The 144,179-nt window shown below is 42.3% G+C and overlaps 1 protein-coding gene and 1 pseudogene across 2 annotated transcripts; both read left to right on the forward strand.

The window, feature by feature from the left end:
• The window catches only part of LOC149474741 (U2 spliceosomal RNA), a 163-nt pseudogene extending 62 nt beyond the window's left edge, over nt 1-101 (forward strand).
• A 1,152-nt stretch (nt 102-1,253) lies between these two features.
• Nucleotides 1,254-92,453, forward strand: ACTR2 (actin related protein 2). 2 transcript variants are annotated; one of them, XM_089673350.1, is made up of 9 exons: nt 1,254-1,441; nt 30,643-30,753; nt 37,993-38,208; nt 46,732-46,804; nt 55,480-55,616; nt 65,883-66,032; nt 72,111-72,256; nt 77,453-77,585; nt 90,028-92,453. In XM_089673350.1, the coding sequence occupies exons 1-9, from the start codon at nt 1,394-1,396 to the stop codon at nt 90,196-90,198; spliced, it is 1,185 nt and encodes a 394-aa protein (XP_089529476.1). In that variant the 5' UTR covers nt 1,254-1,393; the 3' UTR covers nt 90,199-92,453. The 2 variants fall into 2 exon arrangements, with proteins under 2 accessions (XP_089529476.1, XP_089529801.1); XM_089673675.1 differs by lacking the exon at nt 1,254-1,441 and adding an exon at nt 34,945-34,962.
• Nucleotides 92,454-144,179: the final 51,726 nt, after the last annotated feature.

Consider the following 144,179-nt stretch of genomic DNA (forward strand, 5'->3'; position numbering starts at 1 on the left):
GGGTGCTCCACGGTCATTCTAGCTTTGTGGGGATGACTGGTTGTATAGTACCCCTGCTGGTATGATGGGGGTCCTGACGGCTAGTACAGGCTGGAACAGAAACCGAGGCGTCCACAGGCTGCTGGGGCCCGGGAGTAATTCCCCCTGGAAAACCGGAGGGGCCCAGTTCCTCCTGATTTGAACAAATCTACCTTGTCTGGCCAGGGGCCAGGAAGGCAGAAAGTCCATGAACCAGTGCCCCCTGAGTGGTCGCCTCAGGGGTGCTCTTAGTAACACTTGGGTATGGGACCCCAGCGTGTGAAAAGGCACATGGTCACTGTGTTCAAACACTTTTCTTGCACAGCGCCTTTTAGGACCGGGCCTTCTGGCTAAGTTCTGGGCAATTTTTGCTACAGGCCTCAGGGCCTGGTCTGTGCACAATGTGCACAACCACTTTTTATTTATTTAATTTATTTTCTCTCCCACGTTTGTCACTTTCACTTATGTGTTTTATTTCTCACAGGATGGTAGGGTGTGGGTCCTCAGGCCTACCCTGAAGTATAGGGGGAGGATGTGTGGCCTTTTGGTTCCTTCCTCATCTGTCCCTAGGGGGTTTTCTCTTCGGGAGAACCCCCTGACCAAGTACTGAGTGGCTGGCTTCGGCTGGCCACAAGGAACGGTGGTCCGCCAGGCCTTTTGGCTAGGTGGACCAAATGGGAACCTTGTCCCTGTCAGGAGCTTCGTGCCCCGGGGGATCAGGGTAGAGGTCCATCCCCTTCGGGGGAGGGACAAAGCACACCCCTAAGTGCACTTTTTTGTGTGGTGTTTTGCACTTGCACGTTTTTTGTGAACACTTACGGGTTTTTAGTTTTTCGCGCTTTTGCAGACTTTAAAAAAAAAAAAAAGTTCAAGGCTGAAGGGAAGACTGGAGTCCAGCTTTACCTGTGTCTACCCCTCAGTTACATCACTCTGCTCCTTCACAACTCTGCCTGGAAAGATGTCATTGGATTTGGAGAACTGAACACTTATTTTTGGCTCAGACTTGTTGAACATGAATATGCCTTTAAGCCGCACACATCAGCCACGAATTCTCCTGTGCATTATAAACTGAGCTCTCTTCTTTGCCAGTAACAAAGATGGCGCCGACAGCCTACACAGCGGATGAATGAACTTCCGGCTTCCTCTCATCGCCCGTCCAACCACTCTTTCCGCTCCCCCCGCCCTCGCCGCAAGAATCCCGTGCTTCTTCCTGATTGGTCGTTTGGGGCGGAGGCTGCCAGTGACACGGCGAGTCACGTGTTCCCACCTACCGGAGGAGAAGGAGAAGTAGTATAGGTGTCGGGCGGGGGACGCACTTCCGGTCTAGCCAGTGACTGAGAGCTCGGAGGCTCCGGCGGAGGAGGGAGGCACCGACATGGACAGCCAAGGCAGGAAGGTGGTGGTGTGCGACAACGGGACCGGGGTGAGTAGCTGTGTGGCCGGGAACACGCTGGGCGTTGGTTGTCACCTCCCCTGTGTGAGAGAGAGAGGAGCGCACACCCACCCACCAGAGCCGGCACCGCCACATCTGTCAGGGAGTGCAGTGTCCGCTCTGCGGAGTCCTCCATACCATAGAGGGGCTGTGCCCATCACTGTCACCGCTCTCCGCCCGACGTGCGGCATCAGACCGGGGAGCCCATGTACTACTGCCTGGCAGGGGCCCCCCATCTTCTATCCCGGGGGCCCCCCCTATTCTCCCCTCCATGTCATTCCTGTGCCAGCTTCCACCCAGCCCCTCCCCCGGGCACAGTGCCCCCCATTCACTGACATCTCATTCATGTGTCAGGCAGATTAGTCGGCTGGGCTGTGGCAGTTCCGGGGTTAATGTCTTCCTGCATGTCCCCGCCTGCTGTGGTGGGAGGGAAGTGCAGGCCCAGCCAGATCAAAGCCTCTGCATACCTGGACATGTGTTGAGCTGGCAGGAGGATCCCATTCATCCGCTGTAGACTGGCTGACTATTGATTGGCAGATGCAGTCTATAGGCTCAGCTTAGTAAATCTGTATGACAAGGCGTGCTGTCCCTGCGCCCCTCTCTTCTGTCCCTGCGCCCCTCTCTTCTGTCCCACTCCTGCTGTAGTTTGTTACAGTTATCTGCTCTTGTTTTGTGATGTTGAAGATATTTCATCGCTCATCCGGGGAGCTTCCAGTGAATGTCGGGGATCTACCCTGCAATCCAGTGAATGTCGGGGACCTACGCTGCAATCCAGTGAATGTCGGGGACCTACCCTGCAGTCCAGTGGGGCCCCTTTCACACTTCTGGAGGTTGGCAGGGCGGCACCCAAACATTAAGGCAACTTCCCCCCTCAAGTTTGGTGAATGCCAAGTGTGGCCCCCCTCCAATTCGGTGAATGCCAAGTGTGGCCCCCCTCCAATTCGGTGAATGCCAAGTGTGGCCCCCCTCCAATTCGGTGAATGCCAAGGGTGGGCTCTCCTCCAGTACGGTGAATGCCAAGAGCGGCACTGACCCGCTCACTCCAGTGAGTCGTGCTGAATGCACAGCCACTGTTGTGTGCGAAGAGACACCATTGGGAGGAATTTATCCAAACTGGAGCAGTCAGAATCTAGCAGTTGTGAACGGCAATCCGTTAGCTTCTATCTTTCATTTCCAAAAAGCCTAACTGAAGAGAGAAGCTGACTGGTTGCTGTGCACAACTGCTCTATGTTCTGTCGTTATTCCCCCCCCCCCCCCCAGGCCAGTCCCAGAGAATTGCCTGTTTACTTTTTTCACAGACCTTCATTATAATATCACCTGTGAGCTCTGTTTACTGCTGTGATGTTGAGGTGTGGTGGTTCAGGTCGCTGCCCTTAAAATGTTTATTGTGAGCATTAATATTCAGTATACACCACAGCAACCCTGGTGTGACCTGACACTGTTTTGTCTTGTACGTACATTGAGGTTGCGCTGGACATAGCTGTCAGTACAGCCTCACTGCATCTAGTGTGAATGGACCCTTATAACGCAAGGGTTAACTCCGTTATTGTAAAGAGTTAGTTCACCTTTTACGAAACAACTGCCTCTTCACATAAGGGGTGCCTGAAGATAGTTAAGGCACTGGCAACTGAATCAACCTGTCGTTCCCCCCCCCCCCCCCCCCCCAGTGGAGCTGACCTGGAAGCACAAAATAATCTAATCTTCCTTCTATGAACTGCTAATCTCCTCATCCCTTGTACAACAGAGATGAACAAAGGTTTCAGAGAGGGAATGTTTGAAGTTCAGCTGGGTGACAACAATTCATCCATAGATCCAGTGGATGAGTGAGCATAGTCACCTAGGGGCAGGAAGTCTGCTATTGTCAGGGTTAACAGGTGAAAAGAAAGGAATAGATGCCTGAAAAAGGAAACAAATGCAACGACCACATCTAAGAAATATTCAACTGCAATATATTGAAGTTTTGGGTTTTACACCCTTTATTATTACCATGAATAATGTTTGGGTACATTCTGATTGTCCAACATGAAAGGTCTGACATGGATAAGTACACCTTCAGGATCATGTTACACGTTCCAGCATCTGCAGCCCTCCCCCTCTATGTGACAGCAGGCCAGGGATCTTCTCCCTGCACCCACAATTTTAACATACCATGGTCATGTGGGGCTCCGGCCACATGGCTGTGCCTGTCATTCACAGTTTCCTGTGAATGAATGCCTACAAGTACCATCAGCCATTGTGGCTGACAGCTTGTAGTTTTCAATGAGCTGCAAAAGTGCTGGTGAGCGCTCTGGTTGTCCATTGATCTACCTGCTCTCAGTTAACTGCCTGCCCATATGAGGTACAGGAAGTCAGCTATGTAGAGTCTGCAGGAGCCTGAGATTGCACCCGTGATCTTCTGATCACAGGTGCAATTCTCTGCAGGCTCCTTAGAAAAAAATAATAGATACTCTTCTTTTTTTTTTTTTCCCCTCAAAAAGACATGCATTTATTTATTTGTTCAAAAGGTGTTTCATGGTGTTTGAGCGCTTGGGAGGGGGGTTGTACCTTACACTTAGAACTGAGGGAGCCATTTAGATGAGGGTCTAAAAATCAGTGTTGCATAACCAGCCCAGTTGAAAGTAACTACTACCAGATGGTTTTGCGGTCTTTCATTTAAAATTATCGTATCTTTTTGAATGTTCATCAATATAGCTTTTATAGGGTTTTTGTCTTTATAGTATTATTGTACAGTAGATTGTTTTGAATTTTACTTTGCTATAGAATTCTTTTTAGCACATTTGCTAATTGTGATCTACCAGTGTTTAGTTTCCACAATGAGAGGAAGAGGCCTGATGGCTGTGTAGATAACAGATCACTGCAGGCTTTGTAACCTGATTCCAGGCAGAGGTTCTCATAATGTCCAAGACTGATATTTCTTTTATCAAATCGCTTCAGCATTTAGTGCAATTCTTTTTATTAAATTATGTTGGCTAACCTGTATTAAATAATCAAAACAAAACACAAAGTGTGTACTTTTCTGTTCCAAAGAAACCTCAGGATGTACGTGTCCCCACTGAAGGTTTTCACCGCTATTCTTTTTCTGGCTACAACTGTCAACTTTGGAACTTCCCACCCCAAAAAAAAAACAAAAACTGATGTATTTGTTGACCAAAAAAGTTTTAGCTGTGAATACCTTTACGCCAGGATCTACCCTTTTACTATCAGGTACACTTAGGCGGGGTTTATTTAGATTGGATGAAAGGTAATCATTTTACGAGTTGCAGTGACAAGCTTGGAACTTTCTCATTGACGTGTTTGTTGCAGTTTATCTTGTAGGAGTTAAAGCCATAGTAAAGTCCACTTTCGGTCCTTTTTAGGGGCCCCCAGGTGGGTTAGGCCATAATGTGCTAGTAAGAACGGCATACCAGCCTGGTCTTTCCACTGTGTTCCGTGCCTTTTGGCCGCTTGAATAAATGGGCCGCAGTGATGTCACTCCAATGTATGCGCACAAGGTTCACTTTGCAGCTGCCCAGATCGGGGTCGTAAATGTTTACTGAGCTGTGCGTGATCGGCTCTGTGAACATGAATGCTGGGAAAGTTTACTACCACTTTAGTCCTGTTATGTAAACATATTTGTTTTACATAGGTTGCAACATTGTCCTTATTAGTGTTGATAAACATTTTGGTAGGCTCCCCAGTGTATCTTGATTCATGAAATGGATACCTGTTTACTGTGCCCTAAAATGAATAGTTGAGGGTCTGCTAAAGGGAACTTTTTTTTTTTTTCTAACTTCCTTTCATAATCTAGGGTTACTCATGTTCCACATAGAGTTGTAAAGGAAGTGCAGTGTAACCGAGCAAGAGGAACTAAATGTATCAGTAAGCAGGTTTACACAGTGGTTTTTGCCTAGGGTACTGTGAAAGACTTGCCTAATCCTAATGTGACCGTGTGCATTTGTATTGAGTTGCACTTTCTGCACATTTTCAGTTGCTCTTTCATAGACCCTCAGAGGTTTACAAGAAACATGGTTGTCAACTTTTCTATTTGAAACTTTTATGTAGATGAATCTTGGGTAAAAACATCAAAACTACTGATATAGTACATAAATAAAAATAATTTGAAAGCAGAACTACACTGCATCTAAGCACCACAGACCAAAAGTGCTATTTAATTCATTTTTTAAGATTTAAAGCAAACTCCACATTCCATTCATGTCTCTATGCTTTGTTTTGTTGAGAAATCACGTTGAAAAAGACTCCACTTAGCATTTCTGGCTGTGGCCTTCTGGAGTAAGGGCAGATGATTTATGTAACATTTACTTCCTGAAATCCATTTGCCCTTAGCTCAGGCACGTAGGCAGGTGTGCCTAGCTGTGTTTTTGTTAACTTCTGTTGATTAGTATTTTACACCTTCAATACAAAACTTAAACAGAGCCTCTTGGATATTCCCCGGCTCTTGGTGTATTCAACAACCAATCAGTACAATACAATAAAAAGTTAACAGCCATGTTGTGGGGTTTAACAGGTATCAGGCTTTGTTTGCCAGTTTATTAAAGTGATTGTAAAGTGTAAATTTTTTCTTTTTCTAAACAAACAGTTACATAATTGCCTGGCTGAAAAAAAGACAAAACTCCATCCAGTTATACTTGTTATACTTACTTGCTCTGAGCAATAGAAATGCACAGAGCTCCCCCAAGCCTCCTCTTCTGGGGTCACTTCCTAAACTGGCACACCTGCAGACTCGATCCTGAGCCATGCTGCCTGCATCCATTGACAAAGATAGTGTGGTTTGGTTACACCCCCCACTCCCTTGTCACAGTGTTTGACTGACAGCCTTTAAGAGCCAATGGCTCCCGCTGCCTCAGCAAAGCCTGTGAGAGTGGGGAGAGCCGCTGCAGATGGGCACTACACTGGTTCGAGGGTTCTAATGAGAACTCGGGTAAATATAAGGGGCGTGAAGGGGCAATACAGGTGCTGGAATATTTTTTTTATCTTAATGCAGGGAAAGAATTAAGGTGAAAAATGTTTAGGCTTTAGAACCACCTTATGAGTTTGACATCCCTAAGGTGACTACTGAGCCTATAGTGACTCAAAAGCTAACTTCACTTTTCAGATGATGTAAGCATGGGTGTAACATGAAATTAGGTAAGAGTCCCCCCACCCCCAAACCTCCCCCTTTCCACTTACAGAATCCTGGAGTTCTCCCCACCCAGCTGCACAACTGAATTATTTGTTCAAAGTTGTGAATGAAAAAAACTACAAATCCCATCTGCCACCACGAGGGACTGTAATGAAGCACAAGTGTGATGCTGGTGCACTTGTAGTCCCTTGATACTTCCCTAGCGCTGTAACGAATGGTCAGTACCTCAGTAAGTATGGACTTAAGCTGAAGGAATAGTCTGCAGGAGCTAGATCATTTCACCGATAATCCAATGAGCACGTCTCAAATCTCCTTTTCTTTTTTTTTTTTTTTTTTTTTTTTTTATATGGGTGCATTTATTTATATTTACTTTGCAAAAGGTGATTTCTTCATTTTTTGAACTATTGAGAGAGGCTGCAAAAACAGCATCTATTGCGTTGGGGGGTGTGATGATATGGGGTCAGCTTGTACTTTGGACTTTGTGCTACCAAATGATTTCTAACTGGTTCTTTCAAACATTGTATTATTAATATTAATCATATTCCAGTAATATCCTAACCGCATTGTAGTGTTCTATGACACACTGTTCTTAAAAGAGAAATGGGAGTCATATACTAAATATATTGCAGCACAATTGGTTTCTGCAAGTTTGCCTCCCACTGATCTCCCATAATACATGTAGGCAAGCAGAGCTTTAGAATAAAAAGGAGCCAGGATTTATGGAAATAAAGATCAGCACCAGCTGAAAAGCAGGCATTCTGTTTCTAAGTTGAGCAGCCAGGCTTCAATCCTAGATGAGTCTTTACAGTCCTTTTAAATTAGACAAATTAACCCCCCCTCCCGACCAAGGCTTTGACCGGCTGAGAGTTGCTTATTAATGCTTCAGCTTACTTGTGTCACAGGCCATTTATGCTGATCATACACACATTCATCTGATTGATGCAACAATAGTTTTGATGGCCTGATCAAATCTAGCATCAGTTGGTTTCTTCTACCATTTCTATATTCTTTTAACCTAATTATGCAAGAACAGTTGAAGATGAAACTGCAGCTGAATGGAAAACTACAATTGTTTTCAGCATGGCACAATCTATCATTTCAGATTGCAATTTTTATATTTACTCCAATAAGCTTTTGACATTAAAAAATCACCTTTTTTAATGTCTGTGTATATGTTAATTTAACAAGCATTTTAACCCATGCATATATGTGGCGGTCAGGAAGTAGGCTTTATTTCTGGGTGCTGCATATGTGTTCCTGTGTTTGTGCTGGAAGCGCGCTCAACCGCACTCTCCCAGCCCTGAGACCAGACTATCGGTGACAGCTTCAAGCGGTACTAAAGGCTTAACTTTTTTTTTTCCCTAAAAATAACAAACGAGTCTATACTTACCTGTTGTGTGCAGTGGTTTTACACAGAGCAGCCTGGATCCTCCTTTTCTTGGGTCCCCCGCAGGCTCTCCTGGCCCCTCCCTCCTGTTGAGTGTCCCCAGAACAAGCAGCTTGCTATGGGGGCACCCGCTGCTCTGTGTGTCTATTCACACACAGAGCTGTGGCCCAGCCCCACCCTCTTCTTATTGGCGCACTGGCTGTGATTGACAGCATCGGGAGCCAAGACTCCAGTGCACATCGCTAGATCAAACGGGTTATTAGGTGGGGCTGCTGCAAACAGAAGGGTTTTTTTTTTTAACTTTATGCATAAAATGAAAAAACCTTGAGCCTTTACAACCACTTTCAGGTCTGTAGTAACGATCGCTGTGATGGCCTCTGATACCTCGCTGTGATGGCCATTTGCTCTGTAGCCCATCCTGTCTCTAGCAAGAAGATCCAAGGTATCTTTTCCATTCTCACTAGAAAAGAACTATGTACAAGAATAAGATTAAAGCAAAAAAAAAAAAAATATTCAGGGCTTGATCTAGTTCAGAAAGTGTATAGCCTCAGTTGGAGGGGAATGCTTTGCTTCACGCCTGTGGCAAAATCAGGCATGTAGCAGTCAGCAAGCTTGCTAAATGCGCCACTTCCAGACAAACAGGGAAGTGCTACAAATGCCTGGGGCATTTATGTTCAAAAATTGAGATAAAATTGGCAGTGAGGAGGAGTCGCATTGCCTCCTCGCCGCCTGTCAATTTCCTGTGAAGCACTGTCCAAATGCAGAACTGTTTCACATATATGCATTTTGCATTTGATGCTTTCTCCAGTGCTTTTTGCAGTTTGGTTTGCATTTTTTTTTTGTGTTCACTTTTTTTTTTTTTTTTTTTTTTTTTTGCTGCTGGGCAGAATAAGGATGCAAAATAATTTCCAAAATGCAGCAGCTCAAAAAAGCATAAATGTGATCATGTTCCATAGGAAAACCATTTTAAATGGACTGTAGTGCGCTTCTGCAAAAAGCAATAAAAAAACGCATAGGTGGGATTGGAGCCTTAGCCACACTTCTAAATCTAACCTTTGTGTCAGTGATAGTGGCAGTGTTGGGGGTCAGTGTGTTTTAGGTAACAAAAAAGGTTTTAGATTTAGTGTCAATGCAAGTGTTGGGGTAAAAAAAAAAACATTTACTATTATTTCTTGGCCCTTCTACAGGAACAAATAATGTACATGTGTGTTATTGCTGTGATCATTAGGCATAGGAGAATTCAGTTTGTGGGTGGATCATGGTAATGGCCTAAAATATCAGGCTAAAATTAAAAAAATAATTTTATTGCAGCATTTTGGGCCGGTTTTCCTTTCATATTAAAACAAAATCAAATATCCATTACCATTTTCCACCAAATGAAAGTCCATTCTGTCCTGAAAAAAAATGTATGACCCACCTGGATCTGCTAAGACCAGCCATAGATGGATGGACATTTTGCCGGCTTGGCAGGGACCGGCTGAATTTCAGTGCATGTATGGGCAGACTGGTTGTACTGAAGTCAATCTAACAAAAAACACTTATTTGCCCCCTTTTTTTTTTTTTTTAATTTTTTTTTTTTACTCATCTGAGTCCTCCCATCATACAACACTCTGCAGCAACTCTTCAGGGAGTGAAGATCAGTGATCCACCGCTGCAGTGTAAGTAGGTTGTGGAGGGATGGGGGACTTGGGAATAGCCAGAGACAGTCAGTTTGCCGTAAACATTTAAGTGGAATCTATCGGCATTTCCTTTTCTGCATTTTATTTATTTTATTTGGTGAGTTGGTGCCTATTTCTGGCAGGTTTCCGCTCTGCTTTCTTAAGTTGTGGCTGTCGGCTGATTCTGAATAACAGGAGAGCAAAACTAAGTGGACTCCTGTGACCCACAAGAGAAGTATTGCAGAATAAAAGCTTTGGCCGTACTTCTTTTTTTAAGGATTGGTAAGCTGCAAGATATTATTGTTGTTTTTTTGTTTTTTTTGTGTGTTTAGATAAACATGGTATGGGAGAAGTTTAGAAAAATATATAAGGGTTCTTTAAAGCCCTCTGAGGATCCATGACTGTTTGGTCCCTTTTGTGCAGTGCAGAAAAGTAGATTTTTTTTTTTTTTTCAACTAATGGAAATAGTTGACTCATCTTTCCTGTCCTGAATTTCAGCAGATTTGCAATCCCCTACGGATGTGTACTGCTTGGTTTAGTACTTCATGGTTCTTTGCCAGCCCAGAGTAAGTAACCCATTCTGTGTTAGTCTGGAGAAAGTCCATATTTTAAGCAAAATCTGCAAACCACAAATATTTCCTTTCTTACTGCACATCTGGTTGCACAGATCTAATATCTGCTGAGACAGTTACTTTTCACTTTCCCTCATTTTAAACATGTGTGCTGGACGAAACGTATTGTGCCAGTGGAAGTTGTAGGTTCTCCCCTAACCCTGGTGCAGACACTCCTGTTGTTTCATGTATGGTATACAAAGACCTGTTTTTTCCAATAGACAGTAGAATTGAAACTTTCTTTCCAGTCCATCATTTTATCAGTCACGCATTCATGTTCAGAGGTCCTCAATTTTCTGCACACGCAGGAAGTACAGTGCAAGTGCAAGAGAAGAGCCAGCACACAGGAGGTAAAATATAAGGCGATACGACACATTGAGTAAAGCCACTAACAGACATTCTAGAATAAGTAATGGTGACACGCTTCCAATATAAAATACAAAGTCACAATTTATATATTCTACTAAGGTAACCCAAATCCCAAATCATATGTGAATGTGCCAAAAAAAATTAATAAAATTATATACACACACACCCTGTTTGTGTGTCTTGCAGCATAAACAATAGTAATAATAAAAAGAAAATGTAGTCCAATGTGAAAAGTCCTATACACCAACCAATATTCATACATTCCTCAATCGATTCATCAGTTCTTGCCAAGAAAACAATATACACTCACTGGCCACTTTATTAGGTACGCCTTGCAAGTGCCAAGAAAATATCCCCCATACTATTACACCACCACCACCAGGCTGAACTGATCATACAAGGCAGGATGGATCCGTGCTGTTATTATTATTATAATACAGTATTTATATGGCGCCAAAAGGTTTGCTCAGCGCTGTACATTATAGTGGGGGACAGAACATGAGACAATACAGTAACAAAACAATACACGAGGGGTTCGAGGACCCTGCTCTTTCGAGCTTACAATCTAGGATGTCATTTACTCCAAATTCTGACCCTACCATCTGAATGTTGTAGCAACCAGTCTGCCCATTCTCCTCTGATATCAACAAGGCATTTTCGTCCACACAACTGCCACTCGCTGGATATTATTTTTTCTTTTTCGGACCATTCTCTGTAAACCCTAGAGATGGTTGTGCATGCAAAATCCCAGTAGATCAGCGGTTTTTGAAAAAATCTGACCATCCCGTCTGGAACCAACAGCCATGCCACATTCAAAATTACTTAAATCCCCACATTTTGATACTTGGTTTGAACTTCAGCAAGTCGTCTTTATCACATCTACATGCCTAAATGCATTAAGTTGCTGCCATGTGACTGGCTGATTAGCAATTTGTGTTACCCAGCAATTGAACAGGTGTACCTAACAAAGTTGCCGGTGAGTGTAACTTCCTTCATTGTAAGTAAGCATCGCCACACCTCATGGATATATCCTCACTTTATATCAGGAAACTCACTCAAAAATGGGGTAAATTGCATTTTTTTTTTTTCGACCCTTGATTCTCTTCAGCATTCACCAAATCATACCCGGTCTCCCAGGAATACAGCCAGGTCCATAAATATTGGGACATCGACACAATTCTAACATTTTTGGCTCTCTATACCACCACAATGGATTTGAAATGAAATGAACAAGATGTGCTTTAACTGCAGACTGTCAGCTTTAATTTGAGGGTATTTACATCCAAATCAGGTGAACGGTGTAGAAATTACAACAGTTTGCATATGTGCGTCCCACTTGGTAAGGGACCAAAAGTAATGGGACAATTTGGCTTCTCAGTTGTTCCATGGCCAGGTATGTGTTATTTCCTCATTATCCCAATTACAATGAGCAGATAAAAGGTCCAGAGTTCATTTCACGTGTGCTATTTGCATTTGGAATCTGTTGCTGTCAACTCTCAAGATGAGATCCAAAGAGCTGTCACTATCAGTGAAGCAAGCCATCATTAGGCTGAAAAAACAAAACAAACCCATCAGAGAGATAGCAAAAACATTTGGCGTGGCCAAAACAACAGTTTGGAACATTCTTAAAAAGAAGGAACGCACTGGTGAGCTCAGCAACACCAAAAGACCCGGAAGACCACAGAAAACAACTGTGGTGGATGACCGAAGAATTCTTTCCCTGGTGAAGAAAACACCCTTCACAACAGTTGGCCAGTTCAAGAACACTCTCCAGGAGGTAGGTGTATGTGTGTCAAAGTCAACAATCAAGAGAAGACTTCACCAGAGTGAATACAGAGGGTTCACCACAAGATGTAAACCAGTGGTGAGCCTCAAAAACAGGAAGGCCAGATTAGAGTTTGCCAAACGACATCTAAAAAAGCCTTCACAGTTCTGGAACAACATCCTATGGACAGATGAGACCAAGATCAACTTGTACCAGAGTGATGGGAAGAGAAGAGTATGGAGAAGGAAAGGAACTGCTCATGATCCTAAGCATACCACCTCATCAGTGAAGCATGGTGGTGGTAGTGTCATGGCGTGGGCATGTATGGCTGCCAATGGAACTGGTTCTCTTGTATTTATTGATGATGTGACTGCTGACAAAAGCAGCAGGATGAATTCTGAAGTGTTTCGGGCAATATTATCTGCTCATATTCAGCCAAATGCTTCAGAACTCATTGGACGCCGCTTCACAGTGCAGATGGACAATGACCCAAAGCATACTGCAAAAGCAACCAAAGAGTTTTTTAAGGGAAAGAAGTGGAATGTTATGCAATGGCCAAATCAATCACCTGACCTGAATCCGATTGAGCATGCATTTCACTTGCTGAAGACAAAACTGAAGGGAAAATGCCCCAAGAACAAGCAGGAACTGAAGACAGTTGCAGTAGAGGCCTGGCAGAGCATCACCAGGGATGAAACCCAGCGTCTGGTGATGTCTATGCGTTCCAGACTTCAGGCTGTAATTGACTGCAAAGGATTTGCAACCAAGTATTAAAAAGTGAAAGTTTGATTTATGATTATTATTCTGTCCCATTACTTTTGGTCTCTTAACAAGTGGGAGGCACATATGTAAACTGTTGTAATTCCTACACCGTTCACCTGAATTGGATGTCAATACCCTCAAATTAAAGCTGACAGTCTGCAGTTAAAGCACATCTTGTTTGTTTCATTTCAAATCCATTGTGGTGGTGTATAGAGCCAAAAATGTTAGAATTGTGTCGATGTCCCAATATTTATGGACCTGACTGTATATATATTAAAAGGAAGCTGAGAAACATCCAAAAGTGCTGACTGCTGGTTTAGTTCCATAAAAGGTTTAAAATTACACTAACATGTTAAGTTTATAGAGGCATGTCACAGGCTATTGGCATACCTGACTTTCCAAAATGATGTCTAAGCTCCGTCCAGCATGGGGATGTCACTGCCCACCTGATGCTATGTTCCCTAGTTGGCTTTCTCAAAGCCTCCCTCACCAAATCATACCCGATCTCCCAGGAATAAAAAAATATATATATTATATACACATAGTGAAGGAAATAAGTATTTGATCCCCTGCTGATTTTGAATGTTTGCCCACTCACAAAGAAATGATCAGTCTACAAATCGAATGGTAGGTGTATTGTAACACTGAGAGACAGAATAGCAATAAAAAATTGAAAAGAAATGCATGTCTAACAAATGATGCACTGATTAGCATGTTCATGAGGGAAATAAGTATTTGATCCCCTTCACAAAACATGACTTAGTACTTGGTGGCAAATCCCTTGTTGGCAATCAGAGGTCAGACGTTTCCTGTTGTTGGCCACCAGGTTTGCGCACATCTCCGGAGGGATTTTGGCCCACTCCTCTTGGCAGATCCTATCCAAGTCATTAAGGTTTGGTGGCTGTCGTTTGGCACATTCGGCTCCCTCCACAGATTTTCAATCGTATTAAGGTCTGGAGACTGGCTAGGCCACTCCTGGACCTTAATGTGCTTCTTCTTGAGCCACTCCTTTGTTGCCTTGGCTGCGTGTTTTGGGTCATTGTCATGCTGGAACACCCATCCACGACCCATTTTCAATGTCCTGGCTTGAGGGAAGAAGGTTCTTACCCAAGATTTGACGGTACATTGCCCTGTCCATCGTCCCTTTGATGCGGTGCAGTTGTCCTGTCCCCTTAGCAGAAAAACACCCCCAAAGCAGAATGTTTCCACCACCATGTTTGACAGTTGGGATGGTTTGGCATCTAAGCTCCGCCCAGTGTGATGTCACTGCCCACCTGATGCGTTGCGCTCCAGTTTTTTTTCTTAAAGACTGGTGGTGTTTACTCATGCTGAAGGAAGTTATATTTTCTTGCCAATAATTGATCAAACGATTGGGGATTGCACGAAGATTGGTGTATGGGACTTTACATTGGACTACATTTTTTTTTTTTTTTTTATATTTTATTGTTTATGCTGCAAGACGTGTTTGTGTGTGTGTATTTTGCACATTCACATGTTATTAAATATTGAAATTATTTTTTCTATGATAAAGGATTGCTTTTATAGGCATATGAATTGACTGTTGGAAGCATTTCACCATTATTTGATAGATTTATGAACACAGTGGAGTGATTGCACAGTTGGTTGGCAGCTGCTTTCTTTATCTAAATTAGCTTATTGATTTATTTATATAATTTATAAGGGGTTGTTTTTTCCATAACGCTGGTATGCAATAGAGACCAGCGAGATCTGTCCCACAGTACCATGCATTTTCCAGTGTCATGCCATCAGTGAGATCTGTACTTTAGCACACACAGTACTCTCCATTTATCCAGTCCTCCAGTGAGATCTGCACTTCAGCATACATACCTCTCCATGCTTTTAAGAAAACCTGGACTCCAGTACAACACAACTGCCTCTGTATTACAAGCAGGGGCTTGTCCTTCTGTAAAGTTACTTAAAGCCAAACCCTGCACACAAACTTACCCAAGTTAAAGCAGTTGTACATTCTCTTGCCACAAAAGCATGCTGGCTTTATTACATCTCCTGTTGTATACCCAGTTCACTTTTTTTTTTTTTTTCTTTTTTATAAGTACTCCAGGGCCTATGCGCTATGTTTGTCTCCACCTTCATCTCATCTGCCACAAAAAATGAAGGTGGTAGAGACACAGGCCTATAATGCTAGGGTCTGAGACCTGCAGCACTTGGGGCTGTTTAACAGTGGCAGCTGGGGATGATAAATTAGAGGCTGAGCTGTGGTTTTACCACCATCACCTGCCCCCCACCGGATGACCACTGGAATTCTAACATTACAGCCTGTACACATCCTGTGGCAATTTTCACCCATTGAGAGCGACGGGGGAGTCACAGCGCAAGATTGCTCGTAGTTGTGGCATGATCCCGTGATGAAAGGCAATCCACCATGAATCTCTTTTCAGAGGGCAAAAAGCCATTTTTTTTGGGGGGGGGGGGGTTGTTTGCCCCCATTAGGTAGATTTACACTGTGTTCTGAAGGAAGTGAGGGAAAATGTAAAAATTTACAGTTGTAACAGGAGAAGCTGTCTAAGAGGGGAAATTCCATTTTGTAGATATTTACTCACACACTTGATGTCTCTTGAAAAAGATGTGAAAAGACATCCCCCTCGTGGAACACCGCAAATAATAAACACAGGGGTTTTAACCCTTCCTTCCTTCATCCAAATATTATACGTTTGACCCATACCTACTTTATTTCATTATATGGTTTAGTTGGGGCAATGAAGTGCTTATGTACATCCATTCTTTAAAGATTGTTCACACTTGTGCGAAGGCCTGCGGTTTTTAGCATTAGAAATACATAGGTCTCTGCAAGGGCACAGAGAAAACAATTGGTTTTTATGTGTCCTGTTCACATTGAACACAGCCTTCGTGAGAGCTGTGGTTTGGTTCAGAAATCTGCAACATGTTTGCATTTTTATGTCTTGCACTGTAACTCACCTGAAGCTCTATTTCTCCTGCAGCTGAAGTGAATAAAATGTCACACTGACATTTTCAATAAAGTTTAAAAAAAAGTGTGGTTGCATACTTATATCACTTAATTATATATGCACATCTTTAATGCAACTTGATGTTTTTTTCCAAAAGCGAATGGACCGCTTCACATTAGAACGTGGTGCAGGAAAGGTGCATTCCGAGTAATTAGCAGTCAAACAAATGAGCTGTCAAAAGCGGAAGGTGCAAAAAATGCTCTGCATTCTAGTGTGAACTATAAGGTTCTGCAAAAAAAGCACAAAAGCTTGCTTGCAATGCCTTGCTTTTTTGTGTAGAAAAATGTTTTACTATACAAATATGGACAATATAGATGGGTCCTTGGAGTATGCTGCATTTTACTATCTATAGAGTGCAGATTTTTAAGGAGGTCAAAAAAGAAAAAAAAAAAACAGGGTTTCCAAAAGTAAAAGGACCAGTAAGACTTGTACATACTGGTTATCTGTGGGATCTCTTGCATATAGGTAAACTCCACCCCCTCCCCAAAGGGACACACATACAGGTATGTGAGGAATTGTATTGTGTGCATTACGTTATGCTGTGTGATTGCTGCACTAATATCCCTGGAACTCCAAAAATGAATTGTATTCACTTATTGAATAGTGAGCTTCAAAATGATGCTTATGAGAAGTGTTTGTAGTTGTAGCTTTATCACTTCATACAGAACTACATCATAGAAATAGCCTATTAAAAGATAAAATAGATCCTGCTTTTGGTGCAACATTGACAGCTTAAGTCCAGAGATTTTATTTAATCACGACACATAATACACAGTATATTCATCTTCATTATCTAAATTAACAAAAATACAAATTTGTCCTATGGATAAAGTACACCACTTTACATCAATTAAATTACAATTTATTATTTTATTACAGTTTACAATTTATTATTCCAGATTAGGTGCCATTGACTAGATTCTCATTTTGGGAGTATGGGCAGCACAGTGGCTAAATGGTTAGCACTTCCGCCTGGCAGTACTAGGGTCATTGGTTCGAATACCAGCTACGGCACCACCTGCCTGGAGTTTGCATGTTCTCCCTGTGCCTGCGTGGGTTTCCTCCGGGTACTCCGGTTTCCTCCCACACTCCAAAGACATGCTGGTAAGTTCATTGGTTCCTGTCTAAATTGGCCCTAGTATGTGTATGTTGGAATGTGAGTTAGGGACCTTAGATTGTACGCCCCTTGAGGGTTAGGGACTGATGTGAATGTACAATATATATGTAAAGTGCTGCGTAAATTGATGGCGCTATATAAGTACCTGAAATAAATAAATAATGCAGGTGAAACAGTCTTATTTAATCCTCAGACCTCTAGGGTCCGGAGCTATAAACATGGAATGTCATCTTGCCAAGATCAGTAGAGCTCTGTAAGGCCCTCATAAAGAAAGCTGTGAACGACTGTGTCTGGCCAGAGTTTTAAAAAGATTGCCAAATGATTTGAAATCAGTTTGAAACGGGCAGTTATAGCAAGGAAACCCAAAAACATTGTGAATGAAGTGATGGAATTTTGCATGGATTTGATGTCAGACTGGTGGGTTGTGATTCAAAATGCCTTCAATAAGTCATTTCTCTTCAAAAGGGAAACATTGGCTTTTGGTGCTAAGGGTGTGCTTTTTGCACTGCACATAATTACGCCTCTTTTCCTTGTAGTCTTACTCACGTATATCACCTTCATCTACATGCACTGTTTAAATAAAGCTACTCGATTTCCCCATTCACGCTAAATGAGTGGAATGACAAATCTGCAGTGCCAGCTGTTGTATTCTGGTGGCTGTCAGAAGACTTGAGCAGTCTTGCATCTGATTGAGTGAAGGCGCTGTCTGCTAACAAAAAAAAAAAAAGGGAATCTGCTAAAATTTGACCTGTGTATGGCCAGTTTAAAGATCTAATGTTTGCGAGTTCAGTTATGGTGAATAAGTTAACAATTTCCATGGGGTGTACCTACTTTTTCTCATGACTGTTATCTGCCTACAGCTCAGTTTGAGGTCCCATGCACACTTGTGACTGGGACCATTAACAGTTACTTGGGAGAGACTCAGCAGGGGTTCTTGGGAATTAGATGCGGGAGGCAGCTAATTTGAAAGCAATGGAAGGCTGTTAGCTCCTGTCGCTAATCGCAGCTCATCTTTTGCTGGTAATCGCACCATGAGTGATTACATGTGAGATGCCTTGATTAGCTATGGGAGCTTAGTCTCCCATTGCTTTCAATGGGGCTACTTCCCTCAGCTAATTGCCCGAAACCCCTGCTGGGTCTCTGGCATATAATTGCTAGCAGTCCCATTCACATGTGTCAGTGGAGCCTACATCATCATGAAGTTGGACAATAAAATTACTGTCCCAAAATGGTCTGTAATTTATTTTGAGGAAAAACACTGCATGCAGTAGTTGATACTTCTGTTATGCAAATATTCCAAGTATGAAGGATTATAAATACATCTATACTTGTATTCTGTTCTTGTTTTTATAGGGTTGTCTTATCCAGTAAAGGCTTTCACCAGTTTAAATTCTGTTCATTTATTAAGACTGCAGAGGGCATGACTGCTTCACCTCCCCCAGTCTGGGCTACTTGGTTTCTCTCTGATATTACGCTTAGTAATTTCCTCTTTCAAACTCTTGCTTCCGTTTTTTTTTCTTTTTTTCCCCTCTTCATCCTTAACTAAACATAGTCTTCTATGCAGCATAAATGCATGCTGTATATGTCTCCTGAGCTATGTTGAGTGTAATATATTTGTCTTCTTGATAGGGTATGAGCTTTGAAGTAAATGTTTCGCTTATTTTATGAAACTTGGACACTATCCAGAATTTATTTTTTTATTTTGCGACTCCTAAAAATGTATATTACAGCTTAAAGGATAAGTTTGCCATTCTGCAAAAATTTATAAATGCAAATTTTTTGCAGGTAAAAAAAAAGTGTTTTTTTTTTTTCTAGTAGGAGCCTGTAAAGCTTTGCATCTGCTTGCTCGTACATCCCATACGGGCAAGCCGATACACTTATGTTGAGAAGACTCCATGAACTACCGCGGCGCTTGAAGCGCAATGTTAGTTCATTGAGGACTACAAGCCGATAGCCATTAAGGCTGTTGTGACTTGTAGTCCATTCATTCACTGAACACTGTGAATGAATGATGCAGCCATGTGGGCAGAGCCCCGCACGGCTGCGCTGTTTTTAAAAAGTGACCGCTAGCACAGGGAATTTCTCCCTGTACTGCTGTTGGGGGGGGGAGAGGAATCAGGCGACGGCTGTCGGATTGGTAATGTTACATGTTCCACACTAAAAACGAGTGGCACATGTAACGTTCTCCAAAGCTGAATTTATTGTTTAAAGTCTCAGACAACACTAAAAAGGATATATTTGTTAGTTGAACATCAGCTTTGCCAATCTATCCATAATTCTAATCCATTAATATTTGGGTTAGAAAGTGTGGAATTTGCTAATCCCACTTCTATAGTCTCATATACTTGGGACTTTTTCCAGAACAATTGAGAAGGTTGCCTCTTCGCTGCATGAGTTGCTGTGATGTTGTATTCTTTTAAATTTCATACTGACCTAATACTACAAATGCACTTTTCAAAAAGCAGCAGCATGCTCAATGACTTAAAGTAGAATTAAAGGCAAAACTTTTTTTTTTTAGTTTTGGATAGAGGAGAAAGGGATTAGCACCTCTTTCAGTTATTGTCTGTGGGAGTTAGGGAGATTCACCCTCTTTGGCCTGTTTACTATTATAGTTGAAACTGAAAATCCCAAATTTTGGGTTGTCCCCAGAAAAGTAATGGAGGGGGGATTTTACAAAGGGGACACTTGTTCTGTTGACTTGGAGATTTTACCCTAATTTGTAGAGATTTCCCCCTCACTTCCTGTTTTGGCTATGGGAGAGGAGGTGAAGGTAAATCTTCCCAATGGGACAAAGAGGGCAAAAATAAACTGATGGGTTATAACCCTCCATTACTGTATTAAAAATGAGAAAGTTTTGCCTAAAGTTGTACATGAACTGTTTTATTTCTTGACATGATATGACTGTTTACCAGGGTTAGTACAGTTTCTGCATGGTGCCCAACAGATTTTTCCTGGTGCCTACAGTTATAAAAATGGAAGTCTGACCAAAATACTTTAAGTGAGGTTTTTTTGAATGGGGAGGGGTTGGGAACCAGTGATTTTTGTTTTTATTTATTTTTCTTACTGCGTTCTGTATCTCACTTGAGGTGCCTTTCCATACCCAGTCCTGAACACTTCTTGTATAACTAAAGAACCCACTACCCCACCCCTGGGCGCTCCTTGCACTCCCTCCTCAGTACAAAATTACACTTGTGTTTTTTTGTGTTTTTTCTGACTGGCCCTGCCTCCCATCACCAGTCTTGCATTGGCTTCTCTGCTTCCTCAGCTTTTCTGGCATTTCCAAGTCACATATCCCAGAAGGCTGCTGTAGTAGAGACACGTAGGGGTTTATTTACTAAAGCTGGAGAGTCCAAAATCAGACTCCCTTCTGCATAGAAACCAATCGGCTTCTAACCTCAGCTTGTTCAATGAAGCTTTGGCAATGAAACCTGGAAGCTGATTGGTTTCTATGCAGAAAGGAGTCTGATTTTGGACTCTCCAGCTTTAGTAAATAAACCCCGTAGTGACCTGTGGATGGAGCTGGTGTTCACCATCGGTCTCTGAGTGCCTATACCTGGAAGAGGCAGCCAGTTTCTGATGTCTAAGGAGGACAAGGATGCTGGAGCAGGACTCGGGCTGCTGCATCTGATCAATGGATCACAAAAATTATCAGAGGAGTGAAGTTCTTTAAATCCAAGTTACAATGCTAACCTCACCTGTGCAATAACTACCCATAGACATGAATGGATCCACACTCCTAGCATCTCTGCTATAGATATATTACTGTGCAGGAACAGCCAGCGGCGGAACAGATTTTTGCACGGAGGTTGTGATCAACCAAGAGGCTTCTGCCAAGTATGCCCGAGATGGGGAGGGCTTCAAGTTTAGGTTACTTTGAGGGGCAGAGGCTGGTGATTTTTGAAGTTTGAAAAAATGTTTTTTTGCTAAAGTTTTACTAAATTGAAAATAAAATGTAAGTAGTAAAAGTATTATGTGCACATCAGGGCAAATCTCCTGTTTAAATGCTGTCATCTGTGAAGTATTTGTACACCTTTTTCCAGCATTTACTGCATGCTTGGAGTAAATGAGAAAGCGGTCTATCCGAGGAGTAGTACTGGGTTATTTTAGATTAGAAGCTTGCTTTACTTATGAAATGGCGCTGCCGCTTCTGCTTTATTGATCATAAATGAGGAAGCGGACTTTGAGCTCCAATGAGAAATGACAGGAAGCACAAACAGTCATCTTATTTTCTAGTTTGCAGCCGTCCACACCTTTCTGTTTTTTCTGTATTTTAACCTGTTAAGGGACAGAGAGAATGAGAAGAAAAATACAGAACTGAAGCAATAAACAAACATTTTCCAAGACACGTCCAGGAGACATTTATACCTGTAGTACTTAAATAGAGTGTGTTAATTTTTTTTTTTTAGTTTTTTTTTAGTTTTTGAATATGGCTAAATTAAAATACACTTCTATGTTGGTACTATTTTCCAGACAGCCTTGTATTTAGAGAGGCTGCTGTGTCCTCAGGACGTGCAGCACATAGAATGTCTGTACCTGCAGTGTAGTAAGCCACTCGTTTTAGCAGCACACCTCACCAGTCCCGAGTTGAGACTTGTCCAGATAAGATTGTGGAATGTACATATACCCTCCCTTTTGACCTCACATAGTTAGCTCCTGATTAAAGGAAGCCTGTACTTGGGTAACATGGAAGCTGCCATTGCTGATCTCCTACAGAAAATGCTAGCTGTATGATTCTCAGGCGTCTAGTCACAGTCCAGGGTTAATCACTTGCATGAGTGGCCGCAATTAGATGCGTGAGCCAGTAGTGTTCCATTGCTTTCAATGGGAAATGCCTCCTACAGCTAATCGTGGGAACCCCAGTTTGGGTTCTTGCCTCTAATCAGACTGTAGGTGCATTCGCGTGTGTGAATGCACCCCAATACAGGAGATGTGTTACTGGCCAGATCATTAGGTGAAAACAGATGGGGGGGGGAAAAAAAAATAAAAAAATGAACCCACCAGATCTAATGATTGGTAAACTGCTATATATTACATTATTGGCTTTGGGGTTAATACCACTTTAAAGTGTACCTAAACCGAAAGCATTGCATTTTGCTATTCCTGAGATGTGGTGGCTGCATTAGCTTTTTTTTTTTTTTTTTTTTTTCCCCACTTTTCTTTTCCTTATTTTAGTTTGGTAATCTTGCTATAAACAGCATTTCCCTCTTTTTTTATGTAACATGGGAGGTGTTTTTAGTCGCGAGAGATGGCAGGAAACAATACTAACTGATAACTTTCTATACTCTCTGCCTCTGGACTGTTGCATGCTCACAAGATTTCTGGCTGGATGAAGTTATTTATTTACCCATCTTGGTCCAGGCAGGACCAATGTAATTTTGTAAAAATATATCATGTCTGGAATTAATTTTTTATTCTACCACAGATGTGAGTGGACCGGTTTGTCGTGGTTAATGGTCCCAGCTAAACTAATAAGGAAAAAAATTGTTGAATCATGACCTCACATCCCATCTATTTGTAAACAGCATGTCTAGTTATTCAGATATAAAAGTGCTTGTAAAGAACAATCTGTAAAGAAGATGTGTTGCAATTTAACTTTTTTAAATCTTGAGGGGTAAGCTCACCTTAAAGCTGTTGGCACCGTTTGTACGCAAATTTGCAGCCTCTTGGCGGCTGGGCATTGCCACAGAACGGACACATATTTGCATACCTAAAGTAAACATACATGTGCCAAAAACATGCGCCCTGCACCCCCCCCCCCCAGCACATTTGCCTTGCGATTGGGACTTTTCCAGTCGTGACAGCGGTCACAGAACCCCCCGTGTCACAAACCCCTTAATGGGCCGGGAGGCGCTGGTGCCAAAGGGTTAACAAAAATTAAATGCACGTCTTTTTTCAGGTAAAAGTGCATAAATTATTATCATTATTAATAATCATTATTATTATTTTTTTTAGGAGCCTGGAAAGCATTGCCATGTCTGGTTATTCAGATATAAAAGTGCTTGTAAAGAACAATCTGTTAAGAGGATGTTCTACAATTTCACTTTTCAATCTTAAAGAATAAGTTCTTAAATCTTAAAGAAAAACAAAAAAAAACTTATATATATATTTGCAGGCTGTCAGTGCAAGTTGTCTGCTTGTTTCTTGTATGGGCAGGCGGTTACACACTGACAGAGTCAGCACTGAACTACCTAAAGAGCTCAACAGCACCCTGGTACTTCATTGAGAACTACAAACCGACAGCCTCAGTGGCTCTCAGTAGTTGTAGTTCTCCCGCACAGTGGCATTTTTTTTTTTTTTTACAGTTGTGACAGCAAGATTAGAGAGAAGATCCCTGGGTTGCTGTCCCTACAGGCAGCGGATCGAGGAGACACTGCTGCAGTGGGAACATATTGCATGTTCCTCCCTAAAAACTGATGGAACTTGTCCTTTAAAGTGAACCTGTGCTTTTCCAATAGTTCACCTTAATGTTGACCCCACTAAAAGCGTAAATTCCAACTTTTCTCCCCCTTGCTGGTCCTCTGGTTCTACAAGGTGGAGTGGCAGGGCAGTAAAATCACGATTGCCATCTAATCCATTCAGAGAATGCCTTGCGAAAAATGGAAGGTGTTCTATGCATTGACCTGTAGACCAGCATTGATCACTGCAGTAGCAGTGCTACTACAGTACTTTCCAGCTTCCATGGGGATTGTCCAGGTATGGCACACATACTTACATTGGTCCTGGACCAATGTAAAAGTACAAAAAAAAGCCATACCTAAACTTCAGCTTTAACAATTCCCTGCTTGTCCAAAGTTGCTTTAGATATACTTAAACCAAGGTTTTGCACAGTTACCGTTTATTAAGCTTGTTATAGATTTTTACACAAACGTCTATACAGCCTTCCTCTTCTCCATAACAATGACCCATCCAGCTTGAGTTTATTCTGTTGTAAGGGTAGATTAAAACAAACTCCATTCTTCTAGTTTCTGTACGTTCTTTGCAGCTTTTCAGTAACTACCTAGTGTTTCTGTGCATGGGAGAATGTGCCTGTTTCTGCTTTTGTGTGCTTTAGCTGTGCATGACTCAATAGGAAGTGAACCCACACATTTCTATATATGGTATATTGGCTTCAACACGCAGTCAGCCCTCTCAGCATGTAATCGGAACAAAAGATGTACCTATGAGATCTTTCATCAGATGTTTGGAAGTAACATGGTTTCTTAAAATGTGCTAATCCAGGAAAGGGATTTTCAAAGTGTGCAGGAATTGTAGATCTAGAAATTATTACTGAAACTAAAGAATGTGTTTGATGAAATGCTAGTGAGGATGAAAACTAGATTTTTAAGATCTCCGATGCATTTTTCAGATTGCATTCCATTTTTTTTGTATACAGTATATGCTTATCTGTATGACAAGGGAGAATATTGTTTAATATTTAAACCGGTTTCTGTTTAGCAAAAAGTTATTTTGACCAAAAAAAAAATCTGCTAAACTAATCCTCGTAAAGTCTGTCTAAACCCAGGAACAAAAATGTATTGCTGCTTAAGCCTGGGTTCACACTGATGCAGTGCGAAATTCACAGCGTTTTCTGTGCAAATTCTACACTGCATCAGAATCGCACACAGTTCATGCAAACTGCTGTGGGTGTGTATGTTAACAACACCCCGAAATCGGTCCACAAAGTGGGTGTGCAGAATTGGATCGCATAGGTGTGAATATCCATGCGATCCGATTCTAGTGCGCAACAAAAAAAGGGTCCCGCATCTTTTTGGTGTGGTGCAATTAGAGCCATACAAAATGTATGGCTCCAATCGCATCGCATACAAATCGCAAGTGATTTGGACAGGAATGTGGTGCGGTTCCTGTGCAAATCACATGCGATGTACCAAACCGCATATATGTTAACTCGGGCTAACAGTCCTAAAGGCCCTTTTTCACACATGGCAAGATATCTTTGCTCAGCAGGGGATTTGTCCGCTGGTCCCCTGCTGAGCAGAGAGGCAGATGACAGGTCCTTGTCCGCTCAGTTTAAGCAGTATGGACATAGCCACATGCGGTGGTCAGGTGTAAACAGCCCTGGATCCAGTCAGCTTAGACATGGAGGAATGGATCCCCTTCTGTTTTTTTTTTTTTTTTAACCCCTTTCCCGCCACCCTATAGCAGATATACTGCTACAGGGCAGCAGAGGTGCGCAAAAATTATATATATTTATATATATGTGTGTATGTATGTGTGTGATTTTACATTTCCTGGGAAGGGGACACATATGAGCATTCACAGACGCGGCTGTCAATCACCGGGTCCTGGCCGGTCATTACCCGCTGGTGCCCGGTGATTACCGAGCATCTCTGATGGGGAGGAGGACTGTTTTGTTTACTAACTGTCCTCCTCTGTCAGCTTGGGCACACTGATTTGGATGGCTGTGCACAGCAGTGAGATTACAGTGAAGCACACAGACACCGCCCCCCCAAGTAAAACACTCTCTGCACACAGTTAACCCTTTTCACGCCCCTCATGTTAACCCCTTCCTGCCCAATGCCATTAATACAGTGTCGGTGCTTTTTTTTTTTTTTTTCCTTCAGCACTGATTACTGTATTGGTGTCAGTGGGGATGTCAGTGACACCAAGTCAGTTCCTCCCAGTGTCAGAATGTCCACTGCAGTCCCAATATATGTTTCTGATTGCCGCCATTACTAGTAAAAAAAAAAAAAGAAAAAGAAATTCCAGTTTCTATACCGCCATTTGTAAACGCTATAACTTTCACGTAAACTAATTAATTTACACGTATTGGGATTTTTGTTTAGCAAAGATATGTAACAGAATACATTTTGGCCTAAATTTATGATGAAATTTGATTATTTTTTTTACTGGACATGTTTAATAGCAAAAAGTCAAAAATATTGTTTTTTTTTTTCTCAAAATTGTTGGTCTTTTTTTTATTTTCTTTTATAGCATAAACGCACACGCGATCAAATATCACCAAAAGAGAGCTCAATTCATGGGAGAAAAAGGATGTACATTTAATTTGGGTGCAGCAGTGCATGAATGCGCAATAGGCAGTGCTTCAACGCAAAAAAATTGCCTGGAAGGGGGGTAAAACCTCAGGAGTGCAAGTGGTTAAGCAAATTGGATTGGAGGTAGGCTGGTGTAAACAGATACGTCCATTTACACCCACCTGTCCCTAGGGAAACATGGGCCCATCAGATCAGGTCTGCCTCAAAAACTGACAGGCGGATCTGATCGGATCGCATGTGTGAAAGTCCCCTTGAATCTGTTGGCTGCTTTATTTATTTATTTTTTTTTCAGCTGGTTATCCTGCCAGTAATAGACCTCCTGTCCTATGGTGAGAATGCACACACTCTGTACTGAATCTATGGAGAAGAAGCATTGTCACTGTAGGGAAAAGTAGTAATGTTAGGACTGCAGAACACCTTCCCCTCTCCTCTACATAACATAGGGTTTTAAGGTGTTCTGCTTTACAAGTTTGTGGATGCTAGTCATAATGGAAGTGCATTGAAATGTGTACATTGAGTACTAGTAAAGCCATTATTTGGCATCTTCTGTATGTTCAGGCTCTTGAACATGGACCTGTTGAGCCTGTTCAGTATATTTCACAGCGTAATGCCTCTGCCCGGGCAGCACAGGTACAGCGTGTCATTGACATGAGTGGCTCTGGGCCACTGTACTTGTGTATAGAGTGGTGCTATTGTAAACACAAATACAATGTATGGGTGTATGCAAAAAGAAAAAAAAAAAAATAGAAAGTGTTCAATTTTTTTGTATACACCTGTACCCTATACGTATGTTTCAGATAGCACTGTTGTATACTTGGGTACAGTAGCACATGGCCATTCAAGAAATGCCCTAGCGGAAAAGAAAAAGGAATTAGCGTAGGGCAGGCATGACTAGGCCTAGAGTGAGAAGGAAGAATAGAAAGTGTTAAGTATAGTGCCAGGGGGTTTGAAAGTATAGCGGGGGGAGCTGGTTGGTAGAGGGAGAGCGTGGGTGGGCTCTTCTGTACCTTAGGGTGGGGTGTCCTGGTGGGAGGGCGTCAGTCGGAGCTGGACGTTGGTGAGAGAGCTTCCCTCCCGCCTTCCCTATTTAGGTAGTGTTGTGTTCCTCTAAGGGGAATGGGGGTTATTTCGGTTCATGGGCGGTGGTTGGTCTTTGGAGGCGGTTCTTATCTTGGAGGTACAGATAATGGTGTGGGACCCATCGGTGGTATGGTGTGCCCGGGAACAAGGTTTAACTGGAAGGTGGTGGTGCTGCACTGCGGATGGTATGGTTGTCTCCGAGCTGGTTGGTTGCGGCTGGAGGCCTTGTGTAATATGGTGGTCCGCAGGTGCATTTCAGATAATTTTTGGGGGGTGCCTTCGAAGACCAACAACAACTCTGTTTCTGTTATAAGGAATGGTTGGTGTTAAAATGTGTTTGTTAATAAAAGGCCGTGTTTGCCATTTTACTCCAAAATTGGTGTCATGTTTTCTTTGAGTATAATTTAAGGGGGGGATCTGGATGAACCTATCTCTGGTGCACTAGTCATGTCATTGACAGGCTGTACTCTGTAACTGGGGCGGAGGAAATACATTGGGAAGTACCCTGAACAGGCTTAGCCAGCCCCTGTGCAAGAGCCTTTAGAGCAGTGGATGAGGCGTGGTAGTAATGTGCAGCCTGTAAAACGGTGAATGGCAGCCTGCAGAAAAAAAATTGCTGCTTGTGGGAACTGTTGCTTTTACTCTTGTGGGAGCGATTCCCTAGTGACGACATAGTTTGTACATGAGGCAGCTGAATGTCTGTCAGTCTTCTGGGATAAGAAACTGAAATGAATATTTCCACTCTCCCCACCCATAATCAGCTGTTCATTCCAGAGCTTCATAGCGGAATATATATTTGTGCAAGCAGCCAGTCTATCTAAAAAAAAAACAAAAACAAAAAAACTTTTCTTTTGTGTTTGCGTTCCACTTTGGCTTAAGTTTTCATTGCTTTTGATTTGGATAGATATTACAATGTTCCTCCACAGTGAATTGGGTGAGATATTCATTTCTTTGGTGACATGTACCGGTGTACACCAATGTCTCAATAATTCTGGCTAATTTTGCCTGTTCTCATATTACTCTGTATTTCATTGAATTCTTCTCTGTTGCTCTTGATCTGTTTAAGTTACAACAGCAAATATTAATAGTGGCACAAGAAAAACTGTGTGCTCCTTTAACCACCATTTTTATATTGCTGCATTGTTAAATCTTTACTGCTTTAATTAGCAGGGCTTAAATGTTATAGGAGCCAGATAGCCAATAAGACCAAATTTGTGTTTCGGCTGCTAACATGCTTTGTGGCTGGATTGGCTTGAAGCAGAATTCTTCAAAATAGTCTACCCTGTTAGCTTGCAAAAGACTCCTTTTCATTAAACTGATTGAAAACGCCTACATATACCTAGTGAAGTGACTAGCATCGAGTGATATACAGAGATGAAACAAATTCTCCTGTACAAGTTGTACCTTTTTAGCTGATGCATTTCTTCTCTAGATTGCTCCAGTAGCACATAGATCAAAGAATGTTTGCACAGGACTCCAGCAGTGGGTGAGTATCCAAAGTTTCAGGCCACGGGACACTTCTGAACGATGGAAGCTGACTGCTGAAAAGTGTAGGTTAAAATACGTCTGTTTAGCCGCGTTTGCATAACGCGTTTGTGTGTTTGCGCTTAGAAGCGTTTTTTAAAGATAAGCACAGGAGAACCTCCCAAATGCCCAGAATGCACTGAAAAGTGGTCAAATATTAACTATTTTAGACTGTTTCAGAGAAATACAGAGAGTAGAAGCAGAGACAGCAGTATGTGTTGGGATTAACTTAGGTGTGAGTTGCTCATTAACATTTCTTTTGTTTCCAAGGGTGGGAAAGGTGTCTGGTGGAGGGAGTCATTAAGGTCACCTGGCAGGGGGTCTTCATGAGGAATTTGAGGTGTGAATGATCATTAACATATCTTTTGTTTCCAAGGGTGGGAGAGGTCTGAGGTGTGAATTGGTCATTACAACCTGTGACAAGCTTGGTACGAACATCCTGTTTTCAGTGTTTTGTCCATATGAGCACCATGAAAATGCTTTACATGCATTTTTCATGGTGAAAAAAGGCTCTGGACAGCATCAGGAACTGGAAGAGTTGAAACAAATTTGCAAACACTTATAAATGCGATTTGCTGCGTTTAGCCTCATTTACAAGCGTTTTGCTTTTGAAATGCTGATAAAATCGACTGCTGAATGCAAGTTTTCTGCGTTCACAAAAACGAGTAAACGAAGATGTGTACATGGACACATAGGAAAACATTAGGGTGAGTTCAGGGGCTGCTGAAAGTGAGTTTATCAGCTGCAGTGTACATGAGCCTTCACAGTAAGATCAGTGAGGGGAGCTCTTACTCCTGATTGGAGGGAAGGGACACACCCCCTTCACACAGTACAGGGAGAACATGCAGGCAAAGCTGTGGCTATCAGTCAAAGGCGTTGTGCTGGAGCTCTGTCAGTCACCTTTTTATCTGTGCTTTGTTCATATTTCATGTCTGAGGTTTACAATCATTTTAAATCTATTCCAATGAAAATTCAAAGTACAGTAGAATAAAGGCCTCACATTAAAAAATGTGCTGCGGCTCGTAATTCTAAGTGCGTCCGCACTTAGGGCTTGTTCACACTTGACTTTATTTCTAACTCTTGCCAAACGCCCCTATAGCGTTTGACAGGAGTTTGGGAAGCGTTTTTAACGCTCCCCAAACGCCCTATGCGCAGTTTTGAGGCGTTTGATAGGTGTTTGCCAAGCGTTAAAACTGCACCACAAACGCCTATAATGACGTTAAATGGTATTACCGCTCCACAAACGTCCTGCAACCGTGTTGGAACCTCACTGCAAACGCCTGCCAGGTATTTGCGGAGTGGCACCATAGACTTGAATGGGAGGCTTCAACTCCTCCTGACTCGACATGAGGCGCCAGTTTTGCTGCGACGCTAACGCTTCAGTGTGAACAGCACTGTGTGCTGCCATGTGCAGAATTTTCATAGGCGTTTGAGAAGCATTAAAAACTCTTCCCAAACACCTGTCTGACGCCTGCTGACAAAGCTAGTGTGGATGTAGCCTTAAAGTTTTCACTTAGTTCCACAAATACCTATTAATGCTGCCAGTGATGTCAACGATGCTACATTACTTCTGAACTCCGAGCAGCATACCTCCCAACTTTGCAACTTTAAGCAGAGCTCCACCCAGGAGGGGAAGTTCTTGCCCTACAGTGAGATCAGATGATGAAGCAGGGGGTGTGGCTGCTTTTGCCAATTGTAATAGAAATGGATTGGTAGACTTGCGTTTCAAGTAAATGGTCAATACCTTTTCAGAATTTGCCGGCTACATATTTAACGTATTGTCTGTCTTTTTTTGTTCTCAGTTTGTGAAATGTGGCTATGCTGGATCCAATTTCCCAGAGCACATCTTCCCAGCCCTGGTTGGACGGCCTGTCATTCGCTCCACAGCAAAAGTGGGAAACATTGAAATCAAGGTAATTTAATTGAATTATTTGTGTTTGTTACTGGATTTGTAGTCTCTTAAGGAGGCTACATTGAAAAGAAAAATGATCTGTGTTTCATAGAACAAATTGTCAGTCTGCTAACATTTTAATATTACAGGTTATAACGATGTTTCCCAACTACAGTCTTTTAATACCACAACAGATAACTCACAAAAATAGAATTGCCCATTAACCACTTGCCATCTGCCTACTAGTTTTAAACGGCAGGACGGTGTCACTCTAGGGGCGGGTTGCCGTTCATAAACGGCACCTGCATTTTCTAGTTGTGCGCGCTACCTCGGAGCGCGCAGCACCGCTATCTGGTGCCCGCTGTGTCCTCCGGACACAGTGAAACACTGATCGTCAGGCGGGACCTCTGTGTGAGGTCTCGATCATGTGATTACTGATTGGCAAATCAGTGATCACATGCAGAGTAGCAAGCAAGATGTCACTTCTGACATCATTGCTTACTACGTGTGAAATCTGTGAATGATCACAGAGGTCACATGGTACAAGACTATTCACAACAGCCTTATACCATGTGATAAGCTGTGACCAATCACAGCTCACTCAGTAGTTCTCAATGGCTGTAAGAATGCAGCTAGAGATAAGGAGAAATGATTGCTTTTACACCCATAAAGGCTGTAAAAGCAATCAGCCTTTATGGGTGTAAAAGCAATCCGTGTAGAAAAAAAAAATCTTCATCACACCCCTCAAGTAGTACAGTGTCACCATGGTGACACTGTACTGCTAGGGTGACAGTATGTAAAAAAATAAAGAAAAAAATATATAATTTTTGGTTATAAACTAATTTGTGTTATTTATTTAAAAAATGCTAAATTCATATGGATACAGTGTTGCATGACCGCACAATTGTCATTCAAAGTGTGATAATGCTGAAAGCTGAAAATTGGCCTGGACAAGAAGTGGTTAAGGCATTAGACCCGTTTTCCTCAGCATAGAGGTTGTGTGGCATTCCCTGCCCAGTGTATGTGCCTGCTGGACGGGGTGTATATCTCTGAAACTAGAGGACGTTTGCTGATTTTATGTCTTCAATCTTATGTTTATGGTTGCTTGTAGACACTGCCAGTGAAAGGCTCTGGGTTAGGGATTGGAGAACTGTTCAGACTGGATAGAATATCTTTCAAATCACTGTTGTACAGCTCTGTGGCTCACAGCAACGGTGGCATCCTGCCTTCTTCCCTCCCATAAATATGTTTTTCAACTAACGTTTTGAGGTGCTCTGCGGAGTCTATAGCATGAAGTCAGTTGGAATGTACCTGAATATCTAAGTTAGCTGTTTGTGAAAGACTAAAAGGTGCCCCATAGAACAGATGATTTATATTGCGCCACTAGATCAACCATTAGGGCAACAGGTTCCACCTGGTGATTTCCTGAAAGCATGACCAACTGGTGGCATGTAATGGGTGGATTTAAGAAAAACTGAGTTTGAATTCCAGGTACGCTCTGGGCAACACTGTTTGCTTTAAGTTTTTTTTTTTTCTTCCCTTGCTGCTGCCCACGTAACACATATATACGGCAGCGAAAAGGTGGGCCTTCATGCCAACACGCTGCACATATACGTCACTAGGCAGTCACTGTTTCTGTGCTGCTCACAGGGACCAAACTGTCTAGGGTAGGTCTTGGTCCCCACTAATGATCAGTTGCTGGCAGGGCCATTTCCTGATCACATAATCATTGTGACAGCCAGTCAGTGGTCACATGATTCCTGATCATTCCCATCCCCCCGGGCCCTAAGAACTTTTTAAAGAGATGCCGGAATGAGCGGGAAGAGCATAAAATAACTCTTGTTTGCCCATTGCTTTAGGCATTTCGTAATCATCCAGTAATAATCTTTGCATATTTGTTAAAGTATATCTAAAGGTAAGGTAAAAAAAGTTTGTTTTGTTTTTTTGATCGAGTGGAGAGGGATTAGAACCCGTCAGTTTTTAATTGTTGTCTGTGTCCCCGTAAGGGATATTCTCTCTTAGTCCTGTTTACCATTATCATTGAAAGTAAAAGAAAATTTTTGGTTGTCCCTAGAAAATAATAGAGTGGAGGTACTAATTCTAGTGACCTGGGGTCCCCAAGGAATTCCTTTAATTTGCCAGGATTCTCTCTCACTTCCTGTTTGGCTATGGGACAGGAAGTGAAGGGAAATTTCCACAATGGGACAAAGATAGTGGAGAAAAAAATTTGACAGGGGTTTTAACCCTCCTTTACTCAATCCAAAATGAAAAAAAAAGTTTTGCCTTTTAGTTCTACTTTTGAGGAGATTTATCATTATATGTGATGTAAGCCTGCCACACACATTAAATCTTCAAGTCTGTTGCAAGAACATTCATTTCATGTGTTCAACGTACTTTAGGCATGTTATCTTCCTGTAAGTCTAGGTTTACACTAATGCTGTGTTGGAAACATTGCAATCCGTGCAAGTTTCCCACACTACATTCAAATTGCACTGCCCTTGGGATCTGCAGCGGGTGTCAGTGCAATTTAAACGACGCCCTATACGGATCGTAAACGCATTGTGTTTGCAGTGGATCACATGGTGCAAAACAACTGTTCAATTTGGTTGCATTGTATTCCCGAAACTGTTGCAGGCATGTCTTTGGTGCGGATGTGGTGCGATTTCAGCCATTCAAAATGAATGTTTAGCCATCCAGAAGCCCTGAGACTGCTGCTGGCTGTCACCATCTTTTATGTAATGTTATATCATCAGCATAAGTCACCTGCAGCTCCAGCAGACTCAGACCTGTCAATTGCTGTTGTGTGGGGTTTTTTTTTTTTTTTTTTTGCTGCTCCTTTGGCAGCTACACAAAAGATTGAGGACAGGTAGAGCAGGTGGGCAAGCACAAACACTAACTAGACACCACCAGAAGAGGAGAGGTCTATAGCTTGCAAGGAAGGTGGAGCTGTATTTATTAGAGAATTGACTCTACTGAAGTAGCAAAATTTGCTAGCAAGTTCAGAGGCACATGGCTAGCCAATAAACAAAGTTTATGGAAAGGAAGAATGCTGCAAGTAAGCATTTTTAAAATACTTGATATGGTTGGCGACAGGGTCTCTATAAAAAAATTTGGATAGATGCTGTCATTAGTGACAGGATTCGTGCCCTTCTTATGCCAAACTGAACAGGCTAATGCAGGGGGAGGGTAATAATGCAGTAAATATTTACAACTGACTGGCTAACAGCCCCCACTGCTCTCTAATACACCGCATTAGGGCTGCAAATGTAGAATGGATTTAAGTCCATTCAGCCTTAGTCTCGTCTGAGATCCATTGCAGCTTCTATGCAAAGTTTTTTTTGACCTCTTTCCAATCTGCTATTGAACCCCTATTGATTTGTTTTCCGAAGAATGTATTTAGTTTGAGATTTTCCAAGACCATAATATAAAGTACAATAACTGTACAAAAAAAGAGAAACCGGTATGTGTTCTGTACACCTCTGTGGGGCTGCCATTCAGGAAATGTACCAAGGGACAGTAATTTTAAAATGCAAAGGGTAGGAAGCGAAAATTGTAACGTATGAAAGATTCCGTAGCTAGTACAAAATATACAGGGGATAGTGCTGCCAGTGAAGGATGCTCCTTAGTATTGATTACAAACCCTTCTGCAGGAATGGAGGGGAGGAAAGTGTCAAACAGTTCATTGCTAAGGCACTGGAACAGGGAGGGAGAAACGGAAGAAGCAAGTGCATTCAGAAGAAAAACAAGGGAAGTGGAGTAATAATGAGACAGAGGAGTGGTGCTTGCCTGGGGTAGACAGAGAAGGCCAGAAAAGGAGAGAAGGGAGATTTGGGGAATGGTCTTGCATGGGCCAGCGGTCCAGAGGCCCAGTCCTATTGATTTGAATGAGGTAAATGAGTCCTGATAAAAACAATAGCCCGTGTACACAGACCCTTTTATACTTCTCTGCATCCATGATCTAGAATGTCAATGCTCACTTCTCCACTCACCTAGTCTCAACCAGCTAATAAGATCAAAAGACACTTCACTTAGAGGCAGAGACCCCCCCCCCCTTCCCTGGTACACCAAGCTCCCCACCTTTTCCTGCTCTTTTCTCCTGGCAAACCTGTACGTCTTTATATACATGTTCTGTTATTCTATTTCTTCAAATTTTGCTGTTATATCTTATTTTTATCATTTTACTTTTTTCTTTTCTTTTATTGAAATCTTCAAGTAGAATAAGAAAAAGATGGTAAGCAGCTGAGTCTGAATGCTTGATAAGGTTGTTTGTGCATCTAAAAATGCATATTTTGTCTAATTAACCATATCTAAAGATTTGTTTGCACATTAAGTGAGATTCTACTTGTCTCTGCATGTTTGTTTTCTCAATTGATCGCAGCATGCCTGTTAATTACGCACACAACCAAACCTTGTGGAACCGTGTTAGGTCAGTTACGCAATATCGGCAAGCAGTGTGACTTGTCTGAGCTCTGCAAACAGTTATCGCATGGTGTGGGAAATTAACAAGTAAGCAAGAAAGAGCAATTTGGTAGTAACAAGCATAAACTATGCTTATAATGGACTCTCAGAAAGAAAGCCTGTGTGTGTGCATAATGATATACTTATGATGTGCGTCCAGGGGCATCAGTCATACCTTGCCAATGTCTCTGGAAGCTAGAAATCACTGAAGTAGACATCACTACTACAGTGATCTCCAGTTGTTTTTCGGGTCCTGTGCTGAGTGGAAAATGCGAACATTCTCTAAATGGTACCTGCGCTGAGCAGCCAACCTCCTGTGTTCAGAATGCATCAGGGCAGCAGCTTGGCATAGGACCCAGAAGCAAGTGTAGATCACCCAATAGTCTACTTAGGTGATTTCAAGCTGGACAATGTAAAGATGAATAAAATATCCATACCCGGAGTTCTTCTTTTAAGTGGGTTTTTATTCCGGCAATTACTAACCTGTTTGCAGCTCTTGCACATTGCATCTATTGCAAACTTATGCTTTTAGAGCATGTAAAGTTAGTTTGGTGGATGGCTTCTAGTAGTTTACAATATTGGTAAATTTGTGTTTTTCCTATTGCTTTTTTTTTTAAAGGATGACTGTGTTTGTAAAGTTATCCTATAAATGATCCAAAATTCCCATGCCTGCCTGTCTACACTCCTGCCAGATCCACACCTTGTGGCCCATGGGGAACTGCACAGCTGCCACCAGAAACTCCTCCGTTGGTTCTGAATTCTTCTGCACATGGTTACACATATCCCATTCATTCTCTGGAAATTCCATCTGTCATTGGTTCGCATAATAGAGGGCCTCCCTGCAGGATGTATGGATAATATAAGAAATGAGGCACATGCAGATATTAGTATCTTTAACAATGGTGTAATTTTCCCTCCACATGTGATGATTTTACCTGTGTAATAGAAAGTCTGCCTTTACCTTGAAAAGAACAAATTTCCTGCATTCCAGGCTAGCAACTTCTTGTTGCTCCTTTTTTACAGCACCAGGTTTGACTAGTTCTGGAATGTGAACAGGAATTTTTTTTCCCATTGCTGTCAGTAGGTAAGCTTACACCGAAATAGCATGTCCAGCAGACAAGGTGTCTGCATCTACTTTGTTTAGTCTTAAGCCATCCATAGAGCCATTTTCTTTCCTGCAACTACAGGTTGCATGAAACAAAATTACTCCATTTTCCCCATCAGCAGTCAGTGCTGCCACGGGGTCATTGTATTCTCCTAGCGGGGGGGGCCTATTCTGCCAGAAAAACACTGATTACTGCTAGTGACTTTAATAGCTGCTAGCAATAATCACATGAAAAATCTGATGGGCTGGTTGTACCCAAGTTGCTTGATCGACTGATCAACTTAGGTACATTCAGCCTGCCCATACATTACCTTGTGAACCGGCCGAGATTCAAACAGTCATGGCTGGCTTTAAAATGTTGTCAGACCAAAGATTTAGGTGGTGCCATTGCTGACTTTTTTTAAGGGCTCATTCACACCACGATGCAGTTTTTCTACACGCATTCTGCAAGGGAACAACAAAATCAGTCATTCACTATGTGCCCTGTTCACACCACAACACTAGTATTACATGCAGATTTTTTCTGTGCAGGAAGTTCCAATGTGTGTAAAACTCATTGAAGCACACATGAAAACTGTTGTAAACAGATGTCCCCAAGTGTCAGTTTCCATCAGGTTTTCTGCACGTATGGTGTGAACGAGGCTTTTAAGATGCAGACACTGGCGCTGTCATCCTTATTCTTCTTTCACTGTTGATCGCAGATTTGGAATAAATGTGCGCATATTGGGTGCCAGATGCCTAAATATGTAGATGTTGGTTCCAGGTCAGTGAATGAATAGAAGCGTCACAGCGCTATAGTATACACCCTTTAAAAAAAAAAATAAGTTAGATTGTTGACCAAAAAGGGATCATATCTTTCATGGTAGTTGGGTAGTTGACCCTTCCTACTCTGCTCATCTCTTGTTGTTTAAAAGGGGCCATCTTCACAGGCCAATAGGGAGATAACTACATAGTGACCAACAGTTCTATTTCCTAATAAAGCATTTCGGACTGAAAGTTGCATCCACTTTAATGCTGCCAACAGTCGCCCGTGGCTGTTTGTATTAAACCACTTCAGTAGGTTTTAATGTGACTTTGTGTTTTAGATTACTAGTCTGTCGGAACATTCTCATGAATCCTGAATTCTGTAGGGCTGGAGTATCAAAATTGGTCATGTCGCTTAGTTAATCAGATTCCATTTGTCTTTTTTTCTTATCTAAAGGAGAGAAAAGAATGTAAAGCGATTATTTAGGACCATTTCATATGAGGCTCCATATTTTGTCTACCTTTTTTTGTTTTAAGTAAGGTCAGCAAATCCACTGTCAACTTTCAGCACATAAAGTACTGTACATCACAAGTGTGCCTGACAGTTGACAGAACTTTTGCACTATAAAGTCTTGCAAGCTAAAATAAAAAGGCTTGACTTCTGTGCCTATTGACTGTATCACACTAAAATAAGTAATGCATAGGTTGAGATGTGTAGTATTGAAACAAGGTGGGAGAACTCTTCGTGTGGTATAGATGCAATTTCAGCTGTGTCAAAGGTTTGCAATGATCCTAAGTGGTGTGTGATTTACATAATCAAAATCTGAGCTGTGGACATAGAAAAAATGTAAATATATACTTTGTATGAATATTTTACCTTTTTATATATTGCATCACTATACTACAAAAATCATAGCTGCATGTTTGTATTGAGCATTGTCTCTGCATTCTCAGGATCTCATGGTTGGTGATGAAGCTAGTGAGCTCCGTTCAATGCTAGAAGTAAACTACCCCATGGAGAATGGTATTGTGCGGAACTGGGATGACATGAAGCATTTGTGGGACTACACATTCGGGCCTGAGAAATTGAACATAGACACCAGAGACTGTAAAATCCTCCTAACAGAGCCCCCGATGAACCCAACCAAAAACCGGGAGAAGATTGTTGAGGTAATTCATTCTGATTCTACTTTGTGTTTATAATCTGTGCAGAATTGCATTAGGTGAAAGGACAATCCTCTGGTAATTGGATAATCTAATGGGACTTGTAATTCCTGGCCACTGAGGATGCTGATGTACAGTCATGGCCGAAATTGTTGGCACCCTTGATATTTTTCCTGAAAATCAAGTATTTCACACAAAAAAGGTATTGCATTAACACATGTTTTGCTATACACATGTTTATTCCCTTTGTATGTATTGGAACAAATATAAAACAGAGGCAGAAAAGCAAATATGACATAATGTCACACAAAACCCCAAAAATGGGCTGGACAAAAGTATTGGCACCCTTAACTTAATATTTGGTTGCACACCCTTTGGAAAACATAACTGAAATCAGTCGCTTCCTATAACCATCAATAAGCTTCTGACACCTCTCACCCGGAATTTTGGACCACTCTTCCTTTGCAAACAGCTCCAGGTCTCTCTTATTGGAAGGACACCTTTTCCCAACAGCAATTTTAAGATCTCTCCACAGGTGTTCAATGGGATTTAGATCTGGGCTCATTGCTGGCCACTTCAGAACTCTCCAGCGCTTCTTTGCCATCCATTTCTGAGTGCTTTTTGACGTATGTTTGGGGTCATTGTCCTGCTGGAAGACCCAGGATCTTGGACGCAAACCCAGCTTTCTGACACTGGGCCCTACAGTGCGACCCAAAATCCTTTGGTAATCCTCAGATTTCATGATGCCTTGCACACAGTCAAGGCACCCAGTGCCAGAGGCAGCAAAACAACCCCAAAACATCATTGAACCTCCACCATATTTTACCGTAGGTACTGTGTTTTGTTCTTTGTAGGCCTCATTCCGTTTTCGGTAAACAGTAGAATGATGTGCTTTACCGAAAAGCTCTATCTTGGTCTCATCTGTCCACAAGACGTTTTCCCAGAAGGCTTTTGGCTTACTCAAGTACATTTTGGCAAACTGTAGTCTTGCTTTTTTATGTCTCTGTGTCAGCAGTGGGGTCCTCCTGGGTCTCCTGCCATAGCGTTTCATTTCATTTAAATGTCGACGGATAGTTCGCGCTGACACTGATGCTCCCTGAGCCTGCAGGACAGCTTGAATGTCTTTGGAACATGTTTGGGGCTGCTTATCCACCATCCGGACTATTCTGCGTTGCAATCTTTCATCAATTTTCCTCATCCGTCCACGACCAGGGAGATTAGCTACAGTGCCATGGGTTGCAAACTTCTTGATAATGTTGCGCACTGTGGACAAAGGCAAATCTAGTTCTCTGGAGATGGACTTGTAACCTTGAGATTGTTGATATTTTGCCACAATTTTGGTTCTCAGGTCCTCAGACAGTTCTCGTCTCCTCTTTCTGTTGTCCATGCTTAGTGTGGCACAGACAGACACACAATGCAAAGGTTAAGTGAACGTCTCTCCTTTTTATCTGCTTTCAGGTGTGATTTCTATATTGCCCACACCTGTTACTTGCCCCAGGTGAGTTTACAGGAGCATCACATGCTTGTAACATTCTTATTTATCCGCAGTTGTGAAAGGGTGCCAATACTTTTGTCCAGCCCATTTTTGGAGGTTTGTGTGACATTATGTCGAATTTGCTTTCTTTCCTCCCTTTTTTTGTTTTGTCCCAATACACACAAAGGGAATAAACATGTGTATAGCAAAACATGTGTTAATGCAATACGTTTCGTGAGAAATACATGATTTCCTGGAGAAATATCAAGGGTGCCAACAATTTCGGCCATGACTGTATGTCTGTTGCAAAGAAATAACTGTGATCTTAATTCTGCAGTTTTGTTAGGCCTTTTCATTTTAGTAATAGGTAGTCATGCTTTTTTGCAGATAAGAGTCCTCTTACTATACCTCTCTTTTTGTTAGGATTTGGATCTAGATTTTGGTACCACCTGTAGACACAAGTTTACCAACAATAGACCGTCCCAAAAAAATAAATAAATGGTGTACATTTTGATCCCCACAGCAGTTCCACAGCAGGCTCTTGTGGGACTACTGGTCACAGCAGGATATTGCATTCAGTGGGACTATCGGTCGGAGCAATAGCGGTGCCTTGTGGGACTACAGGTCACAGCAGACTGATCAGTGTGAAAAGGCCATAATGTGCACCAAAAATGCAGTAAATGGGACTTTTAAAAACGCAACTGACCAGTGTGGAGAGAGGTGTGAAAGCAGCCAAAAACACAACTGATATGCTTTATCAAGTGAAAAACTGATCAGTGTGAAAGTGCTCTTAAAGGATGTTTTTGTATGTGGACCGGGCTCACCTTTTCTGCCAAAAAATGTTTGCTTGGTAATACACCATGGAGAGCAAGTTCACTAACAAATGAAGTAAATCTCATTAAAACCCTCACGTGCACAGTGCCTGAGGTCCCAGTATTTAAAGATTTTTTGGACAAATGTCTGGAGGCCTTATTTAAAGACTGAAGGGGGTAGCTTTCCAGCTGGCAATTGTAGGCTTGTGCCAGAGCCTTGAGCCTTAAGGTCTGGGCTTGTCACATGACAAGAGGGATACTACTAGTGGAGACAGCTAAACGAGCAGGAACCTGGTGGATTTACTCTGTGCCCTTAGCTTTTCAGTTGACACCTTGGAAGACTCCATACAGCAACTTTCTCATTTAGGGGTCTCGTCCGTACACATACACAGGATCTTCTGGCTGAAGTGTTGGTCAGTGGAATTGCCCTGCAAGGGCCATGTGGAATGTTTTTTCCTTTTTCAGGGGAACGTTTTATATGGTCCTGCCTTGGATGATTACATCCAGAAGGTGACTGTGTAAGAAAACTGTTCTTGCTTAAAAAGGTTAACCCTACAGTTCAAGAACCTGCCACTTCTACTTCTAAAAGGCATTACTTTTGCTAATCTAATATTTTGGACTTCAAGCCAAAAGCTCAGCCCCAGTTCTGTAACAATCCAGCCTGGATTAAATCCTTTTCACAAGAAATGGGCACCCCTACTCGCTCGGGTGAGAAGATATTTGCAGGCCTTCACAGAGATTTGGCAGCAGGAGATTGAAGATGAGTGAGTCTGCAATATATTGACTTGCAGCTGAAAGCTGGAATTTCAGAGCTTTCCTCTTTAGTGCTTTATGCTTTCAAATGTTTCTTTGAATCTGCAAAAAAAAAAAAAAATCTCTTCTTTTGCATGCTCTTAATTATCTCAAGATGTGATCATTCTGGTTGCAGAGGGCAAAAGGTTTTATGGTTTCTACTCAAATCTTTTCATAGTTCTGAAACTAGACCGCATTGTTCATCCTATCTTGGTTCTCAGGAGGCACAACAAATGCAGAAATTCTGGCTGGAATCTGTGCCGTCAATGGTGGACTCTATCCAGTTGGGCGATTTCCTGTCATCCGTATATATCCAAGATGCTTGCTTACACGTTCCAATTTTTCCACCTCACCAAAATTATTTGCAGTGAAGGACTGCTATTATGAGTTTGTGACCCTACTGTTTGGCCTGTCCACATCTCACAAAGGTCCTGGCTCTGGTTTTTGGGCTCCTGTGTATCGGGGTATCACTGTTTTATAGGGTACCTGGATGACTTTGTTCTGTGGTAGCAAACTGCTGAAGACCAATGTGTCTCTCACGGTGCACTCTGGAGAGGTTCACATGGGTTCTGATTTTTTTTTTTATTTAAGTCAGCCTTGGTTCAAACCCAGAGGTTGGAATATGCATCCTGATTCTGGATACTGTCCAGGCCACAGTGATCCTCCCTCCAGACAAATGTCTTGCTCTGAGGGAGTAGGTTGAGACTCTCAAGATGTTGACAGATCTCTAAATTGGCCTTTTCATGAGGTAGTTCTTTGTCCAGTTTCATGCTGGGGCCCACTACTGGTCTTAGCGGCATGAAACAGGAGGATGCGGTCGTTGGCCTCCCCGATGTCTTTAACCCCCAACACAAAACTTTCTCTAGAATGATGGATCTCCTCACAGATGCAAGAGATAGGAAAATCATTTATCTCTTTATCCTGGAGGGTCTTGATGGGCTGGAGTGGAGTTCTGGACAATCTTTGTCCAGGGAACTTGCTCACAGAAGGAGAGGTTGTTGCCTAGCAGTGTCCTTTTAAATGGAGGGCAATTTGCCTCTCCCTACTGCACTGTTTGCAGCCGAAAGTCCTCCTGTAATGATCCAGTTGGGCTGATAGGAAGGAAGTGCGTCTCATCATGTCTTGAACGCAACTCCATGTTTCCGAACTGTCACCCATCCACATGCCAGATGTAGAACATTGGCAGGCAGCTTTTCTCAGCTGTCAGCAGCTGTCTCCAGGGGAGTAGGCTTTTCACCCAGAAATGTTTAAGGTACTCTTCAGATGGTGAGCAACCCTTGATGTAGATCTTCTGGTGTCTAAGTTCATTGCAAAGCTAGACAGGTTCATCTCCAAGACAAAGGATCCTTCAGTGTTTTGCGAGGGATGCTCTTGTGACACCGTGGAACCATTTCTCCGTAATTTATAGGATTTGAGTGAACGGAATTCCTGTGATCCTAATTGCTCTAGCTTAGTCCAGGAGAAGGTGGTGCCCCATTGTAAACATTTTGGTGGGCAACCCTTGTACTCTTCCAGATTAGCCTCATCTTCTATCAGAAGGTTAAACCTTCCATCCTTCTTTGCAGTCTCTGGCTTTAATGGCATAGCTGTTGAAGCCAGAGTCTTGAGAAACAGGAGAGTCTCCAGTTTGGTCATTCCTACCCTACTGAATGTTTGGAAGGCGACTTCAAGGTACCCAAATTTGAAAATCTTATTTTGTTTGGTTTTAGGCTTGAAGATTTCATCCTCACAAGTGTGTCATGGGTCTCATCCTGCCTTCAATCTAGAGTTGATCAAGGTTTGGCCTGGAGTTCGATTATGTATCAGATTTTGACCTTGGCGGTCCTTTCAGAGATCAATTGCTTTGTTTCTTGGTGTGTGCCTTTGTGCAAGGCATCGTGTATTTTCCACCTCTCCGGACTCTGTGGGACTTCAACTTTAATACTTTCCATCCTAGATATTTGTTTAGTCCTGGCTCAGAAGGTAATTTTTTTTTTTTGGTTGTCATACTTCAACTTCAGCTGATTGAGTTCTGGGATCTGCTTTTTCCTGGTGATCTACTGTGACAAGGTGTTTTTTTTGTTTTTTTTTGTTTTTTTAGCTTCAACCATCATTTTCACCTAATGTGGTTTCTTTTTCATCTCAACCAGGACAATGTGTTGCTGTATTTCTTTCCTAAGACTCCCAATGCTTAGGGTCAAGGCTCTTCACACTTTGGATGTGGTTTGTGCTAGCAAGTGTTACCTAAGATCGACTACTGCAATTCATCAGTCTGTTTCCTTAAGGCCCAAGGAAGGCTCATGCAACTTGCAAGTCTACCATTTCTTGTTGAATCTGTCAGCTTATCTCTCAAGGGGGAGTTCCACTGTTTTTGGTGTTGACTGTACCTGGAGTGTTGATTTCTTCCTGGGTTATTTTTCATTTGGCTTTGATAGTTTGAGTTAGTAAAGCTGTTACCACTGGGTCTTCAGTTTACTCTTTTACGAAGTATTAACAAGTGAATGCTCGAACCGCTGAGGACACCACCTTTTGGTTGGTGTGTTTTGCAGGCTGCTGTGTGAGGTTAAAAACTGTTTTGGTTTAGTTTGTGGGGACAGTAGGCTTATTGCTGTGTTGTGCTCTTCTTGTATTCGATTATTTGGGACATCCCTATCATAATGGAAATGAAGATACCATGTGTTCTGTGACGTATGATAAAGAAAATAGGATTTTTGGTTTACCTTTAAAATCCTTTTCTTGGAGTACATCTCTGGAGGCAGGGATCCCACCCCTCTGCCCTCGCTACAAAAACTAAAGCCTTGCCTTGCAGAGAGAGGTTATGCTTAGGAGGGGATGTCCTGTGTTTGTGTTATTTTTTTGTTTTGTTTTTTTGCCAGTGTTAAGTCACCTGAATGGAAATGAAGATACCCTCTGTGATGAGAGGGGAAAAAAAGGTTAGATTATTGCATGCCCACGGCCTGCATTTCACAGCCCACTCAGAAAATGTAGTTTCAATGTAAAGTAGTGAGTGTACAGCTTGTTTAACGGTGTAAATCTGCTGTCCCCTCAAAAAAACTCAACACACAGCCATTAATGTCCAAACTGCTGGCAACAAAAATGAGTACACCCTTAAGTGAAAATGTCCAAATTGGGCCCAAAGTGTCAATATTTTATGTTTCCACCATTATTTTCCAGCACTGCCTTAAGTCTCTTGGGCATGGAGTTCATCAGAGCTTCACAGGTTGCCACTGGAGTCCTCTTCCACTGTTCCATGACGACATCACGGAGCTGGTGGATGTTAGAGACCTTGCGCTCCTCCACTTTCCGTTTGAGGATGCCCCACAGATGCTCAATAGGGTTTAGGTCTGGAGACCTGCTTGGCCAGTCCATCACCTTTACCCTCAGCTTCTTGGAGGTGTGTTTGGGGTCGTTATCATGTTGGAATACTCCCGTGCGTCCCAGTCTTCGAAGGGAGGGGATCATGCTCTGCTTCAGTATGTCACAGTACGTGTTGTCATTCATGGTTCCCTCAATGAACTGTAGCTCCCCAGTGCTGGCATCACTCATGCAGACCCAGACCATGACACTCCCACCACCATGCTTGACTGTAGGCAGGACACACTTGTCTTTGTACTCCTCACCTGGTTTCCGCCACGCATGTTCGACACCATCTGAACCAAATAAGTTTCTTGGTCTCATCAGACCACAGGACATGGTTCCAGTAATCCATGTCCTTAGTCTGCTTGTCTTCAGCAAACTGGGGGCTTTCTTGTGCATCATCTTTAGAAGAGGCTTCTTTCTGAGACAACAGCCATGCAGACCAATTTGATGCAGTGTGCGGCGTATGGTCTGAGCACGGACAGGCTGACCCCCCCCCCCCTTCAATCTCTGCCCAAATGCTGGCCGCACTTATACTTCTAATTCCCAAAGACAACCTCAGGATATGTCGCTGAGCACGTGCACTCAACTACTTTGGTCGACCATGGCGAGGCCTGTTCTGAGTGGAACCTGTCCTCTTAAACCACTGTATGGTCTTGGCCACCGTGCTGCAGTTCAGTTTCAAGGTCTTGCAATTTTCTTATAGCCTAAGCCATCTTTATGTAGAGCAACAATTATTTTTTTCAGACCCTCAGAGAGTTCTTTGCCATGAGGTGCCATGTTGAACTTCCAGTGACCAGTAAGAGAGAGTGAGAGTGATGACACCAAATTTCACACCTGCTCCCCATTCACACCTGAGACCTTGTAACACTAACGAGTCACATGACATCGGGGAGGGAAAATGATTAATTGGGCCCAATTTGGACATTTTCTCTTAGTGATGTACTCACTTTTGTTGCCAGCAGTTAGACATTAATGGCTGTGTGTTGAGTTTTTTTGAGGGAGTAGCAAACTTGCACTGTTATACAAGCTGTCCACTCACTACTTTACATTGTAGCAAAGTGTCATTTCTTCAGTGTTGTCACATTAAAAGAGTTAATAAAATATTTACAAAAACGTAAGTGTTGTACTCTACTTCTGTGAGTGTGTGTGTAATTTTATTTAATTTTAGGCAGGAGTATTGCTGCAGCAAGGCCACAAAGCTCTTTAATTCACGGAACTCAAGTGTCCATATTAATGCTTACCACTAACACAAACTGCACCCAATTGCATTATGAAGTCAGCTATAGAAATATTACCACTTGCAGCAAGAGTTGGTTCTGTGCTGCTTTTGGTGTTAGTTACATCACTCACAGCCCTTACATCTCTCATTTGGTGGCCATCTCTTGATAGTCTGGTGTGTTTGCATATAGCTGGTTGGGTAATAGAAAACTGATTCAATGAGTAGAACTTAAAGGAGCTGGGGGTCTGGTTTTGTTGTAGAATAGTGTCTGCATGTTTCCTTGGTTTTGTCCAGTATTTCTCAAAATGGATGCATTTTCACATTTGCCAGTAATATGATTGTTACCTAATTAGATTAAAATTTGGTCAACTGTTAAAAGTGACACTGAAGGATATCTTTATTTTTCAAAATTAATCCATACACATTCACTTATTTTCATTAGTGTATATATATATTTTTTTTTTTTACTGTATTTTCTTCCTCCTTGTAACATCCTCTGTGAACTGCCTAACATCTACTTTTCCCCCCTCACTTCTGTTTCTTTGAAAATGAGCAGTGCATGTTAGTTGCAGTCGTGTGCTGTGCACTGCTCTATGCAAAATACAAATCACATATTTCTTAGTCCATCTTGAGAATGAGAGAGGGTGGCCATGCTTTTACTTGTTGTGGGACCATAGAGAACAAACGTAGCCATCTTCTAATGGGGGGTTGGAACATAGGAGCAAAAAAATCGGAATTTGGAGGAAGCTGAGAGGAGTAGAAGTTACTCTTCGGGTTAAGAATACATACTTGGATATTTTAATATAAACCAGTTTGTCACGTTAACTTTTATTTTTTTTGTTACCAAACAGTCTAATTTACAAACTGCCTTTTTTTTTTTTTTTTTCATGTAGGTTATGTTCGAGACTTACCAATTTTCAGGGGTTTATGTTGCTATCCAGGCTGTCCTTACATTGTATGCACAAGGTAGGTAACCTGAAATTACAGGATTTGAGTCTTTCATTGCATTTTGCATTCAAGAATGCTGTTGCTTATGAAGAAGTATTAGATGGTGCATTGATGAAAACAATTTTAAATGTACATTGTTTTGATCTAATAAGATAAAGCCAACATAGTCATCAGTTGCTTTTTCTTGCATAACTGAAAGACTAACAGTTGAAAGACTAACAGTTGAATCGTTAGTGTTATTGGCATTTTCACTTGTCACAAGTGTACATGGGAGCGTGACAATGTATAATTACTTGTCATCCTACGCAGTTAACTAGCCCTCTCCAAGAAATAAGCACACAAAAACCCTATCCAGTTTCCATGGTGACTGCAATTTACTCCATTACCCCGCTGAACAGGTTTTTAGTCACAAAGTGTACAGCACATGCCTCACTCTGCTAGGCCCTGGTAATGGCTTTTTATAATATCCTTGCAATACTGCTCAAATCACTGAATAGAGTGTATGTACTGACATGCATAGGTGTCTTGACATATCTGCTGCCCGTAGTGAGATGATTTTTTTTTTTCTTTCATAGTCAGACACAGCACTTCATGTTCTTGTCCATAGCGCCACCTTCAGGAGTTGGATACTAGGCTGAAAAAAAACAAGCACAGCACCACCTATGGGCAGTCTTAGTTGGTAGTATCCCCTTCTCTGCTATAGGCAGCTTAATTTTTTTTTTTTAGCTAAGTGATTGGTTGGATGCAACAGCCCCATCCTGGACCAGGGCAGCCACTGAGTTAACTTGTGGTGACACATGACCAGGCATTTGACATCCATAGCAGTGTCACCCTGACCGACAGCCCCCCACCTCAATGGTAGGTGGATCTGTCTTGGGAGCATTACCCGCAACTCCTGCTGGATCGGTTAAGTAATTGCCCCCCTCCCTTAGGCACAGTGCTGGACATGGGTGTTCCCTTGGCTTTGTAGGGCTGCCTCCTCCCCAAAAGCCCTGGGCTCCCTTTGCTAGTTTCCTGTTTGCCGTTAATCTGGTGCCTAGTACACAAGACGGGTACAAAAAACATCCCCTGCCCTCATTCTTCTCAGAGGAGGTTTATGAGCTGCAGTCTGGCTTGGCCGTTGTGCATCCAGCTTTCTCTGTGTGCTCGGAATTGTCTGCCTCCGGTATTACTCATGACTGCACTGATTTGTCTCTTTTTGAGCACAGTTTTTGTCACCATAGGACTGCTCAGTTTCACTTTTTGGAGCATAGTGAATGAGTAGGCACTGGTAGCTGCTCTGATTACCTCAGAGTGAGAAACTATAAAAATTGAAGATATTTCTGGGGTCTCACAAGCCAGTCTATACTGCTAAAGTTTTTCTTTTCCCCGATCTATTTCAATTATTTTATCTACAAGAATTGGGAATGTCCACAGCGATCTTTTGCAGTCGTGAAGCGTTTTTTTTAGTGCATTGCACCTTTTGAGGAGGCTCTTCTGAAGAAATGGACCCCTCCTCCTGTCATAGATTCTTCTCTCTCTAGGTTAAAGTTGTTATATAGGCTCAAGGTTTTTCACCTTCATGCATTCGATGCATGAAGGTAAAAAACCTGCTGAGTGCATCAGCTCCCCCAGCCCCCTCAAATCTTACCTTGGCTGTCCCAGGTCTCTGCCTTCTGATTGGCTGAGACAGCAAGCAGGAGCTATTGGCTCCCGCTACTGTCAATCACAGCCAGTCAGCCAATGAGGATAGTGAGGGGGCGGGGCCACTGCACAGATCCATGTGTGAATGGACACATGCAGCAGGGTGCCCCCATAGCAAGCTGCTTGCTGTGGGGCCCCAACAGACAAGAGGATCCAGGAAAGCCTGCGGGGGACCCGGAGAAGAGGAGGATCCAGTCTGCTGTGTGCAAAACTACTGCACACAGCAGGAAAGTATAGACATGTTTTGTTTTAAAAAAAAAAAAAAAAACCTTTTAGAATCGTTTTAAGAAAGGTGACCATGATGTTGGTGGATGGGTCACCTTCCTTCAAGGATTCCAAAGACAGGAAGGCAGAATTGATCACCTACTCCATGTTCGCCCCTTTTTGGATATGACCCTTGTGTCTCAAATACCCACTGAGTGGACTAAGCTCTTACACTGTGATTTGGATAATGAGTAGGTAATTCTGGCCTATGGGGACCTCGTTGATCAGCTGGAACTAGGCCTCAAGTGTGATGCGGTCTCTCTGCTTTCCAAGGTCTCCATCTTGGTTGTGGTGCTCTAGCATTTATATTCTCTGGCTTAAGTATTTGTTGGCAGATTAGACGTCTAAGAAAGCCCTGGCCGATTTGCTCTTCCAGGGTGCACGACTCTGGTGCCACCCTGGAGATCATTATTAAGGACCTTACGGGAGGGAAGATTACCTTTCTCCCGCAATCCTAAAAAGGCAAGGAGCAATACTGCAAGCAAGGTCCTTCTTTCTCTGCTCACTTTTTCATTCACCAGGCTCCTCGGACAATGGATCCCAGTCCTTCAAGGCTCCCACAGATGGCACTAAGCAATCCTGGACTCACAAGTCCTCCTCGGCATGAAGGCTTTCCCCCACCTGTTTTCTAAGTGGGGGGGACTTTTCAACCAATGGGCTGCAAACTGATTTTCTTATATGCCAGACAAGTTCTTTGCTTCAAATCTTCATCTCTCCCTGTCTCGTCTGCGGGCTGTATCGGAAAGGTGTCGGGGTTTTACTCTAACCTATTTATAGTTCTGAAGAAGGAAAGCGTCTGTCCGATACTGGACCCCAAGGCCCTGAATTGCTTTTTAAAGTACAAAGGTTTCAGGGTGGAATCCATCTGTTCTGTGGTGGCCTTTCATCGGGGGTTTTCCTGGCCTTCATAGACATCAAGAATGCATACTCACATATTCCGGTTTGTGGCGGGCACCGGCACTTCCTGTGCTTTGTGCAGGGAGACGTACAATATCAGTTTGTGTCTCTCCCGTTTGGTCTGGCCTCTGCCCTCTGTGTGTTCCAAGGTGCTGGCTCTGGTCATGGCATTACTGAGACTATGGGGGATGGCTGTGGTAGGCTGACTGGACAACCTCTTCCTGCAAGTGGAAATTCAGTGCTGGGGGATAACGTGCCGATCAGCATGCCCACTCTGCAAGAGTTTGGCTGGCTGTTGAACTTCAAAATTGTCACTCTGACCCTGACCAGTCATCTGGAATATTTGGGATTGATCCTTTACTGAGAGTGGGGTGTTTCTCCCTCTGGATAAGCTTCAGAAACTTTGGACTGTTTGCTTTTTACTCTCATGCAGATGGTCTTCTCTGCACTTTTGCACGCTGGTTCCAGGTCATGTGGGGTCTACCTTCGAGGGAGTTCTGTAAGCTCAGTTTCACATCTGGGTCCTACAGAAAGCAATCCTAGCTGAGTGGGACAAGTCTCCTGTGTCATTGGACAGCCAGATCTGCGTGGGATGCTTGACCAGGGCCTCCTTTTTCTTGTTTCTTTGGTCTCGAGCTGTTTAGGCCGGGAAGTTTCTCCCTCACCATCAGATATTGGTTATGACAGACACTGGCCTGTCAAGCTGAGAGGGAGTTCAAGGTTCTCTGTTTCCCCAGAGCTGTTGAACACCGGACGAATATCGGTTACTCAGCAATGTACTGGAGCTACAAATTATCTCTCTCATTGGTTACAGCTTCTGTGGGGGCGCCTGATCAGGATCCAGTCGGACAATGCCATGGTGGTGGTTTATGTCCATTACCAGGGCAGGACAAGGCGTTGGGCTCTGGAGGCCTTACATTATTCTTTGGGTGTAACTACCTCAGTCACCAGATGCTGGATCAAGGAGAGTGGCCCTGCACCCTAAGGTGTTTTATCAAATCTGCCTGCCATAAAGCACAGTGGATGTACTTGTCTTCCATCCCAAAAGGAAGATATCAAGATTTGTTGCAAGAGTGAGGGATCCTCTTGGCAGATACAACAGACGCTCTGGTGGTGCAGTGGAGCCATTATCAACTCATTAATGCCTTTTTTTTTTTTTTTCCCCCTCAAGCTACTCCCATGTCTGCTGCACAGAGTAGAGGCCAAAGGGATCCCAGTCATTATGGTAGATCTGGATTGGGCTTGGTGACCCTGTATCACGTACCTGGTGTTAGAGGCCAATGTTGAGAGGGCTTCCCTTGCGGCTAAGTTCCAGACTCCCCTGGATATGGGACAGCAGGAGTCGGGCCCAAAGTAGCACAGGTCGCCTGTAGGAGTGCTTGTCAGAGGTACACCCAGGAGCACAGCTGATGCACTGGAATGGTGTCTGCTACAGGTGGCGCCTGTTAGAGGTATGCAAGCCTTCAGGGAAACAGAGGACCACAGGATAGTCAGCTCAAAGCCAAGGTCAAGTGCCAGGTGGAGATTGGAGCAGACGTAGTCAATAGGATAGCCAAGGTCGTACACAGAAGAGCGGGTGAGAATATCCGTTAGCCAAGCCAGGGTCAGGTCAGGAGTCAGGCTGAGAAGACAGGTCCAAGAGCAAGCTGAATCGGTAACAGGAGATCACAATAGCAAGGAAACACGGACAAAGGTACTGGGGAGCCGGAGATCAACAAGCAATTTGAGGGAGTGATGGGCCTCCTTTTATAAAGGCCGTCTGGCGCCAAACTGACCCAATGCATGCGTAACTATGCGCTAGTGCGCATGCGTGTTTAGGCTTGCGTCCGAGCACCAATGCGCATAGATTTTTGCCAGCGTGCACTTGTGCGGCCATGCAAGGTACTGGCAGGAATGCCAGGTCTCCTAGTACCTTTGCTGTTGACAGAGCCCTGACACTCTGGTACGCCGACATGGTGCGGTTGGTCTTAGATGTCCCCCGGTGGTTCCCTCTGCATGAAGACCTTCTGTCCCAAGGACTGATCTTCCCACCCTGCTTTACTGTCTCTGGCTTTGACAGCTTGGCTATTGAAAGCCAGGTTCTGAGGGACAGAAGGTTGTCTGCTTCTGTGATTGCCACTATGTTTAAAGGTGGGTAAATCCACCTCTTGGAAGATCTGTCACCGCACTTTGAAGGCTTACATTTCATTGGTTGATCCTACTTGCAAAGAGCCTTTCTTGATTTACATAGGGACAAGGATTTCCTGAGACTCAGGCCCTCCTTCCTCACCAAAGTAGTCTTTTCCTTTCAACCTCAAAAGCTATTGTCCTCTTTTCCCTATGCTCTGCCCCCGAAACATGCTAAGGAGGTTTTCACTCCTCTGCCTGGGTGTGGTTAGACCCGTTAGGGTCTATGTAGCTGCAACACCTTTCTTTTTGCTCTCCCTGAAGGGACATCCTGCTTCCTTTTTCACCATTGCTAGGTGGCCTAGGCAACTCTTTTCCAGTGCTTGCACTTTCAAGGAATTCCTCAATTCCCTTAGGAAAAAATTCCACCAGATCCTGGGTGTTTTTTGGCCTTTCAGCATCAAACAGGTGTATTTTACAGAAGTGTTTTGGGTCTGTTTTTTTAGCCTGTTTGCTATTATTTTGCTATGCTGTTGCCCATCCCTAAGTTTGTTGGGGGCCATTTCATGGTTTGACTTCCTGTGCTGTATTGTACAATTAAAATGTTAATCTCGACTTACCAGTAAGTCCATATCGTGGAGTACAGTACAAGACACAGGTCCCTCCCCTCTGTCCTTAACACTTCTTGCTTTCTGCAAGACTCTAGTCACATAGTGGATGGGGTTATGAGGATTAAGAGTTCCCAACAAAGCTTTTGCCAGGCCTTAGTCAACTAAAGGTAGCGGCATATAACCCATGGTCTGACTTCTGTCCTGTAATGTGCTCCATGATACCCAATTTACTGATAAGTTAAAATTCCCTTTTTTATTTTTGCTTTGTCTCAAATTACATATATCTGAAAGTACAGGCAAGCCTATAATTGATGCACATACTGTTCAGGTTTGTCCAACCTTATCTGCCCAAGTATCAGGTGCTAGTCCAGTTCATGACTGAAGAAATTATAAGGAAGTTGGTATAACTGATAAAACCAACTTCTTTATTGTAACATAGCCATAAAGACAATGCAATACAGCAGGAGAAGATGAAGTGCTTAATCAGTAGCACATTCATCATGCTGCTTAGCCTCTACTATAACATACATCAAAAATGTTAATTGCCGCAGATGAACATCATTAGTTCATCAAGTGGCTGTAAACCCTTTTTATACCCAGTGAATTGACTGGTCTCGGGATACACAAAGAAATCATCCTACATAAGTTTTACCTGTTTATCAGCAGCCCTCTTTCTATACCCGTTCAGATCCGGAATCTATGAAGCTTGTCTGAGCTGTCAGAAAAAAGGGGTTTGGAGAGCTGAAAGTTCACTCTATAGCGCTGAGTAAGGAGAGCTTTGAGAGCTGATTGAAGGCAAGGGGCATGTCCCCTTTCACACAACACACGGGAACAGATCTGAGGGCTGTCAATCACAGGCTGTGTGCTGAAGGTCCTTCCCATCACCTTTTGTTCTCTTGGTGTCAAAAATTTTTTTTCAGTAGTGAGGAACAGGGCAGCAGAGAGAAATGACACTTGGTGCTTTGGATAGTGTCAAGTACACACTATAAAGGGAAATGCTTTCTTCATATTTCATGTCTGAGGTTTACAACCACTTTAATGGATACTATGCCTCAATCAAATCTCAAGATACCATTTAAGCCTCGGTTCACATCAATGCAACTTGTCATGCTACTTGCGAATTTGAAGTTGCATGACAAGTCGCATACCATATCTTTCAATGGAACTCAAGTTGCAGTGACTCTGAAAAAAGGTTCCTGCACTATTTTTGTGTAACTTCATTGTGGCTTGCATTAATCTGTTGTTCAAGTCTCAATGAGTGGCAGCAAGTGCCAATGAAGTCACACATTATAGTCGGACCTCAGTCGCACGACAGCATTGATGTAAACTGGGGCTCAGTTGGCTAAAATAAAATTTAAATTGAATTAGATTGAGAGAATAAACTGACATTCTCAAGAGATTGAAATTTGCAAACCTGTACTTTCACCGGCAAGTTTTAGGTACACTTGTTCAATTGCGTGGTATCACAAATTGCTAATCAGCCAATAATGTGGCAGCAACTCAATGCATGTAGGCATCTAGACATGGTGAAGATGACTTGCTGAAGTTCAAACCAAGCATTAGAAAGGGGATTTAAGTGATTTTGAATGTGGCATGGTTGTTGGTGCCAGACGGGCTGGTCTGAGTGTTTCAAAAACTGCTGATCTACTGGGATTTTCACGCACAACCATCTCTAGGGAACTCTAGACTTATCAGACCAGGCAATGTTTTTCTAGTCTTCTATTCAATTTTGGCAAGCCTGCGCAAATTGTAGCCACTGTTTCCTGTTCTTAGCTGACAGGAGTGGCACCCGGTGTTGTCTTCTGCTGTTGTAGCCCATCTGCTTTAAGGTTTGTCATGTTGTGCATTCAGAGATGGTATTCTGCATACCTTGGTTGTAATGAGTTATTTGCGTTACTGTTGCCTTTCTATCATCTTGAACAAGTCTGCCCATTTTCCTCTGACATCGACAAGGCATTTTTGTCCATACAGCATATTTTCTCTTTTTTGGACCTTTCTCTGTAAACAATAGAGATGGTTGTGCGTAAAAATCCCAGTAGATTAGCTAATTTTGAAATACTCAGACCAGTCCATCTGGCACCAACAACCATGCCATGTTCAAAGTCACTTAAATCCCCTTTCTTCCCCATTCTAATGCTTGGTTTGAACTTCAAGTCATCTTTACCATGTCTACATGCCTAAATGCATTGAGATGCTGCCATGTGACTGGCTGATTAGGAGTGTGTTACCAAGCAATTGAACAGGTGTACCTAATAAAGTGGCTGGTGAGTGTATGTGTAATCAATACAGTTTCTTAAATCTAAAATAAACAGTTTTTAAATAAATGGAGTAAACTAATGTCCCTGAAGATATAATGAAGAGACATGTCCTAGTCATGTTATCAGACGGAGATGCACTGTTTCATTCATAAAAGAGAGGCACGTCCTACTCCATTTAAAACTCTTGGGATTCTAGTATGTAGATTAAAAGAGAAGTATGGGAATAAAACAAAAAACAAACATTCATATTCGCTTATATGGCTGAAGCTTTCCCCTGCCAGCTCTACATCGAGAAATTAGAGATCAAAGACCACTGTTCACTCAGTTCTCTAGTCTGCTCTGAGCACAGAGTGGCAACTGTCAATCACCTCTCTGTGCTCTGCCCCTCCAGTGCTCACTGGAATTCTGGGCTGTGGAGGGGGTGGGAATGGCTCGCTCAGGCTCCCAGAGGTGCACAGAGAGGCTGAGCCAGTTTCTGGTCAGGCATCTGGGCAGTTCCTGACATTGTCGGGATCCCTTCAGAGCCTGGCCCGGCCGAGTGACATAGTTTCCATTAAAGATGTTCAAGTGCTGTAATTAACAGTTTCACTTCTGCTGTATTGCATTGTCTGTACGGATATGTTTCAGTAAAGAAGTTGGATTTATCACAGTGAAGTTATCCATCTACTTCCTATAGACAAACCCCTACTATCAATTAAGGATCTGTTAATTACACTTCTAAGCAATAGCCCCACAAGCTAATTGACAGCATTTGTTGTCACAGGGCAACAAAAACATTTACTGGACTACAGTATGAACAGTAGTCACCAAGGTATCATGTGACTAATCCAGGTGCATCTTTATCACAGTATGACCATTTCTGCTTCCTCTGCAGGTCTGTTGACTGGAGTAGTGGTAGACTCCGGAGATGGGGTCACTCATATCTGCCCAGTTTACGAAGGTTTCTCTCTGCCTCATCTCACTAGGAGACTTGACATTGCGGGCAGGGACATCACTCGCTACCTTATAAAGGTAAAATAATAGAGTACCATATTCTCAGTAAAACCTAATTGATTTCATGTGCAGCTTTTTACTGTGTTTCAAGCTACTGGAGAAAATATAATAATTGTTTAATTATTTTATCAAGTTTTTTAGGTTTTATTTCAGGATACTTTGAGACAGCATAAATAAAGATTAACTCAAGAAAATGTATAGTTGTATAATAATGTAGTAAAATCCATAATATTTGGATAGCATTTTACTTTTGAGTGCTTTTTCATTTGGTTTTAAATCTGTAACCAAAATCATTCTGTTAAAGTATATTTTATAGTTCCTAGAAAACTCCTATTTTGTGACTAGTGGTTCTGTTGCGATCTGATGTGCAATCTTCAGCACAGACACTTCCACAGCTACATACCCTCTAATATAGTTTAATGTGTGAAGTTCTCCTGTAAACCTACACTAAATTCAGGATTGCTGGATCCTTATCACACTTGGAAAAGGTTTGTGGCAGTGATTGCCCTGCATTCGTCAATATAGAATTTTCATTATGGCTAAAAGGAACAGCTCTCCTCTTCCTACAGATAAGTGTCCTTTAGTATACCCATGGGCTGCTGCAATGTAGATAAGGGCTGTAAAGAGGTGTATAACCTTTCAGATGTGGTATGTCACTTGAGCGCTGAGATGACCAATCCTTGGCTTAAAATTACTACTGTGGAATCATTTTAGAAGACTGAGTCTGTTGATGGGAAATGTATTCAAAATGTTGTTTTATATCTACATTTTTTGTGTATTCAGAGGATGGAATGCAGTGTTGTGTAAAGTGGTGGATTCTTCAGAAGATTTTGTATTGTACTGGTAGTAGTGCAATTAAATAATGCAAACACCATTGAACACATCTCATTTTTTATAAAATAAGTCCATAGAACACATAGGCATTTATTTTAAAAAGTTGGTCTCCTAAATGTCTTGTATTTGTTAGCAAGATTTACCAAAGTAGCGAAATAGTAATCAAAATGTTATAATTTAAAGTATGAGTAAACCCTCGTCCTTGTAAAGCAGCCCATTCAGTTTATCCTCTTGGCGCCAGCCGCCTCCCAGCCCTTTAAAGGTTCTAGGACAGGAGGCTGAGGCGGGCCTTCAGGTCATGTGACCGCTGTGATTGGTGATCACAAGTAAGCATTGGAAGCTTACCGATTTACCACTGGCTACAATGCTGGGAGCACGCTCTCAGCACTCTAAGTAGTTTTAACAGGGCTGCATATATGCGGCTGCTCTGTGTTTAAAGTGGTTATAAAGGCTAAAGGTTTTTTACCTTCATACATTATATGCATGAATACCTTCTGGTACCATGTATACCTTCTGTGTGTAGCAACCCCCCCTCCCCCCGGTCCCCTTTAACACTTATCTGAGTCCTATCCCGATCCAACAATGTCCAAGGGATTCTCGATTCTCCAGGAGCTTGCTGCTGATTGGCTGAGGCAGCACTGGCAGCCGTTGGTTTCCACTGCTGTCAATCACAGCAAAACAGGTGAGGGAGGGGCGTGGCCAAGCCAAAGTTCTGTGTGTGAATGGACACGCAGAGCTGCGGCTCGGGAGTGCGGCTGCTTGGGTGTCCATAGCAAGCTGCTTGTTTTTTTGGTTTTTTTTTTGTAACAAGTGTTCACACACCCTCTGTTCTCAGTTGCATAAGGATCTTAAAGAACTGGGGAGGAGAGGCAGCAGCACACTGATCTTCCTAGTGAACGGCTGTGTAGGGGTGGGGTGTGAGCACAAGTCTGACCATTGGAGTAGAGCAGGATGAGTTCTCAGTACAGCTAGAAAACTTGCTGGAATTTCACACAAAGTAAACTATACATAGAGAACAGGATACTATTTCATACAAGCACATGGTACAGCAGGCACATACCAGGAATATGAAATGTTGGGTTTACATATTTTATGCATTGACAATGTTTTATTGCAATTAACTGGTCCTTTTAATTACAATATACATTTATTGAAGAATCCTCAATATGCAGCAATTTATGTACCAGCCAGGCATTTTTTAATGTGCCGTTTAGTAGAAATTCTAACTACGTTTAAGGCAGCACTGTCCAATGACATTTTGAATATTTATTTCAGGTACTTATATAGCGCCGTCAATTTACGCAGCACTTTACATATATAGTGTACATTCACATCAGTCCTTAACCCTCAAGGGGCGTACAATCTAAGGTCCCTAACTCGCATTCATACATACACATACAAGGGCCAATTTAGACAGGATCCAATTCACCTGCCAGCATGTCTTTGGAGTGTGGGAGGAAACCGGAGTACCTGGAGGAAACCCACGCAGGCACAGGGAGAACATGCAAACTCCAGGCAGGTGGTGCCATGGTTGGAATTCAAACCAGCGCCCCTAGTACTGCCAGGCAGAAGTGCTAACCATTTAGCCACTGTGCTGCCCATAATAGTTCATATTTAGCTAGTTTTGCCTTTTAGTTACACTTTAATCTTCATTTGTCAAAATCTTGGGATCTCTCTCCTGTTTTTCTACCCTGGATTTTGATGCATTTTTTCCATGCCAAAAATTTGGGCTGCACAGTATTGCTATATATTTTCATGCCTGGGGGCAGTGGATGTACAGTGGGGATCGAAAGTTTGGGCACCCCACCTAAAAATTTGTATTAATGTGCATAAAGAAGCCAAGGAAAGATGGAAAAATCTCCAAAAGGCATCAAATTACAGATTAGACATTCTTATAATATGTCAACAAAGGTTAGATTTTATTTCCATCATTTTACACTTTCAAAATAACAGAAAACAAAAAAATGGCGTCTGCAAAAGTTTGGGCACCCTGCAGAATTTATAGCATGCACTGCCCCCTTTGCAAAGCTGAGACCTGCCAGTGTCATGGATTGTTCTCAATCATCGTCTGGGAAGACCAGGTGATGTCAATCTCAAAGGTTTTAAATGCCCGGACTCATCTGACCTTGCCCCAACAATCAGCACCATGGGTTCTTCTAAGCAGTTGTCTAGAAAACTGAAACTGAAAATAGTTGACGCTCACAAAGCTGGAGAAGGCTATAAGAAGATAGCAAAGCGTTTTCAGATGTCCATATCCTCTGTTCGGAATGTAATTAAGAAATGGCAGTCATCAGGAACAGTGGAAGTTAAAGCAAGATCTGGAAGACCAAGAAAAATATCAGACAGAACAGCTCGTAGGATTGTGCGGAAAAACAATTCAAAACCCACGTTTGACTGCACGATCTCTCCAGAAAGATCTGGCAGACACTGGAGTTGTGGTACACTATTCCACTATAAAGAGATACTTGTACAAATATGGTCTTCATGGAAGAGTCATCAGAAGAAAACCTCTTCTACGTCCTCACCACAAAAATCATCGTTTGAACTTTGCAAATGAACATAGACAAGCCTGATGCATTTTGGAAACCAGTTCTGTGGACCGATGAGGTTAAAATTTAACTTTTTGGCCGAAATGAGCAAAGGTACGTTTGGAGAAGAAGGGGCACAGAATTTAATGAAAAGAACCTCTGTCCAACTGTTAAGCATGGGGTTGGATCAATCATGCTTTGGGGTTGTGTTGCAGCCAGTGGCGCAGGCAACATCTCACGAGTAGAAGGAAAAATGGATTCAATAAAATTTCAGCAGATTTTGGATGGTAACTTGATGCCATCTGTGAAAAAGCTGAAGTTAAAGAGAGGATGGCTTCTACAAATGGATAATGATCCTAAACACACCTCGAAATCCACGTGGGATTACATAAAGAGGCGTAAACTGAAGGTTTTGCCATGGCCTTCACAATCTCTGGACCTCAACATAATTGAAAATCTACCTTAAAAGAGCAGTGCGTGACAGACAGCCCAGAAATCTCAAAGAACTAAAAGACTTTTGTAAGGAAGAATGGGCAAAGATACCTCAAACAAGAATTGAAAGACTCTTGGCTGGCTACAAAAAGCGTTTACAAGCTGTGATACTTGCCAAAGGGGGCAGTGCATGCTATAAATTCTGCAGGGTGCCCAAACTTTTGCAGACGCCATTTTTTTGTTTTCTGTTATTTTGAAAGTGTAAATGATGGAAATAAAATCTAACTTTTGTTGACATATTATAAGAATGTCTAATCTGTAATTTGATGCCTTTTTGGAGATTTTTCCATCTTTCCTTGGCTTCTTTATGCACATTAATACAAATTTTTAGCTGGGGTGCCCAAACTTTCGATCCCCACTGTATATACTTACTAAACCGACTGCAGGTGATCTTGTTTCCCCATTCAGCACTTTAATCACATACCCAGTCTTTTTCTTAATCTCTCCACTCTGTAACATGCATTTTCTAAATCACATTCACACAGTTGTATCCTCTTTCCCCTCTTCTCCACCCCACAGCTTATATATAATTACCCTAACTTCTGTACTCTCCCTATTACTGCAGTCATCAGTTCCTGCTAATTCTGAACCCACATGCTAATAAACCCTCTAAGACACTGGGGCAAGTCCCTTCATATAAATTATGCTCTGATATTACCTCCCTCACCCTTCTACTTTGCCTTATTTCTGGAGATATATCCCCTAACAGTGGGACTCCATCATTTAACTTTGGTAAACACACTCATCATCCCCAGCAGCAGCCTCAATTCACAATTTAATTTTTATTCCTCTTTTCAAAATAAGCCATCCCTTTTTATGTGCCCTTAGGAATGCCCACTCTGTCTGTAACAAACTCGCCCCTCTCCAAGACTTCTATAATCTACGTGCTGTTGTTGAAACCTGTCTTTAAGAATCTGACTCTGCCTCTCCCACTTTGCTGTCCCATGGAGGTCTTTTCTGGACTTGCTCTCCTAGACCCAGTGGACGGAAGGGAGGTGGAGTTAGAATCCTTCTCCCAACAAACCACTATTCAGGTTCTTTACCTCCCTCTCTGTTCCTCTCCATGTGAGGCACACTGTATTCATCTATTTTCTCCAGTTTCTTTGAGTATCACTGATCTGTCGGCCTCCTCGACCGGTATCATCCTTCTTCCTTGATGACTTTTCTGCCTGACTGCCCTACTTTCTCTTTTGTGAAATTTATACAATCACTCTTGGTACGTCAACATCCCTGTTAATGGTAACAGTCCTGCTATTTTAAACCTTTTCAGTCTAACCTCCCCTTTTGATCTTAAACAATGGACACATGCTTCAACTCACTCTGATGGCAACTCTCTTGACCCAATCTTCTACCGATGCACTTTTTGCAACCTCTCCAACAATCCTTTTCCCCTCTCTGATCACTACCTTATTAGTTTCATACACTCCCTGTCTTCCACCTCATCTCTCTCCAATCACAGCACAGTGGCTAAGTGGTTAGCACTTTTGCCCGGCAGTACTAGGGTCATTGGTTTGAATGTCAACCACGGCACTACCTGCCTGGAGTTTGCATGTTCTCCCTGTGCCTGTGTGGGTTTCCCCTGGGTACTCTGGTTTCCTCCCACACTCCAAAGACATCCTGGTGGCTCCTGTCTAAGTTGGCACTATGTATGTATGCGAATTAGGGACCTTAGATTGTACACTCGTTGAGGGTTAGGAACTAATGCGATTGTACAATATCTGTAAAGTCCTGCGTAAATTGATCGTGCTATATAAGTACCTATAGTAATAATCTTTGGCACATTAACCCTTCTCTTCTCTATTCTGCTATTAGCCACCTTTTATGACAAAATATCACCCCTGTCCTTCCCCCAACGTAGACACTCCTGTTCACTGGACACACTCTCCCTCCTCACTACACACAGAATCAGGCCCTGACTGCTTCAACCTGGCAAACACAACACCAGCAGTCTCAAGCATACCCGCACTCTTGAGCATCTGTGGTGTAAGACTAAGTCTCAGCAAGACTTTAACAAGTAGAAATCTGCCCTCCAAAAAAAAAAAAATCCCTTCCTCCACATTGACAAACAGACCTATTTTATCACTCTCATCAACACCCTCTCATCCAATTGCTGTCAATTCTTTTGTGCCTTTGTAACGCTCTACTTGGTTCTCCTACTTACTCACTGCCCAGGAGATCGCCAATCGGTTTAAAAAAAAAAAAAAAAGATTGATACATTTTTTGATGACATCTCCACTGTACAGATATCTCCCCCACTTAACATTCCAGGTCCACAGGAACACTTAATACCCAGCTATTATAGACGAGGTTGCTAAACCTTTTTTTCTAATACCCACCCAACCACTTGCCCCCTGGACCCAGTTCCCTCAAAAATACTATGGTCACCCTCCGGCTCTATCCTACGCTCTCTAACTTACATTTTTAATCTCTCCCTCTCTTCTGGCATCTTCTCCGACTCCCTAAAACATACTCTGGTCATCCTCATAGGTAAAAAGCCCTTACTGGATCCCACCAATCTTAAGAAACCTACGCCCCATCTTTTTGCTCCCCTTTACCTCCAAACTCCTTGAATGCTGTCACAAGTTAGCTTGCAGCCTCTTGTGTGTTTATTCTTACCTCCTTGCTGCTCTTGATTCATTCACATGTGTGTTTGTCTGTACTCACCTGTGGGCATTGTCTGCGATTCCCTGGGTTTTATGTCCTTCCCTTTCATCACTTCCCGGGCCGCCTCCTAGCTGGCTTGTCTATTTAAGACATGCTCAGTCTGTCCCACTTTGCCTGAGCAACTTCGTGTTGGTGCTTCCGTGTGTTTCTGCGGCTAAATACTGTGTTGTCTATCTGTGTACCGACCCCGGCTTCGTTCCTGACCTTGCTAATTTTCCGCCTGTCCTGACTTCGGCTTGCTCATTGGATTCCCTGTGTCTTCTCCCTTGCACCCTGCTCCCGTTAGTGGTCTCCTCCACCTCAACTGGGTGTCCCTGGGGACCGCGACCTGGTCCCAGCCTGCTGCATGTCCATCCCCACCATCAGGGGCCCTGGTGAACAAGCAGGCTGGGACTTAGATTCCGCGCCCTGAGGAACCCCAAGCTGTGGTTCTATAGAGCTTGCTACCATAGGTATTGACAAATGCCTTGTCTAGAACCACCTGCGCTACCACCTGACTAAGAATAACCACCTTGATCCCCTTCAGTCTGGATTTCACCTGCAATACTCCACAGTAACTTCTCTCCTTAAACTTAGACTGTCATAATCAATGGTCTCTATTCTATACTCTTACTCTTGGACCTTTCTGCAGCTTTTGATTCAGTTGACCACGCCCTCAAATTAAAAAAAAAAAAAACTCCCCTTTTTGTGACTGTAATGTTTGTTGGTTCTCATCTTACCTATGCCACCGCACCTTCAGCATCACTTACACTTTATTCCATTGGGGTCCCCCAAGGTTCAGTTCTTGAGTTTCCTTATTATCGATCTACACCTCCTACATAGGTCAATTAATAGCATCTTATGGCTTTCAGTGCCAATTCTATGCTGATGGCACCCAAGTCTATCTTTCTACCCCTCAGCTCACTCCATCAGTCTCTTCACGCATCATTAATTTACTGACCGACATATCAGTTTGGATGTTGCACCACTTCCTCAAACTCAATCTATCCAAGACCGAGCTCATAATATTTAATCTCACTTGCTCCTTCTTCTGACTTCTTTGTAAAGATAGAAGGCACAACTGTCAATCCGTTCTCTCATGCCATGGTGCTAGGTGTAATCCTCAAACTCTCCTTAGCCCCACATCCAATCACTGTCCAAATCTTGTCGCCTCGATCTGTGCCGCATCTACAAAATATGCCCTTTCCTAACCAATGACACCACAAAGCTTCTAATTCACGCCTTGGTTAGCTCTTACCTTGACCACTGCAACTTCAGTCCATGAAATCTGCTGCCAGACTAATCCCCCTTACCCAACCATTCAGGGTCTGCTACCCCTCTCTGCCAATCCCTCTAACCCATCCACGACGATCAACTAAAACATTCTTTGTACCTCCCAAAACCTGCTTGCTAGCTCTCTCACCACCTCCTCCCACACTCACCTCCAAGACTTCTCCAAAGCATCTCCTATCCTCTGGAACTCCCTATTTCTTATTCTGTCCACTTTTAGATGATCCCTGAAACCCTTCTCTTTAGAGAAGCCTATCCTGCCTTCACCTAACAACTGTACTTTTATTATTTTTTTTTTTTCCCATCAGCTCATCCCCCACAGTTATTTATCTTTTGTATCACTTGATCCCCCTTTCAGATTGTAAGCTTTACTGAGCAGGACCCTGTGATTCCCCTTTTATTGAATTGTATTGGAACTATGCTGTCTGCCATCATGTTGTAAATTGCTGTACAATCTGTTGATGTAATATAAATCCTGTATTATAAAAATAATAATTCGGTATGTTTGCCTTAGTAAATGATCATTGACAGTGCTGGGTGAAGTATAGATTCGACAGTGCCATCTTGTGGTGAAAACTGAAAACAAAAGCACTATTAGTAGCATGAAATATTCCTGGCACGTTTTATGTCCAGTCAGCCATTTTGCAATTCATTTTAATTACATTTTTTTTTTTTTTTTTTATTCTCATGTTCACAAACTGCTAAATGTTTTACAAATTGGTGACATAGATAATCTAGTTTAATTTTCAGAATTTTACTGCAACTCTATTTCATAGTTAATAAAACTAGTATTGTACATATATCCACTTAAGGACCAGGTCCCCTCCCGCTGCTTGTGCTTTTGCAAGACAGCCGACTGCCGGCTCTAAAAAAAACAGTACCAGGGTGATGCCTGCAGCTACAGGCATCATCCAGATACAACTACTTAACCACTTCCAATCTGGACACTTTTACCCCCTTTCTGTCCAGGCCAATTTTCAGCTTTCAGCGCTATCACACTTTGACAATTGCGCGGTCATGCAACACTGTACCCATAGAAATTTTTTAGCATTTTTTGAGACCGATAAAGCTTTATTTTGTTTTGTTGGTATTTATTCACCACTGGGATTTTTATTTTTTTTTGCTATGTAAATGAAAAAGTCCAAAAATTTTGAAAAAAAAGTGTTTCTTATAAATTTAGAAATAATAATATAATATTTCATAATAAATCTTGGCCAAAATTTATTCCGTTATCTTTAGTAAAAAAAAATTACCCAAATTAGTTTATAACCAAAAATTATAATTTTTAAACTTTTTTTTTTTTCTACATTTTTATTATATTTGTTTTATTTTTTTTACATACTGTCACCCTAGCAGTACCATGGTGACACTGTACTACTTGTAGGGGGTGATGAAGATTTATTTTTTTTTTTTATACTGATTGCTTTTACACCCATATAGGCTGTAAAAGCAATAATTTCTCCTTCTCTCTGGCTGCATTCTTGCAGCTATTGAAAACTACTGTGTGAGCTGTGATTGGTCACAGCTTGTCACGTGGTACAAGGCTGTTGTGAATAGCCTTGTACCATGTGACCTCTGTGATCATTCACAGATTTCACACGTAGTGAGCAATGATGTCAGAAGTGACATCTTGCTTACTAATCTGCATGTGATCACTGATTGGCCAATCAGTGATCACATGATCGGGACCTCGCAGAGAGGTCCCGTACGACGATCGGTGTTCCACTGTGTCCAGGGGACACAGCGGGCACCAGGTCGCGGTGCTGCGCGCTCCCAGGGTTTATAAATGGCCACCCGCCCCTGCACTGCCACCGTCCGGCCGTTTATATACAACGGCTGGATGGGAGGTGGTTAAAGACCGGTGACGTACCAGGTACATGACTGGTCAGAAGGGATATATTAATGCCGAAATGTGTTTTAACTGAGCAAGTTAGAAAACCATGTCCCTTTTGATGGTGCTTCCTCTAAATAAGCAGGCGTTAGGATGTTTTTTAGGTAACCTAAACATGCATGTTTATACCTAAAGTTGTCAGACTGGTGCTGGGTCTCTTGTCTCCAGTGCCTGCGAAGCATATAAGCCAGAGTCTGTTTATTTGCTGTTCCCATCCAGAAGACTAGTCGTGGTTTTTCATACCTCGTTTAATTATGAATGACCTAGAAATCCTCATTCTAATGATGCTTATTACACTCATGTAAATTATTCAGACTTTTTTTTTTTTTTAACCCCCACTGCATTTACATGGACCTTTTGGAAGTTGTACAGATTAATAATCTTAATTGTTCTTACATGAGGAACTCTGAAAGTCCTGCAGAAACATGTTAAACTCCATTCAGGTACTTTCTGACTTTCGCACAGACGCAATTTTCTTCTTTAGCCATTTTAATTACTTTTTTCTTATTGTCTGTTTTTTGCACATAAGGAATGGAATTTAAAGGAATATCAGAAATATATTTTAGCACACTAGATCACCTAACAGCTGGGCTTAATTTCTTGCAGTTGCTTTTGTTGCGTGGATACGCCTTCAATCACTCCGCAGATTTTGAGACTGTGCGTATGATAAAGGAGAAGCTCTGCTATGTTGGTTACAATATAGAACAAGAGCAGAAGTTGGCATTAGAGACCACAGTGCTTGTGGAATCCTACACAGTGAGTATCAGTTGGCCTGTATACAGTGCTTTCCAATTCCTATGCTACCTGATACCAATGTTTACTTATAACATTCTCTTACTTTTAGGATTTTATGTGAGTAAAATGTTGATATTTCATAGTTTTTAATGTATGTATTTTTTTTTTTCTGCATTCTGTGTGCCCTTAGAGCATTCCAAATGATTAAAAAAAATAAGAGAAGACATTTTTTCCAACCTAATATTTATAAAGGGTTAAGCTATCAAACATTAAAGCTTTACTTTTTGATAGACGTTGGAACGTTAAATGTCCCAACTACCATTTATCTTTCAGACACTCAGTTGCCAAAATCTCTACAACTTCCTAGGTCTGCACATCTGCCCTGCAATACAGAGGGGCCTTGGATTTTTATTTTTTGTATTATGGGGATACTCATTTTAGCATGGCTTGTAGGGTGCAGAGGGGCAGAGCTTGCAATTGTGGCAGGAAGCACTGAATGCTGGAGTCTACTAGAGATACAAAATTTCCAGGGGGTGCTAGACATCAAACATAACCATGCTATCACTTTTCAGTAAATTTACCATTTAAAAACATGATCCAAGAATTGGTGATACTCATTTAGTATAAGTTTTAATTCAGTTTCAGCTGTTCACTGTAACCAGGCTAGTAAATTTAATTTCTGGCTGCTGTGTATTAATGCTGAAACAACTAATCGACACAATCGATTGAAAATAGTTGTCAACTATTTTTCATAATCGGTTAGTTGGTCAGCTGATTAGTTGACCTGCATGCAAAATGTGGTGTTTACATTTTTATATTTCAGAAAATACAGTGCAGCACACATACAGCTCAGTACACTGTCCATACATGTCAGTATACGCAGTGCAGCATACATACAGCTCAGTGCACTGTCCATACATATCAGAAAGTGCCTGGGAACTTGTGAATGTCTGAGAAGCAATGCTTCGTGGGACATGTAGTTTTTGGCAGGAGAAGGAAGTGAGTGATTCTAAAGGCAGAAGTTTTTTTTACCTTACTATAGGGGCACTTTATACTATACTTTGCAGCTTGCTGTAGGTGCACTCTGAAGGCAGGAGGACCTAGAAGTTCCGGTGGGGGACCCCAGAAGAGGAGAATCAGGGCTGCTCTGTGCAATACCATTACAGAGTAGGCAAGCATGAGAAGTTTGTAGTTGTTGGACGCTGGAGGCTGATAGACCGGAGGGAATAGGGCATTACATGTAAATATAAAATAAAAGTTTACCAATATTCTGCATTATATTTAAAATGATTATATCCATGTAAAAAGTCTCAGCCTTTAGTACTACTTTTATATAAAAAAAAAAAGATTTATATCCCTCATCCACCCTTTATTGAAGAATAAGTTCACCTTTTAATCTATATAATCTGTAGGTTTCTGAGGAAGGCATTAATGATCAAATATTGTGCTATCAAAGTTTCTAAAGAAGAAGTCAGTTAAGTGGCTTAGCTCACCAGCATCTGCCAAAAGCTGTTGAAAGCCCATTCGCTTTAGTCCTCTAAAAAGCAGTTTTCAGCAAATTCTGTTGTATTTCAAAAGGTTACTACTCCTTAATTCACATATCGCATTTAAAAATGCAGCCTCTGGTTTGTGTTGGGAGTAGTACCGATGTGCTACAAAAAAAAACAGCCCATCGCACTAACTTATTTTCTGAAAAGAGAAGTGAAAAAAGGTACTGCTTCCAGTACGTTCAGTGCACACCGCTGCAGTGAAGCTGTGTGAACTGACCTGCTTGTGAGCAAGGCAGATTGCCTTGTCTGTGCATTGGGACTGTGTTGGGAAAGACTGCAGCCCAACACACCTGGAGGAAGTGTGTCCTTAAGGGTGTTTTGACAGTTGGTGCTGTACAGTCTGTTGCTTAGCTGGCTTTCTATCAGACCTCAAGAGTGAAATAGTGCTTCTATTTAGTTTGACAATTAGGACCCTCTTTTTAACTGCTTTGCAGTTTCATAGACAATATTAAAATATTATAAAATTGTGTGTTAGCATCCTCATTTATGGATGGTGCATGCTCTGCAGACAGCAGTCTTGTGGTCATATACAGTGGGGAAAATACTGTAGATTTTGACAGTTTGCCCACTTACAAAGAAATTAAGGGTCTATAATTTTTTTATCATAGGTGTATTTTAAATGTTATAGACAGATTATCAACCAAAATTCCAGAAAAAGACGATACAAATGTTATACATTGAGTTGCAGTTCAGTGAGTGAAATAAGTATTTGATCCCCTACCAACCAACAATAATTCTGGCTCCCACAGACTGGCTTTGTGCTCATGTGGTATTCAGATTAGTCCTGTCAATTTAGAAGATGCTCCTAATGACAACTTGTTATGTGTTTAAAAGACACCTGTCCACAGAATCTCTCTTACATTCAAACCTTGACCATCATTATGGGCAAGACCAAAGAGCTGTCAAAGGACGTCAGGGACAAGATTGTAGACCTGCATAAGGCTGGAATGGGTTACAAGACCATCTGCAAAAAGTTTGGTGAGGAGGAGACAAATGTTGGAGCGATTATTCACAAATGGTAGAAATGCAAGATTTCGTCTCATGAGGCAAGGATGATCATGAGAAAAGTGAGGTATCAGCCCAGAACTACACGGGAGCAGCTTGTGAATGATCTCAAAGCAGTTGGAACCACAGTCACCAACAAACCATTGGTAACACAATACACTGCCATGGATTGAAATTCTGCAGCACCCACATGGTCCACCTCCTCAAGAGGGCACATGAACAGGCCCGTCTGAATTATTTAGATGTTCATCGGCAAACTTCAGAGAAGAGAATTGGGAGAAAAAATTTAGCTCACTCAACTCGCCATGTTTGGAGGAAGAAAAGTGCTGACTACCCTTAAAACACCATCCTTGCAGTCAAGCACAGAGGTGTGAACATTATTATTTGGGGCTGTTTCTCTGCTAAAGGTACAGGTGAACTTTGCCGCATTGAGGGACCATTGGATGGGACCATGTATTGTTAAATCTTGGATGAGAACCTTCTTTTCTCCTCCAGAACACAGATGATGGGTTGTGGATGGGTCTTCCAGCACACAAATTGCCCAAAATATACCGCCAAGGCAACAAAGTGGATCAAGAAGAGGCACATTAAGGTCATGGAGTGGCCTAGCCACTGCCCAGACCTTAATCCTACAGAAAATTTATGGAGGGAGCTGAAACTTTCAGTTGCCAAGCAACAGACAAGAAACCTTAAGGATTTAGAATATGAAAATACGAAAAAATGTGATAGGTAGTCAGGAAATTAGATGCGTAATTTATGCTCCTTGAAAGCCCAAAGATGCTTCTTGGTTTTATTGGTCCTCTGTGTGGCTAGGCTGTGGAAAAATCTCACATGTGGCATCCCCTTGGGAGAATGTGTTTTTCGGGTGTAATTGCAAGTATGCCTATGCCGTGTGTGGGGAAATAAGTTACTTTAAAAACTTTTTTTTTTTTTTCAAAAAAAGTGGCGTTTTCTTCATTTTACAAAGAATTGTGGGAAAGAAATTACAACTTAAAAAAAACTCACCATGCTGCCTTCTAAATACCTTGGACTGTGTACTTTCCAAAAAAAGAGGTATTTGTACTATCCTGGCATGTTAGGCCCTCAAGAAATAAGTAGGGCAGTCAGTACATCAGGATTGACCAATTTTCAGTGATATGGACCATAGCTTGTAGATTCTATACCTGTCAACACTACAAAATAATATACACTGATTTGGGCTATTTTTACCAAAGAAATGTAGCAGTATATATTTTGATCAAAATTTATGAAGAAAAATTGCAAAATTTTATAATAAAAATCTAAGAAATGCGTTTATTCCGTCTTTTTTTGATTAGCAAAAAATAAAAAACCCAGTGTTAATTAAATACCATCAAACAAAAGCTCTATGTGTAAAAAAAAAAAAAAAAAAAAACCTTTTACACATTTGTTTGTGTACAGTGTTTTTTCAAATTGTGAGAGCACTGAAAGCTGAAAATTGGCTTGGACAGGAAGGGGGTGAAAGTTTCCAGTATTGGGGTGTTTAAAGAAACTTTTGACCATTTGTTTTATTCTTCTGTTTATATTTATTTGTGTGTTTTTTTTTTTTTTTCATTTTAGCATGTTTCGCATAAAATAAATGTTCTATTTTGTAACGCAGAATGGCATGTTTTCAGATTGTGTACCTCTTTGCCTCTGTTCAGTATCGATTAATCAGCTTCATCTCACAAGGGGATCAAGTGCATAAATGGATATATGCAAGGTGCTGGAAATATTAAAGTGGAGTTCCACCCATTTTTACATGTTGCTGATATCAGAAAGTACAGTTATAAGTGAATATCCTTTTTTTTTTTTTTTTAACCACTTCCCGACCGGCCGTTGTATATAAACGGCCGGACGGTGGCACTGCAGGGTCGGGTGGCCGTCTATAAACGGCCTCCCCGCATCCTGCTTGTGCGCGCTCCCTGGGAGCGTGCAGCACCGCGATCCGGTGCCCGCTGTGTCCTCCGGACACAGTGAAACACCGATCGTCGGACGGGACCTCTGTACGAGGTCCCGATCATGTGATCACTGATTGGCCAATCAGTGATCACATGCAAAGTAGTAAGCAAGATGTCACTTCTGACATCATTGCTTACTATGTGTGAAATCTGTGAATGATCACAGAGGTCACATGGTACAAGGCTATTCACAAAAGCCTTGTACCATGTGACAAGGTGTGACCAATCACAGCTCACTCAGTTCTTCTCAATGAGTGCAAGAATGCACACAGAGAGAAAGAGAAATGATTGCTTTTACATCATATATGGGTGTAAAAGCAATCAGTGTAAAAAAAAAAAAAAAAATCTTCATCACCCCTCACAAGTAGTACAGTGTCACCATGGTGACACTGTACTGCTAGGGTGACAGTATGTAAAAAAAAATAAAAAATAATACAAAAAATAAAATAAAAATGTAAAAAAAAATGTTTAAAAATTATAATTTTTGCTTATAAACGAATTTGGATTTTTTTTTCACTAAAAAGATAACGGAATAAATTTTGGCTAAGATTTATGATGAAATATTATTTATTTGCAAAATTTTATTAAAAAAAGTTTTTTTCAAAATTTTTGGACATTTCATTTATATAGCAAAAAAAATACAAATCCCAGTGGTGAATAAATACCACCAAAATAAAGCTTTATCTATCTCAAAAAAAATGGTAAAAAATTCATTTGGGTACAGTGTTGCATGACCGCGCAATTGTCATTCAAAGTGTGATAGCGCTAAAAGCTGAAAATTGCCCTGGTCAGGAAGGGGGTAAAAGTGTCCGGTCTGGAAGTGGTTAATTACCTTTTATTCCTGTATACAGGCAGCACTTTTGGTCCCGGGTGCCTAGGCTATTTCATCCTTAGGTGGTTCCTGATGTCTCCTGGGATATCAGTATCATCTATCTCAGCAGTCCTCGGGAAGCCCAATAGTGAAATCTCACGGTATTTCGAGACTGGAAATTACGCGATCAGGAGGAGTTGGGCACCATTTTTGAGAAATAGGATCTAAAGGGAGGAAGTACCGACGCTGTGTTTTGGACACCGCTGGATTCATTGATTGACAGGTTGCCATAATAAAGGGGCAGGAACTTTTGCCAACGCTGATATTGCTATGGCAACCTGTAATCAACACAGTGCGCAGGCACAAGGTCTGGAGGTGCATACTGGCACATTTATGATGCCCACATCATAAATGGCCGCTGCCTGCCTTCCAAGATCCTGTGAGTAATTACAGATTTAGAAGTAGAGAGAATGATTACACTTGTAAAAGTATCCTAATTTGATTGTACAAGTAAAGAGAATAACAGGTGCTCTTTTTAAAAAAAATGGCCAAAGAGACTGGAGCTCCATTTTACTGTTGACAATGTTGCTGAAAGAATTGCCGGGCACATACAATAAGCTTGCCGAGCGGACAAATACTAGGTACCTCTGACACCAGAGGGCACAATAAACTTTCTGTGCTAATTAGGCCTGGAGTAGCACAGCAGTTTCAGAAATAAAAGGTAACATTGTAAATGTTCGTTTTTTTTTTTTGTTTTTTTTTCTTTATTGCACAGCTTCCAGATGGCAGGGTTATTAAAGTAGGTGGAGAGCGCTTTGAAGCACCAGAAGCTCTGTTCCAGCCTCATCTTATCAACGTAGAAGGCGTTGGCGTTGCTGAGTTGCTGTTCAACACCATCCAGGCAGCTGACATTGATACTCGGTGAGTTTTTTTGTTCTTTCTTCACTAAAAGGTCAACACCACTGGCACTGGAATCGGATATGCAGCAGAGAACATTTTTCAAGCACCCCCTACCCCAAAGTTTACTCAAATATATATATATCCTGCATATAACGTTGGCTATGGCGGTATCCATGCAACCAAACGAGCAATTTTTTGAAAAAATTTTTTGTTTTTTTTTTTTTTGTTTTTTTTTTAAGCGGAGTTCAATTTTACTATTGTATCCTAATGCTTTGTTTTAGCTTTCATGTAAGGCAAAATAACAGATGACTTTTAGTAAGAAGTATTAAAACTTGTTTTGGGAAACATTTTTGGGGTGGCTGCTGAAGATACTAACGTAGCTGTCTTTGGCTTTAATATTTGCTGAGTTACTGTCAACAAGCAGGCAACAATTGAAGACAAGGAAATGTCATAAACTGCTGATATACATCATTTTTCATGTTGCTTTTGGATTGAAATGACTGCCAGGCAAGTAAAAATATTTTCACCAAGAGTCAGCAAGAACAGTTTGCCTCCTCAGCTAAGTGCTGGTTTCTCTTATACAGTGCCTTGAAAAAGTATTCATAGCCCTTGAAATTTTTTCACATTTTGTCATGTTAAAACCAAAAACGTAAATGTATTTTATTGGGAATATATGATAGACCAAAGTGGCACATAATTGTAAAGTGGAAGGAAAATGATAAATGGTTTTCAAAATTTTTTACAAATAAATATCAAAGTGTGGCGTGAATTTGTATTCAGCCCCTCTCTACTTTGATACCCCTAACTAAAATCCAATTGCCTTTAGAAGTCACCTAATTAGTAAATAGTCCACCTGTGTGTAAATGTGTAATCTAATCTCAGTATAAATACAGCTGTTCTGTGAAGCACTCAGAGGTTTGTCAGAGAACATTAGTGAACAAACAGCATCATGAAGGCCAAGGAACACACCAGACAGGTCCGGGAAAAAGTTGTGAAGTTTTAAGCAGGGTTAGGTTATAAAAAAAAAAATATCCCAAGCTTTGAACATCTCAAGGAGGACTGTTCAATCCATCATCCGAAAAAGGAAAGAGTATGGGACAACTGCAAACTTACCAAGACATGGCCATCACCTAAACTGACAGGCTGGCCAAGGAGAGCATTAATCAGAGAAGCAGCCAAGAGGCCCATGGTAACTCTGGAGGAGCTGCAGAGATCCACAGCTCAGGTGGAAGAATCTGTCCACAAGACAACTATTTGTCACTGCACAAATCTGGCTTTTATGGAAGAGTGGCAAGAAGAAAGCCATTGTTGAAAAAAAAAAAACCTTAAGTCCCGTTTGCAATTTGCGAGATGCAATATGGGAAGGGAGGAAGTCACCAGCACACCCAGGATCACCAATATGGGTCCAAAAGTTTTAATGAACGATCACATAGTTACAGCAAGGCAACGTTTCGGAGTCTCACAGGACTCCTTCATCAGGCATGGGTATAACCAGCTAGATAACCAGGTGAAAACGGGGGGATAATCCTAAAAAAAAGAAAAGTAATGCAGCAAAGACCTCTAATGATTGGTAAGCTGCACTATATTACAGCAGTTACTTCTGCTCTGCTTTTTTGTGAGGATGCTCTAAATCATGTAATGAGAGAAATCTCCATTCACATACACAGAATCTTTTGGCTCAAAGCCTAGACAGCTGAACATGCTTGTGAAAATCTCACATATATGCCCTTTCAAGGACATATTTTGAGACACTTGACCAATTCCTCAAAGATGCCACGGAAGAGAAGGTTTTACCACAGCAGAAAATTCCAAAAACACCCTTCTCAGGCCTTCTCTTCACCTGGCCCTAGACACATCCCAAGCAAAGGTTTTCTTTCCAGAGAAGAACATTCTTTTCTTAAAAACCCAAGCTTGAAAACTGAGGTCAAGACATTCCACAATAAGATTCTTCATGAGAGTTGTAGGCCTCATTGGGTTTTGATCAGGAAGAGAGATCCCACTATTTGTTCTGTGCTTGGGACCCCACAAGAAACACGCTGCTTCCAAGTCCAACATCACTTGATAGAAAACAAATATGCTCCTGTGGTTTTAATAATCCATTAAACCAGATTGGGGAGTTTCCTGGGCATCTCAGCATCGGACCTTTTGTAACCCAGCTGTGAAAGGCCGCCACCTAGTCCTTTACTCTACCAAGTGAATGTCCAGTCTTCTGCTGGGGCAGCTTCCAGGCACAAGGTTCTTGCAGAGGCACTCTGAACTTGGGGGGTTTTTTTTGTTTGTTTTTTTTAGAAATTAACCTGCTTTAAATTTGATCACATTCTGTTTTATCATCTTAGAAAAATATGGTTGGTTTGTGGATGTCTTGTTCATAAACTTTTTTGCTGATAGATGTAGAGATAGATACAGTTAGGTCCATATATATTTGGACACTGGCACAATTTGATTTTTCCAGGTATTTACAAAAACATATTCAAGGTATAGTTATATAATTGATATGGGATGAAAGTGCACACTCTCAGGTTTAATTTGAGGGTATGTACATTCAAATTGGAGGAAGGGTTTAGGAATTACAGCTCTTACAACTAGCCATCCCCCCTTTTTCAATGGACCAAAAGTTACTGGACAATTGAATCAAAAGCGGTTTCATGGCCAGGTGTGTACTACTCCATTATTTCTTCATCAATTAGGCAGGCAAAGTTTTGGAGTTGATCCTAAGTGTGATATTTGCATTTGGAATCGATTGCTGTGAACCTACATCAAAGGAGTTGTCCATGCAAGTGAAACAGGCCATTGTTTGGCATCAAAAATTAAACAAATCCATCAGGGAGATAGCAACATTAGGAATGGCCAAATCAACAGTTTGGTACATTCCGTGGAAAGAAGAAAGCACTGGTGAGCTCAGCAACATAAAAAGGCATGGACGTTAACGAAGACAACAGTGGTGGATGATCGCAGGATCCTCTCTATGGTAAAGAAAAACCCATTCACAACATCCAGACAAGTGAAGGACACTCTCCAGGAGGTGGGTGTAGCATTTTCAAAGTCTACAATCAAGAGAAGACTTCACGAGAGCAAATACAGAGGGTTCACTACAATAAGCCTGAAGACTAGAAAAGCCAGATTAGACTTTGCCAAAAAAAATCTAAAAAAGCCAGACCCGTTCTGGAAAAGCTTTCTTTGGATGGATGAAACTAAGATTAATCTGTACCAGAATGAGGAGACGACAAAAGTGTGGAGAATGCTTGGAACAGCTCATGATTCAAAGCACACAACGTCATCTGTAAAACATGGTGGAGGCAGTGTGATGGCATAGGCATGCATGGCTTCCAGTGGCACTGGGTCATTGGTGTTTATAGATGATGTGACAGGAGACAGAAGCAGCCAGATGAGTTCTGCAATGTTTAGAGAGATACCGTCAGCCCAGATTCAGCCAAATGCAGCAAAGTTGGTTGGACGGTGCTTCACAGCACAGATGGACAATGATCTAAAACACACTGCAAAAGCAACCCAGGAGCTTTTGAAAGAAAAGAAGTGGAATATTTAACAATGGCTGAGTCAATCACCTGATCTCAACGCAATTGAGCATGCATTTCACTTGCTGAAGGCAAAACTAAAGACAGAAAAACCCACAAACGAAAAACTGAAGAGAGCTGCAGGTAGAGACTGGCAAAGCATCAGAAAGGAGGAAACCCAGTCTTTGGTAATTTCCATGGGTTCCAGACTTCAGGCAGTCATTGCCAGTAAAGGATTATCAACAAAATATTAAAAATTAACATTTTATTATATTAATTTGTCCAATTACATTTGAGCCCCTGAAAATGGAGGGACTGTATCTAAAAATGGTTGCAGTTCCTAAAATTTGTACTTGATATTTATGTTCAACCCCTTGAATTAAAGCTGAAAGTCTGCACTTCAAATTCATTTGGATTGTTTTGATTTAATTCTGGTGGTAATATACAGAGCCAAAAGTATGAAAATTGTGTGTGTCCAAATATATATGGACCTAACTCTGTGTGTGTGTGTGTGTGTGTGTGTGTGTGTGTGTGTGTGTGTGTGTGTACACTGCTCAAAAAAATTAAAGGAACACTTTGAAAATGCATCAGATCTCAATGGGGAAAAATATCATACTGGATTTCTATACTGATATGGACTGGGTAATGTGTTAGGAACATAACTATGCCCCATCAGGGAGAAGTCTTACCATGACCAGAGAAGCAGATTGGATCCTGTCCTGGGCATTACTTTTTGTTCCAGCCTTATCCCCATCCCAGGTATAGACCGTTGGCAGGCAGACTTCCCCAGCCAACCACACCTGGACCCAGGGAGTGGTTCCTGTGACGATCGCGGCGTCCGACCCCTGCCCTTCTCACCAACTCATAACAAAGGACCAGTCAATCTCACACCTTGGTGTCACTTAATAACAATGCCACCCTCCGCTGCCCCCTGCACAGATTTTCCAGCTCGTGGGACCGCAGTCTATGTACCAGCAGCCTTGAGAGCGATGGTCACTGGGTTAGTTATTTTTTTATTTTGTGGGTGTGTGTGTTCTCCGCTCCCTGCTTGTTCCCTGTGTTAGACCAACAGCACTGCACAATGAAGTGGAGACCTGATTGGCTCAGTGCTAACCTCTTCCCTTCCAATTACAGGTGGCAAAAGGAATAATGCTAATATTGACCAAGAATGGGGTAGAAGATATTCCCGTTTAGTAATGTCTGTTAAGTCCATTCCATTAATTCTCTGAACTCTTGGCTTTATAGGCCCAGTTTGAAGTATATAAATCTTCTCATTCTCATAACCTCTACATTTTCCCTGATTTTGGGCAGTATTATGACGTAGATGTTGTTTTTTGTGTGTACACTACATTCAGTGATCAGAGAAGAGTCATCCCAGCCAGGGTGGCTTAGACCTTATTTTCCTGCAATTCTATGCGTCTGTCAAATTTGTTTATTTCTGATTATATTTAATGATCACTGTCGGTCTATTCCATATTTTCCAGATAGTATTTGTTGTTTTCCAAATGCTTTTCAAGCAACTTCTGTTTGAAATGGTGTGTCAAAATGACGACTGTGAGCTTGCCTGAGCAAGCCTTACGTCTAAGTGAAATGTGATTATGATGAAATGTGTACTTTCAATGGGGCTGAAAGGTTGGGCTACATTCTTGTGTCACATTTTCTTATATCTCGTGTAATAATTTCTTGTTTATCTTTTTATTTTCAGGCCAGAATTCTATAAGCACATTGTTCTGTCTGGAGGCTCCACAATGTATCCTGGCCTTCCATCTCGCCTGGAGAGAGAACTTAAACAACTGTATTTAGAACGAGTCTTAAAAGGAGATGTTGAGAAACTATCGGTAAGTAATAGACAGTGGTCCAAGATTGTGTTTTAGCTATGAACAGTTTGCAGTGCAACACATCACATTCCAGTTCACTTTTGAACACTGTTTTTTGTGTTCTCTGCGTTTAAATCCCAACCCTTCTAGGAAGGCACCAGCATTTTTTTAAATGGGGTAAACTAAAATTATATGCACTGTTTTGGTTTGCCTCATGTCTTGCTCTTCCTCTTTCCTTGTGCTATGAAGCTAGTATTAAAACACTAAAACTGTAATGACCATTTTACAATCCAGCACTAGAAGGGATAAGAAACAAAGATTTGCAACCCATCATAATAGAGGACGAAACACTGAAATAAATATTACAACAGGCTTTCAGGCACCAGCCCAACTTCAGGCTTAAAGTATTGATCAGGAAACCTTTTTTTTTTTTTTGATTATAAAGTCACAAATAAAGGATTCTTGGATGGCAGAGGTCAGATGCTCCATGCTCTCTATATCGTTCACTCTGGCGAACCATTGGGCTAGGGTCGGTGGAGATTGTTTGTTTCATCCACATTGCAGGGATACAAGCTCTTTGATTAGGTGCTTAAGCAGGGATTTATGGTATTTTTTCCTAAAAGAGGGGTCAAGTTCAGGAGGACCGCTGACCAAGAATAAGAAAAAAGTCGGTTCTGGAATAAGAACCATTGGAAGGTGAAAAAGTGTAGTCTCGCTCCCTAGAATGAAAGATCCTCCAAATGTTGACCAGCTGTTGGGAGTGGATGAGGTCCTTGAGGCATATTCGGAGACGTCTAGAAATAAAAGTGGAGCCAGCCAAGGAGCCTTTGAGGGTCAATGGTTATGTTGAAGCCTCCCCCTAATATGAGAGTACCCTCTAGGAAAGAATCAAGAGTAGTAAGAAATGCTTCCAGGGCTGGCAGTTGATCAGTGTTTAGTAAATATACGGTCACCAGAGTGAACATCTGGCAGTAAAGCTTTCCCTTGAGCAGGAGAAACCTGCCCTCTGGATCTCGGAGCACATACTGGAGTTGCCAGGGGGTAGATTTTGCAATCAAGATACTTGTCCCTTTTGATTTGGAAGACGGAGAAGGGCTATGGTAGACCGTAGGAAAGTTTTTTTTTTTTTGTTTGTTTTTTTTTTGTATAGTTTAGGGATCTTGTCAGTCCTGAAGTGAGTCTCTTGGAGGAAAACAATATGGGCCTTCAGTCTCCGCAATTTAGTGAGACAACTAGTTAGTTTCTCCGGAGAATTTAGCCTCACTACGTTCCACGAGACTTCACTCTAGAAAACATCATCGTAACACAACTGACAGCAAGACAGTAGCACTTCGTGCATAGTCGACCTGAGGTCTCATAGAATTGGGGGAAGGTGCACTATGTGACACTGCGTTCCTCCCATGGTAATCATAAATTTGAGAATTAGTGGAGACCCACAGGGCTGAATAGGGAATAGGAAGAGAAGCAGATGGCCTCCAACAGAGCGCAATCACAGATAAGGTTGTCTTTAAGCATAAGCCTAATAAAGGTTCCATAACAAGGTGGCCCTCAATCCCAATGGCTGTATGCAATATTTATATCCCAGCTATGAGATTGCAGTAGCAGTTAGGTAAATAATAGGTATAAGTACGCTGTCGTAGAAACACATAGAAAATTTTTTTTTCAAAAAACACACAACATATAACAAGTTGCAAATCATTATTTGAAAGGCAACGGTTGTAGCCTTATATCAATGACCACCCCTGGAGTCCACATTCCCTTAGGTCCCGTGTAGGATATAGTAGTATGCATGGTATAAGGCCAGTAGGATTGTTCCGAGCCAGAGCCTGGCAGGCTTTGTAAGCTGGTCAGGGAGTTGTCAGTGTTGTCCCTCTTGATGGGCGTCAGGTTGTCTGTTCCTCTGGGAGTGACTGTTGCCATGTACCCTTTACAGTCTACCTTGGACTGTCTGCGCCGCCGAATCCATGGAAGAGGGGATGGTAAGCCAGTTAGGAACTGGCCAAGGTTCCATGTCCACAAAGGTGTGTAAGTCAGGCATGTCAGATGGGTAGCACAAGATGAAGGTATGGTTACCGTTGCGTAATATCAGATGAAAGGGATGGCCCTACTTGTATGTCATCCCTTGTTCAAAGATTTGCTCCAGTAGTGGCTTCAGGGCTCTGCACATTAGCAGGGTCTTCTTGGAGATAACCAGGAGAAGATGGATCGGAGCATCACACTCCAGCACCTCCACTCTCCAGGCCTGTTGTAAGATTTATTTTTTGAGTCCGTGGGAATGTAGACGGCATAGTACATCACATGGCCTCTCAGAGGAGGTAGGGCCCTGGCCTCGAATCTGATGAACCCGGTCAATCATGACCTGTGTCAGGGAGTTGGTCCCGGTATCTGTTGAAAATAGTAGAGACGTGCACGCAGGTCCATCTGCATAACGGATTCTGTAATACCCATCAGCCTGATGTATTGTCTGCGGCTCCGGTTCTCTAGGTCGTCAAGGAGCAGGTGCACTTGTGTAACTTTGTTGGCTAAGTCTGTATGTGCGGATTGTAGGGTATCCGTTTGCACGATAACCCCTTGGTCACTTTCTAACCCCTCTACTCTAGAGTCAGTAGCAGAGACTTCCTGCCGGAGGCCTTGCAATTCTCCCCGTAGGGCAGATTCAACCCGGGTTGCCAGGGCCTCAGTCAGCTCTGTTGGGGAGCTGTTGAAGGAAGGACAACAGGGTCTGCTCAGCCAAATGTATACCAATGGGGCTGTTTGAAGAGATGTCTTTTAGGGACACTACTGCGACATATAAGGTGGTGCCAGACAGGGAGGTATGTGTAGCATGGCTGTGCTTTGCGCTGGGTGGGGGAAGCAGGCGCTTCGGAGAGACAGGAATCCAGGTGGAACGAGACTTCTGTTGCAGCTGGGGTAGCTACAAAAGACCTTCATGTAGGTTTCCTAATAATCTCCTGGTCTCAGTTCATGCTAATTTATGCCTTCCATCCAGTGCAAATTCTGCCACGGCTGCTCCAAAAAATAGATTGAGAGAAAAGTGGTGATTCCAATTGCACTAAACTGGCCCAGAAAAACCTATTACACAGACAAACTCAGCCTTCTAGCAGACAACACTAGACACCTTCCCAATCGGCCAGATCTGCTATCTCAAGGTCCTCGATTTCATTCCTCTTCCCAGTCTGGCTTTAACTGCTAAAACCCAAGTCTTAATACAGGTGAAACTCGAAAAATTAGAATATCATGCAAAAGTTTCATTTATTTCAGTAATGCAACTTAAAAGGTGAAACTAATATATGAGATGGACTCATTACATGCAAAGCAAGATAGTTCAAGCCGCGATTTGTCATAATTGTGATGATTATGGCTTACAGCTCATGAAAACCCCAAATCCACAATCTCAGAAAATTAGAATATTACATGCAATCAATAAAACAAGGATTGTACATAGAACAATATCGGACCTCTGAAAAGTATAAGCATGCATATGTACACAGTATTTGGTTTGGGCCCCTTTTGCAGCAATTACTGCCTCAATGCGGCGTGGCATGGAAGCTATCAGCCTGTGGCACTGCTGAGGTGTTATGGAAGACCAGGATGCTTCAATAGCGGCCTTCAGCGCTTCTGCATTGTTCGGTCTCATGTCTCTCATCTTTCTCTTGGCAATGCTCCATAGATTCTCTGTGGGGTTCAGGTCAGGCGTGTTTGCTGGCCAATCAAGCACAGTAATCCCATGGTCATTGAACCAGGTTTTGGTGCTTTTGGCAGTGTGGGCAGGTGCCAAGTCCTGCTGGAAAATGAAATCGGCATCCCCATAAAGCTCGTCTGCGGAAGGAAGCATGAAGTGCTCCAAAATCTCCTGGTAGACGGCTGCGTTGACTCTGGACTTAATGAAGCACAGTGGACCAACACCAGCAGATGACATGGCTCCCCAAATCAACACAGACTGGAAACTTCATACTCGACTTCAAGCATCTTGCAGTGTGTTCCTCTCCATTCTTCCTCCATACTCTTGCATCTCATTTGGAAACCAAGGACCCAAAGTTGCTCTCATCAGAAAAGAGGACTTTGGACCACTGAGCAATAGACGAGGTCTGTATTTCTTTAGCACAGGTAAGATGCTTCTGATGTTGTTTGTTGTTCAGGAGCGGCTTGACAAGAGGAATACGACATTTGAAGCCCATGTCCAGGATCCGTCTGTGTGTGGTGGCTCTTGATGCACTGACTCCAGCCTCCGTCCACTCCTTGTGAAAGTCCCCAACATTTTTGAATGGCCTTTTCCTGACAATCCTCTCCAGGCTGCGGTCATCCCTGCTGCTTTTGCACCTTTTTCTTTCACACTTTTCCCTTCCACATAACTTTCTATTAATGTGCTTTGATACAGCACTTTGGGAACATCCAACGTCTTTTGCAATTACCTTTTGAGGCTTTCCCTCCTTATGGAGGGTGTCAGTGATGGTTTTCTGCACAACTGTCAGGTCAACAGTCTTTCCCATGATTGTGATTCCTACTGAACCAGACTGAGAGACCATTTAAAGGCTCAGGAACCCTTTGCAGGTGTTATGGCTTAATTAGCTGATTAGAGTGGGACACTTTGAGCCTAGAATATTGCACCTTTTCACAATATTTTAATTTTCTGAGATTGTGGATTTGGGGTGTTCAGGAGCTGTAAGCCATACTTATCTCAATTATGACAAATCACGGCATGAACTATCTTGCTTTGCATGTAATGAGTCTATCTCATATATTAGTTTCACCTTTTAAGTTGCATTACTGAAATAAATGAACTTTTGCAAGATATTCTAATTTTTCGAGTTTCACCTGTAGAGGGATAAGAGTCTGTGATTCCTACCCTGCTGGAAGAAGGAAAAACTACTTTCCGGAAGATCTATTATGCCTGGATATCTTATTTTGCCTGGTGTAAATGTAGTTAATTCACTCTGAAATAACTCTGTGCCTCACATTCTAGCGTTCCTTAAAACAGGTCTTAACCAGAGCTTGGCTCTAAGCGCCCTTAAAGAGCAGGTATCAGCCTATCCATCCTTTTTCCCTTGGGGCGGGAAGCACTTTATTCAAGGTGTTTTCCATATCAAGCCTCCCTTACAGCACCTTTTTTTCCCCTAGGTCCTTAATGTTGGTTATTTCTGCATTGCAGAAACCTCCCTTTGAACTCATCAGGGATATTCCCTTGGAGGCCCTTTCCAGCAAATTTTGCTTTTTTTGTAGCGAACGCGTCTGTCAGACGTGTTTCTAAACTGGTGGCTCTTTTCCTGTAAAGAACCTTTCCTCATACTTTACAATGGTCTAGGGTATAGCAACCTTGTCATTCTTCCTAAGGTCGTTTCAGTGTTCCTTCTCAATGAGGTCATTGTACTGCCATCCTAGTGCCCTGCTCTGAAGCATCCAATGGAATTGTCTCTGTATTGTCTGGATGTAGTCAGAGCCATTAGAGTATACCTCAAAGCTTCTGCTTCCACAGACAAGCGGCTTCCCTGTGTGTTCTCTCCTCAGGACCCCGTAAGGGCACCTTGCTTCAGAATTCACCATTGCATGATGGGTAATGAACTTGTTTGCTAAAGCTTACACCTTTAGGCAAAAATCACCTTTTGTGCTGTTATGTGCTCATTCCACCAGTGTTGACAGTTTCTTGGCCATTTGGCACCTAGCCATTTACTGGAGCTCCAGGCAGAGGGGACGGGAATGGCTGTCCTAACATTGTCTGGATCCCTGCAGAGTCGGACTGGCTCTGTGACATTTGCCAACAAAGGGTTGTAGCCTGCTGTTGGCTGATTCTGTATTACAGGACAGCAGAACAAAGTACACTTCTGTGACCCACATAAGTATGGCCACAAAATCTTTGGCCCTACTCTTTTAAGGTAAAAAGAATTTTGACTTGCCTGTAAATTTCATATTGGTGTACCCAGACACAGGCCACCTTCCTTTCCTAGGTTTACTTTGCGTTTAATTGCCACAAAGCTGAGAATTCACGGAGTGGGGTAGGGTAATGGGGGAGGTGCCCCAGAGGGGGGCGTGTCCTCAAAAGCGTGTCATTATTCAATGACTTGAAGGTATGTGCAAATACCCGTGGTGTATGAATGTTGCCTGTGTTCTGTATTCCAAGATATGGAATTTACAGGTAAATCAAAATTTATTTATTTTTTTGTTTCTCCAACCTGTACTGTACATCTACACATAACTCCTGTTTTAAGATTATTTTATAGCTAAACTTAATATCTAGACAGCAGGTAAATGTTCAAAAAGATAACTTTCTGGGACCTTCATGCTTTGTTGTATATTGTTTGATTAGGTTCAGCTGTTGCCTGGTCAGCAAGCTACAAACCAGCCCTTGAGGTTGGCATTGCAAGCTTTCTGCAACAGTTCCAGGTCTGGAATTAGCACAGCACTGTGTGAGGCCATACAGGTGTAGACTCCAAGACATGATTGAATGTTTAGAGATTAGCCCTTGGTGGTGAATGGTGCCCAGAGGACAGTGCAGCTGTAACCTGAATGCCAGGAACATACCCTTAAAGTGGAATGAAACCCTCTTAAATTTTAGATAAAAGGAAGAAACCATCTTGCCCTCTGATCTGCAGCTACCTTGGTGCTGAACATGGGATCAGTTATGACGCCAACCATTTGATGGCTTGACAGTTTGGTTGAGATAACAAGCAGCTCTGACCATTATCAATCACTGCATGCCTTGAATGTAACTGTTTTGGGAAACTGTTAAGTCCATGGGTTTAGTTTGACTTTAAAACACATCTAACAACAAAAGGTGCAGCCCAGTTTTGAACATCCCTGTGCCCCAGGTCAGGGGTATAACTATGTATAGTTTATGAATAACTTCATTAAATCTCATATACTGGTAATTTATAGCTTTGTTTACTTTGTAAACATTGTACGATTTCAGTACTGCAATGTAGTACCCAGCCATGTTACTGTTAATAAGTCTGACATTTTTGGACTAAATTCATTTTGGCTGTTTGCAAAAGAATGATGCCTACTAACACAGCACCACACCCCATCTCTGCACAAGCACTTTTGTAAGACAGAAATTCATCCATACAGCAGTGCTCCACTAGATGGAGCACATCTTTCTGTTCATGATATGGTGTTTGGTTTCTTTCTCTCCTGCACTTATAGAAACTATGTTCATAAAGATAACATGTTTACTTAAAGTATAACTAAAGGCATTTTTTTTGGAGTTTTGGACAGAGTACAGACGGAACACCTATTATGTTTTTACTGCAGTCTGTTCCCCCTGTTAGGGAGATTCATCCTCTCTATTTGTCCTGTTTACCATTATCATTGAAAGTTAAAGAGAAACCCAAGTTTTGGGTTGTTTCCAGAAAAGTAATAGAGGGGAAATCTTCCATTGGGGATACTATTGATGACCTGGGGGTCCCCAAGGAATTCCCTTAATTTGCAGAGATTTCCCTCACTTCCTGTTTCGACTATGGGACAGGAAGTGGAGGTAAATCTCCCCAATGGGAAACCAATGGTGAAAAATTAGCTGATGGGGTTATAACCCTTCCTTACTCTATCCAAAATGGCGGGAGAGGGGAACAACTTTTGCCTATAGTTCTACTTTCAATGCAAATTTCTTTGCTGGTAGTTTAGAGGGTATTGCTGTTTTATAGTAAGACTAGTTTCTAGTGGTTTTGTTGAAAGTGACATTTCAGTTGTAAGCGGAGTTGGATGGCCTCTGTCCTCTTTGGTCGATATCCCTATAAAACTGTTGGCATCACCATTGTATGCCAACATCACGATGGCCATGTTCAGGTCGGATGATGTAAATAGGACTTTACTACCTCTGTATCTTTATGGCTTGACAGTATGATGGCTCTGCATTATAAAACTGCATTTTGTAGTGTTACCTGCATAGTATTAAAGTGTTCCTAAACCCAAGACCCTGCATTCACTATATCTGGTCTCCCACAGTACACAGAACATGGAAGTGCAATTATTTTAGTAAATATAAACTGCTAAATACCTTTTCTCATTAGCCGTTAGAGCAGTCTTTTGACTTCAGCAGAGCACTGGTTAAAGCTTGTAGGGGGAGTTTTCTTTCTGCTCTAGGAGGATGTAGAACCCCTGACCTCTGTCTGAACATTGCTGATTGGCCCTGTGCTGATCACATGCACTCTCCTAAGAAAAAAAAAAACCTCTCTAGCAATACACACTAAACTGAGCATGTGCAGAAGGGCTACAGGTTCAGTCTGTCTCATCAGCGTGGACGTTTGAACAAGAGGAAGGGCAGAGAAGTCAGGATCAAACAGCCTTTTTACACAATGCAGAGGATTAATCTCTTAGCTTCCACAATGAGTATAACACACATGCTATACTGCATATACAGACTGATTTTACTGCTGTGGGTTTAGTAACACTTTGCTTCAGTAACTTTTATTGTTATTTAAAATAAACGAAACAATAGACACAGTAGTTACAGCATTAATTTTCCGATCAAGCATACTATATAGATCTGGGTACAGATAAGATTCAACAGAAATCCAGAGATGATGTACCATATATTTACTTAAAGGACATAACTGTGACCAATCAAAAGATTAAAAAATGTTCAACGTAACTATAACTGGGCCTCTGGTAACGGAATGCCCTGACAATTTAGAGATAATTCAGTGTGTATTATGCATATGACTACTGCCCATTTGATTCCATGTGTTTCTAGTGAGCTATCAGAAACTCACTTTTGAAAGAAGACACACAGGATCAACAATGATAGGAGAGGCAAATCAAATAGAGATACAGAAAAAGGGACAGCGATGGAAATGAAGTAGAAAAAAAGGAGGGGGGAGAGAGAGGAGGGGGGGGCGGTGTATGTGCATCCTCCAATTGCTATAATTAAGTTCCTTCAGCCAGGTCAGGAGGACCCAGAAGGATATGTTATGCATGGTTCCCAAGTTTTTTCAAAGTAGGCCAGTTTGTCATGCAGAATGGCCAACATTCATTCGTTAATCTATGTCAACTTGGCCTTTAGAAGTTTGAAGGGGACTGTAGGGGCTTTCCAGGTCCGTGGAAATGGATATTCTAGCTGCTGTGAAAATGAATGTGATCAGGCGTCTCACCCATCCCGGTACCCCCTCCACCGACCGCCTCATTAGGGCCTGCTGCAGGGATTTCACCTGGGTGAGAGAATAAATGAAATCATATGTGTGGACCCAAAACTGTTTCACTTTAACTAGGGGTGCACCGAAATTTTGGTGACCGAAATGTTTTGACTGACAACACCCCTATCGGCCTTTGGCCGATATGAAAACGGTCACCCATACAGGTGCCAAAAATAGCGCCGTTGCCCGCCGGTTCTCTGCCTTACCTCAGAACCCATCCTGGTGCTGGGCAATAGAGATCAGTGAAGGAAAGATGGCCTCTACTCATCTCTGTGCCCTTGGAGGACCGGAGCGACGTCACTGTGTCGGTTCCGGTGCCTTGTAAACGAGGCCTTTTTTTTTTTTTTTTTTTTTTTTAAAGCACTAGATATTTTTTTTTATCTAATGCTTTACATTGTAGAGGAGAGATGTGGGGTCTTATTGACTCCATATCTCTCCATAAAGAGGACCTGTCACTGCTTATTTCTATCACAAGGGATTGCATTCCTTGTGATGGGGAAAAGAAGTGATTTAAAAAAAAAAAAAAAAGTTTTAATTGGACAGTGTAAAATATTTTTTTTTTTTTAAATGAATTGTCCCCGTGCTCATGTGTAGTGGTGAATGCATACGTAGGCCACGCTCACAAATGTAAACAGTGTTCAAACCATACGTGAGGTATTGCTGCGCACAACAGAGCAAGAGCAATAATTCTAGCACTACAGACCTCTGTAACTTTAAACTGGTAACCTGTAGAAATTTTTAAAGCGTCACCTATGGAGATTTTTAAGTACCATAGTTTGGTGCCATTCCACGAGTGTGCGCAATTTTAAAGCATGACGTTGGATATTTATTGGCGTAACATCATCTTTTATATCTTATTAAAAAATTGGGATATATTTTGGGGTTTTTTTAATAGTGTATTTTTTCCCCAAAAAATTGCGTTTGAAAAATCTATTAATTTTCAAAAACTGTTCATTTCGGTTTTCGGCCAAGTGCATCCTGAATTTTCGGTTTCGGCACCAGAATTTTCTCTTCGGTGCACCACTAACTTTAACACAAGTCCACCAGGTGTGAAGGACCGTTCCCTTCTGTCCGCAGCCGTGGAAACAAAGGAAACCCCAAGGATAGAGAACACCAGAAGCACAGGTACCAAATACCACCTAAGAAAAGCTTTAGAATTGGCCTCAATCAATGAGGTATTAAAAGATTTAGAAGCACATAGAGATAATTTTTCCCATTTTGTTGCCTCCAGTGTTTCACCTAAATCTTGTTCCCTTCTTTCCATGTATGGTAATTTAGGTGTGTTGTCATGGAGTATTGTATATCTTAAATATATGGCCAGTATGTTTGTCGAAGCTTTACAAAGGTGTTCCATAGGGGTTGGGGATGTTACGTCGCTGGAGCGTTTCAGAGTGTTCAAGTGGTGTGCAATTTGACCGTAAATTGCTCTTGTGGGAAGTTAATGCTGTTTCTGCAAAGCTAACTGTGGTATTATTCCTCTGTTGTCACAGAAGTCTGCCAAGCGAATAAACCTTTTATTAGTCCACCACTCAAAAGTGGAAGGGCTGAGACCTGAAGGGAAAATTGGGTTGCCGAACAGAGGAGCCAGGGATTTGTGGGTGGATTTAAATCTGTATCGATTGGCTAATCTATGCCAGAGACCCATGGGAAAAGACAATGTCAGGCACATTGTAGTAGGCCTGTTTCTGGGTCTCAATCACATCAGGTGGCTAATTGATATAGATGGAGGAGGGAACATCAGCTGCATCCCTGCACCTGGAATGAAAACGGTCAACTCTGCCAGTCGTGCGACGTAAAAATATTTGGGCAGAGATGGAACTCCCAAGCCTCCCTTCAGTTCAGGGGTAAAAAGTGTACGTTTACTCTGGGTCTCTTGTCCGTCCGTCCCCCCCCCCATATAAATTTTAACAACTTCCTTTGAAAGAGCCTGAGAGCTGTCATGTTAATTGATAAGGTAAGGTGCAAAACAGAGAATCCTGGGTAAAATGTTCATCTTTTTAGAGAACAGCCTACTGAACCATGAGGGAGGATTGGCAATCCACCTAGTGATATTGTCCTGTAATTTCTTATATAAGGGAGGGTACTTTTGGTAGTGTCTAGAGAGGGCGTTAAGTTTATCCCCAAGTAAGGGAGTGCTTCCGATTGCCATTTAAATGGGAAACTGTGTTGGAGAGATTGAACCATGTGAGCATCTAATGTTGGGTTAAGGGCCAAAGATTTTGAGTGGTTTACTGTCATGCCAGAGATTACCGTAAAATGTGTTAAGTCTCTGTACAGATTGGCAGAGATGTGATTGGAGAGGTAAGTAACATGAGGAGATCACCTGCAAATAAAGCACATTTATGCTTTCGGTCTTCACTTGGTATACCCCAAATATCAGGATTGTTTCTTAATTTGATCACAAGAGGTTCCAACGCTAGAATGAATAAAATAGGCAATAAGGGGCAGCCTTGTCGGGTACCTCCTATGTATGGCAATGTATTCTGAGCTATATCCCTTGACCGACAATCTGGCCACTGGTTCGCTATATAATGTTCGAAGAATAGAAAGGAAATTCTGACCAAACCCATATCGGTCTAAAGTGTGGAAAAGATATTCCCATGAAAGGAAGTCAAAGGCCTTATGAAGGTCAAGGGATAGTAGCATACCTTTCCTCTGTCCCTTTCTATCCTAATTAGATTTAAGGCTGAAATGATATCAACCAAATGCCTCGTTTGGTCTGGCACCTGCCCATTAGGAACAAACACCACTTGGTCCTGGTGAATGTATTTAGGTAGAAACAAGTTCAATCTATTATCCAAAATCTTAATCATTATTTTGAGATCAACATTTATGTCGTATTAACAATTCATTGCTTTATTTCACTTGTAGACTCCTATTGCTTATTAAAATTACCATAATAAAGGGTAAAAAGAGCAAATGTCATCACCTGCAGAAACGATCTCTTAAGAGAACACCATTGCGATGTTGCTCCCCACTCCTTGCAGTTATTTAACACTTCTGGTTGTGTGAAATCCTGCTGTCTCTCCAATAGGCAGTGTTTCCTCCTGGGGGCTTATATGTCACTCCAGGACATATGAAACAGCGGGAGGAACCACTATGTGCGACTGAGGAAGCAAGTATTTTAACACATCAGGTTGGTTTAATACTTGCGGCTCCAGGGGATCAAGTATTTGACCATATTTCAAGACATAGGCTACTAGAAAGATACATTTAGGGCCTCATCTTCCTGCAGGTATTGCTTATTTTGCCTTTTTGACTCAGTAGTGACAGGGTCACTTTAAGGTGGTTCTTATTTATTAAGACATTTATACTTATGATTATGCTCCCTATCATTTCAGAAATTCAAGATTCGCATTGAAGATCCTCCTCGTCGTAAGCACATGGTATTCTTAGGAGGAGCTGTTTTAGCAGACATCATGAAAGACAAAGACAACTTCTGGATGACCCGGCAGGAATACCAGGAGAAGGGTGTGCGTGTGCTAGAGAAGCTCGGTGTGACTGTCCGATAAATTCCACTGCCAGTTCCCATTGCTTCTCTAAAGCTTTCCTTATTTCCTCTATTGCCAATCTTTGAACTCATTCAGCTACATGACTTGGGAAGGCCTGTCTGTGCCCTTCTGGCCTATTTGGTCAGATTTTTTTTTTTTTTTTTTTTTTTTAATTTTGTCCCAATTTCTTGGGGAGGGGGAGCTTTGTTCAATGTTTAACGTGGCTAAATTTGACTTTAATTTGCCCATTTTCTTTACAAACACAAAGCTTCAGCTACAGAACTATCTGCTCCATTCTCTGTTGCACAGTAGGCTTTTTCACATAGTATGCTGCTTAAAGGCTGCTGGCTTTATCTTCTGCTCTCTCTCTGGGTGGTTTGGCTGCCTTTCCATTAAACAGATTCGTGAAATAGAAGTACATCCTGCGGAAGGCTAACGGTTCCCCACTGACCTCAATTTCTGCAACAAAATAAAAGTGTTTGTTTTTTGGGGGTTTGTTTTTTTGTTTTTTTTTATACCTCCAACTCCACTTGGAACCCTCATTGCCAATCCACTTGCATAATTTGTTTTGTTTTTATCTTTTTAGTTTTAAGTTTGGATATGTTTATGGTACATTTCCTTGCGTTGTAGTGTGTATTGGATAGAGGTCCCCCACCCCACCCCCCTCTTTTCCTCCTGTACACTGTGGCCTAACGAAAGCACTTGTCCAGGCGATAAGGTCAGCTGCCAGTTCATTCCCAGAAACAACAACAAAGATTTAAAAGTTAAAACATGTATGTGATAATTTGATAATTTCTAAATATAGAGAATGGTATCTGTAAAGATAAAACTCTTGTTTGCTTGTCTTTATTTTCCTTTGAATTATTTTTTTTTTTTAGGAAGCACAGTGACTAAAATGCCTATTTGCCAGTGCCAATGAACTTTTCTTTTGACATGAATATTTCCAATAAGAAAATAAGAATTTATTAGTTATGTATGAGCAGTACCACAGTGTTATGCTGTTTCTGAAGATCCGTTGTTTTCCATAGAATGTACAGCATTATGTCAGTTTTATTCTGTGCAGGTCTATGCAGAGGAAGATGGGCTGTTACAGCAAGTGTTTCTGCATAGGTGTTAAGTGATGCAATAGACCTTTTGATGGTGGTTTGTGCTTTGCTGTAATGTCGAATTTCTTTCATTCTGCTATTGAGCATTTATTTCTTTGCAATCTGGAGCACAAAAGACACATCTGATCAAAGGTGAGCAATAAGATTAAAGGAGATTTTATCTAGCTGCAATCATTTTAGCTAGGTTATCTCTCAAAACAGGTGCAGAATGTCCCTTGAGGATTGAAATGATTGTTGAGTAAAGTCCTGTTATTAATGTTTCTTTGTAGCAGCAGCATCTGTGTTGTCTATGTTCTGTAACTGACTTCTGAACGGACAGGCAACAAACAGCTATCCCTGCCAGTCATAGGATACTTTAGCACATTTCTGTCAAGGCAGAGCTTACATAAGTTTGAGAGAACTAAAATACAAGAAGTGAAATTTGTGATGCGGTAGAGTAACACTTGAGAGGGTTACTGTGCTCAAACCTGGTATTTCAGTGTTGAATAGAAGCAGCAGCTTTTTATGTCTTCACCAAGGTTTCCGGTCCCACCTGCTGCAATCATTAGGATGGGGGTTTTCCTCCCTGCTGGGTTGTTCAACTATATTAATCTATGGAGAATAGAGTAGTAGAAGCAGGATTCCATGGTGTGATGAGGCCAAGATGTGAAATCTACTGGTAACCTCATGTCACTGGAGTCTTCAAGAGGTTTGGGATAGGGTAGGTATCCAGCTGGTGCTTTAAACAAGTGAACTACATTTGTAATTAAAATATCCATTAGGGTAAATCCTTGGGCTTGAAAATTGCACAGAATGAGTAGAGTGCTAGGAAGTTTATCGCACATTTAAAATCCTTTAATTCCTTCTAGTCATACTAAGCTGCTTGGTGTTACCAGTATGTATTTAGGTAGCGACCTAACTTTGATGTATCAAATATCACGTACACCCTCCCCAGCCTTGCTGTTAGGACCATGACAGTTGGAATGTTTTCTTTACTAAACATGTAAGGAATGCATGGCTGGTATAAGTATTTCTGGCGTTCCCACATATACATTAGGACCTTTCAGAAATCAGGGCCAAGAATTTTTGCATCTAGGTGGTTTTTCTTTTTTTTTATTCCATAATTTCTATGTCATGACATTTTAAGGTAATTTTTAAACTAATTTGGAATAAATTGGTCATTTTACCTGAGCTCCTTGTCATCTTTCTGAGTTTGGAAACAACTGGCACTTGCTTTCTGGCATTTTGTCTTGATGGCAATGTAAAGAGGATTCATACAGCAAGTATTCACTCATTGTACACCCTAGTGTATTGGGGGTTGAATTCTATTGAACCTCACCCTCTGTAACCTGTGGACAGCTTCAGAAATCCAGAACATTTTCATCCCATAGCTCTTTGGTGGTTCTCTCTTCTCTGTTTGAGTCACTTTTGTGCTGAAACAGAAAAGGACCTTCCACAAACTGTTACCTCAAAGTTGGAAGTCTAAAACCTCTTGGCAAGCTGTAGCATTAAAGCTGATCTCTGGGCACCAAAATTTACATTTAATGGTATTTCTCAATGGCCACAATGTATAAAGCCACTTTGGCTGCACCGAATGCCTTTTGGAAACACAGGTATTACCTTGCAAATGTAGCAATGACATAATCACTCTAGCCTGTACAGAGACCAGAGCTGTGGGAGGGGCCCAGTAGGCGCCACCAGCTACAGTATTCAGATACTGTAGTATCTGAATACTACAGTAAGGGGTGGAGACAAGACCAATCACCCTGCACAAGAGAGAGAGCAACAGTGACAAGTCTTTATTATAGCTCTTGCACAAAGACACAGTTTCACCCTGGATTACTGCACAGATCTAGAAGAAATACACAAAGCACACCAAGATGCCCACATAAATATTCATGTCTCTTGTATTTAGACAATATTTGCTTATCCTGGAGTTCAGCTTTAACAGTGCCCTTCACTGAAAATATCTCCATTAATTTAGAGAGTTGTCCAAATACTTCTAGTATATATATGATGGTCAAGTGTCCACAAACTTTTGTATTTGCAACAAAATAGAGCCAGGATGGTGACATGATTTCTTTTTTTTTTTTTTTTTTTCTCTGTGCTGAATTTAAGCAATACAGGTAGGTCACTCCCTGCCTCTAGCCTGTGAATGGACAGAGAAAGCACTACTAGTTCCAGAATGTTCCCTGCCATTTTATATGCCCTGCAGTTTAACAGATTAGCCCTTACAGCACCCAGCGTGAGAACCACTGTGCATGGGATTAAAAGTGGCTGTTTCTAAGTCCAAATTAGATACTTGCTCTAGTTGCAAATATAAACTGCATTCTCTATTTTCGCCTAGACATCAGACAATGAAGAGAAAACCAGCATACTGAGAAGTAGTCTGAAGCAGGATTCACTGAAGTCCCATGTCGGCAAAAACTTTACACCAATGTTCTGAGAGCGTAGTGGTCTCCTCCCCCCCCCCCCCCCCCCCCCAAGGAAACAGATGTAACATTGGTGTAACTTTTCTTTTGCTGATATCGGACTTCATCAATCCAGCTTCAGAGTCCACTTCTTGGTGTGCTGGTTTTCTCTTCATTGCTGGATTTTGTACCACTATAAAGCCATGTATCCATCCTCCACAAGAGCTTACCTGGATGTCTGTGCAGTATGGTTGGATGAATTGTCTAGAAATCAGTCTAGTATTTATGAGGAAATATAGCACTTTAATCTTGTATCTCTTCCTCTCCTGTTGGTGGTGTGAAGCAGCAAGTGGTATCCATTACTCAACCCCAAGAAAATAATGATGTTTTCCATTAGAAAATAAGCCAACTTGCCAGGCTTTTTGCACTTTCAGGTGATGACTGTATTTTGCTTTGAGTAACTATTGAGTAGCTTTTAAGGAAATTCACCCAAGCTATTGTATTTGCACTTTGTCCGAGGCCAGGTACTGGAGCCTTCCGCACCAGACAGCAGAGAGTGGTTACAGGTACTGCTCTTCTTAGGTTGTACTCTGGTATACGTCTTTTTCTTTAAAGCAGAGTTCTGGCCATTTACATTTTTTATTTTTTCTAAAAGCACCCCGTGAGAGTGGCAGTCTCATGTTGTGACCGCTGTCATCGTTAGTGTGGGCACCTGAAACCCGCTGGGATATTCTTCCAGGAAAATGTGCAGCTGGGTACCCAGCATGCACCTCCTGATCTCGCGCCTGCAGTGTGAAGGCGCTTCGCTTTCCCTGTATTGATGCCTTTCATAGCAATGGTGGAAGTTCCCACCCTGTAGCCATGACAGCCATCAATTGCATTACTTCTGGACAGATTTCTACAATTTAAAGGTATTTAGGGTAAATATATATATATAGCCAAACCGGAATGTCCTGAGGGTGACCATTGTATTTAAAAGTAGAAAAGAATTAAAAAAAAGGCTAGAACTCCACTTTAAATTTTTTTTTTTTTTTTTTTTTTTTTTAGGAATTAGTGTTTTTTTGAGGTATCAATCAATTTTTTAAAGATGGCTATCACTGGATCCACACTAGAGGATTTCTAACTTATTCCTCTTCAAAGTTTTACTAAGCCCACAACAGTAAAATCTGTGTGTATATGCGGTAAAGCATGCTTGTTCTACTCACTGTGGAACCTAAGGGGTTAATCCTCTGCATTGTGTAAAAATGCTGTTTGATTCTGACTTCTCTGATCCTCCCCTTCTTCTAGTGTCCCCCTCTTATCTCCTGATAAGGCATATCGTGTGGAGATACTGCACATGCTCAATTTGGTGTATATTGCTATAGAGGTTTTTTTTTTTTCTTGGGAGAATGCATGTGATCAGCACAGGGCCAATAAGCACTGCCAGGTCAGAGGTTCTGCATCCTCCTAGAGAAGACTGCTCGTACAAGCTTTAACCAGTGCTCTGCTGAACACTGATAGAAGTCACAAGACTGCTCTAACTGCTGATGAGAAAAGGTATTTAGCAGTTTTTATTTACTAAAATAATTGCATTTCTGTGTTTTGTGGGAGACCAGATATAGTGAATGCAGGGTCCTGGGTTCAGTAACACTTCAAGGAAGAGTTTCCTTGTTTTAGAGAGCTGTCCCTTTTAATTTGTCTTGTACAGATGGGAACATCTTCCCACTGAGACACAAACGGCATATGAGAAAAAAAATTGATAGGGATTTTAACCATTCCCTGTTCTAGGTGTAGGCAACCCTGGAGAGGTGGAAATCTGACCTGAACAACATGATCACAAGGGTGTAGTGTGTTTTTTTTTAAATTTTTGTTTAAATTTATTGTTATAGATAACTTAGTAATGCCGGATTAAAAAGTAACAAAGGTTTAAAGAGTTGATGGGATCTGGTGTAATGCAGAGTGCAAGAGTCAGATGCAGAGAATGCATTAAGGTAAATAAAAAAAAAAAAGTGTCCTGCTTTTACATATGTTATGGCTGATTGTGTGTAAAAAAAAAAAAAAAAAAAAAAAAAAAATATATATATATATATATATATATACACACACACACACACACATTTAAAATGGCACTTCTCACAGAGCACACAGGCATGGCCACATCCATTTTGCTATAGGAAGATGTGGATAATGGATGTAAAATAACTGGTCATGCTTCTTCCTATTACCATGTTCACGGTGTGATTTTTGGTGTACCTCAAATCCTGGAACCTATGCATTTTCTGTCTCTCCACACCTGAAATGGATACCAGAACTGCATTAGCCACTTGATGGAGTGTTACCAGGATTTGCCATTGAAGGCAGCAGTTAGAAATTTTAGACTTATACACACATAAAAGGGCCAAATGATCTACCAGTATATCTGTGGCGTGTGGGAGGAAACACAGGGAGAACATGCAAACTCTATGCAGCTAGTGTCCTGGTCAAGATTCCAACCAAGGAACCAGTGCTGCATAAATGCTAACCACTCAGCCACTGTGCAGTGACTGATCTTTATTTTTAAAAGGGCACGCCACATCCAAAAAAGGAGCCCCATCACTTCCTCAATATGACTCCTCGCAGACCCGCACCTTGTTGTCGTCATGCATTCTGAAAGACACCTTCCTTTCAGTGCTTTTTCCTCTCCTCCCCTATTATAAGCAGCTGTTCTGACACCATCCATTCTTTTGTGCTGTGCCATGGTAAACACCTGCTAGCCAATCATCAAATCAAGCCAATCAAATAATTTTTCATTCTACAACTTGTGGAATATTGGTATGATCAATGAGCTGTTGATAAAAAAAAAAGCAATTGTTTTTAGAAATGGGATTAACTAATAGAATATACAGGGGTTAGACAAAAAATGGAAATGCTACGTGATCTGCAGGTGTGAAAGTGACAACATGTTTTACCTTCCGCTTTAACGCAAAACATGTCACTTTTACAGCTGCAGCTCATGTAGTGTTTCCTTTTTTTTTTTTTTTTTTTTTTTTTTTGTCCAACCCCTGCATATATTAAAATTACCTCATTAATGTGAAACATGTGCTTGCTTTTTTCCCCACAGATGTTCAATTCTGGGTCGAACTTGAGAATAGCAGCGTACAGGGGATCAGCGGGGCACAATACTGGGGTAGCAGTATGTAGTGTAGAAGCGGTTTCTTCATGCAGAGTGGCAAAGGCAAGTTGCTGTATCTGTTCTTGATAGCTGATCCATTGCTGGCCCTCTATTTTCACCCATCCCATGTGCTATTGCATACAAGTGCCTAGGCATGTTGCTTCCCTATGTCTCTCTGCAGTGGAAGGAGCAGGCGGAGAAGCGACTAAGTTGGACACAATCTACCTGTTACCTGCTTGTGATAGATGGGTGGAACGTAGTGAAACCCTGCCCTACTCTTTCTAAAACTAAAAGATTGTTTTGGCTTAGATATGCTTTAATATACGCATGTTTTAAGGGGAAAAAGTATGCTGCCGCCACTGACCTCTGCTCTTGAGAATCTTGGCATAAGCATACTGAGTGCTTTTTTTTATATTTTAGAAAGAATAGGGAAGGGTTAGAATTCCAGTTGTTGTTATTATTAGTGGGTATGTCTCTCTATTTGTGCTGGAATCCACTGTCAGAAGAATAAATAGTAATTAGAAATAAAAAATTTAGTTCCAGAACTGGAAATGAAAAGAAATCTTCCAATGGTGATTTCTATTTAACAGGGAAGAGTCCTCTATAGGACACAGCCAACTAGAAACCCTGTCTCTGAAGCCTCCCTTTGTTTTTAGGCCATGCAGGCTGAACATTGGCAGCTACCTCTTTACTAGGGCCATTGAACGCAGTTTTAAAAATTGCCGGGGTTAACCCTGAGAGAATGAGCCCTGACATTTGCTGTAAGTGAATTGTTGCATGTGTGATGCTCTTTCCCCCTCATTCAGCTTTGCGGAAGCACCATCCTGCTTCTGCTCCTGACTGCAAGTGCCATGTGGAACTCTTTGGCTGACTCTGTTTTGTTTGGGTGTGACATGAGTCTCTGTCTCACAGCCAGAACCTAGCTCTGTGTACTGTATGTAGCTGAAGCTACGTACAGTTCATACAGTGCTTGGAGTCAGTTCAGCACTTAGTGAAAGATATAGTTTGTTTAGATCAAACTTTTTAAAGTCACAGTAAACCTGAAGATCACCAGAAGTGGCCAGGACACTGTAGAAGTTGATCCCTTAACTATAGAGTATTTGGAGCTCATGCCTTCAGCCTTGAACTACAGCATAGTTGGGCTGTTAGCAGTCTCCTCGTCTCATTACCTGTAGGAGTCTCCTTTCCTGGGTTTGAGCACCCAAACAGAGTTACCAAGTTAAGTGAAGATGTGGGGATGGCAAGCTCAGAGGTGGCAGCCCTGGATGTTCCAGCTATCCATAACCGCTGGGAGAGCAGCTCATCTAGTACGGGTGGTGAGAGTAGTGCAGGAAGGATAGGAGATTTTATAATCAGAAGGACTGATAGAATAATTTGTCACCAGGCTTGCCTCAACTGAATGGTTTGTGGTTTCACTGGTGCCAGGGTTTGGCATGTGGTGGACCAGGTTCATAACTTACTGGGGGGGCTGGACATGACACAGCTGTCTTTGTTCATGTTGGAACCAATGACAAAATACAATGAAGGTGGAGGCTCCTTAATCAATTTAAAGAACTAGGCTTGAAGTTAAAGGAAAGGACCTCCAATGTGATATTCCCTGAAATATTGCCTGTACCATGTGCAACACAGGAAAGAAGGGGAAATTAAGGAATTTAATGCATGGCTAAAGACTTGGTGTAAGAGGGAAGGTATTGGGTTTCTAGAGCAATGGGCTGACTTTTCGTTCGGGTGCAACGCATATGCTAAAGGTGGTTTGCACCTAAATGGAAGGGGGTCTTCTGTGCTAGGGGAGAGGTTTATGGGAAGGCTGGAGGAGTATTTAAACTAGGATTGTGGGGGGGAGAATTAGATTATAATGGAGCAGACAGATCAGGATGGGGGTCAGTCCCTATTGGTGGGTGGAATGGGAAAAGATGGGGGGAGGGCTGTGGCAGATAAGAAGGTTCACATGTTACAAACAACCTTTGGAGATGGTACTCTTTGTACTGAAATAAAAAATATGCAAAATGTGGCACTGAATTAAAGTGTTTACCAATGCCAGAAGTTTGCCAAGCAAAATAAGTATGTTGGCAGCTTTGGTGCATGAAAAGAACTATGATTTAGTATTGCTGAATCTTGTCTTCACATGACTGGGCTATTAATATTCCTGGCTATGTTCTCTTTCGGAGAGACAGGGTAAAAAGGAAAGGTGGTGATGTCTGTCTCTGTGAGAAGTGATGTCAAAGGGACTGTGAAAGAGGACCTAGTTGATGTAGAGTGTGATGAGGCTGAAGCATTATGGGTTGAATTGCACATGGGGGTGCGTACTACAAAGGTAATCTTTGGCGTTTATTATAAGCTACCCAATGTTTGAGAAGGTGGAGACTTAGCTCCTTGCACAGATATAAAGGGCTGCAGGGGTTGGCACAGTGATAATCGGGGATTTAGCTACAGTGGGGCAAAAAAGTATTGAGTCAGCCACCAATTGTGCAAGTTCTCTCACTTAAAAAGATGAGAGAGGCCTGTAATTAGCATCAGAGGTAGACCTCAACTATGAGAGACAAAATGAGAAAAAAAAATACAGACAATCACATTGGCTGTTTTGGAAATAATTTATTTGCAAATTATGGTGGAAAATAAGTATTTGGTCACCTACAAACGAGCAAGATTTCTGGCTCTCACAGACCTGTACCTTCTTCTTTAAGAGGCTCCTCTGTCCTGCACTCATTACCTGTATCAATGGCACCTGTTTGAACTTGTTATCAGTATAAAAGACACCTGTCCACAACCTCAAACAGTCACACTCCAAACTCCACTATTGTGAAGACCAAAGAGCTGTCGAAGGACACCAGAAACAAAATTTGTAGACCTGCAGTAGGCTGGGAAGACTGAATCTGCAATAGGCAAGCAGCTTGGTGTGAACAAATCAACTGTGGGAGCAATATTTAGAAAATAGAAGACATACAAGACCACTGATAATCTCCCTCGATCTGGGGCTCCACGCAAGATCTCACCCCGTGGGGTCAAAATGATCACAAGAACGGGGAGCAAAAATCCCAGGACCACACTGGGGGACCTAGTGAATAACCTGCAGAGAGCTGGAACGAACGTAACAAAGGCTACCAGCAGTAACACACTACGCCGCCAGGGACTCAGATCCTGCAGTGCCAGACATGTCCCCCTGCTTAAGCCAGTACATGTCCGGGCCCGTCTGAAGTTTGCTAGAGAGCATTTGGATGATCCAGAAGAGGATTGGGAGAATGTCATATGGTCAGATGAAACCAAAATAGAACTGTTTGGTAGAAACACAACTCGTCGTGTTTGGAGGAGAGAGAATGCTGAGTTGCATCCAAAGAACACCATACCTACTGTGAAGCATAGGGGTGGCAACATCATGCTTTGGGGCTGTTTCTCCGCAAAGGGACCAGGACGACTGATCCATGTACAGGACAGAATGAATGGGGCCATGTTTCGTGAGATTTTGAGTGCAAACCTCCTTCCATCAGCAAGGGCATTGAAGATGAAACGTGGCTGGGTCTTCCAACATGACAATGATCCCAAACATACCGCCCGGGCAATGAAGGAGTGGCTTCGTAAGAAGCATTTCAAGGTCCTGGAGTGGCCTAGCCAGTCTCCAGATCTCAACCCCATAGAAAACCTTTTGGAGGGAGTTGAAAGTCCGTGTTGCCCAGCGACAGCCCCAAAACATCACTGCGCTAGAGGAGATCTGCATGAAGGAATGGGCCAACATACCAGCAACAGTGTGTGCCAACCTTGTGAAGACTTACAGGAAGCGTTTGACCTCTGTCATTGCCAACAAAGGAAATTTAACAAAGTATTGAGATGAACTTTTGATATTGACCAAATACTTATTTTCCACCATAATTTGCAAATAAATTCTTTCCAAATCAGCCAATGTGATTGTCTGGTTTTTTTTCTCATTTTGTCTCTCATAGTTGAGGTCTACCTATGATGCCAATTACAGGCCTCTCTCATCTTTTTAAGTGGGAGAACTTGCACAATTGGTGGCTGACTAAATACTTTTTTGCCCTACTGTACCTGGAAATTGACTGCAGTAATGGCACTGCAAGAACAGTTAAAGAGCAAACCTTTTTAAACCTATTACAAGACCATTTTATGGTACAGTTAAGAGGCCCCAACTAGGAAAGATGCACTGCTGGACCTGGTCATCTCAAACCATACAAAGAATATTACTAATGTTCATATAAAACAACATCTGGGTAACAGTGACCACAAGGCCTCATGCACAATGGATGTTTTTACAGGTGCTGTTTTGGGTATCAGGCATTTTTGTCTACAGCCAGTAAACTACAACACCACACACACTCATAGAGGTTTATTTACTAAAGCTGGTTCACTCAGAATCTCATGCACTCCTACATAGAAACCAATCATCTTCCAGGTTTTATTGCTAAAGCTTAATTGAACAAGCTGAGGTTAGAAGCAGATTGGCTACCATGCACAGCTGCACCAGATTCTGAGTGAACCAGCTTTAGCAAATAAACCCCATAGGCCTTTATCAGTGTTTTCAGACTTTAAAAACCCCCGGAACTACTGCTTTTGAAGAGCGGTTTTTCAGCTGTAAAAATGCTCTGAGGCTGGAAAACGCTGCTATCCATCATTTTTGACAGTCAAGTTTTTGTGGGAGAATAGTTTTGCTAAAAAACACAAATGCTGAAAAATGGAGCAAAATTTGTGTTTTTAATACAGCATTGTACAGCTAACGTTACTGGCATTTTAAAACGTCCAGTGTGCATGATTACATGATTTAATGTTCGCGGTAAACAAGCACATACTGGAAATGTAAAAGCACTCAACTTTTAGTGAGCAAATTTTCTAAGGATGAGGGCTGTGCTGCAAGACTTATACTGGGATGGAATATTGGCATCGATTAACATGAATAGGAATAATTCAAAGACCATATGTGAACATACTGTAAAATATATTCCCATAGGCAATAAGTTTAAAAGGCTAAAATAAAACTTACGGTGCCTTGAAAAAGCATTCATACCCTTTGAAATTTTCCACATTTTGTCATGTTGTAACCAAAAATGTAAAAAATTTTGAAAACCACTTTTCATTTTCCTTCCACTTCACAATTATGTACCCCTTTTGAGTTGGTCTATCACATAAAATTCCAGTAAAATAATTTGTTTACCGCTGCTCAAGGTAGAGAGACTCCTAGTCTCCAAGCACAACTCCTCCTGTTGGTGCTAGCTCAGCTCGTGTGCTGCATAGATGAGAACAAAGGAATGAATAAGCACTGTCTTTAGCGTGAAATGTGTTTACCTGCCAGTCCTCCACTGTATTTCCACTGTCTGTGTTGGTTTTATCCTGGTTCAATAAAGTAGATTGTTTGGAGTGTAGCCGATGGGACTCCCTTTGCCACTGTATGAGGCTCATGGCCATAGTTAAAATATAAAACTATCATCATCTAATTGTTACAAGGAATATAACATATGTAAAAAGGAGATCAGAGCTGCAAAAATTCAAAACAAGCTACAGATTGCAAAAGATAGTAGGACAACCCCCCCCAAAAATACTTCAAATATATTAACAGTAAAAAGGTCAGGTCTGAGCATGTGGGCCCTTTAAGAAATTTGCCTTCGCTTTGTCCCTAGTCACTCATTCTAGATTATGTGAACACCTTGTGTATACAAAGGAGCATGGGGGAGTGCAAAACCATAATGGGGATGGTATTGACACAGCCCCAAATGACCCACAATGGCTCAAAATTGATATGGCCCAGAAATATTTAGAGTGAATAAAGCACCTGGACCAGATAGCATACACCTACGAGTCCTAAAAAGAATTGAGCTATGTCATTTCAAAGCCATTGTTTCTTTTATTTTTTTAGGGACTCTTTAATGACTGGCCTTATACCAATCCAGTGGTAATATGCCAATATGGTGCCTATATTTAAAAAGGGGTCCACGTCTTTACCAAGTAACTATAATTTAACTTCTATAGTTGGGAAGATACTGAAGAGTTCAGTTTAAAGATCACAACATGGATTCATGAAAGACACAAGTTGTCAAACAAATCTGATTTCTTTTTATGAGGAGGTAAGTAAAACCTTACACATGGTATACTTGGATTTTGCAAAAGTGTTTGACACAGTTCCCCACACATGGCTAATGTGTAAGGTAAAGTCTACAGGCTTGGAAAAAGTTTGTAAATGGATAGAAAACTGGCTAAAAGATCGTATTCAGAGAGTAGTGGTTAAAGATTCATACTCTGAACAGTCTAGGGTTGTTAGTGGTGTACCCCATGGTTCAGTACTGGGACCCTTACTGTTTAAAAAATTTATATTAATTCATCCCCCCTGTAGTAATTCATCCCCCCTGTAGTAATTCATCCCCCATATTAATTCATCCCTTATATAGTAGTAGTAGTAAGTAAGTAGCAAGTAGTAAGCCAAGTCCCCCCTGTGTCAATTCACTTACCTTTGCTCCGCGCGGTCCTCTCGCCGTATTCCCGCGCCGTTCCGGTCTTCAGGGCGGACTGTGAGAGGAGCCTAGCTCCTCCCACGTTCATCACTCTGCCCCGCCTACACACATCCTGACAGCCAATCACTGGCTATCAGGATGTGAGTGGCAGCGAGACTGGCCAATCATTGCATTTGAGCGCGCTGCCCTGGCTGTTTTTTTTTTTGGATCACGCTGCAGAGTCCCTGCCGCCCGAGAGGAGGGAGGGGAGCGGGCGCCCGGCACACAAGAGCCGCATTAAAGCGTGTAAAGAGCCGCGGCTTGCCGACCACTGGGCTAAGCGATGTTGCGTGACCACCTGCAGCCAATGATGGACAAGCGGGGCATGTCATCACGAATCATGAGTCGGGTGTGGGTCTTCACCTCCGCTGAACCCGCGAGACTGACTCACCGAACCCCTGGGGTTCGATCGAACCCAGGTTAAGAACCACTGGTTTAATATATTTATTAACAATATAGGGTCAGGGATTAACAGTAGCATTTCGGTCTTTGCCGATGGCACTAAGCTATGCAGTGGAATAATGTCCTTGCGGGATGTCTCCAACTTACAAGCTGACTTCAGTGCACTGTTTAATTGGGCAACTATGTGGCAAATGAGGTCTAATTTTGATAAATGTAAAGTTATACACTTGGGGCCTAAAAATATGCACGCATCATACATAGTAGGGGGGAGTACAACTGGGGGGAATCAATGGTGGAGACAGATCTGGGTGTTCTGGTAAACCATAATAATGCCATGCTATGCAATGCCAAGCTGTGGTTTCTAAGCAAAATCCTTTCTTGTATTAAGAGTGGTATAAACTCCAGAGAGAGATATCATTTTACCTCTGTACAAATCATTAGTAAGACCTCATCTGGAATATACAGTTCAGTTATAGGGATCAGGTCACAAAAAGGATATCAGGGAGCTAAAGAAAGTAGAGAGAAGGGCAACCAAACTGGTAAGCATGGAGGAGCTCAGCTATGAGGAAAGATTAGAGGAACTGAATTTATTCTGTCTTGAGAAAAGATTAAGGAGAAATATTATAATCCTGTATAAATACATAGGTGGTCTATATAGTGAACTTGGTGTAGGTTACTGCAGATGACAAGGTTGCACTCATTATGGCTGGAGGAAACGCAATGGGTTTTTTGTTTTTTTTTACAGTAAGGGCTGTGAAAATGTGGAATAGTCTCGCTCAAGAGCTATTTCTGGCCAGCTCAGTAGATTGCTTTAAAAAAAAGGCCCGGATTCATTCCTAAATGCACATAATATAACTGGATACTAACGTTCATAGGTAAAGTTGATCACCTTCCAGCCTTGTTCGGCGATTATATCTCAGGCAGTGGACAATAGGCAGCTGACAGTGCCTAGCGGAGAATGCTGGATGTGGATCTCCTGGCTTTCAGGTTCAACAACAATGTAGACCAATTTGTCTCCTGGTACAGGAATCCTCTAGCAGAAGATGCTTTAGTGACCATGTAGGGCCAGTGTAGCGTGATTGCTTTTTCTACCCCAAAACTCCTTTCTTGGCTGCTCCACAAGATCAAGAAGGGCATTTCAGTGATTTTTATGACTTTGGCCAGGAGCATATGGTACTTCGATCTGAAAAGACTTCCTGCAGACACTAGGTGGCTTTGTCAAATCATCCAGATCTCCTGTAACAAGGATCAGTTTTTCCACCCTGCTTCATGGTCATTGGCTTTCATGCATTCTGAGGGACAGAGGCATCTCTGAATCAGCGATTCTTATGTAGCAGGTGCTAACTGTTTGTCTGTACCCTGGTAGTGGCTCAGTCTCTCTGTGGCTGGTGATGCTGGGCAGAGTGGTTCTCTCCCTCCTTGGTGTCCCTCAGAACCATCCTCTCTCCCCTCTGTCTCGAAGAGCCTTTATTCCTGGGCACTTGGCTTTTTCCACCTCCTGCACAGCATGCTGGGCTTATAGTTTTTCTCCCTATTGAACAAGCATCATTCGGTAGTCACAGAACCCTTATGCCTCTTACATTGTGGTGGTGTGGAAGAAGAATGGTTCCCTGAGATTGTGCATCAATTACTGGACTCTAAACCGGAGAACTATCCCTGACCAGTACACCTCTCCGAGGATAGAAGATGCCCTGCGGAGCTTGTCGAGGGGCTTTGTGGTTTAGTGTGCTAGACTTGAAAAGTGGGTACTATCAAATCCTCATGCACTCTGAGGACCAGGAGATGACTGCTTTCATAACCCCGATAGGGTTCTTTGAGTTTGACAGGATGACTCAAGGTCGAGGTGGGCTAGGCTGTGTGTTGTGATGCCCTGTCAAGGAGACCCCATGACTCAGGGGTTTCCTCTGAAGAGTGGACTCACCTAACTCCAGAAGGGATACAAGCCGTAGCCTCCCTAGCAGTCTGATTATGTCAGTATTTCTGTGCTCAAAATGGTACATTTTTTTGCATGAAAATATGTATTTTTTTAATTGTAGGCCTGTAATTTTTAGGAAGAACTCACTGAAATCTGTCTGAACAAGAGTCTAGTAAACATCCCCGTTATGTTAAAATTTGAAAAATGAAATCATAAATTATAATTTAATAAATAATCATAAAAAATAAAATTTTAATTCAATAATATAATCAAACCAAAAACACTGAAATTTGAAATATAGCGCCAAGTTCGCACATCACTGAGCAAAGTCGCAAAATTGTTTTCAGTGTCTGACAAATTTCCCCACGAATCATTACAACTCAATTCTGCAAGCAGTTCTAATTTACTATCGCTGGTCTAAAACCGCTTTTGACACCATGAACATATCTCAGTTTCCAGAGCCACTGCCAGGGTACAGACATGCTGCGCTAGATCGGAGTCACCTAGGGCCACCCAGAGTGAGTGAGTGAGTGGACGTCCAGCCAGAGGGGAATCATTGCTGCTGTGTTAGAGAGGGCCTTGCACTCATTGCTTGCTGCCACTGCTATACTGAGCCATTAGGAACTGCCTAGCATAACCTGCTATCCTATAGCCCTGATACTGCCTGCAGGCCATATTTACGGGCGCAATACGTGCAAACAAGCTCCAACGATTAGCCAATGAAGATCTAGGACTAAAAACTGCCCTCTAATTGTAACTGTCCAAAGGCCTAGCCTGTTTGCTATTTAAAGTGGTACTCTATCCTCTCCCATTTTTTTGAGTGCACTCAAAACTACTAGGGAACAGCTATCCCTTTAGACATGTTTAGAGTTCAGTTGTATTGTTTAATACCAATTTACTTATTTATGTATTGATTCTTGTTATTGAGATATACAGTTAGGTCCATATATATTTGGACACAGGCACAATTTTATTTTATTTTCAGGTATTTACTAAAACATATTCAAGCTATAGTTGTATAATGGATATGGGCTGAAAATGCACACACACCCAAATCGGAGGAAGGGTTTAGGAATTACAGCTCTTAAAGAGTAGCCACCCCCCCCCCTTTTTTCAAGAGACCAAAAGTAATTGGACAATTGAATCAAAAGCGGTAAAAGGTCTGGAGTTGATTCTAAGTGTGATATTTGCATTTGGAACCTGTTGCTATGAACCTACATCATGCGTTCAAAGGCGATTGTAAGGATTCAAAAACTAACCAACTCCATCAGAGAGATAGCAGCAACATTAGGTGTGGCCAATTCAACAGTTTGGTACATTCTAAGGAAAGAAGAATGCACTGGTGAGCTCAGCAACATAAAAAGGCATGGACACCCACAGAAGACAACGGTGGATGATATCGCAGGATCCTCTCTATGGTCACAAGTTCAATGGATGCAAGACTTGTGAAGCTGCTATCAAATAAGGGGTCATATGTTAAATTGTAACGTGACCTGTTAAAATGTTTAAAAAGTTAAAATGTTGTGAAAAGTTTGATTGAAATAGCTTTTGATTTCAGTAAATATGCTGCAAACACAACAATTGACAATTTTCAGTTCTTTACAACCTATACAGTGTTTTGGAACTTACTGTGCATAATTTGGAACAGCGCATTGTAAGTTTTTTATGTTTAAAAAAAATACTGTTATCATTAGGAGGTTTGTTCAATAAAATTTGAATTGGGCTTGAATTACAGCGCTGAGCAAACCCTTTGGCGCTATATAAATACTGTATAATAATAATAATTGTACTCTTAATAGTTGATAACATGAGAATTATGCTGACTGTTATTTACATCAATTATTTAGGTAAATGAGAAAAATATCATTTGCATAATAATTTGGAACAGGGTGTAAATTGATTAAAAATCAGTACACTCAATAGCAGAATTATCAAGATGTTTCCCGTTGCCTTCTGCTTTCTCCTAGGGTTTCTGTGACATGCTCTCCCTGCTGTAGTTTCCTGCTCATGTCTATCTCACTTTGCTACATCAATATTCATACTGTATCCTGTTTAATACAGTAAATGAAGGATCCAACAGGTAAAGTGGGACCTCTTAGAATTGCAGTGGCAAGTGGGCAAATCTGGCACCAGAAACGCAGATCCTACTACAGAGACTGCGAGACAGAACAAGGTGCTGTGTAGGCTTACTCTCCAACATTTACCAACAAAGAGAGTTTTGTATGCATTAACTCTTTAAATGAAACCTATAAAATCAGCTGTTGGTCATTGCAAAGGCTTCCTACAGAATATGGATGTTGCCATTTCTCAATCATCATTCCTCTACCCTCAGAAATCGTGTTCATTCTATGAGCTAGTAGATCTGTGTGTCATCAGGCAGTAGCAACATCACATGCTGAGTGGAGCCATTGTGAAAGATTCCAATTAAGACAATGGAGTACTCTCCAGCATTTCCTTCTCCAGTAGGCACAAAACCTCATCACTGTCGCTATGATGAGTAGGTTATGTTGAAGGGTCTGAAATGGTCCATAACACAGCTTGCTGTTTATGGTCTCTGCAGCTATAATGTCTTCGATTGCTTGGCAGCCAGCACAGAATCCCTACACTTGGTGTCTGCTTCATATAAGGAGTGTACAAACCACCAGTGGAAATTGCATTGAGGCTAATTGGCTTTTTCTTTCATACATTGTGTGACTTAGGAAGTAATTAACATGTTATACTGCCAATTACAGGAGGATTAAACACTGGCAAACAAAAGATTGTAAGCCCAGGATAATTCCTCCTACTACCAGCATGCCTTTTTATTTTTCTTCCTGGTGTCCTAAAAAAAAGTTTTTCCACATTTACTTCAGTCGAGATTTTTTTGCTACATTGCTGTTTGAGCTTGCCTCTGCATTGGAGCTATCCAGATCAGCCTTTGCTCAGCCTAGTTTTGGAGTGCCATACGTGGACCCTGCTGTAGTGGGCATTGAGGAACTAGCCTGGAGGTGACCTTTGGACACCATGGTTCCACATTACGGTATTTTTCAGACCTCATTCTGGTAATAAGTTAGCTGCTGAGTGGTTTTAGGCTCAGAGTCATTGGCATTGCCTCATCTCTTGCCCTGTAAGTGAAGATTCCCTTTGTGAGTAGGCCAATCAGTCCGAGCACCAGGAGCTACCTCTTTATTGGCACTGCTGAGTGTCTTCCAATTACCTGCTTTCCAACAGTTTTACCGTAGAAGAGGTTAACACTGAGGGACCCAACACTGAGGCCATCCACTGTGTGAAGTGGATGTGCATTCTTTATTCCCACTGTGATTATGACCTTGCTGTTGGTATTGCTTTACTACAAAAATTAGATATTCTGTTAATAAAAGGGGATAGCCAGGGCTGGTGTACAAATTTTGAGTGTGTCCAATCCTCCTCTAAGTGGCAGAATAACCCAACAGATAATGACTTCCTGTGTCCCTTGATGGACCCCAAGAAAAGGAAGTTGTGATTGTGGTATTGATTTGAACAGCTGTACAGGTAAAAGTGATCTTTGCGGCTCCAGGGCGGGAAGCCTGGGACCATGGCAAACTGCTGTAATGTTTAAGAGCGTCTATTTACTGCTCTCCTCTGTGACTAATGGACCCGTGTATTACATCACTTTGGGAGCTTCAGAGCTGTCATTTCCTGGCTACTATAGCCAGGGAAAGTGCTACTGAAGCTAGATCCATTCTTGGTGGGCAGCAGAGAGAATGGGGTCTAATAGACTCCTTGTATTCTCCTAATGAGAATCTGTTACCTGCCCATGCTATCACATTTGGGGCCTGTTATCCTCCTTGTGAAAGTTAGGAGCATTATAAACAGTCCTACTTGCACCTTGTGTTTTTCACCTGCATAGGATGTGCATTGATAATGTAGTCTCATGGTGTCATTTATTACCATGTACACACAGCTTTTTGTACAGTAAAGCTGGCCATGGATGGATCAAACTTTTTGTCAGTTCAGAAGGGACCAGCTGAATTTTGATCCTTCTATGCCTTCTAAAGTTGGCTGATCAGAAAATAAAAGCGATCTATGTATAGCCAGACTAAATCTTCACCTTTCTGTGTCAGAAGTATTTGTTTGTGTAGATAGAAACATGAGGCATGCAGCTTGGCACTTTACAGACTATAGGATGATCCCTGTTGCTAGTCTGAGAACTGAAATTTCACCTGAAGAACCTACACTACAAACCGCAGTTACAGGATGTGAATCCATCATTACAAGATTAAGCAAACAAGCTCCCAGAATATAACTACATTCATACCTAGTTATAACAATAAAAAAATGAAAGTGTACACAACCTTTAAATTAAAAATAACATTTGTAATATTATAAATAAAATTTAAACCATCCCCCTCACCCCTTTACACACCCAAATTCATATGCACAAATTGGCCACACATATTGTAAAACATTGTCTATAGGCAATTTTGGTAGTATAATTTTTCAAGTAACGCCTTTTATATTTTAGCATAAATTGGGTATTAATTTGTGGTTGTTTGCAATAAAATTTTATTTTTATGTATTTTTTTCCTGAAAATGTGCATTTGATAAACAGTTGTTCAAATATCATATAACATAAAAAAATTGCAATTGCCACTATTCTACAAAGCCTTTACTTTCAGAAATTTTCTAGCACAAAATGCTGATATTACCTTGCAAGTAAAAAAAATGAAAAAAAAATTACCCTTGTTGAAAAGTGTTTAAAGTAGTATTTATCCCAAAACCATAAATGTAATATATTGCAGCTTACCAATCATTAGATGTGGTGGCTGTATTTTGTTTTAGGCTTTTTCCCTGTTTTCACGTTTTTAGACATGTGCAATTTGTTTTGTGTGGATTTGTTTTTCGGATGAAAATTTCATTTTCGGAGATTCGGATGTATCTGAATTTCTGAAAGGACATAGAAATGAATAGCAACAACTCTGAAATAAAGTTATAATGAATGCATTAGTTTAATTTGTTTCATTCATAGTTTCAAATTCATTTGAATGATCCAAATTCACTGTGAATAATAGCTGGTTATTATTGCTGAATGACATGTAAATATGGGGGTGGGGGGTTGGGGGGTCACCTGGTGACCCCGTCTTCATGTTTTCCTGTCCTGACCACAGTGGTGGTCAACTTTCTTGATATGGGGGGCCTCAAGTACAGCCCCCTGCATCAACAAAGGGCCACACATAAAATTCAGTGAATATTTATTATTAGAGATGGCATGCACACAACAGAATATAGTCATATACTATGGGCATGATACAAAATATGACCAGAGACTGCAGATATTATACAAGAGAATAGAAAAGGTAAAGGTTCAGCAACACGGAATAACATCACATAAAATTCATAGAATCTTTATTTCAATTTCATTAGGACAAAGGGTGAATCCAATACACAGCAAAGTTGACCCGTTTTCACCCCTTACTGAGATGACTACATCTCTGAGTCGTCAGAAACCGTTTACAACTAAGGCCCAGTTAGGCTACGTTCACACTAGCATGTTTGCAAATGGCAGACAGGCATTTGGGAAGCATTTTTACCGCTTCCCAAATGCCTGGGAAAATTCTGCACATTGCAGCAGATGGTGCTGTTCACACGGGAGCGTTAGCGGCACGTTGCGGCAAAACGGACGCCTCTGGTCGAGTCAGGAGGAGTTGAAGCCTCCTATTCAAGGCCGGCATTTGCGGTTGCGGGGCGTTTGCGGAACGGTAACACCATTCAAACTTCATTATAGGCATTTGTGGGGCATTTTTAACACTTTGCAAACACCTAGCAACCGCTGGTAAACCACACATGCGGCGTTTGCAGAACTATAAACGCTCCGCAAACGCCAGACCAACGCTTGTCAAACGCTATAGGGGCATTTGACGAGTTGGAAAAACAGTCAAGTGTGAACGAGCCCTAAGGGGCTGAAATATGTCAACCTTGCTGTGTAATGGACTCCCCCTTTTTGTCTTGATGGAATTGAAATAAAGATTCTATAGATTTTATTTGATATTGTACTGTGTTCCAGGACCTTTACTTTTTCTACACTATTGAACGATATGTGCAACAGTGGTCCTGGTGCAGGTAATTTGCTTGATCCAGCAATTTGTGATTACACCCTGGGTTGCATCACATTTCTTCAATTTCATGAAAATGATGTTTAGATAATGTGGAGACAATATAAGAAATACAACAGATTACCAGAAACTGGGGACATGCTCCACGCGATGGTCAGAGAATGTGGACATGCACCACGCGATGGTCAGAGAATGTGGGCATGCTCCACGCGATGGTCAGAGAATGTGGGCATGCTCCACGCGATGGTCAGAGAATGTGGGCATGCTCCACGCGATGGTGAGAGAATGTGGGCATGCTCCACGCGATGGTCAGAGAATGTGGGCATGCTCCACGCAATGGTCAGAGAATGTGGACATGCTCCACGCGATGGTCAGAGAATGTGGACATGCTACACAAGATGGTCAGAGAGGGTGGACATGCTACACAAGATGGTCAGAGAATGAGGATACAAGAGATGGTCACAGATTGTGGACCTGCTGCAAGAAACTGTCAGAGACTGTGAACATGCTCTAGGAGTTGTTGGAGACTAGGGACATGCTTTATGATACAGTCATAGACTGGAGACATTATATGGGGCTGTTAGAAATCACTACTATAACAGGACAATAGGGAAACATAGATTAGTGTCTGAAGGGGCAGCAAGGCCTGCATTAAAAAGTGAAACAGGGCCACAGTTTGGACATCAGGGTTCTAATCCCTCCCTAGTTTTCTAAATAAATATGTTTTTGTTTTTGCCTTTTTCACCATCAGACATCCCATTATTTCTTGTCTTTGTGACACCTTGTCATTGGGGCAAGAAGCCAGGATGAGGCTCCCAACTGAATTACAGATAACAGTAAAAACTTGTCAGAGATTCTATCCCTTTGCTCTGCACAAAATTCATTAAAAAAGTTTTGGATGTATTTGGGCTTTAACGCAGTAAGAGTTTTGTAATAGCTGACCCCCTCACTCTGGTCATGAGGAGCTTCTGATAAAAGTGCAGGGACAGCTGAAGGAGACCCTTCATTTCACTGGGAGAGCCAGTCAACAGTGTTGATCTGCGTTTTGTCAGATTGGTCTTGTAGAGTCCAGTAGACAGTGAGAGAGCAGAGTTGGGTGAGGCTCTCATCCCAGCTACACCCTCTCTGACACAGCAGCCAAGGCGGGTGCCTCTCTTGCCTCTAGGTTGGCCCTGCCCTGGCTTATTGTCTGCTCCTCAAGCCCTAGCAGTCTCTGACTGCCGCCTGCAGTATTAGTCTCCAACTGCTTCTGCAGCATATAATTGTCTACTGTAGCATGACATAACAGGGAACTCTGAAGTATGGTCCGTGAGCCATGTGCATCCCTCTACAAGATTTTATCCGGCCTGCAGCTGATGTGAACAGACTCTGTACCAATCAATTGGCCTTTGCTGATAGGGTCCCTGATGTAAAAGGGACTCTGATAGGACCCAAATGTAAGAGGGAGCTCTAATATAGACCCTGATTTAAGGGGGATTCTGATGGGGACTTATATAAGGGGAGGCTTCTAAGCTGGACTTAGATGGGGACCCTATGTTGGGGGGCTTTATTTTATTTAAAATTCTTTCTGTGGGAGTGCGCATGCGCGGCCGCCGGGATCATATGTCCCGGCATTAGCTCCGCACATCTCCGGCGCCGATAGCAGGCCATATGAGGGCATAGTGCTGCCTCACTCCCGGGGCCCCCCCATCCTGAACCGGACCTCGGGCACCTCACCTAATACCCGGAAAAACGGCGGTAAAGAGTCGTGGAGGCTCCCAGATGCGGCTCCTTGCGGGGACTGGGAGATCCAAGATGGCGGCCGGATCAGCGCCCACGGCTCCTGGTGCCTCCTCTGCCTCTCTCACGACAGCACCTCTCCCCCAGAGGGAGAAAACGGGCTCCTCTTCCCACACTGGACCAGGGAGGATTGCAGTAGCATCATCAGCTGGGGTGAGTGTCTCCCTGCAGCCCCCCCCCAGTCACCCTCCAGCCCTGTACCACCAGAGTCCCAGGCTTTGGCCTGTTCCTTGGGCCATGACTCCCCTGCCTCCTCGCCATTGAGCAGCGAGATCGCTGCCATTTTTTCCAGCCAGCATAGCGGTCCAGAGCCCGCAGATGACAGCCCAGCTTCCTCGCCAACAATTCCTCCTGACCCGCGTCTATATTCGGGTGACGCGACTTTGATAGCTCGGTTCGCAGATTTGCTGCAACACGAACTGGACAGAGCTACCTCAAAATTGGCGGCTGACCTTAAGCAAGATTTTCAGGCCTTGGGCCACCGCCTGGACAGTATCGAGGCTAAAGTTGATGCAACAGCCCATAGTGTCTCCCAAAATTCTAACATGATCGCCTGGAGGAAGCATACTCTAAAATTGATGATCTGGAGAATCGGGCCAGGCAATACAATTTTCGCATTCGAAGACTCCCTGAGTCGGTTAAGGAGCTCACTAGCTGCGCACACACCCTCATGCGGTCTGCTTTGCCCGACATTGATGACCTTCATCTTGAGATAGATCGCAATCACAGGGCATTGATCCCCCCCCCCCTGGCAAGGGGGGCCTCCTAGAGATATCATCGTCGAGCCTCATTTTTTCCAGGTCAAGGAAGCAGTTATGCGGTATGGCAGGGAAAATCCGGATCTAGAGCTTACGGGGCAAAAGATACAAATCTTTGCTGATGTCTCTCCGGCCACTATCCAGAAGCGGCGATCCCTCAAGCCACTACTCTCTCACTTGGTTCAAAAGGGCATTAGATATCGTTGGGCCTACCCTTTTCATCTGCAGTTCACTCTTAATGGAAAGTCCTATGCGTTTGCTACATTCCAGGTTGGCGAGGAGTTGCTGCTTCAGCTGGGTATGATCTCTCGCAGTCCGGCATCCCATTCCCCTACGGGATCAGCTCCTCGACCTCCGCCGCTCCAGCCATTGTGAACTACACCATCATCTAAGAAGGAGTCCACCTGGGAGGATCTCTTGAACTTCCGTGTCCTTTTGGGGACTTTTCACTGTGATGTGTTGATTGGTGGTGGCCTCTCTGTGGCTCCTAAGAGCGTTGGTTGCTGCTGCTGTGTTGGTGTGGGGGGATTGGCGGGGGGGGCTGGGGGCGGGACTTGGGGTGTAAATTGCATCTGTTTGCTGAATACCATTTCAAACGGTTTCATTGTTTTGTTTTTATATTTCAATGCACTATACTTTTGATTTATTGCTGATGGGTTACTGTTGCTGTTTGTGCCGAAGAGTGTCTTTGCGCTCTCCCTGATTGGAAGACTCTTCCCCGAGATCGTCTCTCTGGGCAGATCCATTCCACCACAGGACTATTGCTCTGTATTTCCTGGTACATTTTTGTTTGATTCATTTATATAGTATTGTTTCGTGTACCGCGGTTACTTGACATTCGGACTTTTGTGTTCCGAATGTCTTCTCCTTTCTCTTCCCTTTTTCTCCGATTTTTCTCTCTTTTGTCTTTGTTTTTCTCTGGGGTCAGCTGGCAACATTTAAGGAGTCTTAGGGACCTTTTCACTTTTCGGGAACGAGGGGTCTCTATCCTGATTAGCTCCTTAATTACTTATAATGTCTTCCCTACGGTCAACTAGAGGAGGAATTCGTCTAATTTCTCACAATGTCCAGGGGCTTAATTCCCCATCCAAACGCATACTCCCTTGGGGCAGATATAGTTGCCTTACAGGAGACACATTTTCCCCCCTCCTTCTCTCCACGCTATATCCATAAAAATTACCCTCTCTGCTTTTTTGCTAATGCTACAGAGAAAAAAAAACGGGGGGTGGCCCTTTGCTTTTCTCCACGATTTGTTTTTTACCGAATCTAAAATTATCTGGGACAAGGAGGGGCGATATTTTTGGTGAAAGGCCACTTGGGAGGAAACCTTATCACTTTTCTAATCTATTATACCCCCCAATACCAATCAGGTGGAATTTTTCCAGTCCCTGCTAAGCACTCTGGTTGGAGAATTTGAGGGTGTCATTATTCTGGCTGGTGACTCTAATCTAATATTGGACCAGACTCTAGATCGTTCCAAAACCGTCACGCTTCAGCCTCCTTCTAGACAGAGCCATAAGTTGGCTCAACTCTTATACCACTATGACTTTATTGATGCATGGAGGGAGGCTAATCCTACTTCCCGAGACTACTCCCACTACTCCAGGGCTCATAATAGTTATTCCCGCATTGATCATATTTTTCTTCATACACATTCACTCCCCAAACTTGTTACTGGTAAAATCTTCTCCACGCCCTGGTCTGATCACGACCCAGTTTCTATAACCTTGTCGTCTGAGACACCTGGTAAGACTGCTTTTCACTGTCGTCTTAATGACTCTATTTTGGGTAACCTCTCTCATTGTTGGGAAATTTCCTCACACCTACAGATATTTTTTGACTTTAATAAAGCAGAGGACACGAACCCAGCGATTAATTGGGCAGCTCATAAGGCCTCAGTCAGGGGATATATTCTTCAACTTTCTTCTCGTCTAAAAAAAAGCCCGAAATGACCTACTTACTACTAAAACTCAGTCATACACTGACCTGGTTGCTCAACATAAGCAAAATCCCAGTCCTGATTTGTTACTTAAACTTGACCAGGCCCGACTGGAACTTAACTTGTGTCTTACTACCACTGCTGACAAACAACTTCGTTGGTCTAATCATACATTTTTTACTTGGAGGGACAGACCTGGCACCCTGTTAGCACGCAACCTGACTCCCAGACATTCCCACACGGCCCTCCCCAAACTCAGACTGGATAACGGTTCGTTATCCCAGGACCCTGGTAAGATCCTCCACAAATTTCATTCTTTTTACACTCAACTTTATAGCTCGCCCAAAGGGGGTTCTTCTTCTCTTGATACTTTTTTGGAGTCTATTTCACTTCCCCCCCCTCCAGAAGGCTCATAGGGAGATGATGGAACGACCTATCTCATGTGAAGAAATCAGGAATGCGGTGAAATCTCTTGTCTCTCATAAGGCCCCAGGACCGGATGGTCTTCCCAATAATTACTATAAAGCTTTCCCTGATATTCTGACGCCCATATGGTCCTCTACTTTAATTATTTGTGGGATGGAGGAATGGTACTCCCGGATGAAAATAAGGCATTCATCAGTGTCATTCCCAAGCCTCTCAAGGATGCAGCTATGGTCTCCAATTACCGGCCTATTTCCTTAATTAATTGTGATTTAAAGAACCTTACTAAAATCCTGGCCCTACGTCTTCATAACTTCTTGGCCCTATATATTCATGATTAGAGATGAGCGAATTTCTCAAAAATTCGATTCGGCTGATTCGGCGAATTCCAGTGTGAAATTCGATTCGATGCGAATTTCTTCGCTACGAAGATGACTTATAAAAAGGGTTTCTAGGCTTCAGAGAGCCTTTAAATTAGTGCAGAACACTGTACCTTTAATTTAAATGCCCTTGGAGATGAGGAAAGAGAAGGAGAAGGAGAAGGATGAGAAGAAGGAGAAGGATGAGAAGAAGGAGAAGGAGAAGGATGAGAAGAAGGAGAAGGATGAGAAGAAGGAGAAGGAGAAGGATGAGAAGAAGGAGAAGGAGAAGGATGAGGAGAAGGAGAAGGATGAGAAGAAGGAGAAGGATGAGAAGAAGGAGAAGGAGAAGGATGAGAAGAAGGAGAAGGATGAGAAGAAGGAGAAGGATGAGAAGATGGAGAAGGAGAAGGATGAGAAGAAGGAGAAGGAGAAGGATGAGAAGAAGGAGAAGGAGAAGGATGAGAAGAAGGAGAAGGATGAGGAGAAGGAGAAGGATGAGGAGAAGGAGAAGGATGAGAAGAAGGAGAAGGATGAGAAGAAGGAGAAGGATGAGAAGAAGGAGAAGGATGAGAAGAAGGAGAAGGAGAAGCAGAAGGAGAAGGATGAGAAGAAGGAAAAGGAGAAGGATGAGAAGATGGAGAAGGAGAAGGATGAGAAGAAGGAGAAGGAGAAGGATGAGAAGAAGGAGAAGGATGAGAAGATGGAGAAGGAGAAGGATGAGAAGAAGGAGAAGGAGAAGGATGAGAAGAAGGAGAAGGAGAAGGATGAGAAGAAGGAGAAGGATGAGAAGAAGGAGAAGGAGAAGGATGAGAAGAAGGAGAAGGATGAGAAGAAGGAGAAGGATGAGAAGAAGGATGAGAAGAAGAAGGATGAGAAGAAGGACAGTTCTGTGACAGTTTCTGTCTATTTCTGACAGTTCTGGGACATTCACTCCATACAGCTGTTTCAACCGCTGTATGGAGGGAATGTCATGGAACTGTCAGAAATAGACTATTAATGACAGTTCTGGGACTGTCCTTCCATGCAGCGGTTGAAACATTGTATGTATTTGTTTCCATAAATGGATCCATTTATGGAAACAAATAGATACAATGTTTCAACCGCTGTATGGAAGGACAGTCCCAGAACTGTCATTAATAGTCTATTTCTGACAGTTCTATGACATTCCCTCCATACAGCGGTTGAAACAGCTGTATGGAGTGAATGTCCCAGAACTGTCAGAAATAGACTATTTATGACAGTTCTGGGACTGTCCTTCCATACAGCGGTTGAAACATTGTATCTATTTTTTTCCATAAATGACATTCTGCAAATACACTTAGAGGAGCGCTGCAGATACACTTTTTGCCGGCTTGGAATTAATCTTATTTTCATCCTACTTCTTCTTCTTCATCCTCATCCTCATAAGAAGAAAAAGAAGAAGTAGGATGAAAATAAGAATAATTCCAAGCCGGCAAAAAGTGTATCTGCAGCGCTCCTCTAAGTGTATCTGCAGAATGTCATTTATGGAAAAAAATAGATACAATGTTTCAACCGCTGTATGGAGTGAATGTCCCAGAACTGTCATAAATAGTCTATTTCTGACAGTTCTGGGACATTCACTCCATACAGCTGTTTCAACCGCTGTATGGAGGGAATGTCATAGAACTGTCAGAAATAGACTATTAATGACAGTTCTGGGACTGTCCTTCCATACAGCGGTTGAAACATTGTATCTATTTGTTTCCATAAATGGATCCATTTATGGAAACAAATAGATACAATGTTTCAACCGCTCTATGGAAGGACAGTCCCAGAACTGTCATTAATAATCTATTTCTGACAGTTCTATGACATTCCCTCCATACAGCGGTTGAAACAGCTGTATGGAGTGAATGTCCCAGAACTGTCAGAAATAGACTATTTCTGACAGTTCTGGGACTGTCCTTCCATACAGCGGTTGAAACATTGTATGTATTTGTTTCCATAAATGGATCCATTTATGGAAACAAATACATACAATGTTTCAACCGCTGTATGGAAGGACAGTCCCAGAACTGTCATTAATAGTCTATTTCTGACAGTTCCATGACATTCCCTCCATACAGCGGTTGAAACAGCTGTATGGAGTGATTGTCCCAGAACTGTCAGAAATAGTCTATTTCTGACAGTTCTGGGACATTCACTCCATACAGCTGTTTCAACCGCTGTATGGAGGGAATGTCATGGAACTGTCAGAAATAGACTATTAATGACAGTTCTGGGACTGTCCTTCCATACAGCGGTTGAAACATTGTATGTATTTGTTTCCATAAATGGATCCATTTATGGAAACAAATACATACAATGTTTCAACCGCTGTATGGAAGGACAGTCCCAGAACTGTCATTAATAGTCTATTTCTGACAGTTCCATGACATTCCCTCCATACAGCGGTTGAAACAGCTGTATGGAGTGAATGTCCCAGAACTGTCAGAAATAGACTATTTCTGACAGTTCTGGGACAATCACTCCATACAGCTGTTTCAACCGCTGTATGGAGGGAATGTCATGGAACTGTCAGAAATAGACTATTAATGACAGTTCTGGGACTGTCCTTCCATACAGCGGTTGAAACATTGTATGTATTTGTTTCCATAAATGGATCCATTTATGGAAACAAATACATACAATGTTTCAACCGCTGTATGGAAGGACAGTCCCAGAACTGTCAGAAATAGTCTATTTCTGACAGTTCTGGGACATTCACTCCATACAGCTGTTTCAACCGCTGTATGGAGGGAATGTCATAGAACTGTCAGAAATAGACTATTTATGACAGTTCTGGGACTGTCCTTCCATACAGCGGTTGAAACATTGTATGTATTTGTTTCCATAAATGGATCCATTTATGGAAACAAATACATACAATGTTTCAACCGCTGTATGGAAGGACAGTCCCAGAACTGTCATAAATAGTCTATTTCTGACAGTTCTATGACATTCCCTCCATACAGCGGTTGAAACAGCTGTATGGAGTGAATGTCCCAGAACTGTCAGAAATAGACTATTTATGACAGTTCTGGGACATTCACTCCATACAGCGGTTGAAACATTGTATCTATTTTTTTCCATAAATGACATTCTGCAGATACACTTAGAGGAGCGCTGCAGATACACTTTTTGCCGGCTTGGAATTATTCTTATTTTCATCCTACTTCTTCTTTTTCTTCTTATGAGGATGAGGATGATGAAGAAGAAGAAGTAGGATGAAAATAAGATTAATTCCAACCCGGCAAAAAGTGTATCTGCAGCGCTCCTCTAAGTGTATTTGCAGAATGTCATTTATGGAAAAAAATAGATACAATGTTTCAACCGCTGTATGGAAGGACAGTCCCAGAACTGTCATAAATAGTCTATTTCCAACAGTTCTGGGACATTCACTCCATACAGCTGTTTCAACCGCTGTATGGAGGGAATGTCATAGAACTGTCAGAAATAGACTATTAATGACAGTTCTGGGACTGTCCTTCCATACAGCGGTTGAAACATTGTATGTATTTGTTTCCATAAATGGATCCATTTATGGAAACAAATACATACAATGTTTCAACCGCTGTATGGAAGGACAGTCCCAGAACTGTCATTAATAGTCTATTTCTGACAGTTCCATGACATTCCCTCCATACAGCGGTTGAAACAGCTGTATGGAGTGAATGTCCCAGAACTGTCAGAAATAGACTATTTCTGACAGTTCTGGGACAATCACTCCATACAGCTGTTTCAACCGCTGTATGGAGGGAATGTCATGGAACTGTCAGAAATAGACTATTAATGACAGTTCTGGGACTGTCCTTCCATGCAGCGGTTGAAACATTGTATCTATTTGTTTCCATAAATGGATCCATTTATGGAAACAAATAGATACAATGTTTCAACCGCTCTATGGAAGGACAGTCCCAGAACTGTCATTAATAGTCTATTTCTGACAGTTCTATGACATTCCCTCCATACAGCGGTTGAAACAGCTGTATGGAGTGAATGTCCCAGAACTGTCAGAAATAGACTATTTCTGACAGTTCTGGGACTGTCCTTCCATACAGCGGTTGAAACATTGTATGTATTTGTTTCCATAAATGGATCCATTTATGGAAACAAATAGATACAATGTTTCAACCGCTGTATGGAAGGACAGTCCCAGAACTGTCATTAATAGTCTATTTCTGACAGTTCTATGACATTCCCTCCATACAGCGGTTGAAACAGCTGTATGGAGTGAATGTCCCAGAACTGTCAGAAATAGACTATTTATGACAGTTCTGGGACTGTCCTTCCATACAGCGGTTGAAACATTGTATCTATTTTTTTCCATAAATGACATTCTGCAAATACACTTAGAGGAGCGCTGCAGATACACTTTTTGCCGGCTTGGAATTAATCTTATTTTCATCCTACTTCTTCTTCTTCATCCTCATCCTCATAAGAAGAAAAAGAAGAAGTAGGATGAAAATAAGAATAATTCCAAGCCGGCAAAAAGTGTATCTGCAGCGCTCCTCTAAGTGTATCTGCAGAATGTCATTTATGGAAAAAAATAGATACAATGTTTCAACCGCTGTATGGAGTGAATGTCCCAGAACTGTCATAAATAGTCTATTTCTGACAGTTCTGGGACATTCACTCCATACAGCTGTTTCAACCGCTGTATGGAGGGAATGTCATAGAACTGTCAGAAATAGACTATTTATGACAGTTCTGGGACTGTCCTTCCATACAGCGGTTGAAACATTGTATGTATTTGTTTCCATAAATGGATCCATTTATGGAAACAAATACATACAATGTTTCAACCGCTGTATGGAAGGACAGTCCCAGAACTGTCATTAATAGTCTATTTCTGACAGTTCCATGACATTCCCTCCATACAGCGGTTTCCGGCAAAAAGTGTATGTGCAGAGTTCCTCTATTCTGCAGATACACTTAGAGGAGCTCTGCAGATACACTTAGAGGAGCTCTGCACATACACTTTTTGCCGGCTTGGAATTATTCTTATTTTCATCCTACTTCTTCTTCTTCTTCTTCTTCATCCTCATCCTCATCCTCTTCTTCTTCTTCTGAGGATGAGGATGAGGATGAAGAAGAAGAAGAAGAAGAAGTAGGATGAAAATAAGATTAATTCCAAGCCGGCAAAAAGTGTATGTGCAGAGCTCCTCTAAGTGTATCTGCAGAATAGAGGAACTCTGCACATACACTTTTTGCCGGCTTGCAATTATTCTTATTTTCATCCTACTTCTTCTTCTTCTTCTTCATCCTCTTCTTCTTCTTCTGAGGATGAGGATAAAGAAGAAGAAGAAGAAGAAGAAGTAGGATGAAAATAAGATTAATTCCAAACAGGCAAAAAGTGTATGTGCAGAGCTCCTCTAAGTGTATCTGCAGAATAGAGGAACTCTGCACATACACTTTTTGCCGGCTTGGAATTATTCTTATTTTCATCCTACTGCTTCTTCTTCTTCTTCATCCTCATCCTCATCCTCAGAAGAAGAGGATGAGGATGAAGAAGAAGAAGAAGTAGGATGAAAAGAAGAATAATTCCAAGCCGGCAAAAAGTGTATGTGCAGAGTTCCTCTATTTCTGACAGTTCTCTCACAGCTTCTTCACATGTACAGCGGTTGAAACATCTGTATCCTAAATGGAAACTAATAGATACAAATTGTATCTATTAGTTTCCATTTAGGATACAGATGTTTCAACCGCTGTACATGTGAAGAAGCTGTGAGAGAACTGTCAGAAATAGAGGAACTCTGCACATACACTTTTTGCCGGCTTGGAATTATTCTTCTTTTCATCCTACTTCTTCTTCTTCTTCTTCATCCTCATCCTCTTCTTCTGAGGATGAAGATGAAGAAGAAGAAGAAGTAGGATGAAAAGAAGAATAATTCCAAGCCGGCAAAAAGTGTATGTGCAGAGTTCCTCTATTTCTGACAGTTCTCTCACAGCTTCTTCACATGAACAGTGGTTGAAACATCTGTATCCTAAATGTAAACTAATAGATACAATGTTTCAACCGCTAAACATGTGTTCCTTCTGTCAGAGAACTGTCAGAAATAGCGGAGCTCACTGCAGGGACACTTTTGCCGGCTGATCGGGAAATGTTCGATTCGCGCACCCGAAGTAGGCAAAATTTCGGTTTCGCCGCGAATCGAATATTTCCTGAAATTCGACTCGAATTCCGGTTCGCCTGGTTCGATTCACTCATCTCTATTCATGATGACAAATCAGGATTCATAAGTGGTCGATGAACATCGGACCAAATTAGACAGACTATAGCTTTGCTGTCAGCTGTGCAGTCCAATTGGGACGGATCTCCACAGAGGGAAATTCTACTACTGTCACTGGATATTCAGAAGGCATTTGACAGTCTGTCCTGGGACTATTTATTTTGAACGTTAAACAAATTTGGGTTTGGCCCTTATTTTACGACGCTGTTGCGGGCCCTCTATTCTACTCTGTCCGCTAAAGTTTCCATTCGTGGATATAAATCAGTCCCTTTTTTGATAGAACGAGGGACTAGACAGGGATGTCCTCTTTCTCCATTGCTCTTGCGATTGCTATTTGCGCTGATCCCACTATCTCGGGCATTAACTGTGGTCAACGGGATCATAAATGCGCCCTATTTGCTGATGATGTTCTCATGTACATATCTAATCCTCGAACGTCTCTGCCTGGTTTCTTCCATTTGTTTCATCGGTTTTCTGAGGCCTCCGGTCTTACGCTCAACTCATCTAAAACGGTTGCTTTAAATATCTCGTTACCTGATTCTGAGGTTCGTTACTGCCGGGAAATTTTTGATTTTCAGTGGGCCCCTGGTTCTTTCCCCTATCTGGGGATTCTCCTCACAAAATCTATATCGACGTTATATAAGGCCAACTATCTCCCACTTTTCAAACGACTTAAAAAATGACTTACTAGACTGGCATGATCTCTCACTTTCCTGGTTCGGTAGAATTAATTCTATTAAAATGACCTTTCTACCAAGATTATTGTACTATTTCAGAACGCTACCAATCATGATCCCCAAACGGGAACTGTTATTACTGCAAGCAGCAGTCTCTAGAATTGCCCTAGGCTTACCAAATCTACCTTATTTTCTTTGAAGAGGCATGGCGGTTTGGGACTCCCTAATCTTTTAGCATACTTTCAGGCGGCCCAAATAGCACAGTTATCGTGTACTATGGCCAGGGGATATGTCCCCCAATGGGTTGGGATTGAGGCTCTTTCGTGCCGTCCATATGCTATTGGTACTCTCATGTGGCTTCCCAGTGGATTGTGTCCTCCTATTTTGTGTCCTACTCTATCCTAAACTCGTAAACCTTTCTCCTCTCCGCATACCCCGTAGGCCCCGGTGTTTGGTAATCCTGAGTTTGCCCCGGGTCTATCTTTTGCGAGTTTCCAGTGGTGGATTAATAAGGGGCTGTTACGTATTAGAGACTATTTAGATGGGGTTCATCCTCGGTCTCCTCATTATTTTGTGACTAATTATAAGATGCCTCACGGAGAAATATTCCGTTATCACCAACTTCGCTCTTTTATCAATAGCAAGCTAAGATTACTCACAGAACCTTGTGCGCTTGCTTCCCTCGAGGTCTCCTCTGGGGCAAGTGGGATGATGCGAGGTTGTTTATCCATTATTTATGCTTCGTTGGTTGATCCCCTCACTAAATTATCCTACATGACCCAATGGGAGAGGGATTTAAATAGTTCATTAGATTTAGATACATGGCGGAATGCGGCTCATACTCTATCGAAGATCTCGATTAACACTGATCTTGTTAAATCCAACTATAAAACGCAACTTCGATGGTATTTGGTTCCTGCTCGCCTAGCCATAATGTATCCTTCCGTGTCATCTAGCTGTTTTCGACGCTGTGGTCAAGAGGGTACCATGTTCCACGTTTGGTGGAAATGTCCAGTTGTGAGTAGGTTCTGGATCCGCATATTCAATTTCATTTACTCAGTAAGAGGAGTTAGTATCCGTAGATCGCCGGAAGTGGCTTTGTTCAATATACTACCTCTGATGTCCCCAAAAAAATCGACTAAACTAATTTTATACCTATTACTGGCGGCTCGCATTACCATAGCTAGAAGTTGGAAACAATCCTTTATCCAGCTAGATAGGGTGAAACAAAAACTTAACTGGATAATGGTTAATGATAAACTGACGAGTATTGTCAATGACGATATGTCCAGATTTGAGAGGACTTGGGAGCCTTGGATTAATTACATTACTGTATCGTGAGAGTCTTGCAGCTGACCCCCCCCCCCCCCTCTTATTTTCTTCCTTTCCCTTAGGAGTAATTTCCTTCTTCTTTTCTCTTTCTTCTCTCTTTTTATACTTTATTCGCTGAATTATTTCTGTCACTTTTGGTTCATTCCTTCGGTTCCATTTCTGTTTATTGATTTATGAAACCTATATGTCTTGATGGTTATGGCACTCTCTGTGTGTACTTGTAATGCCACCTTTCAATAATCTTTTTGCATGCCTATTAGTGTTATGATTCTAATTCTATATCTTGTTCCGCCACGTAGGTGGACTTTTTGTTTGCCATCTTGTTTTATGCATTTATATGCTTGTTTCTCAATAAAAATATTGAAATATAAAATTCTTTCTGTTCTAGATTATATCATGCTGTTAAAAAAAAAAGATGCAAGTAAACATTATTCACTAATTGATGCATCCATTGATTTAAAAAACTGATTTTTTTTTTTTTTGGCTTACAAATATTTGTAAAATGTACAATGTGGCCCTCATACTGAAAAGACCTCCGTATTATGTGTGGCCCCTTGGTGATTTAAAGGGCTTCATTGAAGGCCCCCTATATTTAAAAGTTGGCCACCACTGCTTTAAATCCATAAAGACAGCTGCAGCCCTTTATAGTAAGTGCTCTGTTAGCATGCGGAAAATCTCTTGATCTTTGCTGTTTTGCTCTTGGATCCTGTCTGCAAACAGAGGAAGAGCCATATTTCATTTCTGTTAGGAAGAACTTTTTGTGACGTAGACCAACTGTACTTTATGATTTGTAAACTGACATGGCCTTCCTGTCTATCATTTCCCTGAAATGGTCTGGATGCTGCCAGTGGTAGGATGTATTCACTCATCTGTTCGGGCTTCACTTGTACCATTCACGGATTATGCTAAAGTTTTGTCACCTATGAACCCAGTTCCTTCCCCTCTTTATGTGTCATCTGGGAATTGCTCCATCTCAAACATTGCTGCCCGTAATGTGTCTCATTCACTAGTACTGCTCCAGGTACTTCCTCTGATGTATATTAATCGCAAGCCTGTGTAAAAGTACCGAGTATGTTTTTCAGTGTTAGATGACAGGCTTGCCTGTTCCAATCAGCCTTTGCGTGCGTTTATTTCTGTACATCTTCCATAATTTCTTTCCATACGCCCCCTCCATTCTGCTGCATTATCTTCTCATCTCATCCATAGCCTGCGTCATGTACCAAGAAACTAGATTCTGATTCTAATCCTTCCATAGACTACATTCACACTGACCTCCTGTGTTTGGCTGATTTCAGGTAGCATACGGTTTGCTTATATTCCCTATAGAATTTATCCTTTATTTAAATTAAGATCTCCAGCATTTAAATGTGCCTGCGTTTACACGTGTATAGACATGTTCAGAATACCAAACCTGCTCCAGAACTCCATTTTTCTATACTATTTACATTCTTTTAGATTGTGAGCTCTAATGAGCAAAGCCCTCTGGGTCCCTCTTGTATTGAATTGTATTGTAATCTCAGTGTCAGTGCTATATATAGCCTGTATCCTAATTATAGTAATAATAATCATGGCATGCATTTAGTTGTGTTCAGAAATGTCCCATAAATGCATAGATGTCATTGCCAATGTGAATGAGGCCTTATTGACATACTGTATACCTATACTGTTCATCACGACAAATGATTTGTTCCACTGCAACTTCAACTGTGACTCATTCTCCTCTGCAGCATTATATACCCAGAGTGTGAATTCGTTATTCCAAGGAAGAAACGCTGCAATTTCACATGTAAAGACTCCCCTCCAGTCTGCTAATTGGACTGTGAATGTGATTCACCACCCTTCACCTATATACCCATATAAATTCATTATAATGCTGTCCCCCATCACCTGAAACATGGAAGAAAGTATTTTGCAGTACGCTGGTGGCACTCCCACTCTCAGCCTTATTTCCGACATGCAGGATATTATGGAAAGTTAAAAGGAAGAGAGATGTCAGGTCATTTATACGATTTATGAGATCCTTTCCTTAGGATAGTGACACAAAAAGTACCGGCTGAATATAAAAGCCGAGCAACTAGCATGATCAGAAAATGGCTAGCCATGGCAGTCCTCATATTTCTGTCACAAAGGTATACTTTAAAATACATTCAATGAATAGTTTTAAGGAATGCATAATTTGACTTTAAAGGGTATCTAAATTTAAAGTGAAACTACACTAAATCTGAGCACCACAAACCAAAAGTGCTATTGAATTCATTTTTAATATTCAAATTAAACCCCCCCCCCCCATCCATCCATGTCTCCATGCTTTATTTTGCCCAGAAATCACTTAGAAAAATACCCCCTAGCATTTCTAGCTGTGGACATTTTGAGTAACGGAAGATAATTCATGTAGCATTTACTTCCTGAAATCCATCTGCCCTTAGCTCATGCGGACTGAAGGGTGTGCTTCGCTAAGAAAGTAGCATTTTATTTTTTTTTTTCACTTATAAATTTTGGCAGTAAAACAGTCCCTGTCCTAGGGTGACAGCACTAACTCAGTGTACTGTATCAGTAGGATGGTAGCCTTGTCACCTTGGGACAGGAAAGGTGTTAGCACTACAGGACACCTCCACCCTTTTATCTCTATAACATAAGGAAGGTGTTCTGCAGAGGAGAAATGGGAACAATGCGTACTGATAACAGCCAGCAGAGGCATAGGAAGTTATCAGCCCACTAGATTTTTGGCAGGATTAACACACATATGTATGTATATATATATATATATATATATATATATATATATACACACAGTTGTGTTCAAAATAATAGCAGTCAGACATCACTAACCTGATCAATCACTGTTTTTGGTAGAAATTATATTTCTACATGACAAATAATTTACTAGCAGGTGTAGTAGAGTAATAGAAATCCAACAGACCCAACAGTCATGACATGCATGCTGCTGATTCTGTGTAATCGAATCACTAATTGAAAGGGGCATGTTCAAAATAATAGCAGTGTGGAGTTCTATTAGTGAGGTCATTAATTCTTTAAAAAACAGGTGGCAATTATTGCCCTTATTTAAGGAAGGAAGGCAGCAAATGTTGTACATGCTGGTTACATTGCATTTCTCTCTGAAATTCTGAGGAAAATGGGTCGTTACAGACATTGTTCAGAAGAACAGCGTACCTTGATTAAAAAGTTGATTGGAGAGGGGAAAACATATAAAGAAGTGCAGAAAATGATAGGCTGCTCAGCTAAAATGATCACAAATGCTTTAAAATGGCAACCAAAAACTGAAAGACGTGGAAGAAAGCGAAAAACTACCATTCGAATGGATAGAAGAATAGCCAAAATGGCAAGGACTCAACCAACAATCAGCTCCAGGAAGATCAAAGAAGGTGTAAAGTTACCTGTGAGTACTGTTACAATTAGAAGACGCCTATGTGAAGCCAAGCTATCTGCAAGAAGCCCCCGCAAAGTCCCACTGTTGAAAAAAAGACGTGCTGAAGAGGTTACAATTTGCCAAAGAGCACATTGACTGGCCTAGAGAGCAATGGCGCAACATTTTGTGGACTGATGAAAGTAAGATTGTTCTTTTTGGGTCTAGTGGCCGGAGACAGTTTGTCAGACGACCCCCAAACACTGAATTCAAGCCACAGTACACTGTGAAGACAGTGAAGCATGGTTGCGTAAGCATCATGATATGGGGATGTTTCTCATACTACGGTGTTGGGCCTATTTATCGCATACCAGGGATCATGGATCAGTTTGAATACATCAGAATACTTGAAGAGGTCATGCTGCCTTATGCTGAAGAGGAAATGCCCTTGAAATGGGTGTTCCAACAAGACAACGACCCCAAACACACCAGTAAACGTGCAACATCTTGGTTCCAGACCAACAAGATTGACGTTATGGAGTGGCCAGCCCAATCCCCGGATCTTAATCCAATAGAAAACTTGTGGGGTGACATCAAAAATGCAGTTTCTGAGGCAAAACCAAGAAATAGAGAAGAACTGGAATGTAGTCCAATCATCCTGGGCTGGAATACCTGTTAACAGGTGCCAGAAGTTGGTTGACTCCATGCAACACAGAAACTCAGAAACAGTGCTTATACAACTAAATATTAATTAAGTGATTCAAAGAAAAGCAAATTCTTCAAACATTTTTCAGTTTATATAGTGAATGTTTGAGTTTGTAAAGAAGAATACAAACACTATTATTTTGAACAGTCTAATATTCACTTTTCTTCAGTTTTTTTAGAGGAACAACACAAATTTGATATATTTTTCTTCATGTGTTGATTTGGAATAGAATTTGTGGTGTTCCCAATGCACTTGTGTGTATGGAAATAAAAGCTATTAGAAGGATTTTGAGCTTTATTCACTTTTTTCAACACACTATTATTTTGAACACAAATGTGTATGTGTATGTATGTATTCACACATTCATTTGGAAAGAATTGGGAAGTATTACAATCCCTGCCAGGCTTTTATTTCTGTATTATGGCCATTGTTACTAGACATAACTATTCCAGAAAGTTTTTTGTTTAGTGTAGAATGCATTCATCTTTTGAAAAATGTTGTTTTGTCATATATATTATGTTGAATCGATTCAGTTTCGGGATTAGTTTTCCAGCTTCGGCATTCATTTGTATATTCAAACAGTGATCGCACCACAGATGTGAGGTATCACCGTAAACATCAGATGAAGAGCAATATTTCTGTTTCTAGGGCCAGACATCTTGTGTAGCCTAAAAAATCTTGTAAAGTGTCGCCTATGGATAATTTAATATACCATAGTTTTGTCGCCGTTCCACGGGCATCCACAGTTTTAAAGCATGACATGAGAATCTTACGCACATACTTTATGGAAAACTTGGGATCTGTCTCTTCGGCAGTCCCCCTGTGGGAGGCGCATAAAGCCACGGTGTGGGGTCATGGTATACAGCTGGCAGCGGTCTGGAAGCGGGTGCTCCGACTTTTGGAGCTTCATTCTCTGCTGGCCTCTGCGGATGCTCGTTGGAAGTCATTTCCATCCGCGGCCCATAAACGCGCATGGGACGCTCTGGCTGCAGAGTTGGACCTACTTGCTTCTTTGGAGGCAGAACAGGCCCTGCATTGGACCAAACACAAATTCTATTCCTGTGCTACTAAGCCGGGTCCAATGCTGGCCAGGAAACTGAATTCTGTGGGGAAACCCCCTAAACCGATCTGATTGCGACTTCCCGCGGGTGGCTGTATTTCCTATCCCCAGCAGATTGTTTCCCATTTCGCAGACTTCCTTTTGCGCCTTTACGCTAAACCAGATTCCTTAACTGTGGCTCAGGCAGAGGCATTCTTCCAAGATCTCCGACTTCCTGGATTATCTGAGGCAGCGCAGATGGCCCTGAATGCCGGTGTCTCCGTATCGGAAGTGCTCCAAGCTACTAAATCTCTACGGTCCACTGCGGCCCCAGGTCCCGACGGCTTTTCCGGTCTCTACTATAAGAATTTTGCAACCCTGTTGGCGCCCTTCTTAGCCATTTCAATGAGTTACGACAGGGCTCTTTGCCCTCTCCGGACGCGTTTAGAGCTCATATCTCCATGATTCCTAAAACAACCGATAATGTTCAGGAACCGCAAGCCTTCCGGCCCATTTCTCTTCTTAATGAAGACCTGAAGATATTGGCCAAGATCCTTAGTCTTCGTATCAATAAATATTTGCATAGTCTGGTCCACAGGGACCAAGTAGGTTTTGTCCCTTGAAGGCAGGCGGGTGATCACATTCGTAAGGTGGTTCATCTTATACACTTTCTACAACAGTGGAAAATCCCGGGATTCTTACTGTCCATAGACATATATAAAGCCTTTGATTCTCTATCCTGGGAATATCTGCGGTTTGTGCTGTTCCGTTGGGGCTTTGGGGATTCTCTTCTTTCTTGGATTCAGGCCTTGAATTCTTCCCCTTTGGCTTCCGTTAAATACGCTGGGTATTTCTCAGATCCCTTTCCTATTTGGTGAGGGACGAGACAGGGCTGCCCCCTGTCCCCGGCACTTTGTCCTGGCACTTGTTCTGTTGGTTTAGCTCTTCAGACCGATTGTAATGTATCGGGTGTTCCATACGCAGGACAAGGAGTTCAAGTTGAACCTTTTTGCGGACGATGCCCTCTTGATTCTCACTAATCCCCTGACGACGATTCGAAATTTGAAACAGGTTCTTATGCGCTTCTCTTTGATTTCAGGTCTCCATATTAATTTGGATGACTGTCGCTCTCAGTATTACTTTGGCCTCAGATTTGGTTTTGCGTCTACAGTCCCACTTCTCTTACAAATGGGCTTCCTCTTCTCATGAATACCGAGGCATTCGCTTGACCCCTACCTATGGCTTGTTGTTTGCTAAAAATTATTATCCATTGCTTCGCTCTGTGTCCTCTCTTATGCACTCCTGACAATTTCCGCACCTGTCTTGGATAGGATGGGTTAATTCAGTGAAAATTACCATCTTGTCGAAATTGTTATATTATTTTCGCACCCTCCCAGTGTGGGTTCCTCCTCATTTCCTTTGGTTGATTCAGCCGAAGATTATGCGTTTTATCTGGACCAACAAGTGCCCCAGAGTCTCCAGAAATATGCTTTTTGTTCATAGACTCAATGGTGGTCTTGAGGTGCGATACTAAGTATTATCAGGCGAGCCAGATTGCCCCGCAGTCTATGTTGCACGCTTCTTCAGACGTTCCTTTCTGGGTCCTGCTGGAACTACCTAATTGTGCCCCTATGGCAACATCAACGCTTTTATGGCTTCTCCCTGCCCTGCGCCCTATGGCACAGAGTCCGATTTTGGTCCATGGCTTACAAGTGTGGGACTCGGTACGCTACTCTAGTGGCTTGATGTCACCTTTCCTACGCTACTCCAGTGGCTTGATGTCACCTTTCCTACCTTTGCTCCCAATTATTAACAACCCTCTCTTCCCACCGGGTTTAGATCAACCAAGAGCATTTTCTTGGTGGGTGGCCAATAGTTTTTCGCAAGTGCGACACTTTTTGACTTCTCGGTCCTTCCTCACTTGGAATTCTCTTCGGGAGTCATGAGATGTCCCTCCGGCGGAATATTTTTCGGTACCTTCAATTGCGGCATTGGCTAACCTCACTGCGGGACACTTCTGCTTTCCTGTACCAGAAATGTGCCTTTGAACTTCTTTGCCAACAGCGTCCGGGCGCCCCGGGCTTTATTTCCCTTCATTGAGTTATCTGAATGACAGAATTAGGAGAATGCTTGAGTGAGTCACCTAACTTTCTGTACACCTCTGCTAATGAATACACAGTCCACGTACATGGCGATCATATTTTTTGCAATGAAAACATTTCTGTGTTAAACTAATCTATACAGGCTGATTATTACAACACTTAAATGTAGGTAGATATAAAAGACAGCTTTGAACAGATGCTCGACGAATACTTCTCTCTCATATGTCGCTCAGTGGGAGCTCAACCTGTGGGCAGTCGTGGATTTGGAGGACTGGAAGAGGGCCTGGTTGCTTATAGCTAAATGTTCATTTAATACAACCACGCTGGAGACGGCATACAAGGTATTGTTTTGTTGGTATTGGGTTCCGGCTCGTTTGGTCCAGGCAAACCCTGCCTGCAATGATCGATGCTTTCGGGGGTTGTGGCCATCATGGTTATGTATTGCATATCTGGTGGTCATGCCCAAGACTGTTTTGTTTTTGGTCTCGTGTGTTTGGCTTCCTTTTCACCTTGTTCCATCTCTTCATACGCCGGGATGCTCGGTATGTTTTGCTTCACTGTTCCATACTGGGCCTCTTGGATCACCAGCAGAAATTGGCTTCCTATTTGTTTTTGTCAGCCACTAGAACAATTGCTCAGGCCTGGAAGAGCCCGTTTGTCCCTCTTCAGGGGGTGCGGGACCATATGACCATTTTGATGCTCAATGAACAGATGTTGAGTATCTGTAACGACTCCCAACGGAAATTCTTGAAAATATGGGAGCTGTGGTTGCAATATGCCTTTCCCTCGCTCCCCCCTCCTCTGGGGTTGTGATGTTGCTCGGTATTGGTGTTCTTGGACCCCTGCTCTTAGTCTTGTTATCTTTTTCCTTTTGTACTCCTCTTTCCTTTTCTTTTTCTGTTTGTTTTTTGTGTGGCAGTGGATAGCTGCATTTAATTTGAGTTACTCTCGGTGTTATGCTAATATTTTTGTGCCATTGATAGCCCCTGTGTGGGCGTACCTTTTGCTCTGTTGGTGTTAGAGCACTGTTTTTTCTAATTTTTTTTTATGTGCAATTAATAGCCCCTGCGTGAGCGTGTTTTGTTGCTCCTGTTTTAAACTGTTTATAAATTAATAAAAATATTGAAATACAAAAAAAAAAAAAGCATGACATGAGAAAAACAAACAGAGGGTGCACCACCTTAAAAGTATGTTTATTGAATGTTAAAAAATAAGTATTTTACTCACAATTGTCAATAAATAAAAGGCACATCATGAAAGAACAGCTCTGGACAATTCGCACTGCGTATCTGTCTTATGATTCCTAGATTGTAAGCTCCAAAGAGCAGGACCCTCAATCCCCTCATGTTTTGCATTGTATTGGTATTGTTCTGTCACATGTTCTGTCCCCCTTCGTAATGTACAGCGCTGAGCGAATTGTTGGCGCTTTATAAATACTGTATAATAATAATAATAATAATAATAATAATGATGAGAATTCTGGACATTCAAAAAGCTGATCCGTTTCAAAGGCTAGCCTCTTCCTCAGAGCCAACAACCTAAATGTCTGTCCCTCTCTTGAGGTAATGCACTAGGCCGGTGTTCCTCTGTTTTTCTCTATTTGGTATATTTGGACTCCCCGGTCCTTTGAGGGCAGCAAGGCGTGCATATCCCAAGAATTTTGTTATGTGGTCCCAATGATATTGAGTCCTTTCTCAAGTGCAGGACTATCTGGGTTTTCCACTTCTACACTACTTAAAGCAGGACATGTTTGGTATCTATTGTGTGACATAAAATAATTGCAACAGAGTTTGTGACTTCTGTCAGATCCATAACAAGAACACCAAGTCGCACCAATCAACTATAGCAGGAGAGAACATCCAGACATTCTTGCATGGGGTGGAACTACAACCAAAAAGGGTACAAGGATGACAATGGAAGAGTGGGAAGGAACAATTCAATGTAAATCTAGGAGCAGGGGATGTTTAACTAAACAAATGTGTTTCACAGCTATGGAGACCAACATTCTCAGCTGTCCTCACCTCTCCTCAGGACTTCCTCTTCGGCCACCTGTTCACAAATCTTAGTAAATCATTTCTGAGACATGGCTACATCCCTACATATTATGGAAAACTGTACAAAACATTTCTCTACCGATTGCTTGTTCCTTGTGTGTGATTATTTTTTTCTGAGTTGCCAAGGTAACACTGAGAAGTTTAAAGTGATTAAATCATGATACCATAATGCATGATTCACAAAGATAGACCGCAGATAGGACCTTACCATCGTGTGCTTGTAGGGAAGTGCAACAGGAAAACATCTACCCTTTAGATTTCTTTTTGTGTTTTGTTTTTTCCCTCTTTGGTTGCCTTTTAAAGATGTGGAGTGGTGGAACCAATGGTGTTACTTAAAGTTTTACTAAACCCAGGACCCTGCATTCACTATATCTGGTCTCCCACAGTAAACACAACATGGAAATGCAATTATTTTAGTAAATATAAACTGCTAAATACCTTTTCTCATCAGCAGTTACAGCAGTCTTGTGATTTCTATCAGTGTTTGGCTGAGCACTAATTAGTCTTGTAGGAGGAGTTTTCATTCTCTTCTGATTGTCCTATGAAGCTGCATAACCCCTGACTCTCTGCCTGGACAGCACTGATTAGCCTTGTGATGATCACATGCACCCTCCCCAAAAAAAAGAAAAAACTCTAGCAATACACACCAAACAGAGCATGTGCAGACTTGCCACTGCTGCTTTGTACTATGGTTGATGGATTTGGGCAGCAAAAAAGGAGGATCAGAGAAGACAGGATCAAACAGCCCTTTTACACAATGCAGAGAATTAACCCCTTAAATTCCACAGTGAGTATAACAAGCATGCTTTACTACATATACAGACTGATGTTACTGTTGTGGGTTTAGTAACACTTTAAAGTGGAACTCCACTCTCTCAATCAACATGAGCTATTTTTAATCCTTATGCTGCTAGCATTAGTAAATAGATAGGAAAGTATATTGTATTCACTTAAGCTTTTTTTTTTTTTTTTTTTTTAATTTCTTCAGTTATTTCCTGGTTTCCATGCCTAGGCAAATGATGTCATGCATCGCAGCAGCTCTTCAGCCAAGCACCTTTCATTTTTCAGCCAAAGGATGTCAGGCAGGAAGGTTGCTAATAGGGCCACCCACAAAGCGAGTGTCGACTGGTTCATCAGGAACAGGCTTTAATTCTATTAACCTGGCCAAAAACAGACTGAAATTTGTCTGGTTCAGCAGGAACAGGCCGAATTTCCATTCATCTATGGGTAGGCTGGTTGTACTGAAGTCGATCTAATGACCTGACTTTTTTTTGTGACATCACTGCCGGTGGCTATAGACGTCAGAAGTGTTCCTTGTATTCTGATGGCTGGGAAACCTCCCACTGTCAGAATACAGTAGTGCAGCGGGAGGGATTCTCCCATCTACAGTGACTGTATTGATGAGGGAGCCAAGTGATTTTCTTTCTTTCAACTCACAACTGAAGAAAATAAAATTGTATAATCTATGGTCAGCCTTAGCGTATGGCCAGCTCTAGAGGAGTCCCATGACTGCAGGTCAGCAAAAGTGCAGCTGTTTCCTCAGCCAGATCTTGACTGAGTGCACAGTCCTATGGCAACTTTGGCTGCAATCCCCATTCCTTGAAAGGACTTAAAGGTGAACTCCAGCCTTACCTTCAGTCTGTACAATCATGCAGGTTCCTCTCATTTATTATTGATGCTTGCCCTGATTTCACCGAATACAGTGACCTCACTTTAGAACAGGGGTCTCCAAACTTTCTAAACATAGGGACAGTTTACTTTCCCAGACTTTATGGGGACCAGACTGTGGCCATTGAGGTAGAAATTGTCCCGGCATCATTGGGAGTAAACCATGCGTCTTTGGTATTAGGGGGAGGAATAGCGCCCCTTCATTGGAATCAGTGGGAGGAATAGGGCCCCATCGTTGGTGTCAGAATGAGGAATAAGGCCCCATCGTTGGTGTCAGAATGAGGAATAGGGCCCCATCGTTGGTGTCAAAGTGAGGAATAGTGCCCTATAGTTGGTGTCAATGGGAGAAATAGTGCCTCATTGTTGATGTCAGTAGCAGTAATTATGCCCCATTGTTGGTGGGAGCAAAGGAATAGTGTCAAGTGGGAGGAAAAGTGCTCCAAGGGCTAGATAAAGGCAAGCAAAAGGCCACATCTGGCCCGCGGGCTGCAGTTTGGAGACCACTGCATTAGAAGGTTCAGCAACTGAGATACAACCTGCCCCAAATTCTGGTTGGAGGACATCCAGCATCATCCTATCCAGCCTTTACTGTCCCTGGCCAACCTCATGCATTCATTAGATTTCAGTTCTTACAATCAAGAAGGTTCAGCATCACATTTGGACATTAGCTAGGCCGGTGATCTGCATACAAATACAGTCTGCCAGGAAGACCAACATCCACCATCAAAGCTAGTTAATATTGAAATTAATCCCAAGAGCCAGCCAACTGCTTGCATTAGGGCTGGGGGCTCTTGATCAAAGTACTGATCAGGTGCTGTGATGTTATTAGGAAGCTATATACAGCACCCTGCTGCTGCTGCTGCCTCCCACCACCAATAATCTAGCTGCATTGCATAGAGAGGCACAGAGACCCAGTGATGACATCAATTCACAAAGTGTGTAAAGAAAATGAAAAAAGGTTTTAATAAAAATTTAATTAGCATGTTGATGAATCGCTGGGGAAAATAAAGGGGAGGGGGTGGACATAGAAAGCAAACTATAAGTATATCAAACTTCAGCACTAAAGCTCAATTTTAATCACAGAAATTGAAATGAAGTCAGGTGGACTTTGTATTAACAGTCTACATGTCTTCATAACAGTTTATGAATCCCGATTCAGTGAAAAAATACCCGAATATGAATAAAGTTAATTTTAGATCACATAAATGCAAAATTTTGGTAAACCATAAAATATGATGTTGCACCGAGTAAATAGATACGTCAAGCCATAAAATTGCATATGCCTGTGAAATGGCGTCAAACTTTGGTACCTTACATTTTCCCTATATACACTGCTCAAAAAAAAAAATAAAGGAACACTTTTTTAATCAGAGGCTAGCATCAAGTGAATTAAACTCCTGGGATATTGATCTGGTCAGTTAAGTAGCAGAGGGGGTTGTTAATCAGTTTCAGCTTTTTTGGTGTTGATGAAATTAACAACAGGTGCACTAGATGGGCAACAATGAGACGACCCCCAAAACATGAATGGTTTTACAGGTGGAGGCCACTGACATTTTTCCCCTACTCATCTTCTCTGACTGTTTTTCACTAGTTTTGCATTTGGTTAGGGTCAGTGTCACTACTGGTAGCATGAAGAGATACCTGGACCCTACAGAGGTTGCACAAGCAGTCCACCTCCTCCAGGATGACACATCAATAGGCGCCATTGCCAGAAGGTTTTCTGTGTCTCCCTGTACAGTCTCAAGAGCGTGGAGGAGATTCCAGAAGACAGGCGGTTACTCTAGGAGAGTGCAGGCCACTGGTGTGAATGTCTCAGACCAAACAATCAGAAACAGACTTCATGAGGGTGCCCTGAGGGACTGACGTCCTCTAGTGGGCCCTACAGTGGGGATCGAAAGTTTGGGCACCCCAGCTAAAAATTTGTATTAATGTGCGTAAAGAAGCCAAGGAAAGATGGAAAAATCTCCAAAAGGCATCAAATTACAGATTAGATATTCTTATAATATGTCAACAAAAGTTAGATTTTATTTCCATCATTTACACTTTCAAAATAACAGAAAACAAAAAAATGGCGTCTGCAAAAGTTTGGGCACCATGCAGAATTTAGAGCATGCACTGCCCCCTTTGCAAAGCTGAGACATGCCAGTGTCATGGATTGTTCTCAATCATCGTCTGGGCAGACCAGGTGATGTCAATCTCAAAGGTTTTAAATGCCCGGACTCATCTGACCTTGCTCCAACAATCAGCACCATGGGTTCTTCTAAGCAGTTGTCTAGAAAACTGAAACTGAAAATAGTTGGCTCTCACAAAGCTGGAGAAGGCTATAAGAAGATAGCAAAGCATTTTCAGATGTCAATATCCTCTGTTCGGAATGTAATTAAGAAATGGCAGTCATCAGGAACAGTGGAAGTTAAAGCAAGATCTGGAAGACCAAGAAAAATATCAGACAGAACAGCTCGCAGGACTGTGAGAAAAACAATTCAAAACCCACGTTTGACTGCACGATCCCTCCAGAAAGATCTGGCAGACACTGGAGTTGTGGTACACTATTCCACTATAAAGAGATATTTGTACAAATATGGTCTTCATGGAAGAGTCATCAGAAGAAAACCTCTTCTACGTCCTCACCACAAAAATCATCGTTTGAACTTTGCAAATGAGCATATAGACAAGCCTGATGCATTTTGGAAACAAGTTCTGTGGACCGATGAGGTTAAAATTGAACTTTTTGGCTGGAATGAGCAAAGGTACGTTTGGAGAAGAAGGGGCACAGAATTTAATGAAAAGAACCTCTGTCCAACTGTTAAGCATGGGGTTGGATCAATCATGCTTTGGGGTTGTGTTGCAGCCAGTGGCACAGGGAACATCTCACGAGTAGAAGGAAAAATGGATTCAATAAAATTTCAGCAAATTTTGGATGGTAACTTGATGCCATCTGTGTAAAAGCTGAAGTTAAAGAAAGGATGGCTTCTACAAATGGATAATGATCCTAAACACACCTCAAAATCCACGGGGGATTACATCAAGAGGCGTAAACTGAAGGTGTAAGGGACCGCCTGGCGACACCACTAGCACTCCACTAATCAGGCGTCCCCAGCGCACGGAGTCTAAGTCCCAGAGTACTTGTTCACCAGAGCCCCTGATGGTGGGGATGGACTTGGAGCACCCCGGGACCAGGTCGTGCTTACTGAGGACACCCGTCAGTGGTAGGGGTGGTCGCCAGGGGCTCCCACGGGAGAGAGCCTGATATGAGGAGGTCTGGGAACCCCGCTGAGAGGAATGGATGGATGGATGGATGGATGGTGGAGCAAGTGCAGGGTCAGGCAAGCCGGGTCGGTAACGGGGAGGACAGCACGGTACAAGGCAGCGGGCAGAGAATAGTCGGGTCACACGCCAGGTCATCAACAGTAGGTCAGATCCAATAGGGGACATACGGAAGAGAGGTCAGGCAAGCAAGGGTCTGGGCAGGAGAATTCAGCAGTGGTCAGGTACAATCCGGGTCAGCAACTTACAGTTCAGGTTCAGATACAGGATACAGGATACAGGGCAAGGACAAGACCAGAAGGCACTGAATGACAGCTCAGGGCCGTTTAAATATCGCGCCCTGCGCTGCCATTGGTGCCCAGCGGGCGGCCGTGGTTCCTATTGCGCATGCGCGAACTCACGCGCCGCGGCCGGCCTGGACCTAGAGCCCGCGTCCCTGCACAGGGCGGCATACTGCGCCTGCGCCGGGACCATCGCGGCGGGGATCGAGGGGATCCCTGACAGAAGGTTTTGCCATGGCCTTCACAATCTCTGGACCTCAACATAATTGAAAATCTATGGATAGACCTTAAAAGAGCAGTGCGTGACAGACAGCCCAGAAATCTCAAAGAACTGGAAGACTTTTGTAAGGAAGAATGGGCAAAGATACCACAAACAAGAATTGAAAGACTCTTGGCTGGCTACAAAAAGCGTTTACAAGCTGTGATCCTTGCCAAAGGGGGCAGTGCATACTATAAATTCTGCAGGGTGCCCAAACTTTTGCAGACGCCATTTTTTTGTTTTCTGTTATTTTGAAAGTGTAAATGATGGAAATAAAATCTAACTTTTGTTGACATATTATAAGAATGTATAATCTGTAATTTGATGCCTTTTGGAGATTTTTCCATCTTTCCTTGGCTTCTTTATGCACATTAATACAAATTTTTAGCTGGGGTGCCCAAACTTTCGATCCCCACTGTATGCTCACTGCCTGGCACCATAGAGCTCAATTGCCTGACCTAAATCCAATAGTACACTTTTGGGATATCATGTTTCGGCCTATCCAGCGATGCCAGGCTGCACCTCAGACTGTCCAGGAGCTCAGTGATGCCCTGATCCAGATCTGGGAGGAAATACCGCACGGCACCATCCATTGTCTCATTAGGAGCATGCCCCGACGTTGTCAGGCATGCATACAACCACGTGGGGGCCATACAAACTACTGAGTACCATTTTGAGTTGCTGCAATGAAATTTCAGCATAATGGACTCACCTGCTGCATCATTTTTTCATTTGATTTTTGGGGTGTGTTTGAATTCAGTCCTCTGTAGGTTGATAATTTTCATTTCCATCAAACGGTGGGGCATCCTTACATTCCTAACACGTTACCCAGTCCATATCAGTATAGATATCCAGCATGAGATTTTTCCCCATTGAGATCTGATGTGTTTTCAAAGTGTTCCTTTAATTTTTTTGAGCAGTGTATAAAAGCTGCTACAAGTCACCAGTTTAGAGTAAATCATGAATGATGGACCTAGACAGGTATTGCTCTCACTCTGGCGTAACATGTGTAGCACAGTTGACATGTTCATGCATAGACTTCCCCCGATGTGTGCATTTACATTCAGTTGTGGGGGGGGGACTCAGAATTTTTTTTCGGGGAGGGGGGTTTAACTGCTTGGGTGCTTTTATTCGTAACATTTGGTAACAGGTTTCCTTTAATGAGACATGAGGGGGCACACGGATGTGAGGAAGTGATCAGGTGGCTGCACTTCCATCTGGCAGTTGGCTTGGAGGTGCAGGGCCTAGTGTTATCTGTTCACTCCTGTGCCACCTCTGCACCACTCAGAAGTACTGTAATGCCAAATGTGATTTCCAGGACGTGGTAGAGAAGCAGGTAGAGTGAACAGGGAAAACTGCCAGTTACTGAGTGACTGTCAGTGACTCACACACAGCCAGTGCTAGCAGGAAGAGCTGGAGAGACAAAAAAACAGGGACAGCTAGCTGGAGACCGTAGAGTATAAAAAGGAGTTTTGAAAATATTCCCCCCCCCTGACTTATTTATACTGTACCCCAGATCAGACAGGGTCTGGGCAGGAGAATTCAGCAGTGGTCAGGTACAATCCGGGTCAGCAACTTACAGTTCAGGTTCAGATACAGGATACAGGATACAGGGCAAGGACAAGACCAGAAGGCACTGAATGACAGCTCAGGGCCGTTTAAATATTGCGCCCTGCGCTGCCATTGGTGCCCAGCGGGCGGCCGCGGTTCCTATTGCGCATGCGCGAACTCACGCGCCGCGGCCGGCCTGGACCTAGAGCCCGCGTCCCTGCACAGGGCGGCATACTGCGCCTGCGCCGGGACCATCGCGGCGGGGATCGAGGGGATCCCTGACATTGCCCCCCCCCCTACGGGCAACCTCCGGATGCCCACCCGATCTCTCCACCACGGGTGGTCACGAAGAAACCGCCGGACAAGTCTGGGTGCATGGACATTATGGGCTGGTTCCCAAGAATTGTCCTCGGGGCCATAGCCCTTCCATTTTATAAGGAATTGGGTCTGGCCCCCCCTTCTTCGGCACTTCAGGATCGTTTCCACCTCATATTCTTCTTGTCCCTCCACCGTTATGGCTTCCGGAGGTCTGGATTCACGTTCTGGGAAGGCATCCGGGATCACAGGTTTAAGTAAGGACACGTGAAAAACAGGATAAATTCTGAATGTTTCAGGAAGGGTAAGTTCATATGTCACCTCGTTGACCATTCGCTTCACACAAAAAGGCCCCACGAATTTAGGTCCCAATTTCTTTGAGGGACAAAGCATTCTCAAGTTGGTTGTTGCCAACCAGACCTTATCCCCAGGCTTCAGCACCAGATTCCCTCTTCGTTTCTTGTTATATGCATTCTTGTTATCCTCCTGGGCCCGAGCGATGGCTTCCCGTAGTACTTTGTTGTTCGAGGAGAAGAAGTTTAATGCGTCTTGCGTTGCCGGAACTGGGCATTCAGAGACCAAATCAGGAAGAAAGACAGGGTGAAATCCGTAATTAGAGAAGAACGGAGATTGCCCTGTCGCTGAATGGCTTGCGTTGTTATATGCAAATTCCGCTAAAGGTAACAGTGGTAACCAATTATCTTGAAGGAAGGATGTGTAGCAACGCAAGTATTGTTCTAGGGTCTGGTTGGTCCTCTCGGTCTGTCCGTTGGTCTGAGGGTGGAAAGCAGAGGAGAGGGACAACTTGATATCCAGGGCCTTGCACAGGGCCCTCCAAAATCTAGATGTGAATTGGACCCCACGATCCGAGACGATGTCCTCCGGGATTCCATGTAACCTTACGATTTCCTGGATGAATATTCGCGCAGTCTCGGACGCAGACGGAGTCTTCCTCAATGGTACAAAGTGAGCCATTTTCGATAATCGATCGATGACCACGAAGATCGCGGTGTGTTCTTGGGACGGTGGGAGCTCGACTATAAAGTCCATTGCGATCCCTTGCCACGGTCGTTCAGGAATCGGCAAGGGACGCAGCAGTCCCCAAGCCTTGTTCCTCGATGGCTTGTTTTTCTGGCAGATGGTACAGGATCTTACATAGAGTTTACAATCCTTGGCCATACTTGGCCACCAAAAAGAGCGTTGGAGAAGCTCCAGGGTCTTGGCTGGGCCAAAGTGTCCCGCCATCGGGTGGTCATGGCAATGTCCCAGGACAAGGGTCCGGACCTCTTCAGGGACCATGACCAACCCATCCTTCCATAGGAGTCCCCCCTTGTTCTGGAGGGACACACCAACTGGGACTGACGCGGCCGTGGATGCCTCCAATAGTTTGGACCGAAGGTCCGTCTGGAGCGCCAAGAAATTTCCTGCAGACAGAATCGTATCAGGTACCGGATCTTCTTTGGAGTCTTCAAACATGCGAGATAGTGCATCAGGTTTCGTATTTTTAGATCCGGGCCTATACGTGATGTGAAAAATGAACCTGGAGAAGAACAATGCCCATCTTGCCTGCCGTGGGCGTAAGCGTTTGGCGGTCCTCAGGTACTCGAGATTCTTGTGATCAGTGAAGATCAAGATGGGGTGCGAGGCACCTTCTAGCAGGTACCTCCATTCTTCGAGAGCTGTTTTGATGGCCAACAGCTCTCGATCGCCGATATCGTAGTTCTTTTCTGCTGGGGTAAGTTTCCTTGAGAAGAACGCTACAGGATGGAGCAATTCTTTAGTGCCCTTTCGCTGGGACAGGATGGACCCCACCGCGTTCTCTGAAGCGTCTACTTCCAAGATGTATGGCAGGGCAGCGTCCGGGTGGCCCAGAATGGGTGCCGAAGTAAAGAGCTTCTTCAAGGCCTCAAAGGCTTCCTGAGCCTCCGGCGTCCATCTGAACCGGGTTCCAAGCTTGGTCAACTGAGTTATGGGGGAGACCAGACCCGAGAAGTTCTTTCTTGTCCGCGGGTACCGGCCACTCCAAAATCGCCGAGACTTTCTGAGGGTCCATTGCGACCCCCGCGGTGGAGATAATCAACCCCAGGAATGTAATGCTAGGTTGCTCAAAGCAACACTTATCTGCCTTGGCATATAACCCATGCTGACGTAACCGCCCCAACACCCTTGCCACATGTATCCTGTGATCCTTCAGGGAGGATGAGAAAATCAGTATATCGTCCAGGTAAACGATAACGAAAATGTCCAGGTAATCCCTAAAGATATCGTTTACGAAATGCTGAAATGTGGCTGGTGCATTGCACAGACCAAATGGCATGACCAGGTATTCAAAGTGCCCAAACCGTGTACGGAACGCGGTTTTCCACTCGTCCCCCTCCCTTATGCGAACTAGGT

Source organism: Staurois parvus, unplaced genomic scaffold, assembly GCF_062004578.1.
Source record: "Staurois parvus isolate SC_StPar_1 unplaced genomic scaffold, SC_StPar_1.0 ptg000001l, whole genome shotgun sequence".
Classification (NCBI taxonomy): Eukaryota; Metazoa; Chordata; class Amphibia; order Anura; family Ranidae; genus Staurois; species Staurois parvus.

Bases quoted from the DNA above. Each gene is read 5' to 3' on its own strand.
- ACTR2 (XM_089673350.1), top strand. From the start codon at position 1,394: ATGGACAGCCAAGGCAGGAAGGTGGTGGTGTGCGACAACGGGACCGGG. The intron at 1,442-30,642 runs GTGAGTAGCTGT...TTTTGTTCTCAG, and splicing joins TGTGCGACAACGGGACCGGG to TTTGTGAAATGTGGCTATGC. The intron at 30,754-37,992 runs GTAATTTAATTG...CTGCATTCTCAG, and splicing joins TGGGAAACATTGAAATCAAG to GATCTCATGGTTGGTGATGA.